The 141,311-nt window shown below is 43.6% G+C and overlaps 2 long non-coding RNA genes and 40 other non-coding genes across 42 annotated transcripts; 24 read left to right on the forward strand and 18 right to left on the reverse strand.

Annotated features, from left to right (window-relative positions):
• Nucleotides 1–27,326: 27,326 nt before the first annotated feature.
• LOC148810646 (U4 spliceosomal RNA) lies at nucleotides 27,327–27,468 on the reverse strand. The gene has a single exon (XR_016086746.1). It is a non-coding gene; the product is annotated as a U4 spliceosomal RNA (small nuclear RNA).
• Nucleotides 27,469–29,876: 2,408 nt separating this feature from the next.
• On the reverse strand, nucleotides 29,877–31,555 carry LOC148810647 (uncharacterized). The gene is made up of 3 exons (XR_016086623.1): nucleotides 31,438–31,555; nucleotides 30,036–30,137; nucleotides 29,877–29,948 (listed from the first exon to the last, which is right to left on the reverse strand). It is a non-coding gene; the product is annotated as an uncharacterized LOC148810647 (long non-coding RNA).
• Nucleotides 31,556–44,152: 12,597 nt separating this feature from the next.
• Nucleotides 44,153–44,294, reverse strand: LOC148810648 (U4 spliceosomal RNA). Its single transcript, XR_016086729.1, has one exon. It is a non-coding gene; the product is annotated as a U4 spliceosomal RNA (small nuclear RNA).
• Nucleotides 44,295–44,944: 650 nt separating this feature from the next.
• Nucleotides 44,945–45,016, forward strand: trnag-ucc (transfer RNA glycine (anticodon UCC)). The gene has a single exon. It is a non-coding gene; the product is annotated as a tRNA-Gly (tRNA).
• Nucleotides 45,017–46,400: 1,384 nt separating this feature from the next.
• Nucleotides 46,401–46,542, reverse strand: LOC148810650 (U4 spliceosomal RNA). The gene has a single exon (XR_016086695.1). It is a non-coding gene; the product is annotated as a U4 spliceosomal RNA (small nuclear RNA).
• Nucleotides 46,543–47,724: 1,182 nt separating this feature from the next.
• On the reverse strand, nucleotides 47,725–47,796 carry trnag-ucc (transfer RNA glycine (anticodon UCC)). The gene has a single exon. It is a non-coding gene; the product is annotated as a tRNA-Gly (tRNA).
• Nucleotides 47,797–48,446: 650 nt separating this feature from the next.
• LOC148810652 (U4 spliceosomal RNA) lies at nucleotides 48,447–48,588 on the forward strand. The gene has a single exon (XR_016086741.1). It is a non-coding gene; the product is annotated as a U4 spliceosomal RNA (small nuclear RNA).
• A 1,383-nt stretch (nucleotides 48,589–49,971) lies between these two features.
• On the reverse strand, nucleotides 49,972–50,043 carry trnag-ucc (transfer RNA glycine (anticodon UCC)). The gene has a single exon. It is a non-coding gene; the product is annotated as a tRNA-Gly (tRNA).
• Nucleotides 50,044–50,693: 650 nt separating this feature from the next.
• Nucleotides 50,694–50,835, forward strand: LOC148810654 (U4 spliceosomal RNA). The gene has a single exon (XR_016086751.1). It is a non-coding gene; the product is annotated as a U4 spliceosomal RNA (small nuclear RNA).
• Nucleotides 50,836–52,940: 2,105 nt separating this feature from the next.
• On the forward strand, nucleotides 52,941–53,082 carry LOC148810655 (U4 spliceosomal RNA). Its single transcript, XR_016086753.1, has one exon. It is a non-coding gene; the product is annotated as a U4 spliceosomal RNA (small nuclear RNA).
• A 1,383-nt stretch (nucleotides 53,083–54,465) lies between these two features.
• On the reverse strand, nucleotides 54,466–54,537 carry trnag-ucc (transfer RNA glycine (anticodon UCC)). Its single transcript has one exon. It is a non-coding gene; the product is annotated as a tRNA-Gly (tRNA).
• Nucleotides 54,538–55,187: 650 nt separating this feature from the next.
• LOC148810657 (U4 spliceosomal RNA) lies at nucleotides 55,188–55,329 on the forward strand. The gene has a single exon (XR_016086754.1). It is a non-coding gene; the product is annotated as a U4 spliceosomal RNA (small nuclear RNA).
• A 1,383-nt stretch (nucleotides 55,330–56,712) lies between these two features.
• Nucleotides 56,713–56,784, reverse strand: trnag-ucc (transfer RNA glycine (anticodon UCC)). The gene has a single exon. It is a non-coding gene; the product is annotated as a tRNA-Gly (tRNA).
• A 650-nt stretch (nucleotides 56,785–57,434) lies between these two features.
• LOC148810659 (U4 spliceosomal RNA) lies at nucleotides 57,435–57,576 on the forward strand. Its single transcript, XR_016086755.1, has one exon. It is a non-coding gene; the product is annotated as a U4 spliceosomal RNA (small nuclear RNA).
• Nucleotides 57,577–58,959: 1,383 nt separating this feature from the next.
• trnag-ucc (transfer RNA glycine (anticodon UCC)) lies at nucleotides 58,960–59,031 on the reverse strand. The gene has a single exon. It is a non-coding gene; the product is annotated as a tRNA-Gly (tRNA).
• Nucleotides 59,032–59,681: 650 nt separating this feature from the next.
• Nucleotides 59,682–59,823, forward strand: LOC148810661 (U4 spliceosomal RNA). Its single transcript, XR_016086756.1, has one exon. It is a non-coding gene; the product is annotated as a U4 spliceosomal RNA (small nuclear RNA).
• A 1,383-nt stretch (nucleotides 59,824–61,206) lies between these two features.
• On the reverse strand, nucleotides 61,207–61,278 carry trnag-ucc (transfer RNA glycine (anticodon UCC)). The gene has a single exon. It is a non-coding gene; the product is annotated as a tRNA-Gly (tRNA).
• Nucleotides 61,279–61,928: 650 nt separating this feature from the next.
• Nucleotides 61,929–62,070, forward strand: LOC148810663 (U4 spliceosomal RNA). The gene has a single exon (XR_016086697.1). It is a non-coding gene; the product is annotated as a U4 spliceosomal RNA (small nuclear RNA).
• A 1,377-nt stretch (nucleotides 62,071–63,447) lies between these two features.
• trnag-ucc (transfer RNA glycine (anticodon UCC)) lies at nucleotides 63,448–63,519 on the reverse strand. Its single transcript has one exon. It is a non-coding gene; the product is annotated as a tRNA-Gly (tRNA).
• A 650-nt stretch (nucleotides 63,520–64,169) lies between these two features.
• On the forward strand, nucleotides 64,170–64,311 carry LOC148810665 (U4 spliceosomal RNA). The gene has a single exon (XR_016086705.1). It is a non-coding gene; the product is annotated as a U4 spliceosomal RNA (small nuclear RNA).
• Nucleotides 64,312–65,688: 1,377 nt separating this feature from the next.
• On the reverse strand, nucleotides 65,689–65,760 carry trnag-ucc (transfer RNA glycine (anticodon UCC)). Its single transcript has one exon. It is a non-coding gene; the product is annotated as a tRNA-Gly (tRNA).
• Nucleotides 65,761–66,410: 650 nt separating this feature from the next.
• On the forward strand, nucleotides 66,411–66,552 carry LOC148810667 (U4 spliceosomal RNA). The gene has a single exon (XR_016086698.1). It is a non-coding gene; the product is annotated as a U4 spliceosomal RNA (small nuclear RNA).
• A 2,105-nt stretch (nucleotides 66,553–68,657) lies between these two features.
• LOC148810668 (U4 spliceosomal RNA) lies at nucleotides 68,658–68,799 on the forward strand. The gene has a single exon (XR_016086699.1). It is a non-coding gene; the product is annotated as a U4 spliceosomal RNA (small nuclear RNA).
• A 1,384-nt stretch (nucleotides 68,800–70,183) lies between these two features.
• Nucleotides 70,184–70,255, reverse strand: trnag-ucc (transfer RNA glycine (anticodon UCC)). The gene has a single exon. It is a non-coding gene; the product is annotated as a tRNA-Gly (tRNA).
• A 650-nt stretch (nucleotides 70,256–70,905) lies between these two features.
• LOC148810670 (U4 spliceosomal RNA) lies at nucleotides 70,906–71,047 on the forward strand. Its single transcript, XR_016086757.1, has one exon. It is a non-coding gene; the product is annotated as a U4 spliceosomal RNA (small nuclear RNA).
• A 2,103-nt stretch (nucleotides 71,048–73,150) lies between these two features.
• LOC148810671 (U4 spliceosomal RNA) lies at nucleotides 73,151–73,292 on the forward strand. Its single transcript, XR_016086758.1, has one exon. It is a non-coding gene; the product is annotated as a U4 spliceosomal RNA (small nuclear RNA).
• Nucleotides 73,293–74,676: 1,384 nt separating this feature from the next.
• On the reverse strand, nucleotides 74,677–74,748 carry trnag-ucc (transfer RNA glycine (anticodon UCC)). The gene has a single exon. It is a non-coding gene; the product is annotated as a tRNA-Gly (tRNA).
• A 650-nt stretch (nucleotides 74,749–75,398) lies between these two features.
• On the forward strand, nucleotides 75,399–75,540 carry LOC148810673 (U4 spliceosomal RNA). Its single transcript, XR_016086759.1, has one exon. It is a non-coding gene; the product is annotated as a U4 spliceosomal RNA (small nuclear RNA).
• Nucleotides 75,541–77,646: 2,106 nt separating this feature from the next.
• On the forward strand, nucleotides 77,647–77,788 carry LOC148810674 (U4 spliceosomal RNA). Its single transcript, XR_016086760.1, has one exon. It is a non-coding gene; the product is annotated as a U4 spliceosomal RNA (small nuclear RNA).
• A 1,375-nt stretch (nucleotides 77,789–79,163) lies between these two features.
• trnag-ucc (transfer RNA glycine (anticodon UCC)) lies at nucleotides 79,164–79,235 on the reverse strand. Its single transcript has one exon. It is a non-coding gene; the product is annotated as a tRNA-Gly (tRNA).
• A 650-nt stretch (nucleotides 79,236–79,885) lies between these two features.
• Nucleotides 79,886–80,027, forward strand: LOC148810676 (U4 spliceosomal RNA). Its single transcript, XR_016086762.1, has one exon. It is a non-coding gene; the product is annotated as a U4 spliceosomal RNA (small nuclear RNA).
• A 1,353-nt stretch (nucleotides 80,028–81,380) lies between these two features.
• Nucleotides 81,381–81,452, reverse strand: trnag-ucc (transfer RNA glycine (anticodon UCC)). The gene has a single exon. It is a non-coding gene; the product is annotated as a tRNA-Gly (tRNA).
• A 650-nt stretch (nucleotides 81,453–82,102) lies between these two features.
• LOC148810678 (U4 spliceosomal RNA) lies at nucleotides 82,103–82,244 on the forward strand. Its single transcript, XR_016086703.1, has one exon. It is a non-coding gene; the product is annotated as a U4 spliceosomal RNA (small nuclear RNA).
• A 1,521-nt stretch (nucleotides 82,245–83,765) lies between these two features.
• Nucleotides 83,766–83,907, forward strand: LOC148810679 (U4 spliceosomal RNA). The gene has a single exon (XR_016086763.1). It is a non-coding gene; the product is annotated as a U4 spliceosomal RNA (small nuclear RNA).
• A 799-nt stretch (nucleotides 83,908–84,706) lies between these two features.
• On the reverse strand, nucleotides 84,707–84,778 carry trnag-ucc (transfer RNA glycine (anticodon UCC)). Its single transcript has one exon. It is a non-coding gene; the product is annotated as a tRNA-Gly (tRNA).
• Nucleotides 84,779–85,428: 650 nt separating this feature from the next.
• Nucleotides 85,429–85,570, forward strand: LOC148810681 (U4 spliceosomal RNA). The gene has a single exon (XR_016086764.1). It is a non-coding gene; the product is annotated as a U4 spliceosomal RNA (small nuclear RNA).
• A 2,097-nt stretch (nucleotides 85,571–87,667) lies between these two features.
• LOC148810682 (U4 spliceosomal RNA) lies at nucleotides 87,668–87,809 on the forward strand. The gene has a single exon (XR_016086765.1). It is a non-coding gene; the product is annotated as a U4 spliceosomal RNA (small nuclear RNA).
• A 1,352-nt stretch (nucleotides 87,810–89,161) lies between these two features.
• Nucleotides 89,162–89,233, reverse strand: trnag-ucc (transfer RNA glycine (anticodon UCC)). Its single transcript has one exon. It is a non-coding gene; the product is annotated as a tRNA-Gly (tRNA).
• A 650-nt stretch (nucleotides 89,234–89,883) lies between these two features.
• On the forward strand, nucleotides 89,884–90,025 carry LOC148810684 (U4 spliceosomal RNA). Its single transcript, XR_016086766.1, has one exon. It is a non-coding gene; the product is annotated as a U4 spliceosomal RNA (small nuclear RNA).
• Nucleotides 90,026–92,131: 2,106 nt separating this feature from the next.
• LOC148810685 (U4 spliceosomal RNA) lies at nucleotides 92,132–92,273 on the forward strand. The gene has a single exon (XR_016086767.1). It is a non-coding gene; the product is annotated as a U4 spliceosomal RNA (small nuclear RNA).
• A 12,328-nt stretch (nucleotides 92,274–104,601) lies between these two features.
• On the forward strand, nucleotides 104,602–106,223 carry LOC148810686 (uncharacterized). The gene is made up of 3 exons (XR_016086622.1): nucleotides 104,602–104,662; nucleotides 105,963–106,064; nucleotides 106,152–106,223. It is a non-coding gene; the product is annotated as an uncharacterized LOC148810686 (long non-coding RNA).
• Nucleotides 106,224–108,631: 2,408 nt separating this feature from the next.
• Nucleotides 108,632–108,773, forward strand: LOC148810687 (U4 spliceosomal RNA). Its single transcript, XR_016086747.1, has one exon. It is a non-coding gene; the product is annotated as a U4 spliceosomal RNA (small nuclear RNA).
• The last annotated feature ends 32,538 nt before the right edge of the window (nucleotides 108,774–141,311 follow it).

Raw genomic sequence — 141,311 nt, forward strand, 5'->3', positions numbered from 1 at the left:
AATCATCTACATGCTACAAAGGGCCTACTCACACCTGGACAAGGCTGGCAACACCATAAGGATTATGTTTTTTGACTTCTCCAGTGCCTTCAATACCATCCAGCCCTTACGTCTAAGAAGGAAGCTGGAGGAGATGCAAGTCGATGCCTCCATGATCTCGTGGATCACTGACTACCTGACAGGCAGACCACAGTGTCTGTGAGACTTCAAAACTGTGTGTCTGAACAGGTAGTAAGTAACACAGGGGCTCCTCAGGGGACGGTTCTTTCTCCATTCCTCTTCACCCTCTATAGCTCAGACTTTAAATACAACTCAAAGTCATGCCACCTGCAGAAGTTCTCAGATGACTCTGCAATTGTGGGATGTATCAAGGGTGGGCAGGAGGAAGAGTACAGAGGACTGGTCAGCAGCTTTGTGGAGTGGTGTGGGGAGAACCACCTGCAATTGAATGTAGCAAAGACTAAGGAGTTGGTGAAAGACTTCAGGAGGAAGAGGGTCCAACCTACTCCTGTCTACATCCATGGGAGTGGCGTGGAGATGGTGGACTCGTACAAGTACCTGGGAGTGCACATCGACGATAGACTGGAATGGTCTAAGAACATCGAGGCCATTTTCAAGAAGGGTCAGAGCCGACTTTACTTCTTGAGGAGGCTCAGGTCCTTCAATGTGTGTAGTAAAATGCTACATATGTTCTATCAGTCGGTGGTGGCGAGCGCCATTTTCTACGCGGTGATATGCTGGGGCTCTGGGATTAGAGCAGTGGATTCCAACAGGCTGAACAAGCTCATCAGGAGAGCAAGCTCTGTCATTGGGTCTGGCCTGGACCCCCTGGAGGTAGTGGGTGAGAGGAGAATGGTGTCCAAACTAGAGGCCATCATGGACATCTTCTCCCATCCCCTCTATGACGTGCTTGTAGAAATGAAGAGCACTTTCAGCAATAGACTGATTCATCCATGGTGCGACAGGGAGCGCTACAGGAGGTCATTCTTGCCTTTTGCCATAAGAGTGTACAACGCATCCACCTTGTGTCTGGGCAGAGGCAACATTGACAGTGACCTGTTTCTGGACTGAACAGTAAACTGCATCTGTTCTTTTTCTTTTCCCGTTTTAAACTGTTTTTGTGCAATATATGCCAGGGATCTGTGCAATACATTTATATATATTTATAGTCATATTGTGCAATATGACTTTTTTGTGTACTGTTCTGTTCTGGTTTTGTTCTGTTCTTTGTGTGTTCTGGACTGCAAGGAACTCTTCTACTGATTGTATTGTATGTATTGTATTATTATTATTGTATCATTCGTTACACTGTGTCTGTGTTGTCTGTGTTAAGCTGCTGTTGCACTGCAATTTCCCTCACGGGATCAATAAAGTATCTATCTATCTATGGCTTATTATCTGTCTACTCCCCACCTTTGTCCGTCTGACTCTGGTGTTCTAGCTGTCCTCAAGAACATCTACATTTTGTGGGTGACAGGACCTTCTCTAGCTGCACCCCAGAGCTCTCGATTTGTATCCCCAGTGATATCAGTCACATACCCTGAGTGCATTTAAATCTAATCTCAAAACCTTTCTTTTCAGAAGACTTAGTCTCTGTATCTGCTTCATTTTCTAATTTTGGTAGCACCTCTAACTGCTTGTCTTTCTTATATGTATTTACTTTGTAATCTGTGGTCCTTTTAACTGTTTTTACATCTACTGTATTGCTTTGAGATGCTACTTTTAAAAGTGATATATAAAATAAAGTTTTTTATTATTGTTATAGAGAAACATGATGAGATTTTACCTGGTTCAGAAAAAAAGATCAAAAGTATACTAGTTTGTCACTCTTCTCATTCCCTCTTTGCTAAATGGCTTTTTATTCTAATCTGATCAATCTAACTTCCTATTTTCTGTGCTTTCTCTATCCTGCTAGATTTGCAATTATTCTGAAAATTTTCTTCTTGAAATAACTGATTTCTAAATACCTTTTTTCACTGTTAACATCTTGCAGCAACTCTGCGACAAAATATACACTTAGCTCAACCTGACAGTTCATCCTGCTACCAACATTGAATAAAAAAAAATCTTAAGATTTCTATATTTATGTCTTTATTTAGTGGTTTCATTAGTGACAAAGGCTAAACTTTCTTGGAAAAATGTCTTTTATGTGTTGCGGAAAAACTGACTTGCTTTAACAAAATATATTTACAAATCCTTTCACCTGGCAATCTACCTGAATGCCCAACTATCTGAGAAGCCCTCCATGAAACCATGTTTGCTATTAATTCATTTAGGGCTCACAGACAGAATTGCTGTTTTTTATGCATGCCAAAAAATTTCGGTGCCGTCATCTCCACTTTAAAGGTACCCTCGTGCTGGAAGAATTTGACCTCGGAACGTTTGGCCAGTGTACTAATATAGGCACATCCCGGAAGTTTGACTTCACTGTGTAATGAAGAAATTTTAAAGACTACTTCTTAGCGTAGATAAAAAAGCTTGGATTCCCATGGACAGTATCTTATACACATATCTTTTTCTGTTGTCTTTGTTGATCTCTTGAGGATCCTTGTGATATTTTGAGCTCTCATTTTCATTGTTAGAAATTATGAAACGCTCTTTTAAAAGGAAGGGAGTTTTTATATCTGCTATAGTAAAAGAAAATGCCCGATGAACTAAGGATTGAACAGTTTTTCAGTGCTTGTACAATCGATGGAAATGTTCAAATAAATGTGCTAAAGAAATAAACAAAAAAGTAAGTTATTCCTTTATCATATTGGCTAGCTAATGTCCCATCCTTGTTAGTTATATCAACGAAATGCTGTGGTGGGTGTTACTTTTTGTTGATGAAAAAATAAAATCTTTTCATTTAAAATGACGGTTTTAAATAGTGTGGACCAGCGTAATACTTTGAGTTTTACTGGTGGAGCTCATACAGCTGTGTCTTGATATCTTGGTCAAATATTCGGCTAGTGTGTATTGTCTGTTTAGGATTCTGTAGCATTCCACACAGCTGGGCAGCTTGTTCCCCCCTCCCGCTGAAGACTCAACCCCTTCTACTTTGAAAATACCTGTGAAACCGGTTTAATTAGTCACAGCCAGCACTCCCACAGACAGTGATGAAAACCACATGTAAGACTTTGGTGCTTAAAATGTTTAGGGAGAAATGGAGTATTGGTGTGTATTTGGTGTGTGACTTGCGGAGTTAAAAGCTGCCTTTATTTTCTTCTCCATCACCACCTGCCAGCAAGGTGCCTCTGCCTCTGGTTTACAAGTCGGGAACATAGACCACAGTACCACCCGCAAGGCAACATGAGGAGAGGTGAAACAGCCCTACACATACAGAATCAACAGACATTGTACAGCGTGTACTACTGTGTTGCAGTACATGAATATAATTATATCGTTATTAATTTCTTTAGATAAGCGATTCCATATTATATTCCCTATTAATCAAATTCTAAAAGTATGCTTGTTGACTCCGGTATCGAGCGTATTCGCAGAAAAGCTTAAAACTACCACTTTTTATACACATTATTTCACATGTTAGTTAAAGACTTCGATGCTTAAAATGTTTAGGGAGAAATGGAATACTGGTGTGTATTTTTTCTTTAAAGTACCGAGACCAGCCATATACAGTTTACATGCTGTAATACTGTATGTTTATGTTCCAAAATTAATATCGTTTATGGCCTTCACAAGCATTACAGTATGCTCCTATTCTTTTTATGCACAGCTACTAAGATTTCCCTTCAGTGGTAAAATTCCATATAAATATTCAATACTAAAACGGGCATAGTAAAGACATTAAATATACATACACTGTACATACTGTATACAGTACAGTTTGCATAAAGTAATATGTTTATGTTCCTATATTAATATCGTTTATGACCTTTATGACCTTAGTTATGCTCCTCTTCTTTTTATGCTCAGCTACTAAAATTTCCCTTTAGTGGTAAAATTCCATAAAAATATTCAATAGTAAGCGGATTAAAATGTGCACAGTAAAGAGATTAAATGATTAAATATTTTCACTACCGACCAATGCACCACGAGTGCCCCTGTTGGTCATTTTGGCCAGCCAATCACGTATCACGCGGTGGCGCACGCTTAATTGCCAGCGGTACGGGTTTGTACTGTGCATTTTGAATGGCTGCTTCTGTATGTGTGACAACAACTATGCAAACCCGTACCTTTGGTAGCTCTATTGGTAGAACGGAGGACTGTAGTAGAAACAGCTAGGAGTGTTTAGGTTGCTAGTTTGATTCCAGCTTGAAGGAAGGCCTTTTTTGTGTCCTTTAATCAAAACGTACAAATAGGGAATTGCTTTCACTTAGACGTTGATCGAAAGCTCAATGAACAATGAAGCAGAGACTCCTGTTCCGAATTCTCCACTCCTCTGAGTGTCCTATTTTCACCAAGATCAATCTAAATCAGTACGAGGGATTCTAACATACTTTAATGATTCAAAGACTCTGTAACTGCGTATTTATATCATACATTCAAGCCTGTGATCTAAAAGAAGAAATATAACAAATATAAGAAATATAACCTCTGTGATGTCACTGGTAAACACATCAACACTTTGGGTTGAAGATCCAGGTTTGCTTCTGTTTTTTCATGGCATCATCGTTTCAGCATCTCCAGTGTGTTACTCGGACAGAAATTGCGTTCATATGTTTTTTTCCAAATTCATTACCTACAGCTTTCTTCGAACAAAAGTAGGAAGTTGAAATAGAAAACTAAAGAAAGTGCTATTTTAAGGACTTTCTGAATTGAATGGAATAAGTGACAGAACGTTTTGTTTTACTGTTATTTAGTAGCAGGTGGTTTTTTTGTATTTGGATTTCTCTACAGAAGAACGCAACGTAAAGAATGACGTTCAGTTCCATACTGTTGGGTGTAATACTCTCCCGTATCAGAACACTATCGAAGTGTCCCACCCATTTACACTGAACTGATCCCTGATACCTCACCCTATCACCTTTTGCCTTTCTTTTCCTTTTCACATCCCATGTGAAGAAAGATATTAGATGTGAAGAAGGGGTTAACTGATTCCTTTCTGCACAAGGATTGGACTTCTTGTGACACCAGACATTCCAGGCTTAGAGTTATGGCAGGAAAGGGGGATAACTGATAAGGGTTCCAGATGCCCACCTTCTCAAGGAAGGAAACCTAACCCTGACCATTTGGCCAAAGTCTGTGAACTGTCCGAACACCGTGACCTCCCTCCATTACCATAATAATGAGCTACATCAGAAGCGGCAGAAAAGGGCTATATAAACTGAAAGTTTTGTACCGGCACTTTGAACAATATATCGGTTTTATTGTTCCTTGCATGAACAATACTTTGGTTTTATTGTTCCTTGCATGCAATAAAACTCATCTGTTTAACTTCATCTTGGGATCCATAACTTATTTTTCTGTTACAACAATTTTTGGCGTAGTTGGCAGGAGTCTCCAGAAGGCGCAGAGCTTCCCATCGGCAGGAGAGATGGTCAGCGCGCATAATACAAAGAGGTAAGGACTCCTCTTTTATTAAAAGTCCCACCTCTCTTGTCTGACCGATTGGGAAGTCTCTGTTTCCTGCGAGGATCGTCCAAGATGATGGAGTAAATGTGAGTTTCGGGATACCTCTGGCCCGGGAAAGACACCGGTGTATGTAATGGGTGGTTGGCTGTAAGCCCAGAATTTGGTCTGGCAGGCGGTGATCCACGGTATTGTGTGCAGGCATTCGAAACTGGTGTATGCCTTAATTCCGCTCGGAGTTCTGTGGTCAGAACCGGTGTGGGCCTTAATTGCGCCCAGGGTTCTGAAGCTTGAGTGGTGCTTTAATTGCACCTATAATCTAGGACTGGTGTGGGCCTTAATTGTGCCCGGGGTCCTGAGATTAGCTATGCCTTGATCGTGCACGGATTGGTGTGGCGTGTTTTTTTTTGTTTTAAAGGGAACAGGAGAGACGTAGATGAAATATGTATGTTTTTATGTGTTTTCCTTGTTTGTGTACATACACACACGCACAACACTAACATAAACACACCTCATAATAAAAGAGCAAAGCACTAAGTAGCAGGATTTAAAAGACGTTGAGATCCGAGAATAGCTCTGACTGAAGCCCAGTGCGTAAGTCCACCCCGGGGCAAAAGCAGCAATGCTGGCGTTCTGGGGATGGTGAATTACTGATCCAGGAAGGGAGTCCTCGAGGTCTTGTTTCTTACATGTGAACAGTGCGGTGTAAGTCCTCTCTAAAGTCTCTGAGAGGTATTTAGATGATGCCGGTAAGAAAGCGTATGAGTATTGGTATAAGCACAAGGATGTAGCTGCAGCCCTGGTGTGTGGCCGACACCAGTGGTGGCAGATAAACGCGAAAGAGAAATCGGAATGTGATAAAAAAGAAAGTTTGAACAAACGCGAAAAGAAGCTGTGCAGGAGGATCAAAAGCTGAAAAAGGGGTACAGACTGTCAGACGGTGTTTGGTCGGAGCAGTGGTGAAAAAATAAACAGACGGATAGTGGAATAAGTGATGTCGTGTTTATGAGAAGTTACGCTTTTAAAAAAAAAGATACATGTAGAAGTGAAACCAAATACAGCACATTGTAGTACGAAGAGAAAAAATATATTCTTGATGTGTATGTGTGTTTTATGAATTTGTGTGCCGGAATGTACGTGCGTGTGTGTGTGTAAAAGAGGGCAGTGCGTAACTGTGAGTTTTGGTATAGTAAATGACGGTGCGAGTGTGTTTAGCCAGCCGGACTGGCTAGACTTAACTCAAGAGACCTGACGAAAGCAAATGATGAAAAGCAACTTAAAGAGACTGGAAAATATAAGAGCGTCTGAAATGTATAAGTACAGTACAGGTGGACCTAAATGAGTAAGATAAACAGTTTTTGTATTTATATACAATTTGTTGAAACAAAAGTTTGATTTATTTGAATGGCTTGAAACCAGGTATCGCTGAAACGCTGTAGGTTTAGAATCATGGCTGGTGGATAACACCACTGTGAAATTTGCAGAACTGAATAATCTCCGCTGACAGATAGGGAGAAATATGAACACAAAGGCGCATGCAGTTTACATGGGTTGTATTCCACAGAAATTGGATAAATCCTAGAAACAAAATAGACAGACTGACCGGGGGAAATCTCGGGTTTACAATTAGTGTAAACAAGAATATACACATCATTTTAAGAGAAACTGCAGAAAGCGCATGCAGGATCAAGTAAGCAGGGACCTGCCCTGTGGTTCAACTGACAGGGAAGAACAGTGAAAAATTGATCACCCAGCTAAGAACTTTGTCTTAGGAGGCCACAAGAGTACTGGGGCAGTGAGTTTTACTTGTTGAGTACCAGATTTTAACATTGGTTTTAACATTTACGTGCACTTATCACCTGAATGTGGGTGGTTCTATCCCAGATCTATTGGGCTGGGATGTTATTCAGCATTTACAAGGAATGACTATACAGAACAGGGTATCACGTGGCTTCAACTGACCTCTGTGATCATTCAGTATGTTGTTGATATTCTGAGTGCTTCCCCTGATGAAGAAACCCACAAGTCTGAGCTGCTTCAGGTTTTAGAGTTTCTAATATTAAGCAGTTACGATAAAGCCCTTGTGTTTCTAGGATTGTGTAATTTTAACAGGGTCCAGGTGGAATGTTTTTACGGGATGAGCACAACTTTTAAGAGATCTGCTTAAGGGGGGAGTGCAGTCCAAGGACAAGATTGCCTTGGTTCCAGAAGCAAAAACCATCTGTAATAATTTGAAACAAGCTCTCTTACAGGTGCTGAGGCTGGGGTTTCCTCAGATGAATCAACTATTCCTTTGTATGTAAGTGTGGAAAATGGGTTCTGGGCAGATGTGCTGACAGAGGAGCATGGAGGTAGGCACCGTCCGGTGGGATACTATTCAGGACCATTAGATGCTGTAGCCAACGGGTGGGGGACCGTGAAAATTTAAGAAGATGTAATACTGTTTACTGATGGGTCCTCTCTGGTGCATGAGGAAGAACAGAGAACAGGCTGAGCTGTTATGACAGAATGTGACATGCTCATGACCGGAAAAATGCCCCTCCACTGCCTCAGCGCAGCAAGCCAGTTTAGAGCACTAACTGAAGATTGTAAAAGGAAAGATGTTAAAAGGTTATATATATATACTGTATGTATTTGGTGTATGTATGCCACAATTCTGGATGGCTGTGGAGGAGAAATAGGATTCCCTCACCACGGCAGGGACTCCAGTAAAGAATATTGTGTTTGTCTCTGAACTGATTAGAAGCTTTGCAGCTGCCAACTGAAGTAGCTGTCATAAAGTGTAAATAACACAATAAAGAAATAATTCCAGTAACTCAAGGGAACAACCGTGCAGATGCAGATGCCAGACGAGCGGCCCTGGGAGACAATGAGTCTGAGACCCCTGTGAAACCTCTGTTGGTGAAAAAGGGTCAGCTACAGGACATTCAGGCTGAGGCCTCTAAAGCAGAGAAATAGACATAGTTAGAAAAGAATGTGGGGCTGCATGATGATGGGGTGTGGTGCTGCCAGCACACCAGATGCCCTGCAGGCAATCACAGCCTAATGCCCTTTGTAGCCCGACAAATTCATGCCGTCAGACACCCAGGTGAGAGTCAAATGGTGTGCCAGTTATCCAGAAACTGGGTAGGGACTGGGTTTAAAGCAGCAGCCACAGATGTTGTATTTCGATGTGATGCTTGGCAAAGGAACTCAACTACAGCTCAGGTGCGGGTGCGATGCCTCAGAAGCCCAGCCCCAAAGGGACCTGTCATGCACTGGCGAATTAACTATTGTAGCTTGCCGAGATGTAAAGGAAACACTGGACTCTTAATGATGGTGAATCTGTTCTCCTGGTGGGCTGAAGCCACTACCTCTGTAACTCCCAAACATTTGATGACGAAGATAATCCCGTGGTGCGGACTGCCCTGCCACTTGGATACTGATCTAGGGGCATTCTACACTGGGAAGGTGTGTCAGGCTGTAATCACCTCACTGGGGGTTTGCATTGTTACATTGCCCCCATCACCCACAGTCTGTGGGGATGGTGGAATGAATGGAGCTCTGAAAGACCGACTGATGAATTATCTACTGCAGGAACACCATGGGTAGATGCTCTACCTGCGGTCCTGTGCAGTCTGTGGGCTGGAGCAAACGTAACTGTGAGACTGAGCCCATTTGAGATCATCACGGACAACCAATGAAACTCCCTGGAGGGACAAGTTTGGCTAACAGACTGTTGAATTTGCTAACTAATTCTCTGTTACAGTATTATACAGATGAAGCCATTCAAAGTGCGCGGCACAGACACATACCGTGGGTAATTGGCTACGTCATCGTCCGTCATACCGCGGTACGTAATTGGTTGACCGACAGGGGCACTCGTGGTGCGTTGGTCAGTCGTAGAAAGTTTTAAATGTCTTTACTGTGCCCGTTTTAGTATTGAATATTTATATGGAATTTTACCACTGAAGGGAAATCTTAGTAGCTGAACATAAAAAGAATAGGAGCATAATGCGTGTGAAGGCCATAAACGATATTAATTTTGGAACATAAACATACAGTATTACAGTATATGGCTGGTCTTGGTACTTTAAAGAAAAAATACACACCAGTATTCCATTTCTCCCTAAACATTTTAAGCATCGAAGTCTTTAACTAACATGTGAAATAACGTGTGTATAAAAAGTGGTAGTTTTAAGCTTTTCTGCAAATACACTCGATACTGGACAAACAAGCATACTTTTAGAATTTGATTAATAGGGAATATAATATGGAATCGCGTATCTAAAGAAATGAATAATGATATAATTATATTCATGTACTGCAACACAAGAATAGTATATGCTGTACAATGTCTGTTGATACTGTTTGTGTAGGGCTGTTTCACTACTCCTTGTGGTCCTGTGGTCTAGGTGCCTGACTTGTAAACCACAGGTTGGGTGTTCAAAGCCAGCAGGTGCTGTGACTTTTATTTTAACAAACATTTCTTTGAAAAATAGAATAGCAATATTATGGACAATTAATTGACAATAAATATAGAAAAGCACATTTGGGAAATTTGGTTTCTGTCAAAGCGATCTGTCAAAGCGCAATGAAACCTATTACTTGTTCTTATGGATGCCTGGTCCCGCCAGGGATTCAAAAAAACATAACATATCGAGTATCTAAAGAAATAACAGTTTAACTATGTTCATGCACAAACAGTAACATGTTACATTATTAGTTTGGGTGTCTTCTCTTGCCAGAAAGCTTTAAATTGCATTTTGAGTGCGGTTTTTTACTTTTTTTAAATTACAACCCATAAATAAAGCTGATACTGTTTAGACTTTTAATTATTTTAAACTGTATTACAGCAGCACAATGCACAATGCAACGTAAATCTCTACCTTTGTCTTCTGCACAATAATGTTCGCCGCTCTGTCCAGCAAGTTAACAATAGTAATAATAATGAACTTTATTGTATATAGCGCCTTTAAAGGTAGCTCCTCAAAGCGCTTTACAGAATAAAACAATAACAACAATACTGTTAGGCTGGGCAAACGATTTTTAATTTTTTTTAAAAAAGAAATAAAAAAATGAGATATAATGATGTGTTCCAGCTTAGATATTGCATGACTTTAAAATCTAAATAACCACTTTTTATACGCAAAAAACGGTTGATCTTTTGCAGCTGTTTCACTGTTTTAAACGAATAAGAAATTAGATTGCTCATAAATCTAATCACTTATTCTACATAAACACAGCGTAATTCCTCTCTGAAAATGCTCTTTTTCTTGTACGTTTTGGAGCTACAGGCGTGCCAATTGCAATAGTTTTTATTTTTAAATACATTTTAGGGAAGTCATGTACCATAAAAGTATGGTAATTAAAAACCATTAATACTTTCGCTTGGGTTTAAATAAAGTCGATGTTTTCTCTTTTGGCTAGACTTGACTATTTAGCTATGAGATATACAATAGATTGTCATTAAACAACCTTATGTTTATTAATCTTCCTTGTTATGCACAGTGGGAATGATAATGTAATGAGAATTAATTTAATCACAGAGTGCTCATAAGCTGATACTCTGGATTCTCTCCAGACACAGCTGTATGAGCTCCACCAGCCAGGACAGGAGGCTCTACTGTACACAGAGAGGGGCGGGAGGGGGGAACAAGCTTGCCCAGCCATGTGGTTGAAGCTGATACCCTGGATTCTCTCCAGACACAGCTGTATGAGCTCCACCAGCCAGGACAGGAGGCTCTACTGTACACAGAGAGGGGCGGGAGGGGGGAACAAGCTGCCCAGCCATGTGGTTGAAGCTGATACCCTGGATTCTCTCCAGACACAGCTGTATGAGCTCCACCAGCCAGGACAGGAGGCTCTACTGTACACAGAGAAGGGCGGGAAGGGAACACCCAGCCGTGTGGAATTCTACAGAACCCTAAACAGACAATACACACTAGCCAAATATTTGACCAAGATAAGAAACAACAAAAAGAAACAGACCCTGACAAAATACAGGCTCAGTGACCACAGCCTGGCCATAGAAACCGGACGACACAGGCAGACCTGGCTGCCCAGAGAGGACAGGCTGTGCTCCCACTGCCAGCAGGGAGAAATAGAGACAGAGGTGCACTTCCTACTGCACTGTGACAGATACTTTGGGATTAGAGAAACATTCTTCCTTAAATTCAGAAATCTAATCCCAGAGTTCCCACTGTTTGTGCATGAACATAGTTATACTGTAATTTCTTTAGATACGCAATTGCATGTTTTTTTAATCCCTTGCGGGACTGGGCGTCCATAAGAATCAAGTAATAGGTTTCATTGCTCTTTGACAGATTGTCTTTAAAGCAATTGTTGATTTAAAGTTTGACAGTAAATGTTTATATTGAAACGCATACTGTACAGCCTCCATTTCTCTATAAAAATCTAAAATATCATTTGCGCAGCCTAAGAGGGGGGGGTCTGCTCTCAGTGACAGTTGACAATCCTCCATACACTCAAGTGAAAAATTAATAACGCCAATGTAAACGTCGTATTTACAATTTGTTGTAATAGAAATGATAAGTTCTCTAAAGCTTTGTGATAGTTTACCCAGGCAGCAAAAGATCAACTACACTGGGAAGACGCGACACCGAAGATATATTATTAATAACCTTTTAAATCTGAAGGGAGATCTAAAGGAGCAGGTAGCAAAAGCAGGGGCCGTTGTCAGAAGGAAAGAAGGTGACTATTCATTGTTATTAAAAAATGACTTAGATTCGAACATGTTGTGATATTTAGAAATATAAAAAGTCAATTAATTATTCAAAATATTGCTATTTTATTTTTTCAAAGGTATGTTTGTTAAAAGAAAAGTCATGACATTGGCTAGATTTGAACAACCTGTCTGTCATTTACAAGTGCAGCACCTCGACCACCAGACTACCCACACAATTGTATGAAGAGTGGTGAAACAGCCCTACACATACAGTATCAAAAGACATTGTACAGCGTGTACTATTGTGTTGTAGTACATGGATATAATTATATCATTATTAATTTCTTTAGATACGCAATTCCGTATTATATTCCCTATTAATCAAATTCTAAAAGTATGCTTGTTTGCTCCAGTATCGAGCGTATTCGCAGAAAAGCTTAAAACTACCACTTTTTATACACACGTTATTTCACGTTAGTTAAAGACTTTGATGCTTAAAATGTTTAGGGAGAAATGGAATACTGGTGTGTATTTTTTCTTTAAAGTACCGAGACCAGCCATATACAGTTTACATGCTGTAATACTGTATGTTTATGTTCCAAAATTAATATCGTTTATGGTCTTCACATGCATTATGCTCCTATTGTTTTTATGCTCAGCTACTAAGATTTCCCTTCAGTGGTAAAATTCCATATAAATATTCAATACTTAAACGGGCACAGTAAAGACATGTGGACATGTGGACCAGGGCAATACTTTGAGTTTACAGCTTGTCCAAGGTCATTCATTATAAATACTATTAGTAATATCTTCGGTAAAGACGTTGATGGCGACAGCTCAAACATGAGAGGTTGAGCTTTATTAGCTCCACCTTGCGGAAATTCCGAAAACTATTATTTTATTTGCAGTACCACGTGGTATCATGCGAGAATTTACGGTATTAATACGGTAACTTGCGGTACACCGCGTCAAGTGCACTGCAAAATAATGCAGTATCACCTGCTTGTTTTGAATGGCTGCATCTGTAGGTTGTTAGCTGAAATGGTGCACAGGGCTTGTGAACAGGTGCTGGATGCTTTGGGACCTCCAGTAGAGGGAAGACATGACCTGATACCTGGAGAGTAGGTGTGGGTGAAGAAGAGATACCCTGCCAGACGTTGCAACCCTGCTGGGGAGGGACCATATCAAGTGCTACTGATTACCAACTCTGCCATCTGAGTGAGAGGATGAGATCGCTGGATCCACGCATCGCACTGTCACCGAGCCACCGCACCGGAGACTGAGTAAACAGAAAGAAAGATGTTGTTACTGTTTCTGTGTCTGATGCTTCCTAAGGTGGGCCAACAGTGTGCTTGTTAGGCCTGAGGAGCATTACTGGGGAATATGGTATCAATACATTCCTGGTGTTGTCATGTCTATCAGCAAAAAATGATAATCAGAGTTGGGTCTATATTGCATTTCCAAGATCCTGATGATAGATTTCCATGTGGCTGAGGTCTGCGTTTGGGTCCTGGGGTGGAACTTTATTACAATATTTATTTGAAGGGTTAGTATTGCTTATATGTATACAGTAATTGTAATCACTTGTACAAAGACATTAATCACATCTTGCTGTAACTGTGGAACTCACAATGTCATGGTAATGCATGCCTGTACACCTAGAAAGGAAAGATCTGCCCTGCCATTGTTTGTGTATAAAAATAGGCAGCACTGACGTATGCCGTATTTTATAAGGGGGGAATGAAGAAAGATATAAGATGTGAAGAAAGGGTTAACTGATTCCTTTCTGCACAAGGACTGGACTTCTTGTGACACCAGACATTCCAGGCTTAGAGTTATGGCAGGAAAGAGGGATAACTAAAAAGGATTCCAGATGCCCTCCTTCTCAAGGAAGGAAACCTAACACTGACCATTTGGCCAAAGTCTGTGAACTGTCCGAACACCGTGACCTCTCCCCATTACCATAATAATGAGCTACGTCAGAACAGGCAGAAAAGGGCAATTACCATAATAATGAGTTACGTCAGAAGCAGCAGAAGAGGGCTATATAAACTGGAAGTTTTGTATCGGCACTTTGAACAATACTTCGGTTATATTGTTCCTTGCATGCAATAAAACTCATTTGTTTAACTTCATCTCGGGATCCAGAAGTTATTTGTCTGTTACTACATTTCCTACAGCTTTCTTTGAACAAATGAAGGAAGTTGTAAAAGAAAACTAAAGAAAGTGCTATTTTAAGGACTTTCTGAATTTAGTGGAATAAGTGACAGAACGTTTTGTTTCACTGTTATTTAGTAGCAGGTGTTTTTTTTTGTATTTTGATGTCTCTACAGAAGAACGCAACGTAAATAATTGCATTCAGTTCCATACTGTTGGGTGTAACACTGTTTGTATTCAGAACACTACCGAAGTGTCCCACCCATTTCCGCTGAACTGATCCCTGCTACCTCACCCTATCACCTTTTGCCTTTCTTTGCCTTTTCACATCCTGTGTAAAAACAATTCTAGTAGTTGGACACATGGCGGTATTGGAATTAACGCACAGAGTATGTTTTCAGTAGAAATGTAGAAATTTGATGTTGAACTACACTACATCGGGCTTTACAGACGCAGCCATTCAAAACAAGCGGGGTATGCTGCGGTACAACGCTGTGGGCATGTCGCATCATAACGCATCATTTTGCGTCATACCGAGCTGTACCGTATGCAAATGAGATTATGTTAATAGTATCCAGAAACACCTTGCAAAACTGCCAGGTGGAGCTAATAAAGTTTAACCTCTTATATACAGCATTTGATCTGTCACCAGAAAACACTCCATTTCAAATCCCAATCACTGCTGAGGGACGATCTTTATTCAATTAAGAATTTAAACTGTATACTCTTTAGACTTTTAAATTTAAACTGTGTATTACAGTATTTTAATCATTGTACATTAAAAAGTTGGTATATTTTATGAAAGCAAGATTGCTCAGTTGGACAAAAGTACACAACCTACTACCTTTATCATAAATATTTTAATTATGCAGAAATATTTTATGCATCAAAGTCTTTACCGAAGATATTACTAATAGTATTAATAATGAATGACCTTGGACAAGCTGTAAACTCAAAGTATTACCCCGGTCCACATTCTTTGTAACCGTCTTTGTAAACGAAAAGACTTTATTTTTTCATTGGCAAAAAGTAACACCACAGCATTTCGTTGACCCAATTACACATTCATTTCCAATCATACAAAGTAACTCTTGAGAATCTCCTATTCACCATGCCTTTCACTGCTCATAAAAGATATTAATTTAGGAACATAAACATATTACTGTATGTAAACTGTACTGTATATGGCTGGTCTTGGTAGTTTAAAGAAAAAATGCAGACTAGTGTTTCATTTCTCCCTAAACATTTTAAGCATCAAAGTCTTACATGTGGTTATTTCGAAACGTTTTTACATGCTCCTTCTGACCATATTTCTGTACGTTTATATACTTTGTGAAAAGTGATCGTTTGAACCTTTTCTGTGAATACGCTCGTTATCGAATTAAACAAAAGCATACTTTTAGAATTTGATTAATAGAAAATATAATATGGATTCGCGTATCCAAATAAATTAATAATGGTATAACTATATCCATATCGTGTTGCACAAACAGTAGTATAAGACTTTCCATTGATATGTGTATGGCTGTTTCAGAAGATATCCCATGACTTGCCTTGGTGGCATGATAGCTTAAGTGGCTGATTTGTAACCTTGAGGTTGGGTGTTCAAACCCCGCTGTCACCATGAGTTTTCTTTTAACAAATAAACATTTCTTTGAAAAACTAAAATGGCAAATATTGTTTTAAAATTTCTAAATATCAAAACGTGTTTGTACTGTATGTACACAGCAGTACCGCAGAGTGTAGGGCGCAAATCCACGTGAGCCTGAAAGCCCTACATTAATGTTGTGCATTCTCCTGGTGCTGCGCGGTTTTTGCATCTCTCTCTCTCGCTCTTAGAGTGCTGGCTGTGCCAAATTTCACTCCACTGCCTGACTCTCTGTGTCTACATTGTTTAAAAACAAACCAGTTTCATAGGTATTTTCAAAGTAGAACAGGGCAAGTCTTCCAATGACAGACACTCCACCTCCCCCCAACGGACACGTTTTCTTAGAAAAACAGATTCACAATGCGAAGCTGTGTCAGTCCTCTGTGTAAAAAAAATAGTTTCGAACACAATGGGTGCTGTTTTTAAGACGCTGCTGAGTAAAGTACAGATGCAGCCATTCAAAATGCACGGTACAAACCCATAACGGACGCAACTACCCACAAGCCACCGCAGTCTACCGCAGTAAGTGATTGGCTGGCCAAAATGACCAGCAGGGGCACTCGTGGTGCATTGGTCGGTAGTGAAAAGATTTAATCATTTAATCTCTTTACTGTGCACGTTTTAATCCGCTTAGTATTGAATATTTATATGGAATTTTATCACTAAAGGGAAATTTTAGTAGCTGAGCATAAAAAGAAGAGGAGCATAACGCATCTGAAGGTCTTAAACGATATTAATTTAGGAACATAAACATATTACTGTATGTAAACTGTATTGTATAGGGCTGGTCTTGGTAATTTAAAGAAAAAATACACACCAGTTTTCCATTTCTCCCTAAACATTTTAAGCATCAAAGTTTTATGAAACTGTCCCCAAATATGCGATTGCTGTATAGATTGAATTTTAATTTTAAAAAAATTATTTAACACGAAAATTAAGCTGTTTACGTTCCTCCGCCTGAGAATATAGTCACTTGTTGCTACGCAACGCAGAAACACAGCCACAGGTAACTAGCAAAGAGAGGACATTAGCTAGCCAATATGATAAAGGAATAAATGATTTTTTTATTTCTTTTGCATATTTATTTGAACATTTCCATCGATTGTACAAGCACTTGGAAACTGTCCAATCCCTAGTTCGTCTGCATTTTCTTTCTGTGTCTTCTAGGATATAATGCCGGCGATTTGTGTTAAAATTGGGTTTCCAATAACGCCGCAACAAACTCTTGTTTTTATGTCCACTATAATGGACAATCTCCTCTGTTTTTAACCGAGCGTTTCATAATTTCCTAAAATGAAAATGCGACAGCATTGTGGACTACCCCTATACCAGAGATTACGGTAGGCTTCAGAATGGTGATTGGCTGACACCATCTGACACCCCTCTGATTGGAGAAAAAAAACTTGCTGATTTGTTCTACATAGCAGGAAGACTTGAGCATATGCTGCTTCTATTGGAAACGCGTATTTTAAAAGTTTAATTAGGAAGTAAAAACCTTACAGCATACACAGATTTCTAAACTGATCAGGAGGAAGAAAAATCACCCGTGTTTCGCACATAAAAAGTGGTTATTAACTATCGAAACCTGTTTTATTTATTTTATTTTTATTTAGATTAAGAGTTCCCGTCACCCCCATTTCCATTTAAATCGCAAACCCGTGTTTAATTTAATATTTTTATTGATTCACAATCTGGCAATGCAACATAAATCGTTATCTTTGTCTTCTGCATAATGATGTTCACCTCTCTGTCCAGTAAATTAATAATAAACTTTATTTTTAAAGGTACCCCCATAATATTGTATTTCATTGCACTTTGACAGATTGTCTTTAAATCAATTGTTGTCAGAATATCCCCACCTCCAAACAAGAACAAAATTGCAACGATTTTATTAACTGTCCGTTTCAGTAACTTAAAGTATATATTTAAAGTAATAATTTAACAATATATGTCAATGTTTTAAGATATGTTTATGTTATGAATGTCTGTAGATTGTATCTTATTTGTAGTTTTTGTTTTGTTTCACATTAATTTTATAAGGGAATCTTGATTAAAATACTTTTATTTTTTCAGACAGAATTCACATTCGCTGCAGCCAAATGGCCTTGCAGATCAGATATCAAGGAACAAAACAATTATCGCGCCCGGCTCCTCAATGGAATCACTTTAACATGCTAATGCGTTGGTGTAACACTCTGTGTCTGCAGTACATTGTAAACAAACCAGTTTCACAGGTATTTTCAACCCCCAGCCACTGTTGTTTCATCGGCTGTTATCCTGTAAAGCGCTTTGAGGAGTCACCTTTAAAGGCGCTATATAAAATAAAGTTTATTATTATTATTAACATTGATCATATTTTTCCTCCCATAACTTGTAAATTGTTGTTGTTATTGTTGTTGTTATCCTGTAAAGTGCTTTGAGAAGCATACTGTCCAGCTTGTCAGGTGCATTCTCTTGTAAAATAATAAGTAGAGCTTTGGGCTTATTAGTGCTCCACTTACAGCAACCCAATGTAAATACATTTTGTCTCCAAATCCACCACCACTTGTATGAATCATAGCCCTGCCAAATGATGCAAATTCAGCTGCAATGGTTGTGTGCAGAAATTATTCAGTATGGCATCTCCATGTTCAAGTAAACACTGCTCTGTGTGCAAATGCAAATGCATTTAAAAAAAGTTTTTTTTTTTAAAAAGCCACCTTTAAAGGCGCTATATAAAATAAAGTTTATTATTATTAATATTGATGATATTCTTCCTCCCAGGACTTGTAAAATTGTTGTTGTTATTGTTGTTATCCCGTAAAGCACTTTAAGAAGCATACTGTTGTAGTGTGCTCTCACGAGGCACCAGTTCTGTAGGGGTTTGGGCATTTACTGAGACAATTATTAATTGTGGCAGTAAATCACAAAATTGATTCTTTTAATGGCCTTAGAATTCAACCATGCGATATAACTCAAACAACGCACACACACAGGTACTAATACTCGAGGATACATTTATTAATACATAGAATATGCATGTAAACCCAACAGATCTTATCGTGAGGGTTATCAGAATACAAAAGATATATATTCATTCAGTTACAAAGAGTTACACATATCAAGAGGACATACGTTCGGTATATCATTCATTTAGACCGTTTCGTGATTGAACTTGGTTACAACTTCTACATTAGATACTCAAAACAAGTACATAACCCTTAGGAATTAAATTGATATCAACTGGTTGGGATAACAATTGAATTCTCGAGCTGTAATGCAGTGAAGTTGAATACTCATCCAATCTCTGGGGATTCAGATCTCCTGTGGGCACAAAGAAACAGTTGCAGGCTTGTTGCTGTCCAATCCGCGCTCTCTGGCTCGGTGCCAGGCTGTGCTGTGCGGCTTGCGAGAAGTTCCTGCGATGTGCTCTGAACACCAGCTGGTTAGTGTTGGCTTTAACTAGCGAAGTTTGTGCACAGGAGAAAAGATGACTGTGGATCCCAGCAAGTCAGGAAGAGGACCGGTTCGTTCCTGATGAAGCGCTAGTTCTGAATACTGATTCAGCTGTCCACAGTTCTGACCTGTTCACAAGGCTTGCTGCTGATGCTAACCTCGGGTGGATCCTCTGGTTACTTGTGGCAACCTCCGCTCTCGACTCTTAGAACAAAGGAAAGTTCTGGCACTCGGACACACTGGCCATTCCGTGGTTGTCCGGGCTGAGTTTTAGGATGGTCAGGAGGCGCGCTGCGAGAATGTCCTCCCCTTGGGAGCCTTTCTGCTCCTGGGCCGTCCTGCCCTGGAATTCTTTCGCACCTCTGGAATTCTCCTTAGAATTCTCTTTAGAATAGTCTCTTGAATTTCTCTGTGTTGCCTGTTTTTACCTGGAGGAACTTCAGCTCGTTCATTGGCTGAAAGTTTCATGGGCATCAGAGACCCACGTGGGTTACTCGGCCCTACCAGTCCCTGATTGGTTGATCAAGGTGAGATATGAGTCACTTACTCCTGACACTTAGGAATGCAGTCCAGATGTCCATCTGGCACTCCCTAGACAGATAGACGCCAATGGATGACCATTAATCATGATAGCCAGGCTTAGCTAAGTGCACCCCCATTTGGGAGCTGTCCCTTATCAAAAGAAAACATCTTTAAATCAGCCTGCATGAATAGTTTCTCTGTGGCTGCACCACAAAGATGAAGAGACAGATGGGGCCTCATTTGGGAAAGGGAGCAGAAAACTTAATTCCTGTATTTTAATAAGCCTTGCCGCTACACTGTCCAGCATATTGTATTTCATCGCACTTTGACAGATCGTCTTATAATCACTTGTTGTTAGAATATGCCCCAAGAGGATATTCCCCCCAAGAGGATATAGAGGATATCCCCCAAGAGGTGTCCAGGTAACAGTGAAACGGGTGTACAGTCTGGGGATATTGCCCCTTTTCCATGTAAATAGTTCCCTGGTTCCGCACCCCTTGGTGTCTCTCTCTCTGTCTCTCTCTCGGGCCCGTGCTCTTGGCGGGCTTGTCTTGTGTCTCTCTCTCGTCTGGGCGCGGGAGTGCTGCTGACGGGTGGTGATGGAGAAGAAATAAAGCGCAAACTCCACAAGTTTGAGTCTCTGTGTTTGTCCTCAACGAACCCAAATTCATTACATTGGTGTCAGAAGCGGGAGGATGGACAGTGAACGGCCGATGATGTCGGACTCAGAGAAGCGCCGGTTCACCCAGCAGCCGAGTGACCCCCAATGCGCCTATTGGGGGCAAGCAGCAGCCGCCAGGGGCCAGGACGACCCCTCAGCACCGCCAGTGGCCACAGCCCTTATCAGGGCTACCCCACGGTGACCTACTCAGCGGAAAGGGGGCCCTTTCCCAGGTCGCCTCAGGCCGTGTGGCAGGAAGGAGACGCCAGACCAGCGGGGTCCAGCCCGCCACCCCTGCTCCAGCCTCCGCTGGTGAGACCGAGCCGTTATAATGGGGAGAACCCATAGCAGATGTTTGAGGCCCAGATCCAGATGGCGGACTGGGCAAACGGCTGGTCTCAGGTGGAGATGGTGGGCCACCTCGCCGCCGTCCTGGAGGGGAAGGCCTGCCAGGCGTTGCTGGATGTACCCAGGGACCAGCGGTACAACTACGCAGCGTTGGCATCGGCCATCCGGAGGCGTTTTGGCAGGAGAGGAGAGGCGCTGGGACTGCTGTGGGCAAGGTTGACCCAACGCTGCTGCCTAGCGGGAGAGCCACTGGGTCCAGTCGCTGCAGACATGGCCTACTTAGCCTGCCAGGGTTACCCTACTCTCCCGGAGGAGGCCCACCGGGAGATAACGCTCAAGGTGTTTCTCTGGGCCCTGACGCCGACTGAGGTGCAGCGCCACGTGATGCTGGCCGCGCCGGTCCTCTTGGAGCAGGCCCTGGCTCTGGCTGAGCAGGTTGATGCTGTATTCGAGGAGATTGGTGGGCACCAACAGAGGGGCTCACGGAGAATCAGATGGGGCGGAGGAGACGGCCAGTGCGGCGACACCGGGGGAGCGACAACGGCGGGTCATCTGCCACCGCTGTGGGGAGAGGGGGCACATCGCCCAAGAGTGCCAGGCGCAGGAGCCCTGGGGACTCTGGAGGCCGTCGGGAAATGGGAGCGGGGCGGCCTAAAGGGGGGAAGGCCGCCCTTGAGTGACGCTACCCCCGCTCCGGAAAGCCAGAAGGAGTGCTTCACCCTGCCTGTTGTGGGAAGGGTTGGCCACAGCCAGGGCTTATTTCTTCCCTGCCTCATCGAGGGCAGACCCTGCCAGGCCCTCGTCGACACCGGTTCGACCATCACCCTGCTCCGGCCTGGTGTCCTGCAAGGCACCGAGGCAGCCGGACCCCCAGGGCGCTCACCATGCACTTTGGGGCTGCGAGGGTGAAACACCCCTTCTACCTTGCCCCAGTCCACGAGGACTGTATCCTGGGGTTGGACTGGTTGCAGCAGGTGGGTGGTTGCCTTGACTTGGGCCGGTTAGAGTTGGTGAGGCAGGGGGAATGAATCAGTCTCGCGGTGGGCGGAGCGGGAGGTGTCTGGGGTGTGTGGGCTGACCGGAGCGGGAAGCGGAGGTGGCAGTGGCGGGCGTCACCTGGGCCTGTAAGGCACTCTGTGCACTGTGGGAGGCCTTGGAGGTGAGGGACGGGGTGCTGTGCCGAGGGTGGCAGGTGCCCTCCAGCGGCTAGGTCACTGCTTGGCGGCCTCCAGCTGGCCATGCACTGCTTGGAGAACTGCCCCACGGAGCGACCGCAACACCACAAACTGCCACCTGACCTCGCCGCTGTACTGTACTGTACTGTACTGTACTAGAACTACTAGTGTAAGCAAAAAAGGGGTTTTGAAGGAGGGGGAGGTGTCTTTCGCTGGAAGACTCGCTGCCTTCTACTTTGAAAATACCTGTGAAACCGGTTTAGTCACAGCCAGCACTCCCGCAAAGAGTGATGCCAGGCGAATGCACATTAATATGTTGGGCTTTTGGGTTCGGGTGGATTTGTGCCCTACAGTTCAACCTGCGGTACCGCTGTGTACTGTACATACAGTACAGTACGAACGTGTTATTTTGAAATATAAAGAATGTCAATATACTGTAGGAGAAATTGAGTATTGGTGTGTATTTTTTCTTTAAAATACCAATAACAGCAACATACAGTTTACATAATATGTTAATATTCCTAAATTAATATTGTTTATGAACTTTATGACCTTCATTTTGCTCCTCTGCGTTTTATGCTTAACAACTAAAATTTCCCTTTAGTGGTCAAATTCCATATAAATATTCAATACTAAGTGGATTAAAATGTGCCCAGTAAAGAGATTAAATGATAAAATCTCTTCACTAACGACCAATACACCACATTATCTTCCGTGTCGCATTAACACAACACAAAATGTTTTTTTTACAAGTATCAAAAGAAGCGATACACAACCTGTCTCCTCTATAACTCTTCAGTTTACAGAGAAATTGCGCCAGAGCCTCACAACATTGTCCAATAATACTCTTCTTGTGTCTAATTTTTAGTTAAGCAGGATTTGAGCTACAGACCATAACAGACCAAAAAACAGAATCCACCTGTGATTCGGGTGTTAACAAAACGTGTTTACAAAGAAAGTGAAATACAGTAATACTACCAGCTATATAGATACATTTAGATATATTCTTTACATATTCTCGATTATAAAACAGATAATTCCAGTCCTGGAATCTGACTAGCTGACATCTCTGAAGCGGTACCCTAATCTCTGGTATACGGACGCCCCAGAAATTTGACTTTTTACTGTGTGATAAATTTTAAAGACTAATTCTTAGCATAGATAAGAAAGCATAAATAAAAAAGCTTGGATTCTAATGTATCTGATACATGTATCTTTTAATACAGTCTTTGTTGTGCTCTTGGGGATCCTTGTGATGTTTTGAGCTCTGGTTGAATGATAGGTGTCGCAGTTTAAATAATTTTCGTTGTTAGAAATTATGAAACGCTCTGTTAAAAGCAAGGGAGTTTTTATGTCTGTTATACTAAAAGAAAATGCCAGACGAACTAGGGATTGGACAGTTTTTCAATGCTTGTACAATCGATGGAAATGTTCAAATAAATGTGCTAAAGAAATAAACAAAAAAAGTAATTTGTTCCTTTATCCTATTGGCTAGCTAATGTCCCGTCCTTGTTAGTTAGATCAACAAAATGCTGTGGTGTTACTTTTTGTCGATGAAAAAATAAAGTCTTTTCATTTAAAATGATGGTTACAATTAATGTGGAAAAGCATAATGCTTGTCCAAGGTCATTCATTATTAATACTATTAGTAATATCTTCGGTAAGGGCTTTGATGCATAAAGTATTTCTGCATAATTAAAATATTTATGATAAAGGTAGGTTGTGCACTTTTGCCCAACTGAGCAATAATGCTTTCATAAAATATACCAACTTCTTAATGACTGATGATTAACATGCTGTAATACACAGTTTAAATTTAAAAGCTCAAATGCTGTACATGAGAGGTTAAGCTTTATTGGCTCCTCCTGGCGGTTTTACAACGTGATTCCGGATACTTTCCGATATGACGTCATATGACGCGTGATACTGCGTCATGCCGCGTTAGGATGTGACACGCCCACTGCATGGTACCGTGGTGTACCTCACGCGTTTTAAATGGCTGCATCTGTATAGGAATTTTCCTGCTGTCAGCAGTATCGTGTATATAGTTGACCCTTACCTGAATGAAAACAGGGTAAAGTTAGCTTGAAGTTCAAAAATAATTTTGGTACACCTGTAGCATTTTCAAGAAACCTCCTAGAGGTAAGAGAACACTTCCTTTGTGTATAAAGTACATTGTGAATGTTTTCACAGCCTTCACTTTGTCGTTTTTTTATGCCATTTTTTGGACCACGCACAAATATTCTTATGTCCATATCTTCGCAAGGGGATCAGTGCAAATTTTAATACTAATTAAATGACCGCGGACACTTTCCATCCCATCTTCTCTTCTCAGAAAAGAATAGGCTAACTTTCGGTGGATGTTTTGGGTTCTGCTTGTTCACATATCTCCCCTTTTTATAAAACAACATGGTTGAAAACTGTTCCAGAGCCACTGTTGTTTCATCAGTGAAAAGTACATTATGAAATGCCTCTCCCTGTTCAATCCATCGGAAAAAAGAAAAGAAGTATAAAGCTTCTGATGGTCATAAACAATATTAATTTAGGAACAGCATCAGAAATATTTTTTTAACTGCACTGCATCGGAGAGAATACCAGAGCGAATTTTTTTTTACTCCCTGGCGGAAACAGGCTTCCATAAGAATAAGTATAGATTCTGGGAAATACATTTTCCCTGCATTAAAGTTTAACTTGTTCAGCACGCCCTACATTACAAACTCCAAGCATTTCATTTTGAGCTGAAGACCCTCACATCTGAAGAAGGATTCACAGCCAAAATGTTGCAAGCTGACAAGGCTACCCACCAAAGTAAATGTATTGCAGTAAATGTTTATATCATTATATCTAATTTTTATTTCTTTTTTAAAAATTAAAAAAAATCGTTTGCCCAGCCTAAGAGGGGGGGGTCTGCTCTCATTGACAGCTGACACTCCTCCATACACTCAAGTGAAAAATTAATAACGCCAATGTAAACGTCGTATTTACATATTGTTGATAATAAAAATGTTAAGTTCTCTAAAGCTTTCTCAGTCAAGTATGATCATTTACCTAGGGAGCTGTGTAAGCATGTGTAGGCAGCAAAAGATCAGCTAAACTGGGAAGAAAATGCTTTCAGGGAAAATGTTTCAGGTGTGAAGAACACAGATCCCCAATGCAATTTCAACCAAACCTGTCCCCACACACCCTGCCCCCACTGCGATTAGAATATACACAATGCACTGAAGTCTTTAGAGTAGATGATCAGGTGTTTCGCAGACATAGGCATAGTACGTAATTCAGGCTTTATGAACTCACACCTGGGATTCAATTAATTAGGGTTATTAATTATTAGAGTTCATAAAGCCTGAATTACGTACTATGCCTACGTCTGCGAAACACCTTTGCTAGTTAATGCTACAGTACTTCACTTTCTCGGGAGTGATTTTTTGAGGCAAAAACCAGGCTAACAGGCTTGTTTTGTGATCTTCCTAAGATTGTTAAGCGCAGTCTCAAAATGTTTCCATATGAAAGGATTCATATGAAAGACAGTGATGTCACTGTCCCGAGATCTGTGATGTGGTTGAGTGTGAATTGTGGTGATCATCTGATTGGGGAACAAAAGACCTGCTGATTTGTTCTACATACCAGGAAGCCAACAGAATATGATTTTTTCTATTCGAAACGTGTATTTTAAACGTTTAATTAAGTAGTAAAAGCCTTACAGGGTACACAGATTTCTAAGCTGATCAGGAAGAAGAAAAATCACCCGTGTTTCGCGCATAAAAAGTGTTTTTTAACTGTCAAAACCTGTTTTAATAGCTTTTAAAGTTGTGCAATGTCTAAGCAGGAACACATCATTATATCTTATATATGAAAAATACATAATATAGCACCCAAACAAACGCATCCAAACAAACGCAAACACGTTTTTAATGTAGCCTGGGAAAGAACACACCGTGCTACAATAAACTTAAATGGGGATTCGTTTTATTCTGGATCTGCATGAAATCATAAAAATGAGTGGTTGTATTATTTTCTGTAACAGAACTTAGATTGGATGCAGTATAACCTTTAACCCGAAAGATTCACATAGATATACATGGAGATATACACACACCAGGTTGCACAAAGTGCTACTAATATAACAAAGACAAAGAAAAAAATACGGTAGTGGCAATTTCCTTTAATCTCGTCTAATCCGAGACGCAAAGAATATCACATCACCCATAGCCACACACCACACTCAACTTTACGATGTCCACTTCCACAATTACTGGCACACTGACGTCACTCATACATGCGTGTCTTAAAGCGACAGCTACCAATTTCAGTGTCAGATTTCAAATATCCACTCCGTAACCACCCGGTTACATGTATAATAGTCCTCTGAATTTATCCGTATAATAGAACTCCAACCATTTATGTATAATGAACATCTAATCATAGACGTATAATTGACATATAACAAAAGACATATATTAGAATTTCATTCTAGACGAATTGCGGACCACATTTAGACGTATAAGGTATGCGTTTAATAGACTTATATTATACGTCTTTTGTCCACTGGGGCCTTTCCCCGGAGTAAATCTGTTACATTGAAAGACTGCTTCTCGCAGGTTCAAAAAGGGCCCCCTGTTAAATGGAGAAATCAATGATTTCGAATGAATTCTGTATGCGTTAAAAGACAGCTATACACACAGAAAACATGCAGGATGTTTCCCGAGCCGAAACACAGTGCGTTTTTCCAAGCCATTTGACAAAGCCCCCCACTAAAACCTGCAGCAGATCGTGTAAAGACGTTCAACTTTGTTTGTTACTACTGCAAGCACAGGAAGCAGAATAAATTCCTCTTTTCAAACTGTCAAAGGTTTGCTTTGCGAACGCTGCAGGACATCGCACAACCTCTTGAACGGGGACAAATGATTTCTTATGGGGCGCAGTAAGTACAGATGTTTAAAAAGCTCCACTCATGCCGACGATGCAGCATGAAGAAGCCCATCCTAACGTTTGACAGACAAAAGCCGGGCGTCGCTACGAGCAATATGAAATCAAACTGACGACACACTGCGTTTCGCGCTGTCTCAAAAGTAATCTCGACAGACGCTGCTCCCTGCATAGCGCTGAAACACCTAAAGAACGTTTCTGTTGAGAAGAAAAAAGCTCGTTTCTTTCTACCATGATGTCACCATGACAAAATCTGTCTTTAAACACCTTGCTCAGTCTCTGACGAGACTGTCAAAAATTGCTTTCGCCGATTGTATTGCAAACCGGCGGAAGCGGGGTATTGGGAAAAGTTTTCAACTAGCAATAATCGCGCCTCGGCTAAACCTCACATGCTATGGTACTGCCACTGCGCAAAGCTGACGGTTGCCAGGCAACCGCGGGGATCCTATGGAAATCGTTATCAATCGTCTCATGGCATGTCGTTGCTGTAACGCTTCATATTTGTCGTCTTCTTCTTATAGCTTGAGATTTTTGAAGAATTTCATGACAGACAAGGTCTCCATCGGGAACAAAGGGCGTTGTGAGAAAACCGTTGCTTATTTTCAGCAGCAGAAAAACAACCCTTTAAATACAAGATGACAGAACAATGACAATGGGCATGCCGGGAGGAACTCATGCACTACAGAGGAAAGGGGGCGGGCACGTACAGTTCACATTCAAGCCACAAGTACTCTCCTCAGATGTTGCACAAACAAATCCTAACGTCCTGAAAGCATTGCAGCATGTTTGTGTCCCACTTCCCGTAGCTGCAGGACGACTGACACGAACGGACAAACACAATCTGTGGCGTTTAGCGTGACATAGTCTTGCAGGCATCGTGCTGTCTCACTGCAATACTATACCGCTGGAGGAAACAGTAGTAGTAGTATAAAGCGACATTTTTTGTCAAACTTTTGACAGGTACCACGCACCCTTTTTCCAGCCAATGGCGTGTTGTTATGTGTGCATGTCACGCCCCCTCAGGAGCCAATGGTGTGTCGTTAAGGGTCGGAACTCCCGCCTTCCCCTCCCTGGCCGGTCGGTCCGGAGCCTCAGGGTCCAAAAGCCCCAAGGCGGCGCATCCCTCGCTTTAGGTGTGTGAAAGTGTGTATTGGTTTGGAAGGGGACCATGTCTGCAGCGGGGTTGAGTGCGCTCTATTATAACCCTAGGGAATCGGGTAGTTACGGCGGCGCGGGGAGTCTGGTGATGGCCGCGAGATCCCGGGGTGTGAGAGGCACCAGCCGCGGTCGGGTGGCCGGGGTGCTTATACGCTGCACAAGCCGTGTCTCAGAGGCATCAGGGTTGTAAGCAAACACACACACACTGACTGCGTAAAGTCTCACGGAAAGAACTCGCAGGACAAACACCATGTGAAATGTGAACCGCTTTATTTCAACAGTGGGTTTTCAAACACAGAAACAGCGCAGTACACTTTTTACACAAGTTACAGACTCCTGTTTGCAAGTATGTGAAATGTGAACCGCTTTATTTCAACAGTAGGTTTCAAACACAGAAACATCGCAGTACAAATGCGTTACCGGCTCCTGTTTGCATTCAACAATTAAATGTTGGTGCGGAAAATTAGTTCAGTACGCGTAACCACCACCCCAACATTGCTGAGAAACTTTGAGGCATCTGAAAAAGCATTCATAACCCCCTTCCGCTCCCCATGTCTAAAGCCATGCGAACCACACTGGGCGATCCGATCTAACAGAGCAAAAAAATTTGCCTGCGTAATCAGCGGGATGGTGTTACCACAGGTTCTGTGCAAAACACACTGTATTTTGGAATACACACTGTAGAACCCCCCAGGCTTCTGTTTCTGATCTGAAAACATCAGATCCGCAATAATTTCATTCAAGTTCTTGACATACACATCTATCTCTTTAACAAATTTAAGGACATTAGCATTCGACTCTTTGTTTTGCATATCAGGCTTTGTAGAGAGAAGTGTGTAAAGCACTCTTAGTAAGAATTCAGACGTATACATTCGAAATTCTTCATTCTTCGGACGATGGCACACCCGGGTCTGTAAAACAGAGTGAAAGCTGTATTCACATTTTACATAGATCTTTTTTTTTGCGTCTGTAAAAATAAGAATAGTGTTTCTTTTGCAACGCATCAAAAGTCACGGCTACTAATTTTTCATCCAGCTGTTCAAGTATGGTGTGTACATGCGCGTATGGGGAGCGGTCGTCAATTATGTTTTTCAGCAACTGTTTTATGTCCCGCTCAGTGTCATTTGTAATGGTGTACAAACCCATACACCTGGTGGTGTACAGAACAGCCGATAGAATTCGGGCTAAACTGAGAGACTTATAAATTTCTAAAGCGGCAACCGTCACATCTTCAAACCCATCTGTGTACCCGACAGACAGGTGTGTGACCCCGCTGACCGGGATGGTCAATCAAACAGGCCGGGCAGTCATCAACCAGAACCCCCTTTAAACAGTGTTTGAAGATGCAATAAACTACTGCTTTCACAATCTGGGCCATAACATCGGGCTCATTAGGGACATCGTTAGCTAAACCTGGTTGGGCATCAGCTTTATTAACATTTGGTCGAACACACAAGCATAGACACGAAACATTCAGTTGTGCTGGTAGTCTGAAGATTGACCCGTCGACCTCCTCTTTATTCTATTAAAGGAAAAAGAAAAGGAAGGCTTAACAAAATAGAAATGCTTTGTACCTAAAATATCGAGCATTTAACACACTTTTGAGCTAAAGTTTTTCGTTAATATTTACCATTTGTAGCGAGGTATCATCGCTAACACCCGGCAGTTCTTCAATATCTGGTACCCCATCTGAACTCACACGCCCGCCGCTGTCACCCCATCACAGGGGTCGGGTTTTTGCTAAAAAGAAGACCAAGTATTAAAATGACATACACTAAGCGCCGATACAACAATTCCACGATCAGAAAAAATATTTTAGCCACCTACCTCTTCACTTTGTAGAGCAGCGGACCCCGGTGTTTCTCCACACAAAGAAGCCATCTTCGCAGCTCCCAACAACGGGTGGTGTCTGACAGCTCCAGGGGCGCGCTGCGAAAAGTATTCACTTATCAGTTTTTAAGTTTTAAACTTTAAAAGTATTAACACACAAGACAAACACAAATGATGTGTTTGACCAGACAAGAAATTTTGAACACGCGGGGTTGGTCTTAAAGTTATAAAATAATGTAATAAGACACAGCTTATTTTTAATAACACATTCGCGACAGCTTTTTTCGAAAGTTTGAAATAAATTTCCACACACCGTAAGCATAAAAGTCTTTAAGGTATTAACAGGCAACAAATGATGGGTGTTGTTCTTTATACTTTAACGGATTGATCTTAAAGTTTTAAAATCACGTATAAGAGATATTTTGGAGACGTGCGGTGGTGCGGGTGAGGGGGGGGTCAGCGTCACGGTAGTTAAAAGCTCTGGAATGCAGAGTGGGGGGGAGGGGGTTAAAATTGACCTCAGCGTGAAAGTTTATAAAATTTTTAAATTTTAAGCGGGTACAATTAACAGTGACAATAAACGGACGGATATAGGAGTTATAGTTTTTCATTTGTTTTAAATGCTGTTTTGTATATACATTTTATATTCATGTAAAGTTTTCTAATTTACAATCACCACATGTATTTCACGCAAAAATGTTCTTAACATCGCATCCCAAAAAAATAAAACCTCAAAACGTCAAGCTTGGTTTGTGAACACGTCGCTATAAAGAATAGATACATTTTCTTATAGCGTTACCGTTAATAAAAAACATTTTGCTTAATAATATTCTTAGTGGTCTGTTGGTGAATCAAACACAGACACCGAGGCACATTTTCACCACGTTTTAACCGCTATGAAATTTAGACACTGTTGTATGTCTTAAAACAATATAGATTTTAACATTATAACGGTGTAAAACGTTTTCTAAAATGTTTTTTAAAATAATTTCTACAGACCAGTACGTGCACGCCCAATGATACCTAAGATTAATGGTTTTATGGGGGGGCCATGTGTGTTTCTTAGAAGAGAATGTTTATCGGTTTGGGGTATAAGTACCAGCGGTGTAACAGGCGAAGTTTTGGATGGATTCCAATTCTTACAGTCTCGCGTTATCGACTAACTCGTCAGAATGGATCACACCGATCAATTACAACAGTCTGAAGATAGTCTATTTAAAGACTTAACACTGTTCGATTTGATAGACGAAGACGAGGACTCTCGTATATCTGTTATGTATATCTGGCTTATTGTGAGAAAATTACAACGTCACGGTGCATGTCTCATGTTAGCTATAGTTGCAAAACGTTGTATAATATTTGTATACTAGGCAATATTGAATTATTATAATGGAATTACCAGGGAGTTGTTCCGTAATGTGTTCGTGACTGTGTGTATCCATTCATTTCCATTAGCCCCGAAAACAACAACTCTAAAAAGACCAGTTACGGCACAACCCAACACTGGTGAGTAATTACGACAATGCTTTGAATAACGCTTTACGACCATGTGAGTCTTAAAGACACAGGGGTTCTTTCTCCACACCAATACACGTATGTGTCTATTCCACAGACGTGGGCGAAGGGACAAGTCGCTACACGTTTAAAAAACCTCGTTTCGGTTTACAATACCACCGCAAAACCTTGTGGAGACACATGCAGATGTTCACGTTATACCAGAGGGTGCGGAGCATATTATCAGATCGCCTGGGAGAAGAGGTCGGTATTATATAAAACATTTTTTTAGCATGCCCATTTAAACGTGTCTATAATAAAAATTCCCACCATTTTTCTATTTTTTGGTAATTTGCGGCGTTGAGTTCTTTCACTAATGGTATTTTCCCTCTCCGTGCAGAACCCGGACCTTCAAAAAATAAACTGCGATGCCGCGCTAACACGTTAACGGGGTCAACGAGCTCAAAACATCTCAAATCAACAACCAAAGGTTAATATAATTTAAGGATGGTCAAGATGTGTTATGATCCACTTACGGCAACCGTTACTTCTTTTGTTAGAATGTTAATTCGTTGAAAGATCCTAGTTCGCGTAGTTTTTTGTTTGGGGGTGTTAAAAAGCCTTATTTTAAAACTGCTTAGCCTTTAAAGTTAAAAGCGACTGGTCTGTGCCATGGGTCTATATGCCGTTAACCATGCCGCTTGACCCAGTAGCGCCACCACAGTCTTAAAGGAAACTGGTGTAACAACATGTCTGGGTAACTTGTTCCATTCACCCGCAGCCCTTTGTGTAAGGATGCGCCACATGTGTGGCGTTTTTATCATAGTTATCGTAGTTTTCTGAATTTGACCGTTTAGAACGCATTGATTGTTGTGTTGAAAAGTCTTTTATTTTTATCACAGTGTAGTTTTCTGATTTTGAGATATGGAGCATTGGCGTGTTATTAAAAAGTCTTTTATTTATTCACTCAGCAGCTGTATCGACGAGCGGCGAAACAAATGTGGCGGAAACGTCGGACCCTAAGGGGGTGATTGCATCGAAGGCGGCTATTAATACTCTGCCCAAAACCAAACGTGTCAAGCCTTTGGAGCGAAATAATAACGCAATTAGAGACTTGGTGTTTGGTGATGTGCGAGACTCAGTGCGGTATATTACACAGTTAGTATCAACGGTGGGCACTAATGAGGTGGATAAAAAGCGGGATTTAGAGAATCTAAGAGCCGCTTTAGCACGTGTACATTCCGTGTTTCCAAAGCCGATAAGGTTTACGCCGCTAGACTCTTAGACGGATTTTCTAAAGAGGATGCCACTCTAAACTCTGGATTTCATTACCTGATAATGCTATTTCATGGTTCATTGGCGAAGACCCACAGGGATAAATGACTAAACATGCGGTCTAAAAAGTGTTTAAAAGACCGACCGCTTGCCAACATCAAGTGTTTGTACATTAATAAAAGAATTAAACTGTCAAAAGCATGTTTGTTGCGTCGCAAAAGATTCAGAGAGAGGCATCAGATTTCCCAAGGGCCGCCAGAACCACGCAATGAGAATGCAGTGGTAGAAAATAACTTAATTCCCGGGGCTGCTGTAGCAGAACAGGATGTCGGTAACTTTGAAAACCGAGAACCGGTTGTGCTGAATGATCTGAATCAGGTTGGTGGCGGTGCAGGAGCGAATAGAGACCCCTTAGTTTTCCTGGAGCGTATACGTAGTTATAACAGGTCTCATAATAATTTTAGAGCAACAGAGCACCATGAAGAATTTCATTTTGTTAATCTTGACAGAATAGCCTCGTATGTACAGGCTATAGACGCTGTGCATGGTGCAGTCCAGAGAATATTGGATGAACTTTCTCCAAACATCGGGGCGAATGATTTTGTACAGCTCCGAAATTGATGCAGAAATTCAGAATTGCCCGGCCTGTAAGGTCTTTTGTCGTAGCTCTCAGTGTTTGGCGAGACACTTTCAGAATGCGGCGACGGGTGTTAGTAAGTGTGAGCGCTGGGTCTTTTGTGAGAAATGTGGGGTTTATAACCTAGCAAGTCACAAATGTAAAGAGAAACTGTGCTCGCGTTGTAACAACGTGATCGACACCCCTGCCACACATTTGTGCTACATACCGCCTTTGGACAACCCCAAAATTTCAAACAAGTACATTTTTTTCGACTTTGAATGCATGCAAGAAACGGGGACACACATACCAGATTACGTCCACGCCCTTCATATTGACAATAAACGAAGCTGGGAATTCTATGGTGAAACTTGTCTAAAGGATTTTGTGTGTAAATTTACCGATGGACGTTTCAAAAACCATACGTTCATATCGCACAATGGCAAGGGATATGACAATTACCTAGTAATCAGACAGTTGTTAGATGAAAAGATGGACGTTGAACTAATTAATCAGGGTGGTAAGATAATGTGTATGACCGTAAAAGCTCTGAACATCAGATTTATCGATTCTCCAAGCTTTCTACCTATGAAATTAAGCAAACTGCCGGCAGCCATGGGGTTCCCCGGGGGTAAGGGTCATTTTCCACACTTGATGAACACTTCCGAAAACCAAAATTATGTCGGCCCGATGCCGCCGCCAGAACTTTATGGTGTTAACTACATGCTGCCGAGCGAGAAAGCAGAGTTTTTGGTTTGGTATGAAGAATGCAAGGGAAGTGTCTTTAAATTACAGAGAGAGTTGAAACGCTACTGCCAGTTGGATGTGGCAATTCTAAGAGAAGGCTGTGTCAGGTTTCGGGACAAGGTCATGAATATGACCAGACAGACACGTGTGACTGAGTCAGGGGCCGCCTGCGTTGTTGCATCGACCCCTTTCAGTTTGTGAAAATCGCTAGTGTCTGCATGGCCATGTTCAGAATTATGTTCTTACAGGAAGAGACGATAGCGTTGCTACCCCATGACAATTACCACCGCCAGCAAAAACGATTTTCTACACCCAGCATTCAGTGGCTTATGTACATCGAACACACAGAGCCCGTTAAAATCCAACACGCGTTAATCACGGCCGGTGAGTTCAAGGTTGGACCATATTTTCTGGATGGTTATGCTGTAATTGACGGAGTGCAGACAGCCTTTGAGTTCAACGGTTGCTTTTTTCACGGTTGTAGCGTTTGTTATTGTGAAAACGATTTTAATCCGCTGACAAACACTACTTTTGGTTGGTTGTACAGAAAGACGATGGTGAAAATTAATTTTCTCAAAATGAGAGGTTTTAACGTGCGTGTTTTGTGGGAGCACGAGTTCAGAGACGTGCTTGTTGAAAATGGAGACTTGGGTAAATTTCTAACAGCTGCTCAGTTACCAGAGCCTCTGCAACCGCGCGATTCGCTTTTTGGGGGGAGAACAAATGCTATTTGTTTGCATTACACAGCGCAGCCCAGTGAAAAAATTCATTACTATGATTTCACCAGTCTGTATCCGTTTGTGAACAAAACTAAAAAATACCCACTGGGGCACCCCAGAATAATATATAACAACTTTGGAGATTTAAAACAGTATTTCGGTTTAGCGAAGGTGAAAGTTTACCCACCCAGACGTTTGTACTTTCCAGTTCTTCCAACCAAAATTGACAAAAAACTGTTTTTCACACTGTGTCGTATGTGTGCTGAAACAAAACAGACCACTCCCTGAGAGCACAGTGATGAAGATCGCGCCTTGACTGGTGTCTGGTGCACCCCTGAATTACAGATGGCCTTAGATCTGGGGTATAGAGTGTGTAAAATTTACGAAATTTGGCATTTCGAAAAGGACTCACACAATCTTTTTTCCGACTACATCAAACTGCATCTGAAAGGGAAATAGGAAGCTTCGGGGTTTCCAGAGTGGTGTACAGATGTCACGAAACAACAAAGATATATCAGCGAATATTATGAAAAAGAGGGTGTCTGGCTGGACCCCGGCAACATTAAAAAGAATCCGGCCAAAAGACAGCTTTGAAACCTTGCCTCGAACCGTTTGTGGGGCAAGTATGGGCAAAGAGACAATTTACCACAGACCACCATTGTGAGAAACCCCGATGAATTGTTCAGGTACTTATTTACGCCATATCATGAGGTGTCAGCCTGCAAGTTTATCGATGAAAACACAGCCTGTGTTACGTGGAAACACACTCAACACCACTATACAGGCCATTCAAACACTAACATTTTCATCGCTAGCGTTACAACCGCCTGTGCCCACTTGGAGTTATACAACCTGCTAAATGCTTTGCAGGGCCGCTGTCTGTACCACGACACAGATTCCGTTATCTTTGTGAGCCGGGAGGGTGAGTGGAATCCGGGGCTGGGTTACTATTTGGGTGAGCTGACCAGTGAAATCGATGCTGGACAACACATCACCGAGTCTGTGTCAACAGGACCCAAGTCGTACGGGTACAAGCTGTCTGGCGGGAAAGCCTGTTTAAAGGTGAAAGGCATTATGTTCAATGTGAACAATTGTGAAAAAGTTAACTTTGAGAGTCTGGACTTGGTTTTTGACTATGGTGTTAACCCTTATGCAGAGTGCCGGGAATTTAAACACATTTCTATTCAACAGCCAATGATCGTGCGTGTTAAAAAGGATTGGCACATTGAGACCCAGACCTTAAAGAAAACCCAGAAGGTGGTGTACGACAAGAAGGTGCTGCAAGAAAATTTGACACCGTTGCCCTACGGATATTAACACGATGGATGTCAGGTTTAAACACCCTTTTTCATGCATTTTGTCCGGACCCTCGAATTGCGGTAAAAGTTATTTTATAAAACAACTCTTGGAGAATGGTGATACCGTTATGACTCGTAAACCCGAAAACATAGTCTGGTGTTACAGCTGCTGGCAACCTCTATACACTGAGTTGCTTGTGAAATTTCCATACATTCAGTTTATAGAAGGACTACCGACGTCGTTTTCCGACGACCAGCTACTGCCGCCGGGTAGAGTAAATTTGATTATAGTTGATGATTTGATGGAGTCTGCGTGTGAAAATAATGAGATAGAAAAAGCTTTTACCAAATACGTACACCACCAAAACCTCAGCATCATGTATATCGTCCAAAATGTGTTTTGTCAAGGCCGGAAAAGTAGAACCATAGCGTTAAATACAAAGTACATGGTGCTGTTTAAAAACCCTAGAGATAAACTACAGATTACAACCCTGTCCCGGGGCAGATGTACCCCGGTAAAGCCAAATTTTTTTTGGAAGCGTTCGATGATGCTACTAAAAAACCTTTCAGTTACTGGTTGGTGGATTTAAATGCCGACACCCCAGATGACTATCGCTTGCGAACAGGTCTTTTCCCCCCAGATGTACCCACGGCTTATGTATTTAAATAATCTAAAAGTCGGTGATCTCGCAACCACAGACTAAGTCGAAAAAACACGTTCGGAGCGTCGTCATGTCTTCACGCATTCAGAGAAATCTGACTCTCTTACATTTTCTGGTAAAAGCCGCACCCAATCAGCGGAAAGCTATTCTCTGCAGGGCTACAAATGATCTTGTACAGGCCATAGCTGAAATCGCCTTGAATACCTTGAAAGGGAACATACCGTTATCTGCTAAGCAGTTTGGGACCCTGAAGAGAAAGCGTAAGCTTATAAAGACTTTGAGTCGAAAGGGTCTTTCTCTTAAAAGAAAGAGACTCTTGGTGAACCAGTCCGGCGGTTTTATCTGGACCCTGTTGAGTATTGCAGTACAATTGATTACGGGGCTTCTACAACGTCAATAATGGAGCACGCTGAAAAAATGTACCTGGTACCTCAGAAACAGCTCGATCGACTCTGAGAGCAGTCTGGGCTCGAAAGCGATGTGAGAAAAATAACAACCCGCCGGTTGGATGATGAAATGAGAGACATTCTTCAGAACTCACATCTTGCCGAATATGAAAAAGTGAAATTGTACAGTCAGGTGTTACAACGGTATTTGACATTAGTACGCCAGGAGACTTCCGAAAAGGGGACTTTAACTGTTGTACTACCGGAAAATGCACCCGCCGAGCTATCACGCACGTTAGCACAACAGCCGTCATCGAGCGATGCTGACTTTGGGTATATTTTGGACAGCGTGTCTCAGCGGTTCCGGAGAAATGCAGAGATACTGTTAAAGACCATGGCCTGCAATGAACCATTAATAGCCTGGAATGAAAAAGGGAAATTTGTGTACAAGGGGGCACCTGTTGAGAGCTCTCACATGATTGATCACACACTCACTGCTGAAAGGAGACAATCATTAATACCTAGACCCACATGGTTGTCTTTGTAACATTTTTTCTCTGGGTATGTGTTTGTGATAAATGACTTGAAATGTATATTAAAAAGCGTGAGCAATATAGTTAAAAATGTTTGTAATAATATGGCTTGGATGTAACATGTATTAAAAAAAGCTTGAGCACTATAACCGCGAATGTATAATAAAAATATTGTATTGATTTTAATTCATGTTTTGTGTTCTTTTTTAAATAATAACCACACAGACAATGAAATGGTTCGATTTCATTTTTATTTTAGACGGTCGATTAACATTTATGACATGTTTTAAATTGTTGTAAACACCCGCATAATTGAACATTCGTATTTTCAAATGGCTTAAAAGGGTACAGGGGTCTCCTTCTCACACGGCGTCTGTTTTTCAGAAACATTTCCACCATGCGGTCATTCTGGATTGCATTTGTAGAATAAAGTTCTAAAATGTTTCTAAAAGATAAGCCTTTACATCTATGGTATAGAAAAAAGACGCAATGTAGACCGCAGGTCACCACAAAAGAATCTTGCAATTGTCTGTTGTTGTAAAATATGGAATTAGCATTTCTGTTTAAGAAATCAATAATGTTCTTGGGAAAGAAAAAAGGCTTCGGGTGAAAATCCGTAGGAGTCGAAAAATTCTGCTCCCCCGTCATCGGGTAAGTAAATAGCAAGCCAGTGTTCACCGGGGCGGTCGTGTGGGTGAGTATTAACTATTAAACTCAGAGGGCGCCGTGCCAGTCTCTCTCGCGGTAGGGCATCACTGGGGAACATGCTTAGAAAACTGTCTCGGGTGTAGCGGTCTCGGGTTAGAATGTCTTCCAGCTGTTTGGTGTTCATCTTTATGTGCAGGTTGTGTGGCCTCCCGTGCTTTTTAGCTGAAGTCATAAATGACTTGACGTCTCATATCAAGCTCTATCACGTTGTCGAACAGTGCGTACACAACCATGTTAACTGTAGTGGGTAGCGGTTGCGCGAAGCCTATTTCAGCTCTCAGATTACCTGTTTTGATAAGTGAATAATGACCTGTGCACTCGTCGTCGGGGCTGAGATTGAAAGCGAACAATGTGTAACCGCGCGTGTACTCCTCGCGGTCCACCAGAAGTGGTTTGTCTTTCAGACGCTTCCCGGATGTTTCCACCAGATTAAAATATTCACGGACGCAATGTCCATTCTGGAAGTCTGGTTGAAGCGGTTTAGTGGGGATTTGTTCACCGTCAGAGTAGAGAGCCAGAAAGTTAACGTTGTAGTGTTTAAAATTGAAGGGGTTTTGTGTAAAACTGCCGCTGAATGCCACGTTGTCCACAAACCCCAAAATTACCACTTTGGGTAACTGCCCGAGAAAGAGGTTTTCTTGGTCACACACACGGCTCAATGCAGGCAGACTGAAGACTTTCATCTGTACGCGGTCTATGGGGTATTTAGCGTTGGCCGTCAGGAGTGCTTCGGCGTGTCCCAGTCTGACCCTGGGTGACACTCTGACTCTTTTCACAAACAAAGATGCAGAGAGTACGCTCAGTTTGTGTTCTCCGACATTGTTTATTAAGCAGAAAGCATCTCTGTTGCGCGTGAGTTTTATTTTCAGGTCTACGCCATTCAGTAGTAGTTTGTCCTGAAAAAACAGGTCTGCGTGAATGTGACACAGGAGCTCCAGTTTTCGGCTTTGCGTCGTGTATGATGCTCTTTTTCGGAACCCCTGATTGGGGCCATCCAAAATTGTGAACTCGTGTTGCCCGGCTGTGTCTTTGTAAAAGAGCCCTGTTGAATACTGCGTCTTCAGCGTCTCTTCACTGTAGTTCAGGACAGACTCTATAAAGGCTCTGTAAGGATAGTAGTTGTTGCTATGGCTGATCAATCGGTCTCCTACGGTGATGTCAACCTGGCTGAAGATGGCAGCGATGGGGTAATTCACCAGACTCACACGGGCTGCCGCATCAATGTCCTGAGCGTCTGATTCCGTTATTTTACAAGTCAAATAGAGCAGCGTGTTGTTTAAATCTAAATAATCTTCTCTGTTGCCTGCGACGTAGAACTCCAGAGGTGCGTTTTCTGTTAGGGCCATGAGGGGTGGAACTTCTATGTAAAAGCTTTTCTCGATGCTTTTTGGGTAGGCGCTAATTGAAATATGTCCAGCTCTGACTTGGTGCATTCTGCAGACCCGCCATGAACAAAAGCCATATTTAAAATGTGTCTGGTTTTGTATCTCGTTGATTGCGGTGTGTCACGCCCTTCTTGGTCGACCTGAAGCTTTTATGAGTTGACTGTCTGCGCTTAGCCGTTCTTTTATGAGGTTTCGGAGGCCCCCGACGGTGAGATAATGACGTCTGTCTTTTTCTCTTGACACCCCTGCGGATGTATGCTAGACCCGAACCTTGCTGCTGATGTGCAGCCACCTTGGACATGACCGCGCTTGTAACGTTGCTGACCACGTTTTTGGCGATGTTTTTAGCCACCGATGCCATGTGCGGCTTAGCTATTTCAAATCCTCGTTTCAGAAAAGGCACAGCTTTTCTAAATAGCTCTCTGAAAATACCCCCGATACCCGCGCCGTACTGAACCGGTAGCCCTGAAAATCCTGGTAATCCATAACCAGCCTGTTGTTTGTAGTAGTACGTATACAAAGAAGGATCCCCGTAGCTCTTGATGACCGTCATCCTTTTAGATGTTTGTTGCTTTCACAGGTCTGAAATGCAGCTTGACAATGACCTTTCCAAATGCAAATGACGTGCTCATTTTGATCCGTCTTTATTTCAATAGTGATGTTGTTAAAATGATCGATGCTCACCGGCACGTAATGGGGTTTGTCATACAATACTGTGACGAATTCACCATCCACGCCTCTGAAGGGCACACAACGCAAAAGCGGTGCGTAGACGTCGCCTATTAACTGGTTTTCTATGATATCGGTGTATATATACATGGTGTTAAATCCGCCAGTCATATTGACGGGGTGCGGTGATTTTACACTTCCAACACCCAATTTGAAACCCAACATCCTCTCCAGGCGGTTATGCACCTGTATAACAAACCGTTTATCACTAACAATCCTTACCGACCGGCTAATGGGGTTGTATTTAAGACTTATGGCCGTTAACTTGGATTTTTCCACAGCCCGTTTCATTTCATGCAAGAGCTGCTCGATGTTGCTGTAGTACCCTCTCGGTAAGGTACATGTCCATATAGTTTTGAGCTCATCGCTGACGAACAGAAAAACTTCGTCTTCATCAAAAGTGTTTAGTGTATGCGAATAGTGCAGCTCGACCAGGCCCACTTCCCAGCTCCCGTCCAGGTCAATTGCCTTTGCCAAATGCTCTGTGAAGCACGCTTTGGTGTTCTTTGGAAACATCTTTGAGGATGAATTACTGGCCAGCGTCACATAGAAACCATTGGGGTTCATTTTTCACCACCTCTATATGTCTCGGACCTCGGAAGCCTTTACCCAACCTTTGAATTTATCGCTCCAGCCCCACAATTTTACCAAAAGCTGTTTGTTTTTGCCACGACCCCTGGCTGCTAAAATCTTTTGGATGCAGTAGATGTTCTCAACAGCGGAGTTTATCCTCTGTAGCTCTTCTGCATAGAAGGAGCCCTTAATGTCGTCGCCTGCGTAGTCCTGCAGTTTGTAATAGGGTCTCAGAGCCGAGGTCTGCTCTTTGACAATGAAAATTTCATCTGTGAAGGTCTGTTCATATCCCTTCTCAAACACTCCCTTTATTTTGGACACCTGCACACGATCACCCACATTAAATGAAAACTTTGACGGTTTTCTCTTAAAGTGTTCGTCATAGACCGTTCTCCACACCTCAAGGGAGTTGTCGGACGTAACAGAAGCCAGGGTTCGTTTAATAGTCGTGTGGTAACTATAGATATAAGTGTAAATAAGATCTGATAGGACGTCGATATATCGAAAGGTGTTTTTGTGTGTCAGGTACCTCCACATTTTTGTTTTAATAGTTTTGTTAAACCTATCGACCACGCTAGCCTTCACATCGCTGGCCGTAACGAAATGTTCAATTTTCTCATGTTTGAGAAAATTTTGGAAGGTCCTGTTAAGAAATTCTTTACCCTCATCAATTTGCAGCTTTTTAGGAGCACTCCCCTCTTGCAGTATATTTCGGAAGGCGCCTGTCACGGCCCCTCCAGACTTGGATTTCAGCAGCACGGCCCAAGCATATTTAGACAGCATGTCTATACACGTTAAGATGTAACAGAAACCGTCGTTGAACTCGCGGTGATCTCTCATGTCCACCAAGTGGGCCTGCCACTGCCAGTCCATTTCGGACACCAACGTCCTGTTTCTTTCAAAACGTATGCACGCCGGCTTCTGCAGCGTATCAGCAGCCTGGCCGGACAACCACTCGGCCACCCGGCTGCGGCTGGCGCCGCTCACACCCCGGGATCTCGCGGCCCTCACCAGACTCCCCGCGCCGCCGTAACTACCCGATTCCCTAGGGTTATAATAGAGCGCATTCAACCCCGCTGCAGACATGGTCCCCTTCCAAACCAATACACACTTTCACACACCTAAAGCGAGGGATGCGCTGCCTTGGGGCTTTTGGGCCCTGAGGCTCCGGACAGACCGGCCAGGGGGGAAGGCGGGAGTTCCGACCCTTAACTACACACAATTGGCTCCTGAGGAGGAAGGACATGCACACATAACAAAACGCCATTGGCTGGCAAAGGGGCTGGACATCCACCCACAGCGGACTCCCATTGGCTGGAAAAAAGGGGCGTGGTACCTGTCAAAAGTTTGACGAAAGGTGTCGCTTTATACTACTAAAAGTCCATCTGGCCATAAACTCATTTGAAGGTCTAGCTACAGTAACTTACAATATTATGATTTATTCATGATGTGTGGAATCAGCACGTCCCGGAGACAGCTTCCGATATCGTGAGCATTCTCTGGTGGTGTCCTGTCGAGCTCCAGCGGGCGTGCGTTGGTGGTGTAGCGGTGAGCATAGCTACCTGCCAAGCAATTGACCAGGGTGCGATTCCCGGCCAACGCAGGGCGAATCTTTTCAAATGCTGTCATGAGCCTAGGAATGTGACTAGCAAAGTGAAGCCTTTGGAAAGAGCTAAAGCACTGCAAAACGGAACTGGGGGAGAATCTCACAGGGGATTCTGAGCGATGTCTGCTTACACGCAGTCCGATACGGGTGCTGAAAGCTTGAGCAACTCTCAATGTCATGCTGCCTTTCCCCGGAGTAAATCTGTTACATTGAAAGACAGCTTCTCGCAGGTTCAAAAAGGGCCCCTGTTAATTGGAGAAATCAATGATTTCGAATGAGTTCTGTATGCGTTAAAAGACAGCTATACACACAGAAAACATGCAGGGTGTTTCCCGAGCCGAAACACAGTGCCTTTTTCCAAGCCATTTGACAAAGCCCGCCCACTGAAAACTGCAGCAGATCGTGTAAAGACGTTCGACTTTGTAACTACTGCAAGAACAGGAAGCAGAATAAATTCCTCTTTTCAAACTGTCAAAGGTTTGCCTTGCGAACGCTGCAGGACATCACACAATCTCTTTTGAACGGGGACAAATGATTTCTTATGGGGCACAGTAAGAACAGACGTTTTAAAAGCTCCACTCTTGCCGGCGATGCAGCACGAACAAGCGCAACCTAGCATTTGACAGACAAAAGCCGGGCGCCGCTATGAGAATCTTAAAGGGCATTCTGAGCGATGTCTGCTTACACGCAGTCCGATACGGGTGCTGAAAGCTTGAGCAACTCTCAATGTCATGCTGCCTTTCCCCGGAGTAAATCTGTTACATTAAAAGAATGCTTCTCGCAGGTTCAAAAAGGCCCCCTGTTAATTGGAGAAATCAATGATTTCGAATGAATTCTGTATGCGTTAAAAGACAGCTATACACACAGAAAGCATGCAGGATGTTTCCCGAGCCGAAACACAGTGCGTTTTTCCACGACTTTGACAAAGCCCGCCCACTGAAAACTGCAGCAGATCGTGTAAAGACGTTCAACTTTGTAACTACTGCAAAAACAGGAAGCAGAATAAATTCCTCTTTTCAAACTGTCAAAGGTTTGCTTTGCGAACGCTGCAGGACATCGCATAATCTCTTTTGAACGGGGACAAATGATTTCTTATGGGGCGCAGTAAGTACAGACGTTTAAAAAGCTCCACTCATGCGACGATGCAGCATGAAGAAGCGCAACCTAGCGTTTGACAGACAAAAGCCGGGCGCCGCTACGAGCAATATGAAATCAAACTGACAGAACACGGCGTTTCGCGCTGACTCAAAAGTGTTCTCGACAGATCTGTTCCCTGCATAACGCTGAAAGAGCTAAAGAGCGTTTCTGTCGAGAAGAAAAAAGCTCGTTTCTTTCTACCATGATGTCACCAGGACAAAATCTGTCTTTAAACACCTTGCTCAGTCTCTGACGAGACTGTCAAAAATTGCTTCCGCCGATTGTATTGCAAACCGGCGGAAGCGGGGTATTGGGAAAAGTTTTCAACTAGCAATAATCGCGCCTCGGCTAAACCTCACAGGCTACGATACTGCCACTGCGCAAAGTTGACGGTTGCCAGGCAACCGCGGGGATCCTATGGAAATCGTTACCAATCGTCTCATGGCATGTCGTTGCTGTAACGCTTCATATCTGTCGTCTTCTTCTTATAGCTCGAGGTTTTGAAGAATTTCATGACAGACAAGGTCTCCGTTGGGAACAAAGGGCGTTGTGAGAAAACCGTTGCTTATTTTCAGCAGCAGAAATACAACCCTTTAAATACAAGATGACAGAACAATGACGAAGGGCATGCCGGGAGGAAATCATGCACTACAGAGGAAAGGGGGCGGGCACGTACAGTTCACATTCAAGCCACAAGTACTCTTCTCGGATGTTGCACAAACTAATCATAACGCCCTGAAAGCATTGCAGCATGTCTGTGTCCCACTTCCCGTAGCTGCAGGACGACTGACACGAACGGACAAACACAATCTGTGGCGTTTAGCGTGACATAGTCTTGCAGGCATCGTGCTGTCTCACTGCAATACTATACCGCTGGAGGAAACAGTCCATCTGGCCATGAAACTCATTTGAACGTCTAGCTACAGTAACTAACAATATCATGATTTGTTCACGATGTGTGGAATCAGCACGTCCCGGAGACAGCGTCCGATATCGTGAGCATTCTCTCGTGGTGTCCTGCAGGGCTCCAGCAGCTGTGCGTTGGTGGTATAGTGGTGAGCATAGCTGCCTTCCAAGCAGTTGACCCGGGTTTGGTTCCCGGCCAACGCAGCGCCGAGTGTCCGTAACTTCTGTTATGAACCTAAAAATGTGACCAGCAAAGCCTTTTTTGAAAGAGGTTGCACAAATGAATTGGGGGAGAATCTTACAGGGGATTCTGAGCGATGTCTGCATACACGCAGTCCGATATGGGTGCTGAAAGCTTGAGAAACTCTCAATATCATGCTGCCTTTCCCCGGAGTAAATCTGTTACATTGAAAGACAGCTTCTCGCAGGTTCAAAAAGGGCCCCTGTTAATTGGAGAAATCAATGATTTCGAATGAGTTCTGTATGCGTTAAAAGACAGCTATACACACAGAAAACATGCAGGGTGTTTCCCGAGCCGAAACACAGTGCCTTTTTCCAAGCCATTTGACAAAGCCCGCCCACTGAAAACTGCAGCAGATCGTGTAAAGACGTTCGACTTTGTAACTACTGCAAGAACAGGAAGCAGAATAAATTCCTCTTTTCAAACTGTCAAAGGTTTGCCTTGCGAACGCTGCAGGACATCACACAATCTCTTTTGAACGGGGACAAATGATTTCTTATGGGGCTCAGTAAGAACTGACGTTTTAAAAGCTCCACTCGTGCCGGCGATGCAGCACGAAGAAGCGCAACCTAGCATTTGACAGACAAAAGCCGGGCGCCGCTACGAGAATCTTAAAGGGCATTCTGAGCGATGTCTGCTTACACGCAGTCCGATACGGGTGCTGAAAGCTTGAGCAACTCTCAATGTCATGCTGCCTTTCCCCGGAGTAAATCTGTTACATTAAAAGAATGCTTCTCGCAGGTTCAAAAAGGCCCCCTGTTAATTGGAGAAATCAATGATTTCGAATGAATTCTGTATGCGTTAAAAGACAGCTATACACACAGAAAGCATGCAGGATGTTTCCCGAGCCGAAACACAGTGCGTTTTTCCACGACTTTGACAAAGCCCGCCCACTGAAAACTGCAGCAGATCGTGTAAAGACGTTCAACTTTGTAACTACTGCAAGCACAGGAAGCAGAATAAATTCCTCTTTTCAAACTGTCAAAGGTTTGCTTTGCGAACGCTGCAGGACATCGCACAATCTCTTTTGAACGGGGACAAATGATTAATGATTTCTTATGGGGCGCAGTAAGTACAGACGTTTAAAAAGCTCCACTCATGCGACGATGCAGCATGAAGAAGCGCAACCTAGCGTTTGACAGACAAAAGCCGGGCGCCGCTACGAGCAATATGAAATCAAACTGACAGAACACGGCGTTTCGCGCTGACTCAAAAGTGTTCTCGACAGATCTGTTCCCTGCATAACGCTGAAAGAGCTAAAGAGCGTTTCTGTCGAGAAGAAACAAGCTCGTTTCTTTCTACCATGATGTCACCATGACAAAATCTGTCTTTAAACACCTTGCTCAGTCTCTGACGAGACTGTCAAAAATTGCTTTCGCCGATTGTATTGCAAACCGGCGGAAGCGGGGTATTGGGAAAAGTTTTCAACTAGCAATAATCGCGCCTCGGCTAAACCTCACAGGCTACGATACTGCCACTGCGCAAAGTTGACGGTTGCCAGGCAACCGCGGGGATCCTATGGAAATCGTTACCAATCGTCTCATGGCATGTCGTTGCTGTAACGCTTCATATCTGTCGTCTTCTTCTTATAGCTCGAGGTTTTGAAGAATTTCATGACAGACAAGGTCTCCGTTGGGAACAAAGGGCGTTGTGAGAAAACCGTTGCTTATTTTCAGCAGCAGAAATACAACCCTTTAAATACAAGATGACAGAACAATGACGAAGGGCATGCCGGGAGGAAATCATGCACTACAGAGGAAAGGGGGCGGGCACGTACAGTTCACATTCAAGCCACAAGTACTCTTCTCGGATGTTGCACAAACAAATCATAACGCCCTGAAAGCATTGCAGCATGTCTGTGTCCCACTTCCCGTAGCTGCAGGACGACTGACACGAACGGACAAACACAATCTGTGGCGTTTAGCGTGACATAGTCTTGCAGGCATCGTGCTGTCTCACTGCAATACTATACCGCTGGAGGAAACAGTCCATCTGGCCATGAAACTCATTTGAACGTCTAGCTACAGTAACTAACAATATCATGATTTTGTCTGTCAAATGCTAGGTTGCGCTTCTTCGTGCTGCATCGCCGGCACGAGTGGAGCTTTTAAAACGTCTGTTCTTACTGCGCCCCATAAGAAATCATTTGTCCCCGTTCAAAAGAGATTGTGTGATGTCCTGCAGCGTTCGCAAGGCAAACCTTTGACAGTTTGAAAAGAGGAATTTATTCTGCTTCCTGTTCTTGCAGTAGTTACAAAGTCGAACGTCTTTACACGATCTGCTGCAGTTTTCAGTGGGCGGGCTTTGTCAAATGGCTTGGAAAAAGGCACTGTGTTTCGGCTCGGGAAACACCCTGCATGTTTTCTGTGTGTATAGCTGTCTTTTAACGCTTACAGAACTCATTCGAAATCATTGATTTCTCCAATTAACAGGGGCCCTTTTTGAACCTGCGAGAAGCTGTCTTTCAATGTAACAGATTTACTCCGGGGAAAGGCAGCATGATATTGAGAGTTTCTCAAGCTTTCAGCACCCATATCGGACTGCGTGTATGCAGACATCGCTCAGAATCCCCTGTAAGATTCTCCCCCAATTCATTTGTGCAACCTCTTTCAAAAAAGGCTTTGCTGGTCACATTTTTAGGTTCATAACAGAAGTTACGGACACTCGGCGCTGCGATGGCCGGGAACCGAACCCGGGTCAACTGCTTGGAAGGCAGCTATGCTCACCACTATACCACCAACGCACAGCTGCTGGAGCCCTGCAGGACACCACGAGAGAATGCTCACGATATCGGACGCTGTCTCCGGGACGTGCTGATTCCACACATCGTGAACAAATCATGATATTGTTAGTTACTGTAGCTAGACGTTCAAATGAGTTTCATGGCCAGATGGACTGTTTCCTCCAGCGGTATAGTATTGCAGTGAGACAGCACGATGCCTGCAAGACTATGTCACGCTAAACGCCACAGATTGTGTTTGTCCGTTCGTGTCAGTCGTCCTGCAGCTACGGGAAGTGGGACACAGACATGCTGCAATGCTTTCAGGGCGTTATGATTTGTTTGTGCAACATCCGAGAAGAGTACTTGTGGCTTGAATGTGAACTGTACGTGGCCGCCCCCTTTCCTCTGTAGTGCATGATTTCCTCCCGGCATGCCCTTCGTCATTGTTCTGTCATCTTGTATTTAAAGGGTTGTATTTCTGCTGCTGAAAATAAGCAACGGTTTTCTCACAACGCCCTTTGTTCCCAACGGAGACCTTGTCTGTCATGAAATTCTTCAAAACCTCGAGCTATAAGAAGAAGACGACAGATATGAAGCGTTACAGCAACGACATGCCATGAGACGATTGGTAACGATTTCCATAGGATCCCCGCGGTTGCCTGGCAACCGTCAACTTTGCGCAGTGGCAGTATCGTAGCCTGTGAGGTTTAGCCGAGGCGCGATTATTGCTAGTTGAAAACTTTTCCCAATACCCCGCTTCCGCCGGTTTGCAATACAATCGGCGGAAGCAATTTTTGACAGTCTCGTCAGAGACTGAGCAAGGTGTTTAAAGACAGATTTTGTCCTGGTGACATAATGGTAGAAAGAAACGAGCTTTTTTCTTCTCGACAGAAACGCTCTTTAGCTCTTTCAGCGTTATGCAGGGAACAGATCTGTCGAGAACACTTTTGAGTCAGCGCGAAACGCCGTGTTCTGTCAGTTTGATTTCATATTGCTCGTAGCGGCGCCCGGCTTTTGTCTGTCAAACGCTAGGTTGCGCTTCTTCATGCTGCATCGTCGCATGAGTGGAGCTTTTTAAACGTCTGTACTTACTGCGCCCCATAAGAAATCATTAATCATTTGTCCCCGTTCAAAAGAGATTGTGCGATGTCCTGCAGCGTTCGCAAAGCAAACCTTTGACAGTTTGAAAAGAGGAATTTATTCTGCTTCCTGTGCTTGCAGTAGTTACAAAGTTGAACGTCCTTACACGATCTGCTGCAGTTTTCAGTGGGCGGGCTTTGTCAAAGTCGTGGAAAAACGCACTGTGTTTCGGCTCGGGAAACATCCTGCATGCTTTCTGTGTGTATAGCTGTCTTTTAACGCATACAGAATTCATTCGAAATCATTGATTTCTCCAATTAACAGGGGGCCTTTTTGAACCTGCGAGAAGCATTCTTTTAATGTAACAGATTTACTCCGGGGAAAGGCAGCATGACATTGAGAGTTGCTCAAGCTTTCAGCACCCGTATCGGACTGCGTGTAAGCAGACATCGCTCAGAATGCCCTTTAAGATTCTCGTAGCGGCGCCCGGCTTTTGTCTGTCAAATGCTAGGTTGCGCTTCTTCGTGCTGCATCGCCGGCACGAGTGGAGCTTTTAAAACGTCAGTTCTTACTGCGCCCCATAAGAAATCATTTGTCCCCGTTCAAAAGAGATTGTGTGATGTCCTGCAGCGTTCGCAAGGCAAACCTTTGACAGTTTGAAAAGAGGAATTTATTCTGCTTCCTGTTCTTGCAGTAGTTACAAATCGAACGTCTTTACACGATCTGCTGCAGTTTTCAGTGGGCGGGCTTTGTCAAATGGCTTGGAAAAAGGCACTGTGTTTCGGCTCGGGAAACACCCTGCATGTTTTCTGTGTGTATAGCTGTCTTTTAACGCATACAGAACTCATTCGAAATCATTGATTTCTCCAATTAACAGGGGCCCTTTTTGAACCTGCGAGAAGCTGTCTTTCAATGTAACAGATTTACTCCGGGGAAAGGCAGCATGATATTGAGAGTTTCTCAAGCTTTCAGCACCCATATCGGACTGCGTGTATGCAGACATCGCTCAGAATCCCCTGTAAGATTCTCCCCCAATTCATTTGTGCAACCTCTTTCAAAAAAGGCTTTGCTGGTCACATTTTTAGGTTCATAACAGAAGTTACGGACACTCGGCGTTGCGATGGCCGGGAACCGAACCCGGGTCAACTGCTTGGAAGGCAGCTATGCTCACCACTATACCACCAACGCACAGCTGCTGGAGCCCTGCAGGACACCACGAGAGAATGCTCACGATATCGGACGCTGTCTCCGGGACGTGCTGATTCCACACATCGTGAACAAATCATGATATTGTTAGTTACTGTAGCTAGACGTTCAAATGAGTTTCATGGCCAGATGGACTGTTTCCTCCAGCGGTATAGTATTGCAGTGAGACAGCACGATGCCTGCAAGACTATGTCACGCTAAACGCCACAGATTGTGTTTGTCCGTTCGTGTCAGTCGTCCTGCAGCTACGGGAAGTGGGACACAGACATGCTGCAATGCTTTCAGGGCGTTATGATTTGTTTGTGCAACATCCGAGAAGAGTACTTGTGGCTTGAATGTGAACTGTACGTGGCCGCCCCCTTTCCTCTGTAGTGCATGATTTCCTCCCGGCATGCCCTTCGTCATTGTTCTGTCATCTTGTATTTAAAGGGTTGTATTTCTGCTGCTGAAAATAAGCAACGGTTTTCTCACAACGCCCTTTGTTCCCAACGGAGACCTTGTCTGTCATGAAATTCTTCAAAACCTCGAGCTATAAGAAGAAGACGACAGATATGAAGCGTTACAGCAACGACATGCCATGAGACGATTGGTAACGATTTCCATAGGATCCCCGCGGTTGCCTGGCAACCGTCAACTTTGCGCAGTGGCAGTATCGTAGCCTGTGAGGTTTAGCCGAGGCGCGATTATTGCTAGTTGAAAACTTTTCCCAATACCCCGCTTCCGCCGGTTTGCAATACAATCGGCGGAAGCAATTTTTGACAGTCTCGTCAGAGACTGAGCAAGGTGTTTAAAGACAGATTTTGTCATGGTGACATCATGGTAGAAAGAAACGAGCTTTTTTCTTCTCGACAGAAACGCTCTTTAGCTCTTTCAGCGTTATGCAGGGAACAGATCTGTCGAGAACACTTTTGAGTCAGCGCGAAACGCCGTGTTCTGTCAGTTTGATTTCATATTGCTCGTAGCGGCGCCCGGCTTTTGTCTGTCAAACGCTAGGTTGCGCTTCTTCATGCTGCATCGTCGCATGAGTGGAGCTTTTTAAACGTCTGTACTTACTGCGCCCCATAAGAAATCATTAATCATTGGTCCCCGTTCAAAAGAGATTGTGCGATGTCCTGCAGCGTTCGCAAAGCAAACCTTTGACAGTTTGAAAAGAGGAATTTATTCTGCTTCCTGTGCTTGCAGTAGTTACAAAGTTGAACGTCCTTACACGATCTGCTGCAGTTTTCAGTGGGCGGGCTTTGTCAAAGTCGTGGAAAAACGCACTGTGTTTCGGCTCGGGAAACATCCTGCATGCTTTCTGTGTGTATAGCTGTCTTTTAACGCATACAGAATTCATTCGAAATCATTGATTTCTCCAATTAACAGGGGGCCTTTTTGAACCTGCGAGAAGCATTCTTTTAATGTAACAGATTTACTCCGGGGAAAGGCAGCATGACATTGAGAGTTGCTCAAGCTTTCAGCACCCGTATCGGACTGCGTGTAAGCAGACATCGCTCAGAATGCCCTTTAAGATTCTCGTAGCGGCGCCCGGCTTTTGTCTGTCAAATGCTAGGTTGCGCTTCTTCGTGCTGCATCGCCGGCACGAGTGGAGCTTTTAAAACGTCAGTTCTTACTGCGCCCCATAAGAAATCATTTGTCCCCGTTCAAAAGAGATTGTGTGATGTCCTGCAGCGTTCGCAAGGCAAACCTTTGACAGTTTGAAAAGAGGAATTTATTCTGCTTCCTGTTCTTGCAGTAGTTACAAATCGAACGTCTTTACACGATCTGCTGCAGTTTTCAGTGGGCGGGCTTTGTCAAATGGCTTGGAAAAAGGCACTGTGTTTCGGCTCGGGAAACACCCTGCATGTTTTCTGTGTGTATAGCTGTCTTTTAACGCATACAGAACTCATTCGAAATCATTGATTTCTCCAATTAACAGGGGCCCTTTTTGAACCTGCGAGAAGCTGTCTTTCAATGTAACAGATTTACTCCGGGGAAAGGCAGCATGATATTGAGAGTTTCTCAAGCTTTCAGCACCCATATCGGACTGCGTGTATGCAGACATCGCTCAGAATCCCCTGTAAGATTCTCCCCCAATTCATTTGTGCAACCTCTTTCAAAAAAGGCTTTGCTGGTCACATTTTTAGGTTCATAACAGAAGTTACGGACACTCGGCGCTGCGATGGCCGGGAACCGAACCCGGGTTAACTGCTTGGAAGGCAGCTATGCTCACCACTATACCACCAACGCACAGCTGCTGGAGCCCTGCAGGACACCACGAGAGAATGCTCACGATATCGGACGCTGTCTCCGGGACGTGCTGATTCCACACATCGTGAACAAATCATGATATTGTTAGTTACTGTAGCTAGACGTTCAAATGAGTTTCATGGCCAGATGGACTGTTTCCTCCAGCGGTATAGTATTGCAGTGAGACAGCACGATGCCTGCAAGACTATGTCACGCTAAACGCCACAGATTGTGTTTGTCCGTTCGTGTCAGTCGTCCTGCAGCTACGGGAAGTGGGACACAGACATGCTGCAATGCTTTCAGGGCGTTATGATTTGTTTGTGCAACATCCGAGAAGAGTACTTGTGGCTTGAATGTGAACTGTACGTGGCCGCCCCCTTTCCTCTGTAGTGCATGATTTCCTCCCGGCATGCCCTTCGTCATTGTTCTGTCATCTTGTATTTAAAGGGTTGTATTTCTGCTGCTGAAAATAAGCAACGGTTTTCTCACAACGCCCTTTGTTCCCAACGGAGACCTTGTCTGTCATGAAATTCTTCAAAACCTCGAGCTATAAGAAGAAGACGACAGATATGAAGCGTTACAGCAACGACATGCCATGAGACGATTGGTAACGATTTCCATAGGATCCCCGCGGTTGCCTGGCAACCGTCAACTTTGCGCAGTGGCAGTATCGTAGCCTGTGAGGTTTAGCCGAGGCGCGATTATTGCTAGTTGAAAACTTTTCCCAATACCCCGCTTCCGCCGGTTTGCAATACAATCGGCGGAAGCAATTTTTGACAGTCTCGTCAGAGACTGAGCAAGGTGTTTAAAGACAGATTTTGTCATGGTGACATCATGGTAGAAAGAAACGACCTTTTTTCTTCTCGACAGAAACGCTCTTTAGCTCTTTCAGCGTTATGCAGGGAACAGATCTGTCGAGAACACTTTTGAGTCAGCGCGAAACGCCGTGTTCTGTCAGTTTGATTTCATATTGCTCGTAGCGGCGCCCGGCTTTTGTCTGTCAAACGCTAGGTTGCGCTTCTTCATGCTGCATCGTCGCATGAGTGGAGCTTTTTAAACGTCTGTACTTACTGCGCCCCATAAGAAATCATTAATCATTGGTCCCCGTTCAAAAGAGATTGTGCGATGTCCTGCAGCGTTCGCAAAGCAAACCTTTGACAGTTTGAAAAGAGGAATTTATTCTGCTTCCTGTGCTTGCAGTTGTTACAAAGTTGAACGTCCTTACACGATCTGCTGCAGTTTTCAGTGGGCGGGCTTTGTCAAAGTCGTGGAAAAACGCACTGTGTTTCGGCTCGGGAAACATCCTGCATGCTTTCTGTGTGTATAGCTGTCTTTTAACGCATACAGAATTCATTCGAAATCATTGATTTCTCCAATTAACAGGGGGCCTTTTTGAACCTGCGAGAAGCATTCTTTTAATGTAACAGATTTACTCCGGGGAAAGGCAGCATGACATTGAGAGTTGCTCAAGCTTTCAGCACCCGTATCGGACTGCGTGTAAGCAGACATCGCTCAGAATGCCCTTTAAGATTCTCGTAGCGGCGCCCGGCTTTTGTCTGTCAAATGCTAGGTTGCGCTTCTTCGTGCTGCATCGCCGGCACGAGTGGAGCTTTTAAAACGTCAGTTCTTACTGCGCCCCATAAGAAATCATTTGTCCCCGTTCAAAAGAGATTGTGTGATGTCCTGCAGCGTTCGCAAGGCAAACCTTTGACAGTTTGAAAAGAGGAATTTATTCTGCTTCCTGTTCTTGCAGTAGTTACAAATCGAACGTCTTTACACGATCTGCTGCAGTTTTCAGTGGGCGGGCTTTGTCAAATGGCTTGGAAAAAGGCACTGTGTTTCGGCTCGGGAAACACCCTGCATGTTTTCTGTGTGTATAGCTGTCTTTTAACGCATACAGAACTCATTCGAAATCATTGATTTCTCCAATTAACAGGGGCCCTTTTTGAACCTGCGAGAAGCTGTCTTTCAATGTAACAGATTTACTCCGGGGAAAGGCAGCATGATATTGAGAGTTTCTCAAGCTTTCAGCACCCATATCGGACTGCGTGTATGCAGACATCGCTCAGAATCCCCTGTAAGATTCTCCCCCAATTCATTTGTGCAACCTCTTTCAAAAAAGGCTTTGCTGGTCACATTTTTAGGTTCATAACAGAAGTTACGGACACTCGGCGCTGCGATGGCCGGGAACCGAACCCGGGTCAACTGCTTGGAAGGCAGCTATGCTCACCACTATACCACCAACGCACAGCTGCTGGAGCCCTGCAGGACACCACGAGAGAATGCTCACGATATCGGACGCTGTCTCCGGGACGTGCTGATTCCACACATCGTGAACAAATCATGATATTGTTAGTTACTGTAGCTAGACGTTCAAATGAGTTTCATGGCCAGATGGACTGTTTCCTCCAGCGGTATAGTATTGCAGTGAGACAGCACGATGCCTGCAAGACTATGTCACGCTAAACGCCACAGATTGTGTTTGTCCGTTCGTGTCAGTCGTCCTGCAGCTACGGGAAGTGGGACACAGACATGCTGCAATGCTTTCAGGGCGTTATGATTTGTTTGTGCAACATCCGAGAAGAGTACTTGTGGCTTGAATGTGAACTGTACGTGGCCGCCCCCTTTCCTCTGTAGTGCATGATTTCCTCCCGGCATGCCCTTCGTCATTGTTCTGTCATCTTGTATTTAAAGGGTTGTATTTCTGCTGCTGAAAATAAGCAACGGTTTTCTCACAACGCCCTTTGTTCCCAACGGAGACCTTGTCTGTCATGAAATTCTTCAAAACCTCGAGCTATAAGAAGAAGACGACAGATATGAAGCGTTACAGCAACGACATGCCATGAGACGATTGGTAACGATTTCCATAGGATCCCCGCGGTTGCCTGGCAACCGTCAACTTTGCGCAGTGGCAGTATCGTAGCCTGTGAGGTTTAGCCGAGGCGCGATTATTGCTAGTTGAAAACTTTTCCCAATACCCCGCTTCCGCCGGTTTGCAATACAATCGGCGGAAGCAATTTTTGACAGTCTCGTCAGAGACTGAGCAAGGTGTTTAAAGACAGATTTTGTCATGGTGACATCATGGTAGAAAGAAACGAGCTTTTTTCTTCTCGACAGAAACGCTCTTTAGCTCTTTCAGCGTTATGCAGGGAACAGATCTGTCGAGAACACTTTTGAGTCAGCGCGAAACGCCGTGTTCTGTCAGTTTGATTTCATATTGCTCGTAGCGGCGCCCGGCTTTTGTCTGTCAAACGCTAGGTTGCGCTTCTTCATGCTGCATCGTCGCATGAGTGGAGCTTTTTAAACGTCTGTACTTACTGCGCCCCATAAGAAATCATTAATCATTTGTCCCCGTTCAAAAGAGATTGTGCGATGTCCTGCAGCGTTCGCAAAGCAAACCTTTGACAGTTTGAAAAGAGGAATTTATTCTGCTTCCTGTGCTTGCAGTTGTTACAAAGTTGAACGTCCTTACACGATCTGCTGCAGTTTTCAGTGGGCGGGCTTTGTCAAAGTCGTGGAAAAACGCACTGTGTTTCGGCTCGGGAAACATCCTGCATGCTTTCTGTGTGTATAGCTGTCTTTTAACGCATACAGAATTCATTCGAAATCATTGATTTCTCCAATTAACAGGGGGCCTTTTTGAACCTGCGAGAAGCATTCTTTTAATGTAACAGATTTACTCCGGGGAAAGGCAGCATGACATTGAGAGTTGCTCAAGCTTTCAGCACCCGTATCGGACTGCGTGTAAGCAGACATCGCTCAGAATGCCCTTTAAGATTCTCGTAGCGGCGCCCGGCTTTTGTCTGTCAAATGCTAGGTTGCGCTTCTTCGTGCTGCATCGCCGGCACGAGTGGAGCTTTTAAAACGTCAGTTCTTACTGCGCCCCATAAGAAATCATTTGTCCCCGTTCAAAAGAGATTGTGTGATGTCCTGCAGCGTTCGCAAGGCAAACCTTTGACAGTTTGAAAAGAGGAATTTATTCTGCTTCCTGTTCTTGCAGTAGTTACAAATCGAACGTCTTTACACGATCTGCTGCAGTTTTCAGTGGGCGGGCTTTGTCAAATGGCTTGGAAAAAGGCACTGTGTTTCGGCTCGGGAAACACCCTGCATGTTTTCTGTGTGTATAGCTGTCTTTTAACGCATACAGAACTCATTCGAAATCATTGATTTCTCCAATTAACAGGGGCCCTTTTTGAACCTGCGAGAAGCTGTCTTTCAATGTAACAGATTTACTCCGGGGAAAGGCAGCATGATATTGAGAGTTTCTCAAGCTTTCAGCACCCATATCGGACTGCGTGTATGCAGACATCGCTCAGAATCCCCTGTAAGATTCTCCCCCAATTCATTTGTGCAACCTCTTTCAAAAAAGGCTTTGCTGGTCACATTTTTAGGTTCATAACAGAAGTTACGGACACTCGGCGCTGCGATGGCCGGGAACCGAACCCGGGTCAACTGCTTGGAAGGCAGCTATGCTCACCACTATACCACCAACGCACAGCTGCTGGAGCCCTGCAGGACACCACGAGAGAATGCTCACGATATCGGACGCTGTCTCCGGGACGTGCTGATTCCACACATCGTGAACAAATCATGATATTGTTAGTTACTGTAGCTAGACGTTCAAATGAGTTTCATGGCCAGATGGACTGTTTCCTCCAGCGGTATAGTATTGCAGTGAGACAGCACGATGCCTGCAAGACTATGTCACGCTAAACGCCACAGATTGTGTTTGTCCGTTCGTGTCAGTCGTCCTGCAGCTACGGGAAGTGGGACACAGACATGCTGCAATGCTTTCAGGGCGTTATGATTTGTTTGTGCAACATCCGAGAAGAGTACTTGTGGCTTGAATGTGAACTGTACGTGGCCGCCCCCTTTCCTCTGTAGTGCATGATTTCCTCCCGGCATGCCCTTCGTCATTGTTCTGTCATCTTGTATTTAAAGGGTTGTATTTCTGCTGCTGAAAATAAGCAACGGTTTTCTCACAACGCCCTTTGTTCCCAACGGAGACCTTGTCTGTCATGAAATTCTTCAAAACCTCGAGCTATAAGAAGAAGACGACAGATATGAAGCGTTACAGCAACGACATGCCATGAGACGATTGGTAACGATTTCCATAGGATCCCCGCGGTTGCCTGGCAACCGTCAACTTTGCGCAGTGGCAGTATCGTAGCCTGTGAGGTTTAGCCGAGGCGCGATTATTGCTAGTTGAAAACTTTTCCCAATACCCCGCTTCCGCCGGTTTGCAATACAATCGGCGGAAGCAATTTTTGACAGTCTCGTCAGAGACTGAGCAAGGTGTTTAAAGACAGATTTTGTCATGGTGACATCATGGTAGAAAGAAACGAGCTTTTTTCTTCTCGACAGAAACGCTCTTTAGCTCTTTCAGCGTTATGCAGGGAACAGATCTGTCGAGAACACTTTTGAGTCAGCGCGAAACGCCGTGTTCTGTCAGTTTGATTTCATATTGCTCGTAGCGGCGCCCGGCTTTTGTCTGTCAAACGCTAGGTTGCGCTTCTTCATGCTGCATCGTCGCATGAGTGGAGCTTTTTAAACGTCTGTACTTACTGCGCCCCATAAGAAATCATTAATCATTTGTCCCCGTTCAAAAGAGATTGTGCGATGTCCTGCAGCGTTCGCAAAGCAAACCTTTGACAGTTTGAAAAGAGGAATTTATTCTGCTTCCTGTGCTTGCAGTTGTTACAAAGTTGAACGTCCTTACACGATCTGCTGCAGTTTTCAGTGGGCGGGCTTTGTCAAAGTCGTGGAAAAACGCACTGTGTTTCGGCTCGGGAAACATCCTGCATGCTTTCTGTGTGTATAGCTGTCTTTTAACGCATACAGAATTCATTCGAAATCATTGATTTCTCCAATTAACAGGGGGCCTTTTTGAACCTGCGAGAAGCATTCTTTTAATGTAACAGATTTACTCCGGGGAAAGGCAGCATGACATTGAGAGTTGCTCAAGCTTTCAGCACCCGTATCGGACTGCGTGTAAGCAGACATCGCTCAGAATGCCCTTTAAGATTCTCGTAGCGGCGCCCGGCTTTTGTCTGTCAAATGCTAGGTTGCGCTTCTTCGTGCTGCATCGCCGGCACGAGTGGAGCTTTTAAAACGTCAGTTCTTACTGCGCCCCATAAGAAATCATTTGTCCCCGTTCAAAAGAGATTGTGTGATGTCCTGCAGCGTTCGCAAGGCAAACCTTTGACAGTTTGAAAAGAGGAATTTATTCTGCTTCCTGTTCTTGCAGTAGTTACAAATCGAACGTCTTTACACGATCTGCTGCAGTTTTCAGTGGGCGGGCTTTGTCAAATGGCTTGGAAAAAGGCACTGTGTTTCGGCTCGGGAAACACCCTGCATGTTTTCTGTGTGTATAGCTGTCTTTTAACGCATACAGAACTCATTCGAAATCATTGATTTCTCCAATTAACAGGGGCCCTTTTTGAACCTGCGAGAAGCTGTCTTTCAATGTAACAGATTTACTCCGGGGAAAGGCAGCATGATATTGAGAGTTTCTCAAGCTTTCAGCACCCATATCGGACTGCGTGTATGCAGACATCGCTCAGAATCCCCTGTAAGATTCTCCCCCAATTCATTTGTGCAACCTCTTTCAAAAAAGGCTTTGCTGGTCACATTTTTAGGTTCATAACAGAAGTTACGGACACTCGGCGCTGCGATGGCCGGGAACCGAACCCGGGTCAACTGCTTGGAAGGCAGCTATGCTCACCACTATACCACCAACGCACAGCTGCTGGAGCCCTGCAGGACACCACGAGAGAATGCTCACGATATCGGACGCTGTCTCCGGGACGTGCTGATTCCACACATCGTGAACAAATCATGATATTGTTAGTTACTGTAGCTAGACGTTCAAATGAGTTTCATGGCCAGATGGACTGTTTCCTCCAGCGGTATAGTATTGCAGTGAGACAGCACGATGCCTGCAAGACTATGTCACGCTAAACGCCACAGATTGTGTTTGTCCGTTCGTGTCAGTCGTCCTGCAGCTACGGGAAGTGGGACACAGACATGCTGCAATGCTTTCAGGGCGTTATGATTTGTTTGTGCAACATCCGAGAAGAGTACTTGTGGCTTGAATGTGAACTGTACGTGGCCGCCCCCTTTCCTCTGTAGTGCATGATTTCCTCCCGGCATGCCCTTCGTCATTGTTCTGTCATCTTGTATTTAAAGGGTTGTATTTCTGCTGCTGAAAATAAGCAACGGTTTTCTCACAACGCCCTTTGTTCCCAACGGAGACCTTGTCTGTCATGAAATTCTTCAAAACCTCGAGCTATAAGAAGAAGACGACAGATATGAAGCGTTACAGCAACGACATGCCATGAGACGATTGGTAACGATTTCCATAGGATCCCCGCGGTTGCCTGGCAACCGTCAACTTTGCGCAGTGGCAGTATCGTAGCCTGTGAGGTTTAGCCGAGGCGCGATTATTGCTAGTTGAAAACTTTTCCCAATACCCCGCTTCCGCCGGTTTGCAATACAATCGGCGGAAGCAATTTTTGACAGTCTCGTCAGAGACTGAGCAAGGTGTTTAAAGACAGATTTTGTCATGGTGACATCATGGTAGAAAGAAACGAGCTTTTTTCTTCTCGACAGAAACGCTCTTTAGCTCTTTCAGCGTTATGCAGGGAACAGATCTGTCGAGAACACTTTTGAGTCAGCGCGAAACGCCGTGTTCTGTCAGTTTGATTTCATATTGCTCGTAGCGGCGCCCGGCTTTTGTCTGTCAAACGCTAGGTTGCGCTTCTTCATGCTGCATCGTCGCATGAGTGGAGCTTTTTAAACGTCTGTACTTACTGCGCCCCATAAGAAATCATTAATCATTTGTCCCCGTTCAAAAGAGATTGTGCGATGTCCTGCAGCGTTCGCAAAGCAAACCTTTGACAGTTTGAAAAGAGGAATTTATTCTGCTTCCTGTGCTTGCAGTAGTTACAAAGTTGAACGTCCTTACACGATCTGCTGCAGTTTTCAGTGGGCGGGCTTTGTCAAAGTCGTGGAAAAACGCACTGTGTTTCGGCTCGGGAAACATCCTGCATGCTTTCTGTGTGTATAGCTGTCTTTTAACGCATACAGAATTCATTCGAAATCATTGATTTCTCCAATTAACAGGGGGCCTTTTTGAACCTGCGAGAAGCATTCTTTTAATGTAACAGATTTACTCCGGGGAAAGGCAGCATGACATTGAGAGTTGCTCAAGCTTTCAGCACCCGTATCGGACTGCGTGTAAGCAGACATCGCTCAGAATGCCCTTTAAGATTCTCGTAGCGGCGCCCGGCTTTTGTCTGTCAAATGCTAGGTTGCGCTTCTTCGTGCTGCATCGCCGGCACGAGTGGAGCTTTTAAAACGTCAGTTCTTACTGCGCCCCATAAGAAATCATTTGTCCCCGTTCAAAAGAGATTGTGTGATGTCCTGCAGCGTTCGCAAGGCAAACCTTTGACAGTTTGAAAAGAGGAATTTATTCTGCTTCCTGTTCTTGCAGTAGTTACAAATCGAACGTCTTTACACGATCTGCTGCAGTTTTCAGTGGGCGGGCTTTGTCAAATGGCTTGGAAAAAGGCACTGTGTTTCGGCTCGGGAAACACCCTGCATGTTTTCTGTGTGTATAGCTGTCTTTTAACGCATACAGAACTCATTCGAAATCATTGATTTCTCCAATTAACAGGGGCCCTTTTTGAACCTGCGAGAAGCTGTCTTTCAATGTAACAGATTTACTCCGGGGAAAGGCAGCATGATATTGAGAGTTTCTCAAGCTTTCAGCACCCATATCGGACTGCGTGTATGCAGACATCGCTCAGAATCCCCTGTAAGATTCTCCCCCAATTCATTTGTGCAACCTCTTTCAAAAAAGGCTTTGCTGGTCACATTTTTAGGTTCATAACAGAAGTTACGGACACTCGGCGCTGCGATGGCCGGGAACCGAACCCGGGTCAACTGCTTGGAAGGCAGCTATGCTCACCACTATACCACCAACGCACAGCTGCTGGAGCCCTGCAGGACACCACGAGAGAATGCTCACGATATCGGACGCTGTCTCCGGGACGTGCTGATTCCACACATCGTGAACAAATCATGATATTGTTAGTTACTGTAGCTAGACGTTCAAATGAGTTTCATGGCCAGATGGACTGTTTCCTCCAGCGGTATAGTATTGCAGTGAGACAGCACGATGCCTGCAAGACTATGTCACGCTAAACGCCACAGATTGTGTTTGTCCGTTCGTGTCAGTCGTCCTGCAGCTACGGGAAGTGGGACACAGACATGCTGCAATGCTTTCAGGGCGTTATGATTTGTTTGTGCAACATCCGAGAAGAGTACTTGTGGCTTGAATGTGAACTGTACGTGGCCGCCCCCTTTCCTCTGTAGTGCATGATTTCCTCCCGGCATGCCCTTCGTCATTGTTCTGTCATCTTGTATTTAAAGGGTTGTATTTCTGCTGCTGAAAATAAGCAACGGTTTTCTCACAACGCCCTTTGTTCCCAACGGAGACCTTGTCTGTCATGAAATTCTTCAAAACCTCGAGCTATAAGAAGAAGACGACAGATATGAAGCGTTACAGCAACGACATGCCATGAGACGATTGGTAACGATTTCCATAGGATCCCCGCGGTTGCCTGGCAACCGTCAACTTTGCGCAGTGGCAGTATCGTAGCCTGTGAGGTTTAGCCGAGGCGCGATTATTGCTAGTTGAAAACTTTTCCCAATACCCCGCTTCCGCCGGTTTGCAATACAATCGGCGAAAGCAATTTTTGACAGTCTCGTCAGAGACTGAGCAAGGTGTTTAAAGACAGATTTTGTCATGGTGACATCATGGTAGAAAGAAACGAGCTTGTTTCTTCTCGACAGAAACGCTCTTTAGCTCTTTCAGCGTTATGCAGGGAACAGATCTGTCGAGAACACTTTTGAGTCAGCGCGAAACGCCGTGTTCTGTCACTTTGATTTCATATTGCTCGTAGCGGCGCCCGGCTTTTGTCTGTCAAACGCTAGGTTGCGCTTCTTCATGCTGCATCGTCGCATGAGTGGAGCTTTTTAAACGTCTGTACTTACTGCGCCCCATAAGAAATCATTTGTCCCTGTTCAAAAGAGATTGTGCGATGTCCTGCAGCGTTCGCAAAGCAAACCTTTGACAGTTTGAAAAGAGGAATTTATTCTGCTTCCTGTGCTTGCAGTAGTTACAAAGTTGAACGTCTTTACACGATCTGCTGCAGTTTTCAGTGGGCGGGCTTTGTCAAAGTCATGGAAAAACGCACGGTGTTTCGGCTCGGGAAACATCCTGCATACTTTCTGTGTGTATAGCTGTCTTTTAACGCATACAGAATTCATTCGAAATCATTGATTTCTCCAATTAACAGGGGGCCTTTTTGAACCTGCGAGAAGCATTCTTTTAATGTAACAGATTTACTCCGGGGAAAGGCAGCATGACATTGAGAGTTGCTGAAGCTTTCAGCACCCGTATCGGACTGCGTGTAAGCAGACATCGCTCAGAATGCCCTTTAAGATTCTCGTAGCGGCGCCCGGCTTTTGTCTGTCAAATGCTAGGTTGCGCTTCTTCGTGCTGCATCGCCGGCACGAGTGGAGCTTTTAAAACGTCTGTTCTTACTGCGCCCCATAAGAAATCATTTGTCCCCGTTCAAAAGAGATTGTGTGATGTCCTGCAGCGTTCGCAAGGCAAACCTTTGACAGTTTGAAAAGAGGAATTTATTCTGCTTCCTGTTCTTGCAGTAGTTACAAAGTCGAACGTCTTTACACGATCTGCTGCAGTTTTCTGTGGGCGGGCTTTGTCAAATGGCTTGGAGAAAGGCACTGTGTTTCGGCTCGGGAAACACCCTGCATGTTTTCTGTGTGTATAGCTGTCTTTTAACGCATACAGAACTCATTCGAAATCATTGATTTCTCCAATTAACAGGGGCCCTTTTTGAACCTGCGAGAAGCTGTCTTTCAATGTAACAGATTTACTCCGGGGAAAGGCAGCATGATATTGAGAGTTTCTCAAGCTTTCAGCACCCATATCGGACTGCGTGTATGCAGACATCGCTCAGAATCCCCTGTAAGATTCTCCCCCAATTCATTTGTGCAACCTCTTTCAAAAAAGGCTTTGCTGGTCACATTTTTAGGTTCATAACAGAAGTTACGGACACTCGGCGCTGCGTTGGCCGGGAATCGAACCCGGGTCAACTGCTTGGAAGGCAGCTATGCTCACCACTATACCACCAACGCACAGCTGCTGGAGCCCTGCAGGACACCACGAGAGAATGCTCACGATATCGGACGCTGTCTCCGGGACGTGCTGATTCCACACATCGTGAACAAATCATGATATTGTTAGTTACTGTAGCTAGACGTTCAAATGAGTTTCATGGCCAGATGGACTGTTTCCTCCAGCGGTATAGTATTGCAGTGAGACAGCACGATGCCTGCAAGACAATGTCACGCTAAACGCCACAGATTGTGTTTGTCCGTTCGTGTCAGTCGTCCTGCAGCTACGGGAAGTGGGACACAGACATGCTGCAATGCTTTCAGGGCGTTATGATTTGTTTGTGCAACATCCGAGAAGAGTACTTGTGGCTTGAATGTGAACTGTACGTGCCCGCCCCCTTTCCTCTGTAGTGCATGATTTCCTCCCGGCATGCCCTTCGTCATTGTTCTGTCATCTTGTATTTAAAGGGTTGTATTTCTGCTGCTGAAAATAAGCAACGGTTTTCTCACAACGCCCTTTGTTCCCAACGGAGACCTTGTCTGTCATGAAATTCTTCAAAACCTCGAGCTATAAGAAGAAGACGACAGATATGAAGCGTTACAGCAACAACATGCCATGAGACGATTGGTAACGATTTCCATAGGATCCCCGCGGTTGCCTGGCAACCGTCAACTTTGCGCAGTGGCAGTATCGTAGCCTGTGAGGTTTAGCCGAGGCGCGATTATTGCTAGTTGAAAACTTTGCCCAATACCCCGCTTCCGCCGGTTTGCAATACAATCGGCGAAAGCAATTTTTGACAGTCTCGTCAGAGACTGAGCAAGGTGTTTAAAGACAGATTTTGTCATGGTGACATCATGATAGAAAGAAACGAGCTTGTTTCTTCTCGACAGAAACGCTCTTTAGCTCTTTCAGCGTTATGCAGGGAACAGATCTGTCGAGAACACTTTTGAGTCAGCGCGAAACGCCGTGTTCTGTCAGTTTGATTTCATATTGCTCGTAGCGGCGCCCGGCTTTTGTCTGTCAAACGCTAGGTTGCGCTTCTTCATGCTGCATCGTCGCATGAGTGGAGCTTTTTAAACGTCTGTACTTACTGCGCCCCATAAGAAATCATTTGTCCCTGTTCAAAAGAGATTGTGCGATGTCCTGCAGCGTTCGCAAAGCAAACCTTTGACAGTTTGAAAAGAGGAATTTATTCTGCTTCCTGTGCTTGCAGTAGTTACAAAGTTGAACGTCTTTACACGATCTGCTGCAGTTTTCAGTCGGCGGGCTTTGTCAAAGTCGTGGAAAAACGCACTGTGTTTCGGCTCGGGAAACATCCTGCATGCTTTCTGTGTGTATAGCTGTCTTTTAACGCATACAGAATTCATTCGAAATCATTGATTTCTCCAATTAACAGGGGGCCTTTTTGAACCTGCGAGAAGCATTCTTTTAATGTAACAGATTTACTCCGGGGAAAGGCAGCATGACATTGAGAGTTGCTCAAGCTTTCAGCACCCGTATCGGACTGCGTGTAAGCAGACATCGCTCAGAATGCCCTTTAAGATTCTCGTAGCGGCGCCCGGCTTTTGTCTGTCAAATGCTAGGTTGCGCTTCTTCGTGCTGCATCGCCGGCACGAGTGGAGCTTTTAAAACGTCTGTTCTTACTGCGTCCCATAAGAAATCATTTGTCCCCGTTCAAAAGAGATTGTGTGATGTCCTGCAGCGTTCGTAAGGCAAACCTTTGACAGTTTGAAAAGAGGAATTTATTCTGCTTCCTGTTCTTGCAGTAGTTACAAAGTCGAACGTCTTTACACAATCTGCTGCAGTTTTCAGTGGGCGGGCTTTGTCAAATGGCTTGGAAAAAGGCACTGTGTTTCGGCTCGGGAAACACCCTGCATGTTTTCTGTGTGTATAGCTGTCTTTTAACGCATACAGAACTCATTCGAAATCATTGATTTCTCCAATTAACAGGGGCCCTTTTTGAACCTGCGAGAAGCTGTCTTTCAATGTAACAGATTTACTCCGGGGAAAGGCAGCATGATATTGAGAGTTTCTCAAGCTTTCAGCACCCATATCGGACTGCGTGTATGCAGACATCGCTCAGAATCCCCTGTAAGATTCTCCCCCAATTCATTTGTGCAACCTCTTTCAAAAAAGGCTTTGCTGGTCACATTTTTAGGTTCATAACAGAAGTTACATACACTCGGCGCTGCGTTGGCCGGGAATCGAACCCAGGTCAACTGCTTGGAAGGCAGCTATGCTCACCACTATACCACCAACGCACAGCTGCTGAAGCCCTGCAGGACACCACGAGAGAATGCTCACGATATCGGACGCTGTCTCCGGGACGTGCTGATTCCACACATCGTGAACAAATCATGATATTGTTAGTTACTGTAGCTAGACGTTCAAATGAGTTTCATGGCCAGATGGACTGTTTCCTCCAGCGGTATAGTATTGCAGTGAGACAGCACGATGCCTGCAAGACTATGTCACGCTAAACGCCACAGATTGTGTTTGTCCGTTCGTGTCAGTCGTCCTGCAGCTACGGGAAGTGGGACACAGACATGCTGCAATGCTTTCAGGGCGTTATGATTTGTTTGTGCAACATCCGAGAAGAGTACTTGTGGCTTGAATGTGAACTGTACGTGCCCGCCCCCTTTCCTCTGTAGTGCATGATTTCCTCCCGGCATGCCCTTCGTCATTGTTCTGTCATCTTGTATTTAAAGGGTTGTATTTCTGCTGCTGAAAATAAGCAACGGTTTTCTCACAACGCCCTTTGTTCCCAACGGAGACCTTGTCTGTCATGAAATTCTTCAAAACCTCGAGCTATAAGAAGAAGACGACAGATATGAAGCGTTACAGCAACGACATGCCATGAGACGATTGGTAATGATTTCCATAGGATCCCCGCGGTTGCCTGGCAACCGTCAACTTTGCGCAGTGGCAGTATCGTAGCCTGTGAGGTTTAGCCGAGGCGCGATTATTGCTAGTTGAAAACTTTTCCCAATACCCCGCTTCCGCCGGTTTGCAATACAATCGGCGAAAGCAATTTTTGACAGTCTCGTCAGAGACTGAGCAAGGTGTTTAAAGACAGATTTTGTCATGGTGACATCATGGTAGAAAGAAACGAGCTTGTTTCTTCTCGATAGAAACGCTCTTTAGCTCTTTCAGCGTTATGCAGGGAACAGATCTGTCGAGAACACTTTTGAGTCAGCGCGAAACGCCGTGTTCTGTCAGTTTGATTTCATATTGCTCGTAGCGGCGCCCGGCTTTTGTCTGTCAAACGCTAGGTTGCGCTTCTTCATGCTGCATCGTCGCATGAGTGGAGCTTTTTAAACGTCTGTACTTACTGCGCCCCATAAGAAATCATTAATCATTTGTCCCCGTTCAAAAGAGATTGTGCGATGTCCTGCAGCGTTCGCAAAGCAAACCTTTGACAGTTTGAAAAGAGGAATTTATTCTGCTTCCTGTGCTTGCAGTAGTTACAAAGTTGAACGTCTTTACACGATCTGCTGCAGTTTTCAGTGGGCGGGCTTTGTCAAAGTCGTGGAAAAACGCACTGTGTTTCGGCTCGGGAAACATCCTGCATGTTTTCTGTGTGTATAGCTGTCTTTTAACGCATACAGAATTCATTCGAAATCATTGATTTCTCCAATTAACAGGGGGCCTTTTTGAACCTGCGAGAAGCATTCTTTTAATGTAACAGATTTACTCCGGGGAAAGGCAGCATGACATTGAGAGTTGCTCAAGCTTTCAGCACCCGTATCGGACTGCGTGTAAGCAGACATCGCTCAGAATGCCCTTTAAGATTCTCGTAGCGGCGCCCGGCTTTTGTCTGTCAAATGCTAGGTTGCGCTTCTTCGTGCTGCATCGCCGGCACGAGTGGAGCTTTTAAAACGTCTGTTCTTACTGCGCCCCATAAGAAATCATTTGTCCCCGTTCAAAAGAGATTGTGTGATGTCCTGCAGCGTTCGCAAGGCAAACCTTTGACAGTTTGAAAAGAGGAATTTATTCTGCTTACTGTTCTTGCAGTAGTTACAAAGTCAAACGTCTTTACACGATCTGCTGCAGTTTTCAGTGGGCGGGCTGTGTCAAATGGCTTGGAAAAAGGCACTGTGTTTCGGCTCGGGAAACACCCTGCATGTTTTCTGTGTGTATAGTTGTCTTTTAACGCATACAGAACTCATTCGAAATCATTGATTTCTCGAATTAACATGGGCCCTTTTTGAACCTGCGAGAAGCTGTCTTTCAATGTAACAGATTTACTCCGGGGAAAGGCAGCATGATATTGAGAGTTTCTCAAGCTTTCAGCACCCATACCGGACTGCGTGTATGCAGACATCACTCAGAATCCCCTGTATGATTCTCCCCCAATTCATTTGTGCAACCTCTTTCAAAAAAGGCTTTGCTGGTCACATTTTTAGGTTCATAACAGAAGCTACAGACACTCGGCGCTGCGATGGCCGGGAACCGAACCCGGGTCAACTGCTTGGAAGGCAGCTATGCTCACCACTCTACCACCAACGCACGGCTGCTGGAGCCCTGCAGGACACCACGAGAGAATGCTCACGAATCGGACGCTGTCTCCGGGACGTGCTGATTCCACACATCGTGAACAAATCATGATATTGTTAGTTACTGTAGCTAGACGTTCAAATGAGTTTCATGGCCAGATGGACTGTTTCCTCCAGCGGTATAGTATTGCAGTGAGACAGCACGATGCCTGCAAGACTATGTCACGCTAAACGCCACAGATTGTGTTTGTCCGTTCGTGTCAGTCGTCCTGCAGCTACGGGAAGTGGGACACAGACATGCTGCAATGCTTTCAGGGCGTTATGATTTGTTTGTGCAACATCCGAGAAGAGTACTTGTGGCTTGAATGTGAACTGTACGTGGCCGCCCCCTTTCCTCTGTAGTGCATGATTTCCTCCCGGCATGCCCTTCGTCATTGTTCTGTCATCTTGTATTTAAAGGGTTGTATTTCTGCTGCTGAAAATAAGCAACGGTTTTCTCACAACGCCCTTTGTTCCCAACGGAGACCTTGTCTGTCATGAAATTCTTCAAAACCTCGAGCTATAAGAAGAAGACGACAGATATGAAGCGTTACAGCAACGACATGCCATGAGACGATTGGTAACGATTTCCATAGGATCCCCGCGGTTGCCTGGCAACCGTCAACTTTGCGCAGTGGCAGTATCGTAGCCTGTGAGGTTTAGCCGAGGCGCGATTATTGCTAGTTGAAAACTTTTCCCAATACCCCGCTTCCGCCGGTTTGCAATACAATCGGCGAAAGCAATTTTTGACAGTCTCGTCAGAGACTGAGCAAGGTGTTTAAAGACAGATTTTGTCATGGTGACATCATGGTAGAAAGAAACGAGCTTGTTTCTTCTCGATAGAAACGCTCTTTAGCTCTTTCAGCGTTATGCAGGGAACAGATCTGTCGAGAACACTTTTGAGTCAGCGCGAAACGCCGTGTTCTGTCAGTTTGATTTCATATTGCTCGTAGCGGCGCCCGGCTTTTGTCTGTCAAACGCTAGGTTGCGCTTCTTCATGCTGCATCGTCGCATGAGTGGAGCTTTTTAAACGTCTGTACTTACTGCGCCCCATAAGAAATCATTAATCATTTGTCCCCGTTCAAAAGAGATTGTGCGATGTCCTGCAGCGTTCGCAAAGCAAACCTTTGACAGTTTGAAAAGAGGAATTTATTCTGCTTCCTGTGCTTGCAGTAGTTACAAAGTTGAACGTCTTTACACGATCTGCTGCAGTTTTCAGTGGGCGGGCTTTGTCAAAGTCGTGGAAAAACGCACTGTGTTTCGGCTCGGGAAACATCCTGCATGTTTTCTGTGTGTATAGCTGTCTTTTAACGCATACAGAATTCATTCGAAATCATTGATTTCTCCAATTAACAGGGGGCCTTTTTGAACCTGCGAGAAGCATTCTTTTAATGTAACAGATTTACTCCGGGGAAAGGCAGCATGACATTGAGAGTTGCTCAAGCTTTCAGCACCCGTATCGGACTGCGTGTAAGCAGACATCGCTCAGAATGCCCTTTAAGATTCTCGTAGCGGCGCCCGGCTTTTGTCTGTCAAATGCTAGGTTGCGCTTCTTCGTGCTGCATCGCCGGCAAGAGTGGAGCTTTTAAAACGTCTGTTCTTACTGCGCCCCATAAGAAATCATTTGTCCCCGTTCAAAAGAGATTGTGTGATGTCCTGCAGCGTTCGCAAGGCAAACCTTTGACAGTTTGAAAAGAGGAATTTATTCTGCTTCCTGTTCTTGCAGTAGTTACAAAGTCGAACGTCTTTACACGATCTGCTGCAGTTTTCAGTGGGCGGGCTTTGTCAAATGGCTTGGAAAAAGGCACTGTGTTTCGGCTCGGGAAACACCCTGCATGTGTTCTGTGTGTATAGCTGTCTTTTAACGCATACAGAACTCATTCGAAATCATTGATTTCTCCAATTAACAGGGGCCCTTTTTGAACCTGCGAGAAGCTGTCTTTCAATGTAACAGATTTACTCCGGGGAAAGGCAGCATGATATTGAGAGTTTCTCAAGCTTTCAGCACCCATATCGGACTGCGTGTATGCAGACATCGCTCAGAATACACTGTAAGATTCTCCCCCAATTCATTTGTGCAACCTCTTTCAAAAAAGGCTTTGCTGGTCACATTTTTAGGTTCATAACAGAAACTACAGACACTCGGCGCTGCGATGGCCGGGAACCGAACCCGGGTCAACTGCTTGGAAGGCAGCTATGCTCACCACTATACCACCAACGCACAGCTGCTGGAGCCCTGCAGGACACCACAAGAGAATGCTCACGATATCGGACGCTGTCTCCGGGACGTGCTGATTCCACACATCGTGAACAAATCATGATATTGTTAATTACTGTAGCTAGACGTTCAAATGAGTTTCATGGCCAGATGGACTGTTTCCTCCAGCGGTATAGTATTGCAGTGAGACAGCACGATGCCTGCAAGACTATGTCACGCTAAACGCCACAGATTGTGTTTGTCCGTTCGTGTCAGTCGTCCTGCAGCTACGGGAAGTGGGACACAGACATGCTGCAATGCTTTCAGGGCGTTATGATTTGTTTGTGCAACATCCGAGAAGAGTACTTGTGGCTTGAATGTGAACTGTACGTGGCCGCCCCCTTTCCTCTGTAGTGCATGATTTCCTCCCGGCATGCCCTTCGTCATTGTTCTGTCATCTTGTATTTAAAGGGTTGTATTTCTGCTGCTGAAAATAAGCAACGGTTTTCTCACAACGCCCTTTGTTCCCAACGGAGACCTTGTCTGTCATGAAATTCTTCAAAACCTCGAGCTATAAGAAGAAGACGACAGATATGAAGCGTTACAGCAACGACATGCCATGAGACGATTGGTAACGATTTCCATAGGATCCCCGCGGTTGCCTGGCAACCGTCAACTTTGCGCAGTGGCAGTATCGTAGCCTGTGAGGTTTAGCCGAGGCGCGATTATTGCTAGTTGAAAACTTTTCCCAATACCCCGCTTCCGCCGGTTTGCAATACAATCGGCGGAAGCAATTTTTGACAGTCTCGTCAGAGACTGAGCAAGGTGTTTAAAGACAGATTTTGTCCTGGTGACATAATGGTAGAAAGAAACGAGCTTTTTTCTTCTCGACAGAAACGCTCTTTAGCTCTTTCAGCGTTATGCAGGGAACAGATCTGTCGAGAACACTTTTGAGTCAGCGCGAAACGCCGTGTTCTGTCAGTTTGATTTCATATTGCTCGTAGCGGCGCCCGGCTTTTGTCTGTCAAACGCTAGGTTGCGCTTCTTCATGCTGCATCGTCGCATGAGTGGAGCTTTTTAAACGTCTGTACTTACTGCGCCCCATAAGAAATCATTAATCATTTGTCCCCGTTCAAAAGAGATTGTGCGATGTCCTGCAGCGTTCGCAAAGCAAACCTTTGACAGTTTGAAAAGAGGAATTTATTCTGCTTCCTGTGCTTGCAGTACTTACAAAGTTGAACGTCTTTACACGATCTGCTGCAGTTTTCAGTGGGCGGGCTTTGTCAAAGTCGTGGAAAAACGCACTGTGTTTCGGCTCGGGAAACATCCTGCATGTTTTCTGTGTGTATAGCTGTCTTTTAACGCATACAGAATTCATTCGAAATCATTGATTTCTCCAATTAACAGGGGGCCTTTTTGAACCTGCGAGAAGCATTCTTTTAATGTAACAGATTTACTCCGGGGAAAGGCAGCATGACATTGAGAGTTGCTCAAGCTTTCAGCACCCGTATCGGACTGCGTGTAAGCAGACATCGCTCAGAATGCCCTTTAAGATTCTCGTAGCGGCGCCCGGCTTTTGTCTGTCAAATGCTAGGTTGCGCTTCTTCGTGCTGCATCGCCGGCAAGAGTGGAGCTTTTAAAACGTCTGTTCTTACTGCGCCCCATAAGAAATCATTTGTCCCCGTTCAAAAGAGATTGTGTGATGTCCTGCAGCGTTCGCAAGGCAAACCTTTGACAGTTTGAAAAGAGGAATTTATTCTGCTTCCTGTTCTTGCAGTAGTTACAAAGTCGAACGTCTTTACACGATCTGCTGCAGTTTTCAGTGGGCGGGCTTTGTCAAATGGCTTGGAAAAAGGCACTGTGTTTCGGCTCGGGAAACACCCTGCATGTTTTTTGTGTGTATAGCTGTCTTTTAACGCATACAGAACTCATTCGAAATCATTGATTTCTCCAATTAACAGGGGCCCTTTTTGAACCTGCGAGAAGCTGTCTTTCAATGTAACAGATTTACTCCGGGGAAAGGCAGCATGATATTGAGAGTTTCTCAAGCTTTCAGCACCCATATCGGACTGCGTGTATGCAGACATCGCTCAGAATACCCTGTAAGATTCTCCCCCAATTCATTTGTGCAACCTCTTTCAAAAAAGGCTTTGCTGGTCACATTTTTAGGTTCATAACAGAAGCTACAGACACTCGGCGCTGCGATGGCAGGGACGAATCCGGGTCAACTGCTTGGAAGGCAGCTATGCTCACCACTATACCACCAACGCACAGCTGCTGGAGCCCTGCAGGACACCACGAGAGAATGCTCACGATATCGGACGCTGTCTCCGGGACGTGCTGATTCCACACATCGTGAACAAATCATGATATTGTTAGTTACTGTAGCTAGACGTTCAAATGAGTTTCATGGCCAGATGGACTGTTTCCTCCAGCGGTATAGTATTGCAGTGAGACAGCACGATGCCTGCAAACTATGTCACGCTAAACGCCACAGATTGTGTTTGTCCGTTCGTGTCAGTCGTCCTGCAGCTACGGGAAGTGGGACACAGACATGCTGCAATGCTTTCAGGGCGTTATGATTTGTTTGTGCAACATCCGAGAAGAGTACTTGTGGCTTGAATGTGAACTGTACGTGGCCGCCCCCTTTCCTCTGTAGTGCATGATTTCCTCCCGGCATGCCCTTCGTCATTGTTCTGTCATCTTGTATTTAAAGGGTTGTATTTCTGCTGCTGAAAATAAGCAACGGTTTTCTCACAACGCCCTTTGTTCCCAACGGAGACCTTGTCTGTCATGAAATTCTTCAAAACCTCGAGCTATAAGAAGAAGACGACAGATATGAAGCGTTACAGCAACGACATGCCATGAGACGATTGGTAACGATTTCCATAGGATCCCCGCGGTTGCCTGGCAACCGTCAACTTTGCGCAGTGGCAGTATCGTAGCCTGTGAGGTTTAGCCGAGGCGCGATTATTGCTAGTTGAAAACTTTTCCCAATACCCCGCTTCCGCCGGTTTGCAATACAATCGGCGGAAGCAATTTTTGACAGTCTCGTCAGAGACTGAGCAAGGTGTTTAAAGACAGATTTTGTCCTGGTGACATCATGGTAGAAAGAAACGAGCTTTTTTCTTCTCGACAGAAACGCTCTTTAGCTCTTTCAGCGTTATGCATGGAACAGATCTGTCGAGAACACTTTTGAGTCAGCGCGAAACGCCGTGTTCTGTCAGTTTGATTTCATATTGCTCGTAGCGGCGCCCGGCTTTTGTCTGTCAAACGCTAGGTTGCGCTTCTTCATGCTGCATCGTCGCATGAGTGGAGCTTTTTAAACGTCTGTACTTACTGCGCCCCATAAGAAATCATTAATCATTTGTCCCCGTTCAAAAGAGATTGTGCGATGTCCTGCAGCGTTCGCAAAGCAAACCTTTGACAGTTTGAAAAGAGGAATTTATTCTGCTTCCTGTGCTTGCAGTAGTTACAAAGTTGAACGTCTTTACACGATCTGCTGCAGTTTTCAGTGGGCGGGCTTTGTCAAAGTCGTGGAAAAACGCACTGTGTTTCGGCTCGGGAAACATCCTGCATGTTTTCTGTGTGTATAGCTGTCTTTTAACGCATACAGAATTCATTCGAAATCATTGATTTCTCCAATTAACAGGGGGCCTTTTTGAACCTGCGAGAAGCATTCTTTTAATGTAACAGATTTACTCCGGGGAAAGGCAGCATGACATTGAGAGTTGCTCAAGCTTTCAGCACCCGTATCGGACTGCGTGTAAGCAGACATCGCTCAGAATGCCCTTTAAGATTCTCGTAGCGGCGCCCGGCTTTTGTCTGTCAAATGCTAGGTTGCGCTTCTTCGTGCTGCATCGCCGGCAAGAGTGGAGCTTTTAAAACGTCTGTTCTTACTGCGCCCCATAAGAAATCATTTGTCCCCGTTCAAAAGAGATTGTGTGATGTCCTGCAGCGCTCGCAAGGCAAACCTTTGACAGTTTGAAAAGAGGAATTTATTCTGCTTCCTGTTCTTGCAGTAGTTACAAAGTCGAACGTCTTTACACGATCTGCTGCAGTTTTCAGTGGGCGGGCTTTGTCAAATGGCTTGGAAAAAGGCACTGTGTTTCGGCTCGGGAAACACCCTGCATGTTTTCTGTGTGTATAGCTGTCTTTTAACGCATACAGAACTCATTCGAAATCATTGATTTCTCCAATTAACAGGGGCCCTTTTTGAACCTGCGAGAAGCTGTCTTTCAATGTAACAGATTTACTCCGGGGAAAGGCAGCATGATATTGAGAGTTTCTCAAGCTTTCAGCACCCATATCGGACTGCGTGTATGCAGACATCGCTCAGAATACCCTGTAAGATTCTCCCCCAATCCATTTGTGCAACCTCTTTCAAAAAAGGCTTTGCTGGTCACATTTTTAGGTTCATAACAGAAACTGCAGACACTCGGCGCTGCGATGGCCGGGAACCGAACCCGGGTCAACTGCTTGGAAGGCAGCTATGCTCACCACTATACCACCAACGCACAGCTGCTGGAGCCCTGCAGGACACCACGAGAGAATGCTCACGATATCGGACGCTGTCTCCGGGACGTGCTGATTCCACACATCGTGAACAAATCATGATATTGTTAGTTACTGTAGCTAGACGTTCAAATGAGTTTCATGGCCAGATGGACTGTTTCCTCCAGCGGTATAGTATTGCAGTGAGACAGCACGATGCCTGCAAGACTATGTCACGCTAAACGCCACAGATTGTGTTTGTCCGTTCGTGTCAGTCGTCCTGCAGCTACGGGAAGTGGGACACAGACATGCTGCAATGCTTTCAGGGCGTTATGATTTGTTTGTGCAACATCCGAGAAGAGTACTTGTGGCTTGAATGTGAACTGTACGTGGCCGCCCCCTTTCCTCTGTAGTGCATGATTTCCTCCCGGCATGCCCTTCGTCATTGTTCTGTCATCTTGTATTTAAAGGGTTGTATTTCTGCTGCTGAAAATAAGCAACGGTTTTCTCACAACGCCCTTTGTTCCCAACGGAGACCTTGTCTGTCATGAAATTCTTCAAAACCTCGAGCTATAAGAAGAAGACGACAGATATGAAGCGTTACAGCAACGACATGCCATGAGACGATTGGTAACGATTTCCATAGGATCCCCGCGGTTGCCTGGCAACCGTCAACTTTGCGCAGTGGCAGTATCGTAGCCTGTGAGGTTTAGCCGAGGCGCGATTATTGCTAGTTGAAAACTTTTCCCAATACCCCGCTTCCGCCGGTTTGCAATACAATCGGCGGAAGCAATTTTTGACAGTCTCGTCAGAGACTGAGCAAGGTGTTTAAAGACAGATTTTGTCATGTTGACATCATGGTAGAAAGAAACGAGCTTTTTTCTTCTCGACAGAAACGCTCTTTAGCTCTTTCAGCGTTATGCAGGGAACAGATCTGTCGAGAACACTTTTGAGTCAGCGCGAAACGCCGTGTTCTGTCAGTTTGATTTCATATTGCTCGTAGCGGCGCCCGGCTTTTGTCTGTCAAACGCTAGGTTGCGCTTCTTCATGCTGCATCGTCGCATGAGTGGAGCTTTTTAAACGTCTGTACTTACTGCGCCCCATAAGAAATCATTAATCATTTGTCCCCGTTCAAAAGAGATTGTGCGATGTCCTGCAGCGTTCGCAAAGCAAACCTTTGACAGTTTGAAAAGAGGAATTTATTCTGCTTCCTGTGCTTGCAGTAGTTACAAAGTTGAACGTCTTTACACGATCTGCTGCAGTTTTCAGTGGGCGGGCTTTGTCAAAGTCGTGGAAAAACGCACTGTGTTTCGGCTCGGGAAACATCCTGCATGTTTTCGGTGTGTATAGCTGTCTTTTAACGCATACAGAATTCATTCGAAATCATTGATTTCTCCAATTAACAGGGGGCCTTTTTGAACCTGCGAGAAGCATTCTTTTAATGTAACAGATTTACTCCGGGGAAAGGCAGCATGACATTGAGAGTTGCTCAAGTTTTCAGCACCCGTATCGGACTGCGTGTAAGCAGACATCGCTCAGAATGCCCTTTAAGATTCTCGTAGCGGCGCCCGGCTTTTGTCTGTCAAATGCTAGGTTGCGCTTCTTCGTGCTGCATCGCCGGCAAGAGTGGAGCTTTTAAAACGTCTGTTCTTACTGCGCCCCATAAGAAATCATTTGTCCCCGTTCAAAAGAGATTGTGTGATGTCCTGCAGCGTTCGCAAGGCAAACCTTTGACAGTTTGAAAAGAGGAATTTATTCTGCTTCCTGTTCTTGCAGTAGTTACAAAGTCGAACGTCTTTACACGATCTGCTGCAGTTTTCAGTGGGCGGGCTTTGTCAAATGGCTTGGAAAAAGGCACTGTGTTTCGGCTCGGGAAACACCCTGCATGTTTTCTGTGTGTATAGCTGTCTTTTAACGCATACAGAACTCATTCGAAATCATTGATTTCTCCAATTAACAGGGGCCCTTTTTGAACCTGCGAGAAGCTGTCTTTCAATGTAACAGATTTACTCCGGGGAAAGGCAGCATGATATTGAGAGTTTCTCAAGCTTTCAGCACCCATATCGGACTGCGTGTATGCAGACATCGCTCAGAATACCCTGTAAGATTCTCCCCCAATCCATTTGTGCAACCTCTTTCAAAAAAGGCTTTGCTGGTCACATTTTTAGGTTCATAACAGAAACTGCAGACACTCGGCGCTGCGATGGCTGGGAACCGAACCCGGGTCAACTGCTTGGAAGGCAGCTATGCTCACCACTATACCACCAACGCACAGCTGCTGGAGCCCTGCAGGACACCACGAGAGAATGCTCACGATATCGGACGCTGTCTCCGGGACGTGCTGATTCCACACATCGTGAACAAATCATGATATTGTTAGTTACTGTAGCTAGACGTTCAAATGAGTTTCATGGCCAGATGGACTGTTTCCTCCAGCGGTATAGTATTGCAGTGAGACAGCACGATGCCTGCAAGACTATGTCACGCTAAACGCCACAGATTGTGTTTGTCCGTTCGTGTCAGTCGTCCTGCAGCTACGGGAAGTGGGACACAGACATGCTGCAATGCTTTCAGGGCGTTATGATTTGTTTGTGCAACATCCGAGAAGAGTACTTGTGGCTTGAATGTGAACTGTACGTGGCCGCCCCCTTTCCTCTGTAGTGCATGATTTCCTCCCGGCATGCCCTTCGTCATTGTTCTGTCATCTTGTATTTAAAGGGTTGTATTTCTGCTGCTGAAAATAAGCAACGGTTTTCTCACAACGCCCTTTGTTCCCAACGGAGACCTTGTCTGTCATGAAATTCTTCAAAACCTCGAGCTATAAGAAGAAGACGACAGATATGAAGCGTTACAGCAACGACATGCCATGAGACGATTGGTAACGATTTCCATAGGATCCCCGCGGTTGCCTGGCAACCGTCAACTTTGCGCAGTGGCAGTATCGTAGCCTGTGAGGTTTAGCCGAGGCGCGATTATTGCTAGTTGAAAACTTTTCCCAATACCCCGCTTCCGCCGGTTTGCAATACAATCGGCGGAAGCAATTTTTGACAGTCTCGTCAGAGACTGAGCAAGGTGTTTAAAGACAGATTTTGTCATGGTGACATCATGGTAGAAAGAAACGAGCTTTTTTCTTCTCGACAGAAACGCTCTTTAGCTCTTTCAGCGTTATGCAGGGAACAGATCTGTCGAGAACACTTTTGAGTCAGCGCGAAACGCCGTGTTCTGTCACTTTGATTTCATATTGCTCGTAGCGGCGCCCGGCTTTTGTCTGTCAAACGCTAGGTTGCGCTTCTTCATGCTGCATCGTCGCATGAGTGGAGCTTTTTAAACGTCTGTACTTACTGCGCCCCATAAGAAATCATTTGTCCCCGTTCAAAAGAGATTATGCGATGTCCTGCAGCGTTCGCAAAGCAAACCTTTGACAGTTTGAAAAGAGGAATTTATTCTGCTTCCTGTTTTTGCAGTAGTTACAAAGTTGAACGTCTTTACACGATCTGCTGCAGTTTTCAGTGGGCGGGCTTTGTCAAAGTCGTGGAAAAACGCACTGTGTTTCGGCTCGGGAAACATCCTGCATGCTTTCTGTGTGTATAGCTGTCTTTTAACGCATACAGAATTCATTCGAAATCATTGATTTCTCCAATTAACAGGGGGCCTTTTTGAACCTGCGAGAAGCATTCTTTTAATGTAACAGATTTACTCCGGGGAAAGGCAGCATGACATTGAGAGTTGCTCAAGCTTTCAGCACCCGTATCGGACTGCGTGTAAGCAGACATCGCTCAGAATGCCCTTTAAGATTCTCGTAGCGGCGCCCGGCTTTTGTCTGTCAAATGCTAGGTTGCGCTTCTTCGTGCTGCATCGCCGGCACGAGTGGAGCTTTTAAAACGTCTGTTCTTACTGCGCCCCATAAGAAATCATTTGTCCCCGTTCAAGAGATTGTGTGATGTCCTGCAGCGTTCGCAAGGCAAACCTTTGACAGTTTGAAAAGAGGAATTTATTCTGCTTCCTGTTCTTGCAGTAGTTACAAAGTCGAACGTCTTTACACGATCTGCTGCAGTTTTCAGTGGGCGGGCTTTGTCAAATGGCTTGGAAAAAGGCACTGTGTTTCGGCTCGGGAAACACCCTGCATGTTTTCTGTGTGTATAGCTGTCTTTTAACGCATACAGAACTCATTCGAAATCATTGATTTCTCCAATTAACAGGGGCCCTTTTTGAACCTGCGAGAAGCTGTCTTTCAATGTAACAGATTTACTCCGGGGAAAGGCAGCATGATATTGAGAGTTTCTCAAGCTTTCAGCACCCATATCGGACTGCGTGTATGCAGACATCGCTCAGAATACCCTGTAAGATTCTCCCCCAATTCATTTGTGCAACCTCTTTCAAAAAAGGCTTTGCTGGTCACATTTTTAGGTTCATAACAGAAGCTACAGACACTCAGCGCTGCGTTGGCCGGGAACCGAACCCGGGTCAACTGCTTGGAAGGCAGCTATGCTCACCACTATACCACCAACGCACAGCTGCTGGAGCCCTGCAGGACACCACGAGAGAATGCTCACGATATCGGACGCTGTCTCCGGGACGTGCTGATTCCACACATCGTGAACAAATCATGATATTGTTAGTTACTGTAGCTAGACGTTCAAATGAGTTTCATGGCCAGATGGACTGTTTCCTCCAGCGGTATAGTATTGCAGTGAGACAGCACGATGCCTGCAAGACTATGTCACGCTAAACGCCACAGATTGTGTTTGTCCGTTCGTGTCAGTCGTCCTGCAGCTACGGGAAGTGGGACACAGACATGCTGCAATGCTTTCAGGGCGTTATGATTTGTTTGTGCAACATCCGAGAAGAGTACTTGTGGCTTGAATGTGAACTGTACGTGGCCGCCCCCTTTCCTCTGTAGTGCATGATTTCCTCCCGGCATGCCCTTCGTCATTGTTCTGTCATCTTGTATTTAAAGGGTTGTATTTCTGCTGCTGAAAATAAGCAACGGTTTTCTCACAACGCCCTTTGTTCCCAACGGAGACCTTGTCTGTCATGAAATTCTTCAAAACCTCGAGCTATAAGAAGAAGACGACAGATATGAAGCGTTACAGCAACGACATGCCATGAGACGATTGGTAACGATTTCCATAGGATCCCCGCGGTTGCCTGGCAACCGTCAACTTTGCGCAGTGGCAGTATCGTAGCCTGTGAGGTTTAGCCGAGGCGCGATTATTGCTAGTTGAAAACTTTTCCCAATACCCCGCTTCCGCCGGTTTGCAATACAATCGGCGGAAGCAATTTTTGACAGTCTCGTCAGAGACTGAGCAAGGTGTTTAAAGACAGATTTTGTCATGGTGACATCATGGTAGAAAGAAACGAGCTTTTTTCTTCTCGACAGAAACGCTCTTTAGCTCTTTCAGCGTTATGCAGGGAACAGATCTGTCGAGAACACTTTTGAGTCAGGGCGAAACGCCGTGTTCTGTCACTTTGATTTCATATTGCTCGTAGCGGCGCCCGGCTTTTGTCTGTCAAACGCTAGGTTGCGCTTCTTCATGCTGCATCGTCGCATGAGTGGAGCTTTTTAAACGTCTGTACTTACTGCGCCCCATAAGAAATCATTAATCATTTGTCCCCGTTCGCAAAGCAAACCTTTGACAGTTTGAAAAGAGGAATTTATTCTGCTTCCTGTGCTTGCAGTAGTTACAAAGTTGAACGTCTTTACACGATCTGCTGCAGTTTTCAGTGGGCGGGCTTTGTCAAAGTCGTGGAAAAACGCACTGTGTTTCGGCTCGGGAAACATCCTGCATGTTTTCTGTGTGTATAGCTGTCTTTTAACGCATACAGAATTCATTCGAAATCATTGATTTCTCCAATTAACAGGGGGCCTTTTTGAACCTGCGAGAAGCATTCTTTTAATGTAACAGATTTACTCCGGGGAAAGGCAGCATGACATTGAGAGTTGCTCAAGCTTTCAGCACCCGTATCGGACTGCGTGTAAGCAGACATCGCTCAGAATGCCCTTTAAGATTCTCGTAGCGGCGCCCGGCTTTTGTCTGTCAAATGCTAGGTTGCGCTTCTTCGTGCTGCATCGCCGGCAAGAGTGGAGCTTTTAAAACGTCTGTTCTTACTGCGCCCCATAAGAAATCATTTGTCCCCGTTCAAAAGAGATTGTGTGATGTCCTGCAGCGTTCGCAAGGCAAACCTTTGACAGTTTGAAAAGAGGAATTTATTCTGCTTCCTGTTCTTGCAGTAGTTACAAAGTCGAACGTCTTTACACGATCTGCTGCAGTTTTCAGTGGGCGGGCTTTGTCAAATGGCTTGGAAAAAGGCACTGTGTTTCGGCTCGGGAAACACCCTGCATGTTTTCTGTGTGTATAGCTGTCTTTTAACGCATACAGAACTCATTCGAAATCATTGATTTCTCCAATTAACAGGGGCCCTTTTTGAACCTGCGAGAAGCTGTCTTTCAATGTAACAGATTTACTCCGGGGAAAGGCAGCATGATATTGAGAGTTTCTCAAGCTTTCAGCACCCATATCGGACTGCGTGTATGCAGACATCGCTCAGAATACCCTGTAAGATTCTCCCCCAATCCATTTGTGCAACCTCTTTCAAAAAAGGCTTTGCTGGTCACATTTTTAGGTTCATAACAGAAACTGCAGACACTCGGCGCTGCGATGGCCGGGAACCGAACCCGGGTCAACTGCTTGGAAGGCAGCTATGCTCACCACTATACCACCAACGCACAGCTGCTGGAGCCCTGCAGGACACCACGAGAGAATGCTCACGATATCGGACGCTGTCTCCGGGACGTGCTGATTCCACACATCGTGAACAAATCATGATATTGTTAGTTACTGTAGCTAGACGTTCAAATGAGTTTCATGGCCAGATGGACTGTTTCCTCCAGCGGTATAGTATTGCAGTGAGACAGCACGATGCCTGCAAGACTATGTCACGCTAAACGCCACAGATTGTGTTTGTCCGTTCGTGTCAGTCGTCCTGCAGCTACGGGAAGTGGGACACAGACATGCTGCAATGCTTTCAGGGCGTTATGATTTGTTTGTGCAACATCCGAGAAGAGTACTTGTGGCTTGAATGTGAACTGTACGTGGCCGCCCCCTTTCCTCTGTAGTGCATGATTTCCTCCCGGCATGCCCTTCGTCATTGTTCTGTCATCTTGTATTTAAAGGGTTGTATTTCTGCTGCTGAAAATAAGCAACGGTTTTCTCACAACGCCCTTTGTTCCCAACGGAGACCTTGTCTGTCATGAAATTCTTCAAAACCTCGAGCTATAAGAAGAAGACCACAGATATGAAGCGTTACAGCAACAACATGCCATGAGACGATTGGTAACGATTTCCATAGGATCCCCGCGGTTGCCTGGCAACCGTCAACTTTGCGCAGTGGCAGTATCGTAGCCTGTGAGGTTTAGCCGAGGCGCGATTATTGCTAGCTGAAAACTTTTCCCAATACCCCGCTTCCGCCGGTTTGCAATACAATCGGCGGAAGCAATTTTTGACAGTCTCGTCAGAGACTGAGCAAGGTGTTTAAAGACAGATTTTGTCATGGTGACATCATGGTAGAAAGAAACGAGCTTTTTTCTTCTCGACAGAAACGCTCTTTAGCTCTTTCAGCGTTATGCAGGGAACAGATCTGTCGAGAACACTTTTGAGTCAGCGCGAAACGCCGTGTTCTGTCACTTTGATTTCATATTGCTCGTAGCGGCGCCCGGCTTTTGTCTGTCAAACGCTAGGTTGCGCTTCTTCATGCTGCATCGTCGCATGAGTGGAGCTTTTTAAACGTCTGTACTTACTGCGCCCCATAAGAAATCATTAATCATTTGTCCCCGTTCGCAAAGCAAACCTTTGACAGTTTGAAAAGAGGAATTTATTCTGCTTCCTGTGCTTGCAGTAGTTACAAAGTTGAACGTCTTTACACGATCTGCTGCAGTTTTCAGTGGGCGGGCTTTGTCAAAGTCGTGGAAAAACGCACTGTGTTTCGGCTCGGGAAACATCCTGCATGTTTTCTGTGTGTATAGCTGTCTTTTAACGCATACAGAATTCATTCGAAATCATTGATTTCTCCAGTTAACAGGGGGCCTTTTTGAACCTGCGAGAAGCTGTCTTTCAATGTAACAGATTTACTCCGGGGAAAGGCAACATGATATTGAGAGTTTCTCAAGCTTTCAGCACCCATATCGGACTGCGTGTATGCAGACATCGCTCAGAATACCCTGTAAGATTCTCCCCCAATTCATTTGTGCAACCTCTTTCAAAAAAGGCTTTGCTGGTCACATTTTTAGGTTCATAACAGAAGCTACAGACACTCGGCGCTGCGTTGGCCGGGAACCCAACCCGGGTCAACTGCTTGGAAGACAGCTATGCTCACCACTATACCACCAACGCACAGCTGCTGGAGCCCTGCAGGACACCACGAGAGAATGCTCACGATATCGGACGCTGTCTCCGGGACGTGCTGATTCCACACATCGTGAACAAATCATGATATTGTTAGTTACTGTAGCTAGACGTTCAAATGAGTTTCATGGCCAGATGGACTGTTTCCTCCAGCGGTATAGTATTGCAGTGAGACAGCACGATGCCTGCAAGACTATGTCACGCTAAACGCCACAGATTGTGTTTGTCCGTTCGTGTCAGTCGTCCTGCAGCTACGGGAAGTGGGACACAGACATGCTGCAATGCTTTCAGGGCGTTATGATTTGTTTGTGCAACATCCGAGAAGAGTACTTGTGGCTTGAATGTGAACTGTACGTGGCCGCCCCCTTTCCTCTGTAGTGCATGATTTCCTCCCGGCATGCCCTTCGTCATTGTTCTGTCATCTTGTATTTAAAGGGTTGTATTTCTGCTGCTGAAAATAAGCAACGGTTTTCTCACAACGCCCTTTGTTCCCAACGGAGACCTTGTCTGTCATGAAATTCTTCAAAACCTCGAGCTATAAGAAGAAGACGACAGATATGAAGCGTTACAGCAACGACATGCCATGAGACGATTGGTAACGATTTCCATAGGATCCCCGCGGTTGCCTGGCAACCGTCAACTTTGCGCAGTGGCAGTATCGTAGCCTGTGAGGTTTAGCCGAGGCGCGATTATTGCTAGTTGAAAACTTTTCCCAATACCCCGCTTCCGCCGGTTTGCAATACAATCGGCGGAAGCAATTTTTGACAGTCTCGTCAGAGACTGAGCAAGGTGTTTAAAGACAGATTTTGTCATGGTGACATCATGGTAGAAAGAAACGAGCTTTTTTCTTCTCGACAGAAACGCTCTTTAGCTCTTTCAGCGTTATGCAGGGAACAGATCTGTCGAGAACACTTTTGAGTCAGCGCGAAACGCCGTGTTCTGTCACTTTGATTTCATATTGCTCGTAGCGGCGCCCGGCTTTTGTCTGTCAAACGCTAGGTTGCGCTTCTTCATGCTGCATCGTCGCATGAGTGGAGCTTTTTAAACGTCTGTACTTACTGCGCCCCATAAGAAATCATTAATCATTTGTCCCCGTTCGCAAAGCAAACCTTTGACAGTTTGAAAAGAGGAATTTATTCTGCTTCCTGTGCTTGCAGTAGTTACAAAGTTGAACGTCTTTACACGATCTGCTGCAGTTTTCAGTGGGCGGGCTTTGTCAAAGTCGTGGAAAAACGCACTGTGTTTCGGCTCGGGAAACATCCTGCATGTTTTCTGTGTGTATAGCTGTCTTTTAACGCATACAGAATTCATTCGAAATCATTGATTTCTCCAGTTAACAGGGGGCCTTTTTGAACCTGCGAGAAGCTGTCTTTCAATGTAACAGATTTACTCCGGGGAAAGGCAGCATGATATTGAGAGTTTCTCAAGCTTTCAGCACCCATATCGGACTGCGTGTATGCAGACATCGCTCAGAATACCCTGTAAGATTCTCCCCCAATTCATTTGTGCAACCTCTTTCAAAAAAGGCTTTGCTGGTCACATTTTTAGGTTCATAACAGAAGCTACAGACACTCGGCGCTGCGTTGGCCGGGAACCGAACCCGGGTCAACTGCTTGGAAGGCAGCTATGCTCACCACTATACCACCAACGCACAGCTGCTGGAGCCCTGCAGGACACCACGAGAGAATGCTCACGATATCGGACGCTGTCTCCGGGACGTGCTGATTCCACACATCGTGAACAAATCATGATATTGTTAGTTACTGTAGCTAGACGTTCAAATGAGTTTCATGGCCAGATGGACTGTTTCCTCCAGCGGTATAGTATTGCAGTGAGACAGCACGATGCCTGCAAGACTATGTCACGCTAAACGCCACAGATTGTGTTTGTCCGTTCGTGTCAGTCGTCCTGCAGCTACGGGAAGTGGGACACAGACATGCTGCAATGCTTTCAGGGCGTTATGATTTGTTTGTGCAACATCCGAGAAGAGTACTTGTGGCTTGAATGTGAACTGTACGTGGCCGCCCCCTTTCCTCTGTAGTGCATGATTTCCTCCCGGCATGCCCTTCGTCATTGTTCTGTCATCTTGTATTTAAAGGGTTGTATTTCTGCTGCTGAAAATAAGCAACGGTTTTCTCACAACGCCCTTTGTTCCCAACGGAGACCTTGTCTGTCATGAAATTCTTCAAAACCTCGAGCTATAAGAAGAAGACGACAGATATGAAGCGTTACAGCAACGACATGCCATGAGACGATTGGTAACGATTTCCATAGGATCCCCGCGGTTGCCTGGCAACCGTCAACTTTGCGCAGTGGCAGTATCGTAGCCTGTGAGGTTTAGCCGAGGCGCGATTATTGCTAGTTGAAAACTTTTCCCAATACCCCGCTTCCGCCGGTTTGCAATACAATCGGCGGAAGCAATTTTTGACAGTCTCGTCAGAGACTGAGCAAGGTGTTTAAAGACAGATTTTGTCATGGTGACATCATGGTAGAAAGAAACGAGCTTTTTTCTTCTCGACAGAAACGCTCTTTAGCTCTTTCAGCGTTATGCAGGGAACAGATCTGTCGAGAACACTTTTGAGTCAGCGCGAAACGCCGTGTTCTGTCACTTTGATTTCATATTGCTCGTAGCGGCGCCCGGCTTTTGTCTGTCAAACGCTAGGTTGCGCTTCTTCATGCTGCATCGTCGCATGAGTGGAGCTTTTTAAACGTCTGTACTAACTGCGCCCCATAAGAAATCATTTGTCCCCGTTCAAAAGAGATTATGCGATGTCCTGCAGCGTTCGCAAAGCAAACCTTTGACAGTTTGAAAAGAGGAATTTATTCTGCTTCCTGTTTTTGCAGTAGTTACAAAGTTGAACGTCTTTACACGATCTGCTGCAGTTTTCAGTGGGCGGGCTTTGTCAAAGTCGTGGAAAAACGCACTGTGTTTCGGCTCGGGAAACATCCTGCATGCTTTCTGTGTGTATAGCTGTCTTTTAACGCATACAGAATTCATTCGAAATCATTGATTTCTCCAATTAACAGGGGGCCTTTTTGAACCTGCGAGAAGCATTCTTTTAATGTAACAGATTTACTCCGGGGAAAGGCAGCATGACATTGAGAGTTGCTCAAGCTTTCAGCACCCGTATCGGACTGCGTGTAAGCAGACATCGCTCAGAATGCCCTTTAAGATTCTCGTAGCGGCGCCCGGCTTTTGTCTGTCAAATGCTAGGTTGCGCTTCTTCGTGCTGCATCGCCGGCACGAGTGGAGCTTTTAAAACGTCTGTTCTTACTGCGCCCCATAAGAAATCATTTGTCCCCGTTCAAAAGAGATTGTGTGATGTCCTGCAGCGTTCGCAAGGCAAACCTTTGACAGTTTGAAAAGAGGAATTTATTCTGCTTCCTGTTCTTGCAGTAGTTACAAAGTCGAACGTCTTTACACGATCTGCTGCAGTTTTCAGTGGGCGGGCTTTGTCAAATGGCTTGGAAAAAGGCACTGTGTTTCGGCTCGGGAAACACCCTGCATGTTTTCTGTGTGTATAGCTGTCTTTTAACGCATACAGAACTCATTCGAAATCATTGATTTCTCCAATTAACAGGGGCCCTTTTTGAACCTGCGAGAAAATGTCTTTCAATGTAACAGATTTACTCCGGGGAAAGGCAGCATGATATTGAGAGTTTCTCAAGCTTTCAGCACCCATATCGGACTGCGTGTATGCAGACATCGCTCAGAATCCCCTGTAAGATTCTCCCCCAATTCATTTGTGCAACCTCTTTCAAAAAAGGCTTTGCTGGTCACATTTTTAGGTTCATAACAGAAGTTACGGACACTCAGCGCTGCGTTGGCCGGGAATCGAACCCGAGTCAACTGCTTCGAAGGCACCTATGCTCACCACTATACCATCAACGCACACAGCTAGAGCCCTGCAGGACACCACGAGAGAATGCTCACGATATCGGACGCTGTCTCCGGGACGTGCTTATTCCACACATCGTGAACAAATCATGATATTGTTAGTTACTGTAGCTAGACGTTCAAATGAGTTTCATGGCCAGATGGACTGTTTCCTCCAGCGGTATAGTATTGCAGTGAGACAGCACGATGCCTGCAAACTATGTCACGCTAAACGCCACAGATTGTGTTTGTCCGTTCGTGTCAGTCGTCCTGCAGCTACGGGAAGTGGGACACAGACATGCTGCAATGCTTTCAGGGCGTTATGATTTGTTTGTGCAACATCCGAGAAGAGTACTTGTGGCTTGAATGTGAACTGTACGTGGCCGCCCCCTTTCCTCTGTAGTGCATGATTTCCTCCCGGCATGCCCTTCGTCATTGTTCTGTCATCTTGTATTTAAAGGCTTGTATTTCTGCTGCTGAAAATAAGCAACGGTTTTCTCACAACGCCCTTTGTTCCCAACGGAGACCTTGTCTGTCATGAAATTCTTCAAAACCTCGAGCTATAAGAAGAAGACGACAGATATGAAGCGTTACAGCAACGACATGCCAAGAGACGATTGGTAACGATTTCCATAGGATCCCCGCGGTTGCCTGGCAACCGTCAACTTTGCGCAGTGGCAGTATCGTAGCCTGTGAGGTTTAGCCGAGGCGCGATTATTGCTAGTTGAAAACTTTTCCCAATACCCCGCTTCCGCCGGTTTGCAATACAATCGGCGGAAGCAATTTTTGACAGTCTCGTCAGAGACTGAGCAAGGTGTTTAAAGACAGATTTTGTCATGGTGACATCATGGTAGAAAGAAACGAGCTTTTTTCTTCTCGACAGAAACGCTCTTTAGCTCTTTCAGCGTTATGCAGGGAACAGATCTGTCGAGAACACTTTTGAGTCAGCGCGAAACGCCGTGTTCTGTCACTTTGATTTCATATTGCTCGTAGCGGCGCCCGGCTTTTGTCTGTCAAACGCTAGGTTGCGCTTCTTCATGCTGCATCGTCGCATGAGTGGAGCTTTTTAAACGTCTGTACTTACTGCGCCCCATAAGAAATCATTAATCATTTGTCCCCGTTCGCAAAGCAAACCTTTGACAGTTTGAAAAGAGGAATTTATTCTGCTTCCTGTGCTTGCAGTAGTTACAAAGTTGAACGTCTTTACACGATCTGCTGCAGTTTTCAGTGGGCGGGCTTTGTCAAAGTCGTGGAAAAACGCACTGTGTTTCGGCTCGGGAAACATCCTGCATGTTTTCGGTGTGTATAGCTGTCTTTTAACGCATACAGAATTCATTCGAAATCATTGATTTCTCCAATTAACAGGGGGCCTTTTTGAACCTGCGAGAAGCATTCTTTTAATGTAACAGATTTACTCCGGGGAAGGCAGCATGACATTGAGAGTTGCTCAAGCTTTCAGCACCCGTATCGGACTGCGTGTAAGCAGACATCGCTCAGAATGCCCTTTAAGATTCTCGTAGCGGCGCCCGGCTTTTGTCTGTCAAATGCTAGGTTGCGCTTCTTCGTGCTGCATCGCCGGCAAGAGTGGAGCTTTTAAAACGTCTGTTCTTACTGCGCCCCATAAGAAATCATTTGTCCCCGTTCAAAAGAGATTGTGTGATGTCCTGCAGCGTTCGCAAGGCAAACCTTTGACAGTTTGAAAAGAGGAATTTATTCTGCTTCCTGTTCTTGCAGTAGTTACAAAGTCGAACGTCTTTACACGATCTGCTGCAGTTTTCAGTGGGCGGGCTTTGTCAAATGGCTTGGAAAAAGGCACTGTGTTTCGGCTCGGGAAACACTCTGCATGTTTTCTGTGTGTATAGCTGTCTTTTAACGCATACAGAACTCATTCGAAATCATTGATTTCTCCAATTAACAGGGGCCCTTTTTGAACCTGCGAGAAGCTGTCTTTCAATGTAACAGATTTACTCCGGGGAAAGGCAGCATGATATTGAGAGTTTCTCAAGCTTTCAGCACCCATATCGGACTGCGTGTATGCAGACATCGCTCAGAATACCCTGTAAGATTCTCCCCCAATCCATTTGTGCAACCTCTTTCAAAAAAGGCTTTGCTGGTCACATTTTTAGGTTCATAACAGAAACTGCAGACACTCGGCGCTGCGATGGCCGGGAACCGAACCCGGGTCAACTGCTTGGAAGGCAGCTATGCTCACCACTATACCACCAACGCACAGCTGCTGGAGCCCTGCAGGACACCACGAGAGAATGCTCACGATATCGGACGCTGTCTCCGGGACGTGCTGATTCCACACATCGTGAACAAATCATGATATTGTTAGTTACTGTAGCTAGACGTTCAAATGAGTTTCATGGCCAGATGGACTGTTTCCTCCAGCGGTATAGTATTGCAGTGAGACAGCACGATGCCTGCAAGACTATGTCACGCTAAACGCCACAGATTGTGTTTGTCCGTTCGTGTCAGTCGTCCTGCAGCTACGGGAAGTGGGACACAGACATGCTGCAATGCTTTCAGGGCGTTATGATTTGTTTGTGCAACATCCGAGAAGAGTACTTGTGGCTTGAATGTGAACTGTACGTGGCCGCCCCCTTTCCTCTGTAGTGCATGATTTCCTCCCGGCATGCCCTTCGTCATTGTTCTGTCATCTTGTATTTAAAGGGTTGTATTTCTGCTGCTGAAAATAAGCAACGGTTTTCTCACAACGCCCTTTGTTCCCAACGGAGACCTTGTCTGTCATGAAATTCTTCAAAACCTCGAGCTATAAGAAGAAGACGACAGATATGAAGCGTTACAGCAACGACATGCCATGAGACGATTGGTAACGATTTCCATAGGATCCCCGCGGTTGCCTGGCAACCGTCAACTTTGCGCAGTGGCAGTATCGTAGCCTGTGAGGTTTAGCCGAGGCGCGATTATTGCTAGTTGAAAACTTTTCCCAATACCCCGCTTCCGCCGGTTTGCAATACAATCGGCGGAAGCAATTTTTGACAGTCTCGTCAGAGACTGAGCAAGGTGTTTAAAGACAGATTTTGTCCTGGTGACATCATGGTAGAAAGAAACGAGCTTTTTTCTTCTCGACAGAAACGCTCTTTAGCTCTTTCAGCGTTATGCAGGGAACAGATCTGTCGAGAACACTTTTGAGTCAGCGCGAAACGCCGTGTTCTGTCACTTTGATTTCATATTGCTCGTAGCGGCGCCCGGCTTTTGTCTGTCAAACGCTAGGTTGCGCTTCTTCATGCTGCATCGTCGCATGAGTGGAGCTTTTTAAACGTCTGTACTTACTGCGCCCCATAAGAAATCATTAATCATTTGTCCCCGTTCAAAAGAGATTGTGCGATGTCCTGCAGCGTTCGCAAAGCAAACCTTTGACAGTTTGAAAAGAGGAATTTATTCTGCTTCCTGTGCTTGCAGTACTTACAAAGTTGAACGTCTTTACACGATCTGCTGCAGTTTTCAGTGGGCGGGCTTTGTCAAAGTCGTGGAAAAACGCACTGTGTTTCGGCTCGGGAAACATCCTGCATGTTTTCTGTGTGTATAGCTGTCTTTTAACGCATACAGAATTCATTCGAAATCATTGATTTCTCCAATTAACAGGGGGCCTTTTTGAACCTGCGAGAAGCATTCTTTTAATGTAACAGATTTACTCCGGGGAAAGGCAGCATGACATTGAGAGTTGCTCAAGCTTTCAGCACCCGTATCGGACTGCGTGTAAGCAGACATCGCTCAGAATGCCCTTTAAGATTCTCGTAGCGGCGCCCGGCTTTTGTCTGTCAAATGCTAGGTTGCGCTTCTTCGTGCTGCATCGCCGGCAAGAGTGGAGCTTTTAAAACGTCTGTTCTTACTGCGCCCCATAAGAAATCATTTGTCCCCGTTCAAAAGAGATTGTGTGATGTCCTGCAGCGTTCGCAAGGCAAACCTTTGACAGTTTGAAAAGAGGAATTTATTCTGCTTCCTGTTCTTGCAGTAGTTACAAAGTCGAACGTCTTTACACGATCTGCTGCAGTTTTCAGTGGGCGGGCTTTGTCAAATGGCTTGGAAAAAGGCACTGTGTTTCGGCTCGGGAAACACCCTGCATGTTTTCTGTGTGTATAGCTGTCTTTTAACGCATACAGAACTCATTCGAAATCATTGATTTCTCCAATTAACAGGGGCCCTTTTTGAACCTGCGAGAAGCTGTCTTTCAATGTAACAGATTTACTCCGGGGAAAGGCAGCATGATATTGAGAGTTTCTCAAGCTTTCAGCACCCATATCGGACTGCGTGTATGCAGACATCGCTCAGAATACCCTGTAAGATTCTCCCCCAATTCATTTGTGCAACCTCTTTCAAAAAAGGCTTTGCTGGTCACATTTTTAGGTTCATAACAGAAGCTACAGACACTCGGCGCTGCGATGGCCAGGAACCGAACCCGGGTCAACTGCTTGGAAGGCAGCTATGCTCACCACTATACCACCAACGCACAGCTGCTGGAGCCCTGCAGGACACCACGAGAGAATGCTCACGATATCGGACGCTGTCTCCGGGACGTGCTGATTCCACACATCGTGAACAAATCATGATATTGTTAGTTACTGTAGCTAGACGTTCAAATGAGTTTCATGGCCAGATGGACTGTTTCCTCCAGCGGTATAGTATTGCAGTGAGACAGCACGATGCCTGCAAGACTATGTCACGCTAAACGCCACAGATTGTGTTTGTCCGTTCGTGTCAGTCGTCCTGCAGCTACGGGAAGTGGGACACAGACATGCTGCAATGCTTTCAGGGCGTTATGATTTGTTTGTGCAACATCCGAGAAGAGTACTTGTGGCTTGAATGTGAACTGTACGTGGCCGCCCCCTTTCCTCTGTAGTGCATGATTTCCTCCCGGCATGCCCTTCGTCATTGTTCTGTCATCTTGTATTTAAAGGGTTGTATTTCTGCTGCTGAAAATAAGCAACGGTTTTCTCACAACGCCCTTTGTTCCCAACGGAGACCTTGTCTGTCATGAAATTCTTCAAAACCTCGAGCTATAAGAAGAAGACGACAGATATGAAGCGTTACAGCAACGACATGCCATGAGACGATTGGTAACGATTTCCATAGGATCCCCGCGGTTGCCTGGCAACCGTCAACTTTGCGCAGTGGCAGTATCGTAGCCTGTGAGGTTTAGCCGAGGCGCGATTATTGCTAGTTGAAAACTTTTCCCAATACCCCGCTTCCGCCGGTTTGCAATACAATCGGCGGAAGCAATTTTTGACAGTCTCGTCAGAGACTGAGCAAGGTGTTTAAAGACAGATTTTGTCATGGTGACATCATGGTAGAAAGAAACGAGCTTTTTTCTTCTCGACAGAAACGCTCTTTAGCTCTTTCAGCGTTATGCAGGGAACAGATCTGTCGAGAACACTTTTGAGTCAGCGCGAAACGCCGTGTTCTGTCAGTTTGATTTCATATTGCTCGTAGCGGCGCCCGGCTTTTGTCTGTCAAACGCTAGGTTGCGCTTCTTCATGCTGCATCGTCGCATGAGTGGAGCTTTTTAAACGTCTGTACTTACTGCGCCCCATAAGAAATCATTTGTCCCCGTTCAAAAGAGATTATGCGATGTCCTGCAGCGTTCGCAAAGCAAACCTTTGACAGTTTGAAAAGAGGAATTTATTCTGCTTCCTGTTTTTGCAGTAGTTACAAAGTTGAACGTCTTTACACGATCTGCTGCAGTTTTCAGTGGGCGGGCTTTGTCAAAGTCGTGGAAAAACGCACTGTGTTTCGGCTCGGGAAACATCCTGCATGCTTTCTGTGTGTATAGCTGTCTTTTAACGCATACAGAATTCATTCGAAATCATTGATTTCTCCAATTAACAGGGGGCCTTTTTGAACCTGCGAGAAGCATTCTTTTAATGTAACAGATTTACTCCGGGGAAAGGCAGCATGACATTGAGAGTTGCTCAAGCTTTCAGCACCCGTATCGGACTGCGTGTAAGCAGACATCGCTCAGAATCCCCTGTGAGATTCTCCCCCAGTTCCGTTTTGCAGTGCTTTAGCTCTTTCCAAAGGCTTCACTTTGCTAGTCACATTCCTAGGCTCATGACAGCATTTGAAAAGATTCGCCCCTGCGTTGGCCGGGAATCGCACCCTGGTCAATTGCTTGGCAGGTAGCTATGCTCACCGCTACACCACCAACGCACGCCCGCTGGAGCTCGACAGGACACCACCAGAGAATGCTCACGATATCGGAAGCTGTCTCCGGGACGTGCTGATTCCACACATCATGAATAAATCATAATATTGTAAGTTACTGTAGCTAGACCTTCAAATGAGTTTATGGCCAGATGGACTTTTAGTAGTATAAAGCGACACCTTTCGTCAAACTTTTGACAGGTACCACGCCCCTTTTTTCCAGCCAATGGGAGTCCGCTGTGGGTGGATGTCCAGCCCCTTTGCCAGCCAATGGCGTTTTGTTATGTGTGCATGTCCTTCCTCCTCAGGAGCCAATTGTGTGTAGTTAAGGGTCGGAACTCCCGCCTTCCCCCCTGGCCGGTCTGTCCGGAGCCTCAGGGCCCAAAAGCCCCAAGGCAGCGCATCCCTCGCTTTAGGTGTGTGAAAGTGTGTATTGGTTTGGAAGGGGACCATGTCTGCAGCGGGGTTGAATGCGCTCTATTATAACCCTAGGGAATCGGGTAGTTACGGCGGCGCGGGGAGTCTGGTGAGGGCCGCGAGATCCCGGGGTGTGAGCGGCGCCAGCCGCAGCCGGGTGGCCGAGTGGTTGTCCGGCCAGGCTGCTGATACGCTGCAGAAGCCGGCGTGCATACGTTTTGAAAGAAACAGGACGTTGGTGTCCGAAATGGACTGGCAGTGGCAGGCCCACTTGGTGGACATGAGAGATCACCGCGAGTTCAACGACGGTTTCTGTTACATCTTAACGTGTATAGACATGCTGTCTAAATATGCTTGGGCCGTGCTGCTGAAATCCAAGTCTGGAGGGGCCGTGACAGGCGCCTTCCGAAATATACTGCAAGAGGGGAGTGCTCCTAAAAAGCTGCAAATTGATGAGGGTAAAGAATTTCTTAACAGGACCTTCCAAAATTTTCTCAAACATGAGAAAATTGAACATTTCGTTACGGCCAGCGATGTGAAGGCTAGCGTGGTCGATAGGTTTAACAAAACTATTAAAACAAAAATGTGGAGGTACCTGACACACAAAAACACCTTTCGATATATCGACGTCCTATCAGATCTTATTTACACTTATATCTATAGTTACCACACGACTATTAAACGAACCCTGGCTTCTGTTACGTCCGACAACTCCCTTGAGGTGTGGAGAACGGTCTATGACGAACACTTTAAGAGAAAACCGTCAAAGTTTTCATTTAATGTGGGTGATCGTGTGCAGGTGTCCAAAATAAAGGGAGTGTTTGAGAAGGGATATGAACAGACCTTCACAGATGAAATTTTCATTGTCAAAGAGCAGACCTCGGCTCTGAGACCCTATTACAAACTGCAGGACTACGCAGGCGACGACATTAAGGGCTCCTTCTATGCAGAAGAGCTACAGAGGATAAACTCCGCTGTTGAGAACATCTACTGCATCCAAAAGATTTTAGCAGCCAGGGGTCGTGGCAAAAACAAACAGCTTTTGGTAAAATTGTGGGGCTGGAGCGATAAATTCAAAGGTTGGGTAAAGGCTTCCGAGGTCCGAGACATATAGAGGTGGTGAAAAATGAACCCCAATGGTTTCTATGTGACGCTGGCCAGTAATTCATCCTCAAAGATGTTTCCAAAGAACACCAAAGCGTGCTTCACAGAGCATTTGACAAAGGCAATTGACCTGGACGGGAGCTGGGAAGTGGGCCTGGTCGAGCTGCACTATTCGCATACACTAAACACTTTTGATGAAGACGAAGTTTTTCTGTTCGTCAGCGATGAGCTCAAAACTATATGGACATGTACCTTACCGAGAGGGTACTACAGCAACATCGAGCAGCTCTTGCATGAAATGAAACGGGCTGTGGAAAAATCCAAGTTAACGGCCATAAGTCTTAAATACAACCCCATTAGCCGGTCGGTAAGGATTGTTAGTGATAAACGGTTTGTTATACAGGTGCATAACCGCCTGGAGAGGATGTTGGGTTTCAAATTGGGTGTTGGAAGTGTAAAATCACCGCACCCCGTCAATATGACTGGCGGATTTAACACCATGTATATATACACCGATATCATAGAAAACCAGTTAATAGGCGACGTCTACGCACCGCTTTTGCGTTGTGTGCCCTTCAGAGGCGTGGATGGTGAATTCGTCACAGTATTGTATGACAAACCCCATTACGTGCCGGTGAGCATCGATCATTTTAACAACATCACTATTGAAATAAAGACGGATCAAAATGAGCACGTCATTTGCATTTGGAAAGGTCATTGTCAAGCTGCATTTCAGACCTGTGAAAGCAACAAACATCTAAAAGGATGACGGTCATCAAGAGCTACGGGGATCCTTCTTTGTATACGTACTACTACAAACAACAGGCTGGTTATGGATTACCAGGATTTTCAGGGCTACCGGTTCAGTACGGCGCGGGTATCGGGGGTATTTTCAGAGAGCTATTTAGAAAAGCTGTGCCTTTTCTGAAACGAGGATTTGAAATAGCTAAGCCGCACATGGCATCGGTGGCTAAAAACATCGCCAAAAACGTGGTCAGCAACGTTACAAGCGCGGTCATGTCCAAGGTGGCTGCACATCAGCAGCAAGGTTCGGGTCTAGCATACATCCGCAGGGGTGTCAAGAGAAAAAGACAGACGTCATTATCTCACCGTCGGGGGCCTCCGAAACCTCATAAAAGAACGGCTAAGCGCAGACAGTCAACTCATAAAAGCTTCAGGTCGACCAAGAAGGGCGTGACACACCGCAATCAACGAGATACAAAACCAGACACATTTTAAATATGGCTTTTGTTCATGGCGGGTCTGCAGAATGCACCAAGTCAGAGCTGGACATATTTCAATTAGCGCCTACCCAAAAAGCATCGAGAAAAGCTTTTACATAGAAGTTCCACCCCTCATGGCCCTAACAGAAAACGCACCTCTGGAGTTCTACGTCGCAGGCAACAGAGAAGATTATTTAGATTTAAACAACACGCTGCTCTATTTGACTTGTAAAATAACGGAATCAGACGTTCAGGACATTGATGCGGCAGCCCGTGTGAGTCTGGTGAATTACCCCATCGCTGCCATCTTCAGCCAGGTTGACATCACCGTAGGAGACCGATTGATCAGCCATAGCAACAACTACTATCCTTACAGAGCCTTTATAGAGTCTGTCCTGAACTACAGTGAAGAGACGCTGAAGACGCAGTATTCAACAGGGCTCTTTTACAAAGACACAGCCGGGCAACACGAGTTCACAATTTTGGATGGCCCCAATCAGGGGTTCCGAAAAAGAGCATCATACACGACGCAAAGCCGAAAACTGGAGCTCCTGTGTCACATTCACGCAGACCTGTTTTTTCAGGACAAACTACTACTGAATGGCGTAGACCTGAAAATAAAACTCACGCGCAACAGAGATGCTTTCTGCTTAATAAACAATGTCGGAGAACACAAACTGAGCGTACTCTCTGCATCTTTGTTTGTGAAAAGAGTCAGAGTGTCACCCAGGGTCAGACTGGGACACGCCGAAGCACTCCTGACGGCCAACGCTAAATACCCCATAGACCGCGTACAGATGAAAGTCTTCAGTCTGCCTGCATTGAGCCGTGTGTGTGACCAAGAAAACCTCTTTCTCGGGCAGTTACCCAAAGTGGTAATTTTGGGGTTTGTGGACAACGTGGCATTCAGCGGCAGTTTTACACAAAACCCCTTCAATTTTAAACACTACAACGTTAACTTTCTGGCTCTCTACTCTGACGGTGAACAAATCCCCACTAAACCGCTTCAACCAGACTTCCAGAATGGACATTGCGTCCGTGAATATTTTAATCTGGTGGAAACATCCGGGAAGCGTCTGAAAGACAAACCACTTCTGGTGGACCGCGAGGAGTACACGCGCGGTTACACATTGTTCGCTTTCAATCTCAGCCCCGACGACGAGTGCACAGGTCATTATTCACTTATCAAAACAGGTAATCTGAGAGCTGAAATAGGCTTCGCGCAACCGCTACCCACTACAGTTAACATGGTTGTGTACGCACTGTTCGACAACGTGATAGAGCTTGATATGAGACGTCAAGTCATTTATGACTTCAGCTAAAAAGCACGGGAGGCCACACAACCTGCACATAAAGATGAACACCAAACAGCTGGAAGACATTCTAACCCGAGACCGCTACACCCGAGACAGTTTTCTAAGCATGTTCCCCAGTGATGCCCTACCGCGAGAGAGACTGGCACGGCGCCCTCTGAGTTTAATAGTTAATACTCACCCACACGACCGCCCCGGTGAACACTGGCTTGCTATTTACTTACCCGATGACGGGGGAGCAGAATTTTTCGACTCCTACGGATTTTCACCCGAAGCCTTTTTTCTTTCCCAAGAACATTATTGATTTCTTAAACAGAAATGCTAATTCCATATTTTACAACAACAGACAATTGCAAGATTCTTTTGTGGTGACCTGCGGTCTACATTGCGTCTTTTTTCTATACCATAGATGTAAAGGCTTATCTTTTAGAAACATTTTAGAACTTTATTCTACAAATGCAATCCAGAATGACCGCATGGTGGAAATGTTTCTGAAAAACAGACGCCGTGTGAGAAGGAGACCCCTGTACCCTTTTAAGCCATTTGAAAATACGAATGTTCAATTATGCGGGTGTTTACAACAATTTAAAACATGTCATAAATGTTAATCGACCGTCTAAAATAAAAATGAAATCGAACCATTTCATTGTCTGTGTGGTTATTATTTAAAAAAGAACACAAAACATGAATTAAAATCAATACAATATTTTTATTATACATTCGCGGTTATAGCGCTCAAGCTTTTTTTAATACATGTTACATCCAAGCCATATTATTACAAACATTTTTAACTATATTGCTCACGCTTTTTAATATACATTTCAAGTCATTTATCACAAACACACATACCCAGAGAAAAAATGTTACAAAGACAACCATGTGGGTCTAGGTATTAATGATTGTCTCCTTTCAGCAGTTATCTTAGAGACCGGGTCGACTGTCGACAACTCTACCGGTTGTTTTAAAGTTTTGACCGACGCTGCACACCCCAGCGGGGTAGCCTTGAGCTTTTCAAGTATGTCTCGGTTACCAGCGTTGGCTAGCAGGGTGCCCGGCACGTTGATTACTGCCATAGCCTCCATGAACACATCCCGACCTTTTGGCTTCTTACTGACCGCAACTGGTTGCTGCTGTGTGAGAGCCCTGACAAGATCAATCATGTGAGAGCTCTCAACAGGTGCCCCCTTGTACACAAATTTCCCTTTTTCATTCCAGGCTATTAATGGTTCATTGCAGGCCATGGTCTTTAACAGTATCTCTGCATTTCTCCGGAACCGCTGAGACACGCTGTCCAAAATATACCCAAAGTCAGCATCGCTCGATGACGGCTGTTGTGCTAACGTGCGTGATAGCTCGGCGGGTGCATTTTCCGGTAGTACAACAGTTAAAGTCCCCTTTTCGGAAGTCTCCTGGCGTACTAATGTCAAATACCGTTGTAACACCTGACTGTACAATTTCACTTTTTCATATTCCGCAAGATGTGAGTTCTGAAGAATGTCTCTCATTTCATCATCCAACCGGCGGGTTGTTATTTTTCTCACATCGCTTTCGAGCCCAGACTGCTCTCAGAGTCGATCGAGCTGTTTCTGAGGTACCAGGTACATTTTTTCAGCGTGCTCCATTATTGACGTTGTAGAAGCCCCGTAATCAATTGTACTGCAATACTCAACAGGGTCCAGATAAAACCGCCGGACTGGTTCACCAAGAGTCTCTTTCTTTTAAGAGAAAGACCCTTTCGACTCAAAGTCTTTATAAGCTTACGCTTTCTCTTCAGGGTCCCAAACTGCTTAGCAGATAACGGTATGTTCCCTTTCAAGGTATTCAAGGCGATTTCAGCTATGGCCTGTACAAGATCATTTGTAGCCCTGCAGAGAATAGCTTTCCGCTGATTGGGTGCGGCTTTTACCAGAAAATGTAAGAGAGTCAGGTTTCTCTGAATGCGTGAAGACATGACGACGCTCCGAACGTGTTTTTTCGACTTAGTCTGTGGTTGCGAGATCACCGACTTTTAGATTATTTAAATACATAAGCCGTGGGTACATCTGGGGGGAAAAGATCTGTTCGCAAGCGATAGTCATCTGGGGTGTCGGCATTTAAATCCACCAACCAGTAACTGAAAGGTTTTTTAGTAGCGTCATCGAACGCTTCCAAAAAAAATTTGGCTTTACCGGGGTACATCTGCCCCGGGACAGGGTTGTAATCTGTAGTTTATCTCTAGGGTTTTTAAACAGCACCATGTACTTTGTATTTAACGCTATGGTTCTACTTTTCCGGCCTTGACAAAACACATTTTGGACGATATACATGATGCTGAGGTTTTGGTGGTGTACGTATTTGGTAAAAGCTTTTTCTATCTCATTATTTTCACACGCAGACTCCATCAAATCATCAACTATAATCAAATTTACTCTACCCGGCGGCAGTAGCTGGTCGTCGGAAAACGACGTCAGTAGTCCTTCTATAAACTGAATGTATGGAAATTTCACAAGCAACTCAGTGTATAGAGGTTGCCAGCAGCTGTAACACCAGACTATGTTTTCGGGTTTACGAGTCATAACGGTATCACCATTCTCCAAGAGTTGTTTTATAAAATAACTTTTACCGCAATTCGAGGGTCCGGACAAAATGCATGAAAAAGGGTGTTTAAACCTGACATCCATCGTGTTAATATCCGTAGGGCAACGGTGTCAAATTTTCTTGCAGCACCTTCTTGTCGTACACCACCTTCTGGGTTTTCTTTAAGGTCTGGGTCTCAATGCGCCAATCCTTTTTAACACGCACGATCATTGGCTGTTGAATAGAAATGTGTTTAAATTCCCGGCACTCTGCATAAGGGTTAACACCATAGTCAAAAACCAAGTCCAGACTCTCAAAGTTAACTTTTTCACAATTGTTCACATTGAACATAATGCCTTTCACCTTTAAACAGGCTTTCCCGCCAGACAGCTTGTACCCGTACGACTTGGGTCCTGTTGACACAGACTCGGTGATGTGTTGTCCAGCATCGATTTCACTGGTCAGCTCACCCAAATAGTAACCCAGCCCCGGATTCCACTCACCCTCCCGGCTCACAAAGATAACGGAATCTGTGTCGTGGTACAGACAGCGGCCCTGCAAAGCATTTAGCAGGTTGTATAACTCCAAGTGGGCACAGGCGGTTGTAACGCTAGCGATGAAAATGTTAGTGTTTGAATGGCCTGTATAGTGGTGTTGAGTGTGTTTCCACGTAACACAGGCTGTGTTTTCATCGATAAACTTGCAGGCTGACACCTCATGATATGGCGTAAATAAGTACCTGAACAATTCATCGGGGTTTCTCACAATGGTGGTCTGTGGTAAATTGTCTCTTTGCCCATACTTGCCCCACAAACGGTTCGAGGCAAGGTTTCAAAGCTGTCTTTTGGCCGGATTCTTTTTAATGTTGCCGGGGTCCAGCCAGACACCCTCTTTTTCATAATATTCGCTGATATATCTTTGTTGTTTCGTGACATCTGTACACCACTCTGGAAACCCCGAAGCTTCCTATTTCCCTTTCAGATGCAGTTTGATGTAGTCGGAAAAAAGATTGTGTGAGTCCTTTTCGAAATGCCAAATTTCGTAAATTTTACACACTCTATACCCCAGATCTAAGGCCATCTGTAATTCAGGGGTGCACCAGACACCAGTCAAGGCGCGATCTTCATCACTGTGCTCTCAGGGAGTGGTCTGTTTTGTTTCAGCACACATACGACACAGTGTGAAAAACAGTTTTTTGTCAATTTTGGTTGGAAGAACTGGAAAGTACAAACGTCTGGGTGGGTAAACTTTCACCTTCGCTAAACCGAAATACTGTTTTAAATCTCCAAAGTTGTTATATATTATTCTGGGGTGCCCCAGTGGGTATTTTTTAGTTTTGTTCACAAACGGATACAGACTGGTGAAATCATAGTAATGAATTTTTTCACTGGGCTGCGCTGTGTAATGCAAACAAATAGCATTTGTTCTCCCCCCAAAAAGCGAATCGCGCGGTTGCAGAGGCTCTGGTAACTGAGCAGCTGTTAGAAATTTACCCAAGTCTCCATTTTCAACAAGCACGTCTCTGAACTCGTGCTCCCACAAAACACGCACGTTAAAACCTCTCATTTTGAGAAAATTAATTTTCACCATCGTCTTTCTGTACAACCAACCAAAAGTAGTGTTTGTCAGCGGATTAAAATCGTTTTCACAATAACAAACGCTACAACCGTGAAAAAAGCAACCGTTGAACTCAAAGGCTGTCTGCACTCCGTCAATTACAGCATAACCATCCAGAAAATATGGTCCAACCTTGAACTCACCGGCCGTGATTAACGCGTGTTGGATTTTAACGGGCTCTGTGTGTTCGATGTACATAAGCCACTGAATGCTGGGTGTAGAAAATCGTTTTTGCTGGCGGTGGTAATTGTCATGGGGTAGCAACGCTATCGTCTCTTCCTGTAAGAACATAATTCTGAACATGGCCATGCAGACACTAGCGATTTTCACAAACTGAAAGGGGTCGATGCAACAACGCAGGCGGCCCCTGACTCAGTCACACGTGTCTGTCTGGTCATATTCATGACCTTGTCCCGAAACCTGACACAGCCTTCTCTTAGAATTGCCACATCCAACTGGCAGTAGCGTTTCAACTCTCTCTGTAAGTTAAAGACACTTCCCTTGCATTCTTCATACGAAACCAAAAACTCTGCTTTCTCGCTCGGCAGCATGTAGTTAACACCATAAAGTTCTGGCGGCGGCATCGGGCCGACATAATTTTGGTTTTCGGAAGTGTTCATCAAGTGTGGAAAATGACCCTTACCCCCGGGGAACCCCATGGCTGCCGGCAGTTTGCTTAATTTCATAGGTAGAAAGCTTGGAGAATCGATAAATCTGATGTTCAGAGCTTTTACGGTCATACACATTATCTTACCACCCTGATTAATTAGTTCAACGTCCATCTTTTCATCTAACAACTGTCTGATTACTAGGTAATTGTCATATCCCTTGCCATTGTGCGATATGAACGTATGGTTTTTGAAACGTCCATCGGTAAATTTACACACAAAATCCTTTAGACAAGTTTCACCATAGAATTCCCAGCTTCGTTTATTGTCAATATGAAGGGCGTGGACGTAATCTGGTATGTGTGTCCCCGTTTCTTGCATGCATTCAAAGTCGAAAAAAATGTACTTGTTTGAAATTTTGGGGTTGTCCAAAGGCGGTATGTAGCACAAATGTGTGGCAGGGGTGTCGATCACGTTGTTACAACGCGAGCACAGTTTCTCTTTACATTTGTGACTTGCTAGGTTATAAACCCCACATTTCTCACAAAAGACCCAGCGCTCACACTTACTAACACCCGTCGCCGCATTCTGAAAGTGTCTCGCCAAACACTGAGAGCTACGACAAAAGACCTTACAGGCCGGGCAATTCTGAATTTCTGCATCAATTTCGGAGCTGTACAAAATCATTCGCCCCGATGTTTGGAGAAAGTTCATCCAATATTCTCTGGACTGCACCATGCACAGCGTCTATAGCCTGTACATACGAGGCTATTCTGTCAAGATTAACAAAATGAAATTCTTCATGGTGCTCTGTTGCTCTAAAATTATTATGAGACCTGTTATAACTACGTATACGCTCCAGGAAAACTAAGGGGTCTCTATTCGCTCCTGCACCGCCACCAACCTGATTCAGATCATTCAGCACAACCGGTTCTCGGTTTTCAAAGTTACCGACATCCTGTTCTGCTACAGCAGCCCCGGGAATTAAGTTATTTTCTACCACTGCATTCTCATTGCGTGGTTCTGGCGGCCCTTGGGAAATCTGATGCCTCTCTCTGAATCTTTTGCGACGCAACAAACATGCTTTTGACAGTTTAATTCTTTTATTAATGTACAAACACTTGATGTTGGCAAGCGGTCGGTCTTTTAAACACTTTTTAGACCGCATGTTTAGTCATTTATCCCTGTGGGTCTTCGCCAATGAACCATGAAATAGCATTATCAGGTAATGAAATCCAGAGTTTAGAGTGGCATCCTCTTTAGAAAATCCGTCTAAGAGTCTAGCGGCGTAAACCTTATCGGCTTTGGAAACACGGAATGTACACGTGCTAAAGCGGCTCTTAGATTCTCTAAATCCCGCTTTTTATCCACCTCATTAGTGCCCACCGTTGATACTAACTGTGTAATATACCGCACTGAGTCTCGCACATCACCAAACACCAAGTCTCTAATTGCGTTATTATTTCGCTCCAAAGGCTTGACACGTTTGGTTTTGGGCAGAGTATTAATAGCCGCCTTCGATGCAATCACCCCCTTAGGGTCCGACGTTTCCGCCACATTTGTTTCGCCGCTCGTCGATACAGCTGCTGAGTGAATAAATAAAAGACTTTTTAATAACACGCCAATGCTCCATATCTCAAAATCAGAAAACTACACTGTGATAAAAATAAAAGACTTTTCAACACAACAATCAATGCGTTCTAAACGGTCAAATTCAGAAAACTACGATAACTATGATAAAAACGCCACACATGTGGCGCATCCTTACACAAAGGGCTGCGGGTGAATGGAACAAGTTACCCAGACATGTTGTTACACCAGTTTCCTTTAAGACTGTGGTGGCGCTACTGGGTCAAGCGGCATGGTTAACGGCATATAGACCCATGGCACAGACCAGTCGCTTTTAACTTTAAAGGCTAAGCAGTTTTAAAATAAGGCTTTTTAACACCCCCAAACAAAAAACTACGCGAACTAGGATCTTTCAACGAATTAACATTCTAACAAAAGAAGTAACGGTTGCCGTAAGTGGATCATAACACATCTTGACCATCCTTAAATTATATTAACCTTTGGTTGTTGATTTGAGATGTTTTGAGCTCGTTGACCCCGTTAACGTGTTAGCGCGGCATCGCAGTTTATTTTTTGAAGGTCCGGGTTCTGCACGGAGAGGGAAAATACCATTAGTGAAAGAACTCAACGCCGCAAATTACCAAAAAATAGAAAAATGGTGGGAATTTTTATTATAGACACGTTTAAATGGGCATGCTAAAAAAATGTTTTATATAATACCGACCTCTTCTCCCAGGCGATCTGATAATATGCTCCGCACCCTCTGGTATAACGTGAAAATCTGCATGTGTCTCCACAAGGTTTTGCGGTGGTATTGTAAACCGAAACGAGGTTTTTTAAACGTGTAGCGACTTGTCCCTTCGCCCACGTCTGTGGAATAGACACATACGTGTATTGGTGTGGAGAAAGAACCCCTGTGTCTTTAAGACTCACATGGTCGTAAAGCGTTATTCAAAGCATTGTCGTAATTACTCACCAGTGTTGGGTTGTGCCGTAACTGGTCTTTTTAGAGTTGTTGTTTTCGGGGCTAATGGAAATGAATGGATACACACAGTCACGAACACATTACGGAACAACTCCCTGGTAATTCCATTATAATAATTCAATATTGCCTAGTATACAAATATTATACAACGTTTTGCAACTATAGCTAACATGAGACATGCACCGTGACGTTGTAATTTTCTCACAATAAGCCAGATATACATAACAGATATACGAGAGTCCTCGTCTTCGTCTATCAAATCGAACAGTGTTAAGTCTGTAAATAGACTATCTTCAGACTGTTGTAATTGATCGGTGTGATCCATTCTGACGAGTTAGTCGATAACGCGAGACTGTAAGAATTGGAATCCATCCAAAACTTCGCCTGTTACACCGCTGGTACTTATACCCCAAACCGATAAACATTCTCTTCTAAGAAACACACATGGCCCCCCCATAAAACCATTAATCTTAGGTATCATTGGGCGTGCACGTACTGGTCTGTAGAAATTATTTTAAAAAACATTTTAGAAAACGTTTTACACCGTTATAATGTTAAAATCTATATTGTTTTAAGACATACAACAGTGTCTAAATTTCATAGCGGTTAAAACGTGGTGAAAATGTGCCTCGGTGTCTGTGTTTGATTCACCAACAGACCACTAAGAATATTATTAAGCAAAATGTTTTTTATTAACGGTAACGCTATAAGAAAATGTATCTATTCTTTATAGCGACGTGTTCACAAACCAAGCTTGACGTTTTGAGGTTTTATTTTTTTGGGATGCGATGTTAAGAACATTTTTGCGTGAAATACATGTGGTGATTGTAAATTAGAAAACTTTACATGAATATAAAATGTATATACAAAACAGCATTTAAAACAAATGAAAAACTATAACTCCTATATCCGTCCGTTTATTGTCACTGTTAATTGTACCCGCTTAAAATTTAAAAATTTTATAAACTTTCACGCTGAGGTCAATTTTAACCCCCTCCCCCCCACTCTGCATTCCAGAGCTTTTAACTACCGTGACGCTGACCCCCCCCTCACCCGCACCACCGCACGTCTCCAAAATATCTCTTATACGTGATTTTAAAACTTTAAGATCAATCCGTTAAAGTATAAAGAACAACACCCATCATTTGTTGCCTGTTAATACCTTAAAGACTTTTATGCTTACGGTGTGTGGAAATTTATTTCAAACTTTCGAAAAAAGCTGTCGCGAATGTGTTATTAAAAATAAGCTGTGTCTTATTACATTATTTTATAACTTTAAGACCAACCCCGCGTGTTCAAAATTTCTTGTCTGGTCAAACACATCATTTGTGTTTGTCTTGTGTGTTAATACTTTTAAAGTTTAAAACTTAAAAACTGATAAGTGAATACTTTTCGCAGCGCGCCCCTGGAGCTGTCAGACACCACCCGTTGTTGGGAGCTGCGAAGATGGCTTCTTTGTGTGGAGAAACACCGGGGTCCGCTGCTCTACAAAGTGAAGAGGTAGGTGGCTAAAATATTTTTTCTGATCGTGGAATTGTTGTATCGGCGCTTAGTGTATGTCATTTTAATACTTGGTCTTCTTTTTAGCAAAAACCCGACCCCTGTGATGGGGTGACAGCGGCGGGCGTGTGAGTTCAGATGGGGTACCAGATATTGAAGAACTGCCGGGTGTTAGCGATGATACCTCGCTACAAATGGTAAATATTAACGAAAAACTTTAGCTCAAAAGTGTGTTAAATGCTCGATATTTTAGGTACAAAGCATTTCTATTTTGTTAAGCCTTCCTTTTCTTTTTCCTTTAATAGAATAAAGAGGAGGTCGACGGGTCAATCTTCAGACTACCAGCACAACTGAATGTTTCGTGTCTATGCTTGTGTGTTCGACCAAATGTTAATAAAGCTGATGCCCAACCAGGTTTAGCTAACGATGTCCCTAATGAGCCCGATGTTATGGCCCAGATTGTGAAAGCAGTAGTTTATTGCATCTTCAAACACTGTTTAAAGGGGGTTCTGGTTGATGACTGCCCGGCCTGTTTGATTGACCATCCCGGTCAGCGGGGTCACACACCTGTCTGTCGGGTACACAGATGGGTTTGAAGATGTGACGGTTGCCGCTTTAGAAATTTATAAGTCTCTCAGTTTAGCCCGAATTCTATCGGCTGTTCTGTACACCACCAGGTGTATGGGTTTGTACACCATTACAAATGACACTGAGCGGGACATAAAACAGTTGCTGAAAAACATAATTGACGACCGCTCCCCATACGCGCATGTACACACCATACTTGAACAGCTGGATGAAAAATTAGTAGCCGTGACTTTTGATGCGTTGCAAAAGAAACACTATTCTTATTTTTACAGACGCAAAAAAAAAGATCTATGTAAAATGTGAATACAGCTTTCACTCTGTTTTACAGACCCGGGTGTGCCATCGTCCGAAGAATGAAGAATTTCGAATGTATACGTCTGAATTCTTACTAAGAGTGCTTTACACACTTCTCTCTACAAAGCCTGATATGCAAAACAAAGAGTCGAATGCTAATGTCCTTAAATTTGTTAAAGAGATAGATGTGTATGTCAAGAACTTGAATGAAATTATTGCGGATCTGATGTTTTCAGATCAGAAACAGAAGCCTGGGGGGTTCTACAGTGTGTATTCCAAAATACAGTGTGTTTTGCACAGAACCTGTGGTAACACCATCCCGCTGATTACGCAGGCAAATTTTTTTGCTCTGTTAGATCGGATCGCCCAGTGTGGTTCGCATGGCTTTAGACATGGGGAGCGGAAGGGGGTTATGAATGCTTTTTCAGATGCCTCAAAGTTTCTCAGCAATGTTGGGGTGGTGGTTACGCGTACTGAACTAATTTTCCGCACCAACATTTAATTGTTGAATGCAAACAGGAGCCGGTAACGCATTTGTACTGCGATGTTTCTGTGTTTGAAACCTACTGTTGAAATAAAGCGGTTCACATTTCACATACTTGCAAACAGGAGTCTGTAACTTGTGTAAAAAGTGTACTGCGCTGTTTCTGTGTTTGAAAACCCACTGTTGAAATAAAGCGGTTCACATTTCACATGGTGTTTGTCCTGCGAGTTCTTTCCGTGAGACTTTACGCAGTCAGTGTGTGTGTGTTTGCTTACAACCCTGATGCCTCTGAGACACGGCTTGTGCAGCGTATAAGCACCCCGGCCACCCGACCGCGGCTGGTGCCGCTCACACCCCGGAATCTCGCGGCCATCACCAGACTCCCCGCGCCGCCGTAACTACCCGATTCCCTAGGGTTATAATAGAGCGCACTCAACCCCGCTGCAGACATGGTCCCCTTCCAAACCAATACACACTTTCACACACCTAAAGCGAGGGATGCGCCGCCTTGGGGCTTTTGGACCCTGAGGCTCCGGACAGACCGGCCAGGGAGGGGAAGGCGGGAGTTCCGACCCTTAACGACACACCATTGGCTCCTGAGGGGGCGTGACATGCACACATAACAACACGCCATTGGCTGGAAAAAGGGTGCGTGGTACCTGTCAAAAGTTTGACAAAAAATGTCGCTTTATACTACTACTACTGTTTCCTCCAGCGGTATAGTATTGCAGTGAGACAGCACGATGCCTGCAAGACTATGTCACGCTAAACGCCACAGATTGTGTTTGTCCGTTCGTGTCAGTCGTCCTGCAGCTACGGGAAGTGGGACACAAACATGCTGCAATGCTTTCAGGACGTTAGGATTTGTTTGTGCAACATCTGAGGAGAGTACTTGTGGCTTGAATGTGAACTGTACGTGCCCGCCCCCTTTCCTCTGTAGTGCATGAGTTCCTCCCGGCATGCCCATTGTCATTGTTCTGTCATCTTGTATTTAAAGGGTTGTTTTTCTGCTGCTGAAAATAAGCAACGGTTTTCTCACAACGCCCTTTGTTCCCGATGGAGACCTTGTCTGTCATGAAATTCTTCAAAAATCTCAAGCTATAAGAAGAAGACGACAAATATGAAGCGTTACAGCAACGACATGCCATGAGACGATTGATAACGATTTCCATAGGATCCCCGCGGTTGCCTGGCAACCGTCAGCTTTGCGCAGTGGCAGTACCATAGCATGTGAGGTTTAGCCGAGGCGCGATTATTGCTAGTTGAAAACTTTTCCCAATACCCCGCTTCCGCCGGTTTGCAATACAATCGGCGAAAGCAATTTTTGACAGTCTCGTCAGAGACTGAGCAAGGTGTTTAAAGACAGATTTTGTCATGGTGACATCATGGTAGAAAGAAACGAGCTTGTTTCTTCTCAACAGAAACGTTCTTTAGGTGTTTCAGCGCTATGCAGGGAGCAGCGTCTGTCGAGATTACTTTTGAGACAGCGCGAAACGCAGTGTGTCGTCAGTTTGATTTCATATTGCTCGTAGCGACGCCCGGCTTTTGTCTGTCAAACGTTAGGATGGGCTTCTTCATGCTGCATCGTCGGCATGAGTGGAGCTTTTTAAACATCTGTACTTACTGCGCCCCATAAGAAATCATTTGTCCCCGTTCAAGAGGTTGTGCGATGTCCTGCAGCGTTCGCAAAGCAAACCTTTGACAGTTTGAAAAGAGGAATTTATTCTGCTTCCTGTGCTTGCAGTAGTAACAAACAAAGTTGAACGTCTTTACACGATCTGCTGCAGGTTTTAGTGGGGGGCTTTGTCAAATGGCTTGGAAAAACGCACTGTGTTTCGGCTCGGGAAACATCCTGCATGTTTTCTGTGTGTATAGCTGTCTTTTAACGCATACAGAATTCATTCGAAATCATTGATTTCTCCATTTAACAGGGGGCCCTTTTTGAACCTGCGAGAAGCAGTCTTTCAATGTAACAGATTTACTCCGGGGAAAGGCCCCAGTGGACAAAAGACGTATAATATAAGTCTATTAAACGCATACCTTATACGTCTAAATGTGGTCCGCAATTCGTCTAGAATGAAATTCTAATATATGTCTTTTGTTATATGTCAATTATACGTCTATGATTAGATGTTCATTATACATAAATGGTTGGAGTTCTATTATACGGATAAATTCAGAGGACTATTATACATGTAACCGGGTGGTTACGGAGTGGATATTTGAAATCTGACACTGAAATTGGTAGCTGTCGCTTTAAGACACGCATGTATGAGTGACGTCAGTGTGCCAGTAATTGTGGAAGTGGACATCGTAAAGTTGAGTGTGGTGTGTGGCTATGGGTGATGTGATATTCTTTGCGTCTCGGATTAGACGAGATTAAAGGAAATTGCCACTACCGTATTTTTTTCTTTGTCTTTGTTATATTAGTAGCACTTTGTGCAACCTGGTGTGTGTATATCTCCATGTATATCTATGTGAATCTTTCGGGTTAAAGGTTATACTGCATCCAATCTAAGTTCTGTTACAGAAAATAATACAACCACTCATTTTTATGATTTCATGCAGATCCAGAATAAAAAGAATCCCCATTTAAGTTTATTGTAGCACGGTGTGTTCTTTCCCAGGCTACATTAAAAACATGTTTGCGTTTGTTTGGATGCGTTTGTTTGGGTGCTATATTATGTATTTTTCATATATAAGATATAATGATGTGTTCCTGCTTAGACATTGCACAACTTTAAAAGCTATTAAAACAGGTTTCGACAGTTAAAAAACACTTTTTATGCGCGAAACACGGGTGATTTTTCTTCTTCCTGATCAGCTTAGAAATCTGTGTACCCTGTAAGGCTTTTACTACTTAATTAAACGTTTAAAATACACGTTTCGAATAGAAAAAATCATATTCTGTTGGCTTCCTGGTATGTAGAACAAATCAGCAGGTCTTTTGTTCCCCAATCAGATGATCACCACAATTCACACTCAACCACATCACAGATCTGCCACACACGCCTCGGGACAGTGACATCACTGTCTTTCATATGAATCCTTTCATATGGAAACATTTTGAGACTGCGCTTAACAATCTTAGGAAGATCACAAAACAAGCCTGTTAGCCTGGTTTTTGCCTCAAAAAATCACTCCCGAGAAAGTGAAGTACTGTAGCATTAACTAGCAAAGGTGTTTCGCAGACGTAGGCATAGTACGTAATTCAGGCTTTATGAACTCTAATAATTAATAACCCTAATTAATTGAATCCCAGGTGTGAGTTCATAAAGCCTGAATTACGTACTATGCCTATGTCTGCGAAACACCTGATCATCTACTCTAAAGACTTCAGTGCATTGTGTATATTCTAATCGCAGTGGGGGCAGGGTGTGTGGGGACAGGTTTGGTTGAAATTGCATTGGGGATCTGTGTTCTTCACACCTGAAACATTTTCCCTGAAAGCATTTTCTTCCCAGTTTAGCTGATCTTTTGCTGCCTACACATGCTTACACAGCTCCCTAGGTAAATGATCATACTTGACTGAGAAAGCTTTAGAGAACTTAACATTTTTATTATCAACAATATGTAAATACGACGTTTACATTGGCGTTATTAATTTTTCACTTGAGTGTATGGAGGAGTGTCAGCTGTCAATGAGAGCAGACCCCCCCCTCTTAGGCTGGGCAAACGATTTTTTTTAATTTTTAAAAAAGAAATAAAAATTAGATATAATGATATAAACATTTACTGCAATACATTTACTTTGGTGGGTAGCCTTGTCAGCTTGCAACATTTTGGCTGTGAATCCTTCTTCAGATGTGAGGGTCTTCAGCTCAAAATGAAATGCTTGGAGTTTGTAATGTAGGGCGTGCTGAACAAGTTAAACTTTAATGCAGGGAAAATGTATTTCCCAGAATCTATACTTATTCTTATGGAAGCCTGTTTCCGCCAGGGAGTAAAAAAAAATTCGCTCTGGTATTCTCTCCGATGCAGTGCAGTTAAAAAAATATTTCTGATGCTGTTCCTAAATTAATATTGTTTATGACCATCAGAAGCTTTATGCTTCTTTTCTTTTTTCCGATGGATTGAACAGGGAGAGGCATTTCATAATGTACTTTTCACTGATGAAACAACAGTGGCTCTGGAACAGTTTTCAACCATGTTGTTTTATAAAAAGGGGAGATATGTGAACAAGCAGAACCCAAAACATCCACCGAAAGTTAGCCTATTCTTTTCTGAGAAGAGAAGATGGGATGGAAAGTGTCCGCGGTCATTTAATTAGTATTAAAATTTGCACTGATCCCCTTGCGAAGATATGGACATAAGAATATTTGTGCGTGGTCCAAAAAATGGCATAAAAACGACAAAGTGAAGGCTGTGAAAACATTCACAATGTACTTTATACACAAAGGAAGTGTTCTCTTACCTCTAGGAGGTTTCTTGAAAATGCTACAGGTGTACCAAAATTATTTTTGAACTTCAAGCTAACTTTACCCTGTTTTCATTCAGGTAAGGGTCAACTATATACACGATACTGCTGACAGCAGGAAAATTCCTATACAGATGCAGCCATTTAAAACGCGTGAGGTACACCACGGTACCATGCAGTGGGCGTGTCACATCCTAACGCGGCATGACGCAGTATCACGCGTCATATGACGTCATATCGGAAAGTATCCGGAATCACGTTGTAAAACCGCCAGGAGGAGCCAATAAAGCTTAACCTCTCATGTACAGCATTTGAGCTTTTAAATTTAAACTGTGTATTACAGCATGTTAATCATCAGTCATTAAGAAGTTGGTATATTTTATGAAAGCATTATTGCTCAGTTGGGCAAAAGTGCACAACCTACCTTTATCATAAATATTTTAATTATGCAGAAATACTTTATGCATCAAAGCCCTTACCGAAGATATTACTAATAGTATTAATAATGAATGACCTTGGACAAGCATTATGCTTTTCCACATTAATTGTAACCATCATTTTAAATGAAAAGACTTTATTTTTTCATCGACAAAAAGTAACACCACAGCATTTTGTTGATCTAACTAACAAGGACGGGACCTTAGCTAGCCAATAGGATAAAGGAACAAATTACTTTTTTTGTTTATTTCTTTAGCACATTTATTTGAACATTTCCATCGATTGTACAAGCATTGAAAAACTGTCCAATCCCTAGTTCGTCTGGCATTTTCTTTTAGTATAACAGACATAAAAACTCCCTTGCTTTTAACAGAGCGTTTCATAATTTCTAACAACGAAAATTATTTAAACTGCGACACCTATCATTCAACCAGAGCTCAAAACATCACAAGGATCCCCAAGAGCACAACAAAGACTGTATTAAAAGATACATGTATCAGATACATTAGAATCCAAGCTTTTTTATTTATGCTTTCTTATCTATGCTAAGAATTAGTCTTTAAAATTTATCACACAGTAAAAAGTCAAATTTCTGGGGCGTCCGTATACCAGAGATTAGGGTACCGCTTCAGAGATGTCAGCTAGTCAGATTCCAGGACTGGAATTATCTGTTTTATAATCGAGAATATGTAAAGAATATATCTAAATGTATCTATATAGCTGGTAGTATTACTGTATTTCACTTTCTTTGTAAACACGTTTTGTTAACACCCGAATCACAGGTGGATTCTGTTTTTTGGTCTGTTATGGTCTGTAGCTCAAATCCTGCTTAACTAAAAATTAGACACAAGAAGAGTATTATTGGACAATGTTGTGAGGCTCTGGCGCAATTTCTCTGTAAACTGAAGAGTTATAGAGGAGACAGGTTGTGTATCGCTTCTTTTGATACTTGTAAAAAAAACATTTTGTGTTGTGTTAATGCGACACGGAAGATAATGTGGTGTATTGGTCGTTAGTGAAGAGATTTTATCATTTAATCTCTTTACTGGGCACATTTTAATCCACTTAGTATTGAATATTTATATGGAATTTGACCACTAAAGGGAAATTTTAGTTGTTAAGCATAAAACGCAGAGGAGCAAAATGAAGGTCATAAAGTTCATAAACAATATTAATTTAGGAATATTAACATATTATGTAAACTGTATGTTGCTGTTATTGGTATTTTAAAGAAAAAATACACACCAATACTCAATTTCTCCTACAGTATATTGACATTCTTTATATTTCAAAATAACACGTTCGTACTGTACTGTATGTACAGTACACAGCGGTACCGCAGGTTGAACTGTAGGGCACAAATCCACCCGAACCCAAAAGCCCAACATATTAATGTGCATTCGCCTGGCATCACTCTTTGCGGGAGTGCTGGCTGTGACTAAACCGGTTTCACAGGTATTTTCAAAGTAGAAGGCAGCGAGTCTTCCAGCGAAAGACACCTCCCCCTCCTTCAAAACCCCTTTTTTGCTTACACTAGTAGTTCTAGTACAGTACAGTACAGTACAGTACAGCGGCGAGGTCAGGTGGCAGTTTGTGGTGTTGCGGTCGCTCCGTGGGGCAGTTCTCCAAGCAGTGCATGGCCAGCTGGAGGCCGCCAAGCAGTGACCTAGCCGCTGGAGGGCACCTGCCACCCTCGGCACAGCACCCCGTCCCTCACCTCCAAGGCCTCCCACAGTGCACAGAGTGCCTTACAGGCCCAGGTGACGCCCGCCACTGCCACCTCCGCTTCCCGCTCCGGTCAGCCCACACACCCCAGACACCTCCCGCTCCACCCACCGCGAGACTGATTCATTCCCCCTGCCTCACCAACTCTCACCGGCCCAAGTCAAGGCAACCACCCACCTGCTGCAACCAGTCCAACCCCAGGATACAGTCCTCGTGGACTGGGGCAAGGTAGAAGGGGTGTTTCACCCTCGCAGCCCCAAAGTGCATGGTGAGCGCCCTGGGGGTCCGGCTGCCTCGGTGCCTTGCAGGACACCAGGCCGGAGCAGGGTGATGGTCGAACCGGTGTCGACGAGGGCCTGGCAGGGTCTGCCCTCGATGAGGCAGGGAAGAAATAAGCCCTGGCTGTGGCCAACCCTTCCCACAACAGGCAGGGTGAAGCACTCCTTCTGGCTTTCCGGAGCGGGGGTAGCGTCACTCAAGGGCGGCCTTCCCCCCTTTAGGCCGCCCCGCTCCCATTTCCCGACGGCCTCCAGAGTCCCCAGGGCTCCTGCGCCTGGCACTCTTGGGCGATGTGCCCCCTCTCCCCACAGCGGTGGCAGATGACCCGCCGTTGTCGCTCCCCCGGTGTCGCCGCGCTGGCCGTCTCCTCCGCCCCATCTGATTCCCCGTGAGCCCCTCTGTTGGTGCCCACCAATCTCCTCGAATACAGCATCAACCTGCTCAGCCAGAGCCAGGGCCTGCTCCAAGAGGACCGGCGCGGCCAGCATCACGTGGCGCTGCACCTCAGTCGGCGTCAGGGCCCAGAGAAACACCTTGAGCGTTATCTCCCGGTGGGCCTCCTCCGGGAGAGTAGGGTAACCCTGGCAGGCTAAGTAGGCCATGTCTGCAGCGACTGGACCCAGTGGCTCTCCCGCTAGGCAGCAGCGTTGGGTCAACCTTGCCCACAGCAGTCCCAGCGCCTCTCCTCTCCTGCCAAAACGCCTCCGGATGGCCGATGCCAACGCTGCGTAGTTGTACCGCTGGTCCCTGGGTACATCCAGCAACGCCTGGCAGGCCTTCCCCTCCAGGACGGCGGCGAGGTGGCCCACCATCTCCACCTGAGACCAGCCGTTTGCCCAGTCCGCCATCTGGATCTGGGCCTCAAACATCTGCTATGGGTTCTCCCCATTATAACGGCTCGGTCTCACCAGCGGAGGCTGGAGCAGGGGTGGCGGGCTGGACCCCGCTGGTCTGGCGTCTCCTTCCTGCCACACGGCCTGAGGCGACCTGGGAAAGGGCCCCCTTTCCGCTGAGTAGGTCACCGTGGGGTAGCCCTGATAAGGGCTGTGGCCACTGGCGGTGCTGAGGGGTCGTCCTGGCCCCTGGCGGCTGCTGCTTGCCCCCAATAGGCGCATTGGGGGTCACTCGGCTGCTGGGTGAACCGGCGCTTCTCTGAGTCCGACATCATCGGCCGTTCACTGTCCATCCTCCCGCTTCTGACACCAATGTAATGAATTTGGGTTCGTTGAGGACAAACACAGAGACTCAAACTTGTGGAGTTTGCGCTTTATTTCTTCTCCATCACCACCCGCCAGCAGCACTCCCGCGCCCAGACGAGAGAGAGACACAAGACAAGCCCGCCAAGAGCACGGGCCCGAGAGAGAGACAGAGAGAGAGACACCAAGGGGTGCGGAACCAGGGAACTATTTACATGGAAAAGGGGCAATATCCCCAGACTGTACACCCGTTTCACTGTTACCTGGACACCTCTTGGGGGATATCCTCTATATCCTCTTGGGGGGAATATCCTCTTGGGGCATATTCTAACAACAAGTGATTATAAGACGATCTGTCAAAGTGCGATGAAATACAATATGCTGGACAGTGTAGCGGCAAGGCTTATTAAAATACAGGAATTAAGTTTTCTGCTCCCTTTCCCAAATGAGGCCCCATCTGTCTCTTCATCTTTGTGGTGCAGCCACAGAGAAACTATTCATGCAGGCTGATTTAAAGATGTTTTCTTTTGATAAGGGACAGCTCCCAAATGGGGGTGCACTTAGCTAAGCCTGGCTATCATGATTAATGGTCATCCATTGGCGTCTATCTGTCTAGGGAGTGCCAGATGGACATCTGGACTGCATTCCTAAGTGTCAGGAGTAAGTGACTCATATCTCACCTTGATCAACCAATCAGGGACTGGTAGGGCCGAGTAACCCACGTGGGTCTCTGATGCCCATGAAACTTTCAGCCAATGAACGAGCTGAAGTTCCTCCAGGTAAAAACAGGCAACACAGAGAAATTCAAGAGACTATTCTAAAGAGAATTCTAAGGAGAATTCCAGAGGTGCGAAAGAATTCCAGGGCAGGACGGCCCAGGAGCAGAAAGGCTCCCAAGGGGAGGACATTCTCGCAGCGCGCCTCCTGACCATCCTAAAACTCAGCCCGGACAACCACGGAATGGCCAGTGTGTCCGAGTGCCAGAACTTTCCTTTGTTCTAAGAGTCGAGAGCGGAGGTTGCCACAAGTAACCAGAGGATCCACCCGAGGTTAGCATCAGCAGCAAGCCTTGTGAACAGGTCAGAACTGTGGACAGCTGAATCAGTATTCAGAACTAGCGCTTCATCAGGAACGAACCGGTCCTCTTCCTGACTTGCTGGGATCCACAGTCATCTTTTCTCCTGTGCACAAACTTCGCTAGTTAAAGCCAACACTAACCAGCTGGTGTTCAGAGCACATCGCAGGAACTTCTCGCAAGCCGCACAGCACAGCCTGGCACCGAGCCAGAGAGCGCGGATTGGACAGCAACAAGCCTGCAACTGTTTCTTTGTGCCCACAGGAGATCTGAATCCCCAGAGATTGGATGAGTATTCAACTTCACTGCATTACAGCTCGAGAATTCAATTGTTATCCCAACCAGTTGATATCAATTTAATTCCTAAGGGTTATGTACTTGTTTTGAGTATCTAATGTAGAAGTTGTAACCAAGTTCAATCACGAAACGGTCTAAATGAATGATATACCGAACGTATGTCCTCTTGATATGTGTAACTCTTTGTAACTGAATGAATATATATCTTTTGTATTCTGATAACCCTCACGATAAGATCTGTTGGGTTTACATGCATATTCTATGTATTAATAAATGTATCCTCGAGTATTAGTACCTGTGTGTGTGCGTTGTTTGAGTTATATCGCATGGTTGAATTCTAAGGCCATTAAAAGAATCAATTTTGTGATTTACTGCCACAATTAATAATTGTCTCAGTAAATGCCCAAACCCCTACAGAACTGGTGCCTCGTGAGAGCACACTACAACAGTATGCTTCTTAAAGTGCTTTACGGGATAACAACAATAACAACAACAATTTTACAAGTCCTGGGAGGAAGAATATCATCAATATTAATAATAATAAACTTTATTTTATATAGCGCCTTTAAAGGTGGCTTTTTAAAAAAAAAAAACTTTTTTTAAATGCATTTGCATTTGCACACAGAGCAGTGTTTACTTGAACATGGAGATGCCATACTGAATAATTTCTGCACACAACCATTGCAGCTGAATTTGCATCATTTGGCAGGGCTATGATTCATACAAGTGGTGGTGGATTTGGAGACAAAATGTATTTACATTGGGTTGCTGTAAGTGGAGCACTAATAAGCCCAAAGCTCTACTTATTATTTTACAAGAGAATGCACCTGACAAGCTGGACAGTATGCTTCTCAAAGCACTTTACAGGATAACAACAACAATAACAACAACAATTTACAAGTTATGGGAGGAAAAATATGATCAATGTTAATAATAATAATAAACTTTATTTTATATAGCGCCTTTAAAGGTGACTCCTCAAAGCGCTTTACAGGATAACAGCCGATGAAACAACAGTGGCTGGGGGTTGAAAATACCTGTGAAACTGGTTTGTTTACAATGTACTGCAGACACAGAGTGTTACACCAACGCATTAGCATGTTAAAGTGATTCCATTGAGGAGCCGGGCGCGATAATTGTTTTGTTCCTTGATATCTGATCTGCAAGGCCATTTGGCTGCAGCGAATGTGAATTCTGTCTGAAAAAATAAAAGTATTTTAATCAAGATTCCCTTATAAAATTAATGTGAAACAAAACAAAAACTACAAATAAGATACAATCTACAGACATTCATAACATAAACATATCTTAAAACATTGACATATATTGTTAAATTATTACTTTAAATATATACTTTAAGTTACTGAAACGGACAGTTAATAAAATCGTTGCAATTTTGTTCTTGTTTGGAGGTGGGGATATTCTGACAACAATTGATTTAAAGACAATCTGTCAAAGTGCAATGAAATACAATATTATGGGGGTACCTTTAAAAATAAAGTTTATTATTAATTTACTGGACAGAGAGGTGAACATCATTATGCAGAAGACAAAGATAACGATTTATGTTGCATTGCCAGATTGTGAATCAATAAAAATATTAAATTAAACACGGGTTTGCGATTTAAATGGAAATGGGGGTGACGGGAACTCTTAATCTAAATAAAAATAAAATAAATAAAACAGGTTTCGATAGTTAATAACCACTTTTTATGTGCGAAACACGGGTGATTTTTCTTCCTCCTGATCAGTTTAGAAATCTGTGTATGCTGTAAGGTTTTTACTTCCTAATTAAACTTTTAAAATACGCGTTTCCAATAGAAGCAGCATATGCTCAAGTCTTCCTGCTATGTAGAACAAATCAGCAAGTTTTTTTTCTCCAATCAGAGGGGTGTCAGATGGTGTCAGCCAATCACCATTCTGAAGCCTACCGTAATCTCTGGTATAGGGGTAGTCCACAATGCTGTCGCATTTTCATTTTAGGAAATTATGAAACGCTCGGTTAAAAACAGAGGAGATTGTCCATTATAGTGGACATAAAAACAAGAGTTTGTTGCGGCGTTATTGGAAACCCAATTTTAACACAAATCGCCGGCATTATATCCTAGAAGACACAGAAAGAAAATGCAGACGAACTAGGGATTGGACAGTTTCCAAGTGCTTGTACAATCGATGGAAATGTTCAAATAAATATGCAAAAGAAATAAAAAAATCATTTATTCCTTTATCATATTGGCTAGCTAATGTCCTCTCTTTGCTAGTTACCTGTGGCTGTGTTTCTGCGTTGCGTAGCAACAAGTGACTATATTCTCAGGCGGAGGAACGTAAACAGCTTAATTTTCGTGTTAAATAATTTTTTTAAAATTAAAATTCAATCTATACAGCAATCGCATATTTGGGGACAGTTTCATAAAACTTTGATGCTTAAAATGTTTAGGGAGAAATGGAAAACTGGTGTGTATTTTTTCTTTAAATTACCAAGACCAGCCCTATACAATACAGTTTACATACAGTAATATGTTTATGTTCCTAAATTAATATCGTTTAAGACCTTCAGATGCGTTATGCTCCTCTTCTTTTTATGCTCAGCTACTAAAATTTCCCTTTAGTGGTAAAATTCCATATAAATATTCAATACTAAGCGGATTAAAACGTGCACAGTAAAGAGATTAAATGATTAAATCTTTTCACTACCGACCAATGCACCACGAGTGCCCCTGCTGGTCATTTTGGCCAGCCAATCACTTATTGCGGTAGACTGCGGTGGCTTGTGGGTAGTTGCGTCCGTTATGGGTTTGTACCGTGCATTTTGAATGGCTGCATCTGTACTTTACTCAGCAGCGTCTTAAAAACAGCACCCATTGTGTTCGAAACTATTTTTTTTACACAGAGGACTGACACAGCTTCGCATTGTGAATCTGTTTTTCTAAGAAAACGTGTCCGTTGGGGGGAGGTGGAGTGTCTGTCATTGGAAGACTTGCCCTGTTCTACTTTGAAAATACCTATGAAACTGGTTTGTTTTTAAACAATGTAGACACAGAGAGTCAGGCAGTGGAGTGAAATTTGGCACAGCCAGCACTCTAAGAGCGAGAGAGAGAGATGCAAAAACCGCGCAGCACCAGGACAATGCACAACATTAATGTAGGGCTTTCAGGCTCACGTGGATTTGCGCCCTACACTCTGCGGTACTGCTGTGTACATACAGTACAAACACGTTTTGATATTTAGAAATTTTAAAACAATATTTGCCATTTTAGTTTTTCAAAGAAATGTTTATTTGTTAAAAGAAAACTCATGGTGACAGCGGGGTTTGAACACCCAACCTCAAGGTTACAAATCAGCCACTTAAACTATCATGCCACCAAGGCAAGTCATGTGATATCTTCTGAAACAGCCATACACATATCAATGGAAAGTCTTATACTACTGTTTGTGCAACACGATATGGATATAGTTATACCATTATTAATTTATTTGGATACGCGAATCCATATTATATTTTCTATTAATCAAATTCTAAAAGTATGCTTTTGTTTAATTCGATAACGAGCGTATTCACAGAAAAGGTTCAAACGATCACTTTTCACAAAGTATATAAACGTACAGAAATATGGTCAGAAGGAGCATGTAAAAACGTTTCGAAATAACCACATGTAAGACTTTGATGCTTAAAATGTTTAGGGAGAAATGAAACACTAGTCTGCATTTTTTCTTTAAACTACCAAGACCAGCCATATACAGTACAGTTTACATACAGTAATATGTTTATGTTCCTAAATTAATATCTTTTATGAGCAGTGAAAGGCATGGTGAATAGGAGATTCTCAAGAGTTACTTTGTATGATTGGAAATGAATGTGTAATTGGGTCAACGAAATGCTGTGGTGTTACTTTTTGCCAATGAAAAAATAAAGTCTTTTCGTTTACAAAGACGGTTACAAAGAATGTGGACCGGGGTAATACTTTGAGTTTACAGCTTGTCCAAGGTCATTCATTATTAATACTATTAGTAATATCTTCGGTAAAGACTTTGATGCATAAAATATTTCTGCATAATTAAAATATTTATGATAAAGGTAGTAGGTTGTGTACTTTTGTCCAACTGAGCAATCTTGCTTTCATAAAATATACCAACTTTTTAATGTACAATGATTAAAATACTGTAATACACAGTTTAAATTTAAAAGTCTAAAGAGTATACAGTTTAAATTCTTAATTGAATAAAGATCGTCCCTCAGCAGTGATTGGGATTTGAAATGGAGTGTTTTCTGGTGACAGATCAAATGCTGTATATAAGAGGTTAAACTTTATTAGCTCCACCTGGCAGTTTTGCAAGGTGTTTCTGGATACTATTAACATAATCTCATTTGCATACGGTACAGCTCGGTATGACGCAAAATGATGCGTTATGATGCGACATGCCCACAGCGTTGTACCGCAGCATACCCCGCTTGTTTTGAATGGCTGCGTCTGTAAAGCCCGATGTAGTGTAGTTCAACATCAAATTTCTACATTTCTACTGAAAACATACTCTGTGCGTTAATTCCAATACCGCCATGTGTCCAACTACTAGAATTGTTTTTACACAGGATATGAAAAGGCAAAGAAAGGCAAAAGGTGATAGGGTGAGGTAGCAGGGATCAGTTCAGCCGAAATGGGTGGGACACTTCGGTAGTGTTCTGAATACAAACAGTGTTACACCCAACAGTATGGAACTGAATGCAATTATTTACGTTGCGTTCTTCTGTAGAGACATCAAAATACAAAAAAAAACACCTGCTACTAAATAACAGTGAAACAAAACGTTCTGTCACTTATTCCACTAAATTCAGAAAGTCCTTAAAATAGCACTTTCTTTAGTTTTCTTTTACAACTTCCTTCATTTGTTCAAAGAAAGCTGTAGGAAATGTAGTAACAGACAAATAACTTCTGGATCCCGAGATGAAGTTAAACAAATGAGTTTTATTGCATGCAAGGAACAATATAACCGAAGTATTGTTCAAAGTGCCGATACAAAACTTCCAGTTTATATAGCCCTCTTCTGCTGCTTCTGACGTAACTCATTATTATGGTAATTGCCCTTTTCTGCCTGTTCTGACGTAGCTCATTATTATGGTAATGGGGAGAGGTCACGGTGTTCGGACAGTTCACAGACTTTGGCCAAATGGTCAGTGTTAGGTTTCCTTCCTTGAGAAGGAGGGCATCTGGAATCCTTTTTAGTTATCCCTCTTTCCTGCCATAACTCTAAGCCTGGAATGTCTGGTGTCACAAGAAGTCCAGTCCTTGTGCAGAAAGGAATCAGTTAACCCTTTCTTCACATCTTATATCTTTCTTCATTCCCCCCTTATAAAATACGGCATACGTCAGTGCTGCCTATTTTTATACACAAACAATGGCAGGGCAGATCTTTCCTTTCTAGGTGTACAGGCATGCATTACCATGACATTGTGAGTTCCACAGTTACAGCAAGATGTGATTAATGTCTTTGTACAAGTGATTACAATTACTGTATACATATAAGCAATACTAACCCTTCAAATAAATATTGTAATAAAGTTCCACCCCAGGACCCAAACGCAGACCTCAGCCACGTGGAAATCTATCATCAGGATCTTGGAAATGCAATATAGACCCAACTCTGATTATCATTTTTTGCTGATAGACATGACAACACCAGGAATGTATTGATACCATATTCCCCAGTAATGCTCCTCAGGCCTAACAAGCACACTGTTGGCCCACCTTAGGAAGCATCAGACACAGAAACAGTAACAACATCTTTCTTTCTGTTTACTCAGTCTCCGGTGCGGTGGCTCGGTGACAGTGCGATGCGTGGATCCAGCGATCTCATCCTCTCACTCAGATGGCAGAGTTGGTAATCAGTAGCACTTGATATGATCCCTCCCCAGCAGGGTTGCAACGTCTGGCAGGGTATCTCTTCTTCACCCACACCTACTCTCCAGGTATCAGGTCATGTCTTCCCTCTACTGGAGGTCCCAAAGCATCCAGCACCTGTTCACAAGCCCTGTGCACCATTTCAGCTAACAACCTACAGATGCAGCCATTCAAAACAAGCAGGTGATACTGCATTATTTTGCAGTGCACTTGACGCGGTGTACCGCAAGTTACCGTATTAATACCGTAAATTCTCGCATGATACCACGTGGTACTGCAAATAAAATAATAGTTTTCGGAATTTCCGCAAGGTGGAGCTAATAAAGCTCAACCTCTCATGTTTGAGCTGTCGCCATCAACGTCTTTACCGAAGATATTACTAATAGTATTTATAATGAATGACCTTGGACAAGCTGTAAACTCAAAGTATTGCCCTGGTCCACATGTCCACATGTCTTTACTGTGCCCGTTTAAGTATTGAATATTTATATGGAATTTTACCACTGAAGGGAAATCTTAGTAGCTGAGCATAAAAACAATAGGAGCATAATGCATGTGAAGACCATAAACGATATTAATTTTGGAACATAAACATACAGTATTACAGCATGTAAACTGTATATGGCTGGTCTCGGTACTTTAAAGAAAAAATACACACCAGTATTCCATTTCTCCCTAAACATTTTAAGCATCAAAGTCTTTAACTAACGTGAAATAACGTGTGTATAAAAAGTGGTAGTTTTAAGCTTTTCTGCGAATACGCTCGATACTGGAGCAAACAAGCATACTTTTAGAATTTGATTAATAGGGAATATAATACGGAATTGCGTATCTAAAGAAATTAATAATGATATAATTATATCCATGTACTACAACACAATAGTACACGCTGTACAATGTCTTTTGATACTGTATGTGTAGGGCTGTTTCACCACTCTTCATACAATTGTGTGGGTAGTCTGGTGGTCGAGGTGCTGCACTTGTAAATGACAGACAGGTTGTTCAAATCTAGCCAATGTCATGACTTTTCTTTTAACAAACGTACCTTTGAAAAAATAAAATAGCAATATTTTGAATAATTAATTGACTTTTTATATTTCTAAATATCACAACATGTTCGAATCTAAGTCATTTTTTAATAACAATGAATAGTCACCTTCTTTCCTTCTGACAACGGTCCCTGCTTCTGCTACCTGCTCCTTTAGATCTCCCTTCAGATTTAAAAGGTTATTAATAATATATCTTCGGTGTCGCGTCTTCCCAGTGTAGTTGATCTTTTGCTGCCTGGGTAAACTATCACAAAGCTTTAGAGAACTTATCATTTCTATTACAACAAATTGTAAATACGACGTTTACATTGGCGTTATTAATTTTTCACTTGAGTGTATGGAGGATTGTCAACTGTCACTGAGAGCAGACCCCCCCCTCTTAGGCTGCGCAAATGATATTTTAGATTTTTATAGAGAAATGGAGGCTGTACAGTATGCGTTTCAATATAAACATTTACTGTCAAACTTTAAATCAACAATTGCTTTAAAGACAATCTGTCAAAGAGCAATGAAACCTATTACTTGATTCTTATGGACGCCCAGTCCCGCAAGGGATTAAAAAAACATGCAATTGCGTATCTAAAGAAATTACAGTATAACTATGTTCATGCACAAACAGTGGGAACTCTGGGATTAGATTTCTGAATTTAAGGAAGAATGTTTCTCTAATCCCAAAGTATCTGTCACAGTGCAGTAGGAAGTGCACCTCTGTCTCTATTTCTCCCTGCTGGCAGTGGGAGCACAGCCTGTCCTCTCTGGGCAGCCAGGTCTGCCTGTGTCGTCCGGTTTCTATGGCCAGGCTGTGGTCACTGAGCCTGTATTTTGTCAGGGTCTGTTTCTTTTTGTTGTTTCTTATCTTGGTCAAATATTTGGCTAGTGTGTATTGTCTGTTTAGGGTTCTGTAGAATTCCACAAGGCTGGGTGTTCCCTTCCCGCCCTTCTCTGTGTACAGTAGAGCCTCCTGTCCTGGCTGGTGGAGCTCATACAGCTGTGTCTGGAGAGAATCCAGGGTATCAGCTTCAACCACATGGCTGGGCAAGCTTGTTCCCCCCTCCCGCCCCTCTCTGTGTACAGTAGAGCCTCCTGTCCTGGCTGGTGGAGCTCATACAGCTGTGTCTGGAGAGAATCCAGAGTATCAGCTTATGAGCACTCTGTGATTAAATTAATTCTCATTACATTATCATTCCCACTGTGCATAACAAGGAAGATTAATAAACATAAGGTTGTTTAATGACAATCTATTGTATATCTCATAGCTAAATAGTCAAGTCTAGCCAAAAGAGAAAACATCGACTTTATTTAAACCCAAGCGAAAGTATTAATGGTTTTTAATTACCATACTTTTATGGTACATGACTTCCCTAAAATGTATTTAAAAATAAAAACTATTGCAATTGGCACGCCTGTAGCTCCAAAACGTACAAGAAAAAGAGCATTTTCAGAGAGGAATTACGCTGTGTTTATGTAGAATAAGTGATTAGATTTATGAGCAATCTAATTTCTTATTCGTTTAAAACAGTGAAACAGCTGCAAAAGATCAACCGTTTTTTGCGCATAAAAAGTGGTTATTTAGATTTTAAAGTCATGCAATATCTAAGCTGGAACACATCATTATATCTCATTTTTTATTTCTTTTTTAAAAAAAATTAAAAATCGTTTGCCCAGCCTAACAGTATTGTTGTTATTGTTTTATTCTGTAAAGCGCTTTGAGGAGCTACCTTTAAAGGCGCTATATACAATAAAGTTCATTATTATTACTATTGTTAATTTGCTGGACAGAGCGGCGAACATTATTGTGCAGAAGACAAAGGTAGAGATTAACGTTGCATTGTGCATTGTGCTGCTGTAATACAGTTTAAAATAATTAAAAGTCTAAACAGTATCAGCTTTATTTATGGGTTGTAATTTAAAAAAAGTAAAAAACCGCACTCAAAATGCAATTTAAAGCTTTCTGGCAAGAGAAGACACCCAGACTAATAATGTAACATGTTACTGTTTGTGCATGAACATAGTTAAACTGTTATTTCTTTAGATACTCGATATGTTATGTTTTTTTGAATCCCTGGCGGGACCAGGCATCCATAAGAACAAGTAATAGGTTTCATTGCGCTTTGACAGATCGCTTTGACAGAAACCAAATTTCCCAAATGTGCTTTTCTATATTTATTGTCAATTAATTGTCCATAATATTGCTATTCTATTTTTCAAAGAAATGTTTGTTAAAATAAAAGTCACAGCACCTGCTGGCTTTGAACACCCAACCTGTGGTTTACAAGTCAGGCACCTAGACCACAGGACCACAAGGAGTAGTGAAACAGCCCTACACAAACAGTATCAACAGACATTGTACAGCATATACTATTCTTGTGTTGCAGTACATGAATATAATTATATCATTATTCATTTCTTTAGATACGCGATTCCATATTATATTCCCTATTAATCAAATTCTAAAAGTATGCTTGTTTGTCCAGTATCGAGTGTATTTGCAGAAAAGCTTAAAACTACCACTTTTTATACACACGTTATTTCACATGTTAGTTAAAGACTTCAATGCTTAAAATGTTTAGGGAGAAATGGAATACTGGTGTGTATTTTTTCTTTAAAGTACCAAGACCAGCCATATACTGTAATACTGTATGTTTATGTTCCAAAATTAATATCGTTTATGGCCTTCACACGCATTATGCTCCTATTCTTTTTATGTTCAGCTACTAAGATTTCCCTTCAGAGGTAAAATTCCATATAAATATTCAATACTAAAACGGGCACAGTAAAGACATTTAAAACTTTCTACGACTGACCAACGCACCACGAGTGCCCCTGTCGGTCAACCAATTACGTACCGCGGTATGACGGACGATGACGTAGCCAATTACCCACGGTATGTGTCTGTGCCGCGCACTTTGAATGGCTTCATCTGTATAATACTGTAACAGAGAATTAGTTAGCAAATTCAACAGTCTGTTAGCCAAACTTGTCCCTCCAGGGAGTTTCATTGGTTGTCCGTGATGATCTCAAATGGGCTCAGTCTCACAGTTACGTTTGCTCCAGCCCACAGACTGCACAGGACCGCAGGTAGAGCATCTACCCATGGTGTTCCTGCAGTAGATAATTCATCAGTCGGTCTTTCAGAGCTCCATTCATTCCACCATCCCCACAGACTGTGGGTGATGGGGGCAATGTAACAATGCAAACCCCCAGTGAGGTGATTACAGCCTGACACACCTTCCCAGTGTAGAATGCCCCTAGATCAGTATCCAAGTGGCAGGGCAGTCCGCACCACGGGATTATCTTCGTCATCAAATGTTTGGGAGTTACAGAGGTAGTGGCCTCAGCCCACCAGGAGAACAGATTCACCATCATTAAGAGTCCAGTGTTTCCTTTACATCTCAGCAAGCTACAATAGTTAATTCGCCAGTGCATGACAGGTCCCTTTGGGGCTGGGCTTCTGAGGCATCGCACCCGCACCTGAGCTGTAGTTGAGTTCCTTTGCCAAGCATCACATCGAAATACAACATCTGTGGCTGCTGCTTTAAACCCAGTCCCTACCCAGTTTCTGGATAACTGGCACACCATTTGACTCTCACCTGGGTGTCTGACGGCATGAATTTGTCGGGCTACAAAGGGCATTAGGCTGTGATTGCCTGCAGGGCATCTGGTGTGCTGGCAGCACCACACCCCATCATCATGCAGCCCCACATTCTTTTCTAACTATGTCTATTTCTCTGCTTTAGAGGCCTCAGCCTGAATGTCCTGTAGCTGACCCTTTTTCACCAACAGAGGTTTCACAGGGGTCTCAGACTCATTGTCTCCCAGGGCCGCTCGTCTGGCATCTGCATCTGCACGGTTGTTCCCTTGAGTTACTGGAATTATTTCTTTATTGTGTTATTTACACTTTATGACAGCTACTTCAGTTGGCAGCTGCAAAGCTTCTAATCAGTTCAGAGACAAACACAATATTCTTTACTGGAGTCCCTGCCGTGGTGAGGGAATCCTATTTCTCCTCCACAGCCATCCAGAATTGTGGCATACATACACCAAATACATACAGTATATATATATAACCTTTTAACATCTTTCCTTTTACAATCTTCAGTTAGTGCTCTAAACTGGCTTGCTGCGCTGAGGCAGTGGAGGGGCATTTTTCCGGTCATGAGCATGTCACATTCTGTCATAACAGCTCAGCCTGTTCTCTGTTCTTCCTCATGCACCAGAGAGGACCCATCAGTAAACAGTATTACATCTTCTTAAATTTTCACGGTCCCCCACCCGTTGGCTACAGCATCTAATGGTCCTGAATAGTATCCCACCGGACGGTGCCTACCTCCATGCTCCTCTGTCAGCACATCTGCCCAGAACCCATTTTCCACACTTACATACAAAGGAATAGTTGATTCATCTGAGGAAACCCCAGCCTCAGCACCTGTAAGAGAGCTTGTTTCAAATTATTACAGATGGTTTTTGCTTCTGGAACCAAGGCAATCTTGTCCTTGGACTGCACTCCCCCCTTAAGCAGATCTCTTAAAAGTTGTGCTCATCCCGTAAAAACATTCCACCTGGACCCTGTTAAAATTACACAATCCTAGAAACACAAGGGCTTTATTGTAACTGCTTAATATTAGAAACTCTAAAACCTGAAGCAGCTCAGACTTGTGGGTTTCTTCATCAGGGGAAGCACTCAGAATATCAACAACATACTGAATGATCACAGAGGTCAGTTGAAGCCACGTGATACCCTGTTCTGTATAGTCATTCCTTGTAAATGCTGAATAACATCCCAGCCCAATAGATCTGGGATAGAACCACCCACATTCAGGTGATAAGTGCACGTAAATGTTAAAACCAATGTTAAAATCTGGTACTCAACAAGTAAAACTCACTGCCCCAGTACTCTTGTGGCCTCCTAAGACAAAGTTCTTAGCTGGGTGATCAATTTTTCACTGTTCTTCCCTGTCAGTTGAACCACAGGGCAGGTCCCTGCTTACTTGATCCTGCATGCGCTTTCTGCAGTTTCTCTTAAAATGATGTGTATATTCTTGTTTACACTAATTGTAAACCCGAGATTTCCCCCGGTCAGTCTGTCTATTTTGTTTCTAGGATTTATCCAATTTCTGTGGAATACAACCCATGTAAACTGCATGCGCCTTTGTGTTCATATTTCTCCCTATCTGTCAGCGGAGATTATTCAGTTCTGCAAATTTCACAGTGGTGTTATCCACCAGCCATGATTCTAAACCTACAGCGTTTCAGCGATACCTGGTTTCAAGCCATTCAAATAAATCAAACTTTTGTTTCAACAAATTGTATATAAATACAAAAACTGTTTATCTTACTCATTTAGGTCCACCTGTACTGTACTTATACATTTCAGACGCTCTTATATTTTCCAGTCTCTTTAAGTTGCTTTTCATCATTTGCTTTCGTCAGGTCTCTTTAGTTAAGTCTAGCCAGTCCGGCTGGCTAAACACACTCGCACCGTCATTTACTATACCAAAACTCACAGTTACGCACTGCCCTCTTTTACACACACACACGCACGTACATTCCGGCACACAAATTCATAAAACACACATACACATCAAGAATATATTTTTTCTCTTCGTACTACAATGTGCTGTATTTGGTTTCACTTCTACATGTATCTTTTTTTTTAAAAGCGTAACTTCTCATAAACACGACATCACTTATTCCACTATCCGTCTGTTTATTTTTTCACCACTGCTCCGACCAAACACCGTCTGACAGTCTGTACCCCTTTTTCAGCTTTTGATCCTCCTGCACAGCTTCTTTTCGCGTTTGTTCAAACTTTCTTTTTTATCACATTCCGATTTCTCTTTCGCGTTTATCTGCCACCACTGGTGTCGGCCACACACCAGGGCTGCAGCTACATCCTTGTGCTTATACCAATACTCATACGCTTTCTTACCGGCATCATCTAAATACCTCTCAGAGTCTTTAGAGAGGACTTACACCGCACTGTTCACATGTAAGAAACAAGACCTCGAGGACTCCCTTCCTGGATCAGTAATTCACCATCCCCAGAACGCCAGCATTGCTGCTTTTGCCCCGGGGTGGACTTACGCACTGGGCTTCAGTCAGAGCTATTCTCGGATCTCAACGTCTTTTAAATCCTGCTACTTAGTGCTTTGCTCTTTTATTATGAGGTGTGTTTATGTTAGTGTTGTGCGTGTGTGTATGTACACAAACAAGGAAAACACATAAAAACATACATATTTCATCTACGTCTCTCCTGTTCCCTTTAAAACAAAAAAAAACACGCCACACCAATCCGTGCACGATCAAGGCATAGCTAATCTCAGGACCCCGGGCACAATTAAGGCCCACACCAGTCCTAGATTATAGGTGCAATTAAAGCACCACTCAAGCTTCAGAACCCTGGGCGCAATTAAGGCCCACACCGGTTCTGACCACAGAACTCCGAGCGGAATTAAGGCATACACCAGTTTCGAATGCCTGCACACAATACCGTGGATCACCGCCTGCCAGACCAAATTCTGGGCTTACAGCCAACCACCCATTACATACACCGGTGTCTTTCCCGGGCCAGAGGTATCCCGAAACTCACATTTACTCCATCATCTTGGACGATCCTCGCAGGAAACAGAGACTTCCCAATCGGTCAGACAAGAGAGGTGGGACTTTTAATAAAAAAGGAGTCCTTACCTCTTTGTATTATGCGCGCTGACCATCTCTCCTGCCGATGGGAAGCTCTGCGCCTTCTGGAGACTCCTGCCAACTACGCCAAAAATTGTTGTAACAGAAAAATAAGTTATGGATCCCAAGATGAAGTTAAACAGATGAGTTTTATTGCATGCAAGGAACAATAAAACCAAAGTATTGTTCATGCAAGGAACAATAAAACCGATATATTGTTCAAAGTGCCGGTACAAAACTTTCAGTTTATATAGCCCTTTTCTGCCGCTTCTGATGTAGCTCATTATTATGGTAATGGAGGGAGGTCACGGTGTTCGGACAGTTCACAGACTTTGGCCAAATGGTCAGGGTTAGGTTTCCTTCCTTGAGAAGGTGGGCATCTGGAACCCTTATCAGTTATCCCCCTTTCCTGCCATAACTCTAAGCCTGGAATGTCTGGTGTCACAAGAAGTCCAATCCTTGTGCAGAAAGGAATCAGTTAACCCCTTCTTCACATCTAATATCTTTCTTCACATGGGATGTGAAAAGGAAAAGAAAGGCAAAAGGTGATAGGGTGAGGTATCAGGGATCAGTTCAGTGTAAATGGGTGGGACACTTCGATAGTGTTCTGATACGGGAGAGTATTACACCCAACAGTATGGAACTGAACGTCATTCTTTACGTTGCGTTCTTCTGTAGAGAAATCCAAATACAAAAAAACCACCTGCTACTAAATAACAGTAAAACAAAACGTTCTGTCACTTATTCCATTCAATTCAGAAAGTCCTTAAAATAGCACTTTCTTTAGTTTTCTATTTCAATTTCCTACTTTTGTTCGAAGAAAGCTGTAGGTAATGAATTTGGAAAAAAACATATGAACGCAATTTCTGTCCGAGTAACACACTGGAGATGCTGAAACGATGATGCCATGAAAAAACAGAAGCAAACCTGGATCTTCAACCCAAAGTGTTGATGTGTTTACCAGTGACATCACAGAGGTTATATTTCTTATATTTGTTATATTTCTTCTTTTAGATCACAGGCTTGAATGTATGATATAAATACGCAGTTACAGAGTCTTTGAATCATTAAAGTATGTTAGAATCCCTCGTACTGATTTAGATTGATCTTGGTGAAAATAGGACACTCAGAGGAGTGGAGAATTCGGAACAGGAGTCTCTGCTTCATTGTTCATTGAGCTTTCGATCAACGTCTAAGTGAAAGCAATTCCCTATTTGTACGTTTTGATTAAAGGACACAAAAAAGGCCTTCCTTCAAGCTGGAATCAAACTAGCAACCTAAACACTCCTAGCTGTTTCTACTACAGTCCTCCGTTCTACCAATAGAGCTACCAAAGGTACGGGTTTGCATAGTTGTTGTCACACATACAGAAGCAGCCATTCAAAATGCACAGTACAAACCCGTACCGCTGGCAATTAAGCGTGCGCCACCACGTGATACGTGATTGGCTGGCCAAAATGACCAACAGGGGCACTCGTGGTGCATTGGTCGGTAGTGAAAATATTTAATCATTTAATCTCTTTACTGTGCACATTTTAATCCGCTTACTATTGAATATTTTTATGGAATTTTACCACTAAAGGGAAATTTTAGTAGCTGAGCATAAAAAGAAGAGGAGCATAACTAAGGTCATAAAGGTCATAAACGATATTAATATAGGAACATAAACATATTACTTTATGCAAACTGTACTGTATACAGTATGTACAGTGTATGTATATTTAATGTCTTTACTATGCCCGTTTTAGTATTGAATATTTATATGGAATTTTACCACTGAAGGGAAATCTTAGTAGCTGTGCATAAAAAGAATAGGAGCATACTGTAATGCTTGTGAAGGCCATAAACGATATTAATTTTGGAACATAAACATACAGTATTACAGCATGTAAACTGTATATGGCTGGTCTCGGTACTTTAAAGAAAAAATACACACCAGTATTCCATTTCTCCCTAAACATTTTAAGCATCGAAGTCTTTAACTAACATGTGAAATAATGTGTATAAAAAGTGGTAGTTTTAAGCTTTTCTGCGAATACGCTCGATACCGGAGTCAACAAGCATACTTTTAGAATTTGATTAATAGGGAATATAATATGGAATCGCTTATCTAAAGAAATTAATAACGATATAATTATATTCATGTACTGCAACACAGTAGTACACGCTGTACAATGTCTGTTGATTCTGTATGTGTAGGGCTGTTTCACCTCTCCTCATGTTGCCTTGTGGGTGGTACTGTGGTCTATGTTCCTGACTTGTAAACCAGAGGCAGAGGCACCTTGCTGGCAGGTGGTGATGGAGAAGAAAATAAAGGCAGCTTTTAACTCCGCAAGTCACACACCAATACACACCAATACTCCATTTCTCCCTAAACATTTTAAGCACCAAAGTCTTACATGTGGTTTTCATCACTCTCTGCGGGAGTGCTGGCTGTGACTAATTAAACCGGTTTCACAGGTATTTTCAAAGTAGAAGGGGTTGAGTCTTCAGCGGGAGGGGGGAACAAGCTGCCCAGCTGTGTGGAATGCTACAGAATCCTAAACAGACAATACACACTAGCCGAATATTTGACCAAGATATCAAGACACAGCTGTATGAGCTCCACCAGTAAAACTCAAAGTATTACGCTGGTCCACACTATTTAAAACCGTCATTTTAAATGAAAAGATTTTATTTTTTCATCAACAAAAAGTAACACCCACCACAGCATTTCGTTGATATAACTAACAAGGATGGGACATTAGCTAGCCAATATGATAAAGGAATAACTTACTTTTTTGTTTATTTCTTTAGCACATTTATTTGAACATTTCCATCGATTGTACAAGCACTGAAAAACTGTTCAATCCTTAGTTCATCGGGCATTTTCTTTTACTATAACAGATATAAAAACTCCCTTCCTTTTAAAAGAGCGTTTCATAATTTCTAACAATGAAAATGAGAGCTCAAAATATCACAAGGATCCTCAAGAGATCAACAAAGACAACAGAAAAAGATATGTGTATAAGATACTGTCCATGGGAATCCAAGCTTTTTTATCTACGCTAAGAAGTAGTCTTTAAAATTTCTTCATTACACAGTGAAGTCAAACTTCCGGGATGTGCCTATATTAGTACACTGGCCAAACGTTCCGAGGTCAAATTCTTCCAGCACGAGGGTACCTTTAAAGTGGAGATGACGGCACCGAAATTTTTTGGCATGCATAAAAAACAGCAATTCTGTCTGTGAGCCCTAAATGAATTAATAGCAAACATGGTTTCATGGAGGGCTTCTCAGATAGTTGGGCATTCAGGTAGATTGCCAGGTGAAAGGATTTGTAAATATATTTTGTTAAAGCAAGTCAGTTTTTCCGCAACACATAAAAGACATTTTTCCAAGAAAGTTTAGCCTTTGTCACTAATGAAACCACTAAATAAAGACATAAATATAGAAATCTTAAGATTTTTTTTTATTCAATGTTGGTAGCAGGATGAACTGTCAGGTTGAGCTAAGTGTATATTTTGTCGCAGAGTTGCTGCAAGATGTTAACAGTGAAAAAAGGTATTTAGAAATCAGTTATTTCAAGAAGAAAATTTTCAGAATAATTGCAAATCTAGCAGGATAGAGAAAGCACAGAAAATAGGAAGTTAGATTGATCAGATTAGAATAAAAAGCCATTTAGCAAAGAGGGAATGAGAAGAGTGAAAAACTAGTATACTTTTGATCTTTTTTTCTGAACCAGGTAAAATCTCATCATGTTTCTCTATAACAATAATAAAAAACTTTATTTTATATATCACTTTTAAAAGTAGCATCTCAAAGCAATACAGTAGATGTAAAAACAGTTAAAAGGACCACAGATTACAAAGTAAATACATATAAGAAAGACAAGCAGTTAGAGGTGCTACCAAAATTAGAAAATGAAGCAGATACAGAGACTAAGTCTTCTGAAAAGAAAGGTTTTGAGATTAGATTTAAATGCACTCAGGGTATGTGACTGATATCACTGGGGATACAAATCGAGAGCTCTGGGGTGCAGCTAGAGAAGGTCCTGTCACCCACAAAATGTAGATGTTCTTGAGGACAGCTAGAACACCAGAGTCAGACGGACAAAGGTGGGGAGTAGACAGATAATAAGCCATAGATAGATAGATACTTTATTGATCCCGTGAGGGAAATTGCAGTGCAACAGCAGCTTAACACAGACAACACAGACACAGTGTAACGAATGATACAATAATAATAATACAATACATACAATACAATCAGTAGAAGAGTTCCTTGCAGTCCAGAACACACAAAGAACAGAACAAAACCAGAACAGAACAGTACACAAAAAAGTCATATTGCACAATATGACTATAAATATATATAAATGTATTGCACAGATCCCTGGCATATATTGCACAAAAACAGTTTAAAACGGGAAAAGAAAAAGAACAGATGCAGTTTACTGTTCAGTCCAGAAACAGGTCACTGTCAATGTTGCCTCTGCCCAGACACAAGGTGGATGCGTTGTACACTCTTATGGCAAAAGGCAAGAATGACCTCCTGTAGCACTCCCTGTCGCACCATGGATGAATCAGTCTATTGCTGAAAGTGCTCTTCATTTCTACAAGCACGTCATAGAGGGGATGGGAGAAGATGTCCATGATGGCCTCTAGTTTGGACACCATTCTCCTCTCACCCACTACCTCCAGGGGGTCCAGGCCAGACCCAATGACAGAGCTTGCTCTCCTGATGAGCTTGTTCAGCCTGTTGGAATCCACTGCTCTAATCCCAGAGCCCCAGCATATCACCGCGTAGAAAATGGCGCTCGCCACCACCGACTGATAGAACATATGTAGCATTTTACTACACACATTGAAGGACCTGAGCCTCCTCAAGAAGTAAAGTCGGCTCTGACCCTTCTTGAAAATGGCCTCGATGTTCTTAGACCATTCCAGTCTATCGTCGATGTGCACTCCCAGGTACTTGTACGAGTCCACCATCTCCACGCCACTCCCATGGATGTAGACAGGAGTAGGTTGGACCCTCTTCCTCCTGAAGTCTTTCACCAACTCCTTAGTCTTTGCTACATTCAATTGCAGGTGGTTCTCCCCACACCACTCCACAAAGCTGCTGACCAGTCCTCTGTACTCTTCCTCCTGCCCACCCTTGATACATCCCACAATTGCAGAGTCATCTGAGAACTTCTGCAGGTGGCATGACTTTGAGTTGTATTTAAAGTCTGAGCTATAGAGGGTGAAGAGGAATGGAGAAAGAACCGTCCCCTGAGGAGCCCCTGTGTTACTTACTACCTGTTCAGACACACAGTTTTGAAGTCTCACAGACACTGTGGTCTGCCTGTCAGGTAGTCAGTGATCCACGAGATCATGGAGGCATCGACTTGCATCTCCTCCAGCTTCCTTCTTAGACGTAAGGGCTGGATGGTATTGAAGGCACTGGAGAAGTCAAAAAACATAATCCTTATGGTGTTGCCAGCCTTGTCCAGGTGTGAGTAGGCCCTTTGTAGCATGTAGATGATTGCATCCTCCACACCAACACTGGGCTGGTAGGCGAACTGTAGGGTGTCCAGTGATGAGCTAACCAGGGGTCTCAGGTGGGATAAGACCAGCCTCTCCAGTGTCTTCATGACGTGAGAAGTCAGTGCAACTGGTCTGTAGTCATTGAGGACAGAGGGGCGCCCTTTCTTTGGTACCGGGACCAGGCATGATGTCTTCCAGAGCACAGGGACTTTCTCCAAGTGCAGGCTCAGGTTGAACAGTCTCTGGAGCACTCCACTCAGCTGATCAGCACAAGCCCTCAGAACTCTGGGACAGATGTCGTCTGGTCCTGTAGCCTTACCCTGGTGGAGCCTCTTCAGCTCCCTCTTCACCTGGTCAGCCGTGATGGTCAGCCTGGCCTGGGGGATGGTGCTCATAGCGCTGTCAGTGCTGCAGGTGTTAATGGCGGAGGTGTTGGAGAGTGGCAGCTGTGGGGGATGGGGGGTTGAGTAGCTGTCGGGGTTTGTAGCTGTAGGCGGCCATGATTGTGGGGGGATGGAGGAGGTGTTGGGCAGTTGCAGCTGTGAAGGGTTAGGGAGCATGTAGCTGTGGGGGGATGGGTGTCGAGCCACAGATGACCCTGAATCAAACCTGTTAAAAAACTGGTTCAACTCGTTGGCCATCTCCAGGCTCCCCTCCATTGCACCCCCAGCCTGTGTGAAGCCAGTGATCTACAGTAGGTACCGAATGAGGATGAGGATTTTGAAGTTGACTCGAAACCTGATAGAAAGCCAGTGCAAGGACTTGAAGACATGTGTAATGCATCCCTGTTAGGATTCTCGCTGTCATATTCTGAACATATTGAAGATTGCTCAGTGTGGATTTAATTTCCCCAGTGAACAGGATGTGCATTTATTAATTCTAGAAAAAAAAAGCCTTTCTTGATTTCTCTAGTTCCTAGTTTCTCTAGTTCCCTTTAAAATAAACTATTATTCCACAATGCAGAGTATTACATGGTCAGTATTTACATATGATATTTGTGATTTAAAGAAATTAACACAAGCAGCTTTTGGGGATTTAAGTGTTGGCTGAGTTATTGCAGGATAAAAGACTAGAGATGTTGGTAAGAAAAAGATAATTTTGGGAAAGTTGAGGAATACACTGATAACAAGAACACTTCCTAATGGGGTTAGGCATACTTTTGATGAAGATGATGAAGTTAACAGACAGTACGTTTACATAGATACTGAAATGAGGATTGCATTTTAGATTTTGTGTAGTTGCTAGCATTGAACTGTGTGTTGGATGCACATGAATTGAAGGAATGGGCAAACATAGCTGATGCTGATCCACAGACCCAGCATATTAAGATGTTTATAATTAGAGGCAATTTGTTTAAATAACTAGGTATGGATACTGATGTGCAAGAGAGGTGGAAAGGCTGTTTTCTTAAGCCAGCACTATAAAATATTTTATTCTCAGTGAGATGCTGCCATTTCATAGTGGGTTTCTAACACTGTGTATAGTTCCATCCACACAGTGCCTTTACTTCCATCCATTTTCTAATCTCTTTATCCAGTACAGAGGATTTGGAGCCTATCCCAGTAAGCAACGGACACAAGGCAGAATACACCCTGGACATAGCGCCAGTCCATCACAGGACAGACAGACACAAACACACACCAGGGCCAGTTTTCCCATAAACCAATTAACTTACCAGTATGTTTTGGAGTGCGAGAGGGAGTCATATCACACATATGGAGAAAAACCATGTAACCCAGAGAGCACATGCAAACCCCACACACACAGGACAGCAAGAATTGAACCTAGGACCCCACTGCTGCAAGTAAGCAATGCTAACCACTTCGCCACCATTAGAAATGATGGATATTGTAGTTATCTTTCTAGTTCACAGGTTTGCAGGCATAATTTAATTTTGAAAGCCACTGAGACATCAGGTACTACTGTTGTATTTATGAAAAAGAAACAAAACAAAAAGCATACTAACAACTGTGCCATCCTACTCTTTAGTTAATATATTTTATTATTTATAAACAGTTAACATTGTTAGCAAAATATTTTGAATTATATTTTACTCTATTTTTTCTTTAGTTTTGTATTTAACTTATTATATAATTTAATCATTTAGTCAGATTTAATGTATATTTGAACAATGAAAAATATATTTTTACAAGATGCGGGGGAAAGTGCAACAACTTATTACAGTGCTAAATTTAATATTATTGATTACTAATAGTTTATGCTAACACCTAACTTTCTTAATTAGATGTATTTAAAACAGTGAACTAAGTGTGACATAACATTCAGAAATACAATCGAGAATAGTTTTGTGGTGTTTGTATAGATGAAACGTTTCTAAAATGTATAACGTAACAAAATTAAAGACGATTAAAATCTGTAATCTTTCCACTTGTCATTAGAAAGTACAACAAGTTTCTGCTTTGTCTAAGGATGGTATCAAAAAGTAGTCTGAGTGGTGAGAAAGCTGTGCTTAATGATAATTAAGGGACTTAAAAGTAAAAAGAGATGCTTCATTTTGTTTGATTAATTTTAAAAAGCTTTCAGAATTTGATTAATAGGGAATATAATATGGAATCGCATATCTAAAGAAATTAATAACGATATAATTATATTCAGGTTCTGAAGCACAAACAGTGGTATAAAACTTTCCATTGTATGTGTACGGCTGTTTCAGTGCATGTGGTGTGACAGTTTAAGTGCTCAACTTATAAGTGTGAGGTTGGGTGTTCAAATCTAGCAATTGCTATGGGCTTTCTTTTAACAAATAAACATTTCTTTGAAAAACTAAAATAGCAAATATTATTGGCATTATATTGACATTTTTTTATTTTTCTACATAATACTACATGTTCGTACTGTATGTTACTTTTCACAGCGATACCGCAGGGTGTAGAGCGCAAATCCACGTGAGCCGAAAACGCTACATTATTAATACAGTAATATCTTCTGTGTTGCATTAACAAGTTTAAAAGGAGGAGACATTTTACACTTTAACTCTTCAGTTCACAGAGAAATTTCACCAGAGCCTCACAACATTGTCCAATAATACTCTTCTTGTGTCTAATTTTTAGTTTAGCAGGATTCAAGCAGGATTTCAGATGAAAGGCAGTGACGTCAAGCAAGTCCAAATCAAAGTTTAACCCGTTCAGAGCCTACATTACATTTTAGGGTTTCATTTTGAGCTGAAGACCCTCACACCTGAAGAAGACTTCACAGTCAAAACATTGCGTTTTCTCTCTTCTCTTTTCAGCATGGAATAAACCTATTACTTGTTCCTTTACAGACTACGCAGGCTGAAGTAGTGTTGTACAGCGATAACAGACGTTGGTAATGTCATCCCCATTAAACAATGTGCTTATCGCGCAAATCCTGCTAAACTAAAAGTGTGTATTATCTGTTAAGGGTTCTGTAGCATTCCAGTTTATGTTGGGTTTGCACTTGCAAGAACAGCGATTACAAACATTAAAATCATACTTGCTTTATACTGTCCAACTGAGCAATCTTGTTTTTATAAAATATACCGACTTATTTAATGTGTACGATGCTGTAATACAGTTTAAAATAATTAAAAGTCTAAACAGTATCAACTTGAATTCTTATATTTATTAATATAACTATCAAGTGGTATTACATAAATACAGCTTTTTATTATAGATTTAACTTTCTAAAATGCATTTTAAAAATAAAAACGATTACAATCTAATCTGATCCCAAGAGGAAGTACAATACGCCCCTTTGTTTAGCAATGGTATGAAAAATAAATCTAAATGGAAAGAAAGCTATGCTGAAAGTTGATTAAGATACTTAGAAGACAAAGATAATGATTTACGTTGCATTGTCAGATTGTGAATCAATAAAGGCATTTAATTAAACACGCGTTTATGTTTTAATTTAAAATGGGGCTAATGGGGACTCATGTATTATTTCTCTCTTCTCTCTTATTGTCAAAATTCGTTCAATTGTGAATCTTTTGGTTTCACGGAGGGCTTCTCAGATAGTTGGGCATTCAGGTAGATTGCCAGATGAAAGGATTTGTAAATATATTTTGTTAAAGCAAGTCAGTTTTTTGTGACACATAAAAGACATATTGTGGCATTATTATACAGCTGGTACAGCACCCAAACAAACGCAAACGCGTTTTTAATAAAATGCTTTTGTACATTCATAAATGAAACACTTGGAGCTTGTAATGTAGGGATTTCTAAGGTCTAGGTTTTTACTTCTTAATTAAATGTTTAAAATACACGAATTTCATAAAAACAACACACGTTTCGAATAGAAAAAATCATATTCTGTTGTCTTCCTAGGATGTAGAACAGATCAGCAGGTCTTTTTTCCCCAATCAGAGGCTCTGAAAACAGCGTGCCGCCCACTGCGCTGCGTCAGAGGGGGAGGTAGCACCGGGAAGGAGGAAGCGCGGAGCTCAGTATTGCACAATGACTGTATAGCACCAATTGTGTCTGCGTTCATAACTTAGTGTTTAAAATTAAACAACGTAAATCATTTTCTTTGACTTCTAAGTCCCTTAATTATCATTAAGCACAGGTTTCTTTTTTGATACCATCGTTAGACAAAGCAGGAATTTATTGTACTTTCTAATGACATTACACGTGGAAAGATTACAGATTACAGATTTTAATTGTCTTTAATTTTGTTATACATTTTGCATATGCATACACCACAAAACTATTTTCGATTGTATTTCTGAATGCTATGTATAAAAAAAACTTGCAGCTTAATTAATGATTCTAAGATGATCACGAGGAAGTGTATTGCATGTCTAATGGTCTAACCCCATTTTCCCCATTTTGATTAAAATCGCAAATGCGTTTTTAATTAAATGCCTTTATTGATTCACAATCTGACAATGCAATGTAAACCGTTATCTTTGCATTCTAAGTCCCTTAATTCACTTTAAGCATATCTTTCTCACTAGATTTATTTGTCATACCATTTATTTCGTTAAACAAAGCAGAAGTGTATACTACTTCCTCATGGGATCAAATGTGGAAAGATTAGAGTGTAATCTTTTTTGTTTTTTAAATACATTTTAGAAAAGTTTCTTTTATACAAAAAAGTTGCATTCAATACCACTCGATAGTTATATTAATAGAGATAAGCTCTCTATTAAAGCTCAGATCAAAGATCAAACAGCAATATCTCATACACTGGGACTGATCTGTGATCTGTGATACGTGGTTGAGTGTGAATTGTGGCGCTTTAGCAGGCTTGCTGGTGTCTGTGTGGTTTGGCTGGCTGGCTGTGCTGAAAAATAAAAACCGGTTTACCAACTCTTAAGCATACTGTAGTTTTTGTTAGACCA

This window comes from Atractosteus spatula (assembly GCF_055471065.1).
Source record: "Atractosteus spatula isolate fAtrSpa1 chromosome 26 unlocalized genomic scaffold, fAtrSpa1.hap1 SUPER_26_unloc_1, whole genome shotgun sequence".
Classification (NCBI taxonomy): domain Eukaryota; kingdom Metazoa; phylum Chordata; class Actinopteri; order Semionotiformes; family Lepisosteidae; genus Atractosteus; species Atractosteus spatula.